Source organism: Hirundo rustica, chromosome 19 (genome assembly GCF_015227805.2).
Source record: "Hirundo rustica isolate bHirRus1 chromosome 19, bHirRus1.pri.v3, whole genome shotgun sequence".
Classification (NCBI taxonomy): domain Eukaryota; kingdom Metazoa; phylum Chordata; class Aves; order Passeriformes; family Hirundinidae; genus Hirundo; species Hirundo rustica.
This window is the reverse complement of record NC_053468.1, coordinates 708664-849796: the sequence shown is the minus strand read 5'-3', so window position 1 is coordinate 849796 and position 141133 is coordinate 708664. Positions and strand designations below refer to the sequence as shown.

Genomic DNA, 141133 nt, shown 5'->3' with positions numbered 1-141133 from the left:
AGAGTAGCTTTGGTTGTCAGTTTACATTATTTTGATTTTAAATCACTGAATTATTAATCCCTCATTTCTCAGGCTTGTAATTCAGCACACCGGGTCATCCAGAGCTACTCTGGAAATGATAGGTCACAGTCTGGGTTTGTCTGGGGAGTTTGGTAGGGGTGGCAAGATGGGAAGAGAGGAAGGAGACCTCCCTTCTGCACTTCTCCTCCATCATCTTCTGGGCACCAATCCCCATGGGTGCTCAGGATCAGTCCCTGGGTGCTGCCTCTACCACCAAAACTGCATGTTGAGGACTACCCGCATGCCCTAGAGGTTGCACAGAAAAAGGGCCAGCATTCCTGACCAACATCTTAACTGGGTGGCTTTGACACCTGCCCCTTCCTGCACTTGGGTTTGGGGTTACTTCTTTTTTTCTGCTTTGTTTTGCTAACTGACAAGCAACACTACACAAAAAAGCAAAGTCAAAACCAAAGTCAAATTATTCACATTTCAATTATTAAAACTGAAACATTCACAGGACTAAAGTCTCCTTCACAATAATATGCCCAACTTATCTGATTTACTCACTCTCAAAGAAAATATGTGAGCAACGGAAAACTCCAAAGGGGCATCTCTGGGGTGGGGCGGGAAGGGAGGAGAGTAAGTTACACACGAGTCTGATGTGTGTGAAATATACATGCATTGAAATCACAAGTAAACAACTTCCTAAAAAAGGCTTTCCATTAAGGAGTTACTAGAACTATCCATGAATGACAAAAAGAAAGGGGAAAAAAAATTCCTTGCTTTACCCCTCCACCCTGTTTTAAGATGCAGCGTTGGCTCCCCTTGCACTGCATGAATTAGCACGTCCCCTCTGCATTCCAAAATGCGAATTCCGCAACCTCACACGCAACTTCCACAGGGGTCATCTCTAAAAAGGGACTCCTCTCTCCCATTCAAAAACTACGTGAAACCAAAAAGGCAGCTCCGCAGACGAAAAGAAATGGCACCCAGTGGTGCTTGGAGGGAGCACGCAGGCAGAAGGCTGGATGTAAACAAAACCGTCAGATCTTTTAACAACACCCCCCCTAAATCACACTAAAATGTCTGTGTGCTGCTGGTTTCACTTCTGGTTCTCAGCAGCACCTGCACACAGGCATCTTTTACATAAAGGGTCTGGAAAAGGATGTTTTAAAGTACTAGATCCTACCTGAACTGTGCAACCTGCAGCTGCTTTCAGCTGCCTGTACAACCAACTGATGCCACTAATAATTGACTGTGTTAGGCATGTTCAGAAGGACAGGTTTTCTTTTAGAGTTTGGGTTTGGTTTTTGTTGTGCTTCCCCCACCCAAGCAAACCCTGATGAAGAAGAGGAGATGTTTCCATTTGGTATTGTTATTCCTGTGGTGATAAATATTCCTGTCACTGCTAAATAACCACGGGCCTCTCCTAAAAAGCAGTTTTACTCAATTAATTTGTCAAAATGGGAAACACCGCAGACATTTGATGTGCAACTGATAAACTGATTTGCCTTCTTCAGATACAAATATTGTATCTTTTTTAGGACACACCTGAGAAATGAGCGATTACATGCCACTTTATTGTTCAAAAAGCATAAAAAGTAAAATTATTTATCTAGAAAGCTAACCTTTTCATAGAGATTAACATTATCTACAAATATATTCAGCACCGACTAGGCATTTGTCTACTGGGGAAATACAACAGGTACGGATTTTCCACAGCGATACCCAAAGGTGGAAAAATATGCACATTTCTGTCTTTGCTCCAAAACTACAAGTTTTCCCACCAAAGAACACCAGGCCCACCAGAGGAACATCACTGCAAAGTCCTGCTGGTTAAAAGCTGGGAGAGCCATTAAACTCCAAAGCAACACATTCATTTTTGAAGGTCAGTTCAAAGAGTATGGAGTCCCTTGCACCACAGCGACAGATTTTCTAAAAGAACTGAATTTTCCTTCCCAAAACCTTTTGTATAAACACCATCAGCCTTTGAAGACAAACACTAGCAATGAACGTGGCAAATCCATACCTTTTGCATAACCCTATTTAACTATTTAAACAACCAAAAAGGAAAAAACAAAACAAAACAAAAAATCAAAGTTCTACCAAAAAAAAAAAAAATTAGTTAGTTAGGTACAATTCTACTTACTGTATCTACAAGTCCTCTAGGAAATGACTATAATACTATTTCTGATATGAATGGCCATTACCTAAACAAAGCTTTTAACGTAACTGTAAACAAGAGCGACGTTTCCATGCCAATACCCAACCGATCTGCCTCCTGTGCTGAACGTTGAAACAGAGTCAAATGCCTTGTTATACTGCACAACAGTTACTACAATACTCTACAAATACACGCCTGAAAGGACCTGCCTGGCTCCCTGCTTTACTCAGGAGCTGCGTTACTGATTCTAAGGTCAGTTTTGTATTTGGATTGATTCAATCATTATCACAACCAAAACCGAGGCAGATTTGCCCTGGTGAAGCTCTTCACCCCTCCCCCAGAGAAGAGCAAATTAATACATTGCAGGGACTAGACTGTGATACAAGAAAAAAGCTGGGGGAGGACCTAATTATAGTCAGAAATATGACAGGGTGTCCTCCCATGATTTTTTTTTCTTTTTTAAACTCTCGTTCAAGATACTGTTTGCCTTTGTTCTTCTTATCTAAATTTATCTTTAAAAAACACATAGAGAATATAGCTGTACATGAAAAGTCTGGAGAGTTTAATTTCAGGAGCACGGCTGAATCAGTTATCTTACCATATCTGATTAAACCTAAAATCAAATTATTAAGGCATGTGAAAGCATGGGCTTCGTGTTCAGGCAAGCCCAGCAGAATCTGTAGGTCGAATTAAAACACTAGATTCCACCTGCTTCTACAAGAGCTTTAGGCTTTTTGTTTCCATATAAATTACATTTTTAAAAAACCCTTATCCTCATGTTTGCTCCCTGCTTCTCCCTTTCTTCATTTAACTATAATCCTGCACACACAGGCACCCATGAGATGTTGCAGCACCGAGACAGGATTGCTCCTAACACCAGGCTGAGGTTAAAATAAACCCTTAAGCCCCAGAACACAGACTATAAACCCCGGTGGCAGTAAGGACCGGGCTCGATGTGCCCAGCAGAACGTCTCTGCAGACAGCTCCACCAGCACGAGCCCTCCCTTCCCAAAACACAGCCCCCTCCAGAGCCAGCAGCACCAGAGCACTGATGACCTCTACCAGTGTCCTTCCCCCCTCCCCTCCCAGCTTTGCCGAGGTTGAAAACTACAACGGAGTAGGAGGCACAAAACTTCATCTTTTTGTTTGGCCTTGATCACAGGGAGAAAACAGGGCCCAGAGCTGCACTTGCCCCATACCTTTTGTTTGAGCCAGCACTGAAAACACTGTATTGGGGCAGGGGGGAAACTCAGGTGTGGAAAATTTTGTTTAAAAAACCCCAAACAAATGTAATGTTTACTGAAAAAAAAAAAAAAATCAGCTGCATCTCACAAGCATTTTTTTCCTTATATTATGCACCGGAGACTGAGCGCAGCAAAAAGCTCTGGAGAAACAACAACACATTAGGACCTGTGCTCCTCTACCACATCCACTCTCCAGCTCTTGCAGAGCTTCCCATAAATTACCGCGTGCATTTCGCAGGGGCCCTGCCATCACAGGTGAGGGGACCTCGCCAAAAAATGACTTTGGGAAATGACACGAGCAGCAGCTTTCACGGTTTGACAGCAAGTCACTCACACCTTGAAACGTGCTCAACAATACATAAATAATCAATCAAAAGAATCACAAAGTTCCCTGCAGAAAGCATGCCGCAGCCCAACACCGAAAAAAGTTGGATTTTACTCCACAGCTTTTTCAATGTCACCGCTCAATACAATATAAGGCCGGGGGAGGAGCCAGCGGTCGGTATGGGCGAATTCGGATTTCGGAGGGGAAAAAAAAAAAAAAAAAGAACAAAAAAAAAAAAAGGAAAGTTACCGCTTTCGGTAAGTTAAAAGGCAGAGCCTATTTAAAAAAATCCAAAGGAAAAGCGGAGCCGTGCAAGGTCCCGGTTCAATGACAGGCTGACACCGCCCGCGGCACCGGCCCGAGCGGGGCTGGCAGCGGCCGGGGGTGCCGGGCAGGGCGGCGGGCAGCCCCCCGCAGCACCTACCGTCTTGGAGTCCAGCTCGTGGTGCGGCTGAGCCAGGACTTTGTCTACACTCGCCGGATCCGCGAACGTAACGAACCCGAAGCCTCTGCGAGAGACAAAGAGCGAGGGGATGGCGGGGGGGGAGGGAGGGAGGGAGGGGGGGTGATGAGAATTAGAGCCAAAGGGAGAAGTCATAAAAATAAACCGCTGCGTCCCCCCCTCCTTCCTCTCCCCTCCCCCGGAGCCTCCGGGTGCAGGGGGCGGCCGGCTCCGACCCCCGGCCCCTCTCCGGCTCCATCGGCCGCTTTGTTTCCTGCTCCGCGCTGGAGGGATGCGGGCGGGGAGAGCCCTCCCGCAGCGCCCCACGCGCGGGGTGGGATGCGGGGGGGGATTCTGGGGTGGGATTTTTGGGGTGGGATCGGGGGGTGCGGGTCCACCCGCCCCGACCGCAACTCGCGAAGTTTTGTCAGCCCGAGCGGGGTGGGCGGCGGTTTTACCTGGAGCGCTTGGTGGTGGGGTCCCGCATGACCATACACTCCCTAATTTCTCCGAATTTGCTAAAATAGTCTCTAAGGCTGTCTGCGGAGAGAGAGCAGAGAGGGAGAGGAGGGTGAGGGACGGGGGGGCGCGGGCAGGGCCCGGCGCGGCGGGACGCGGCCCACGCGGGGCGGGACACGCGTGGGGAGGGGGCGGCGGGCGGGGGTTACCTGGTGAGGTTTGCCAGCTGAGGCCGCCGATGAACATCTTGCTGGAGGGAGAGAGCAGAGCGGAGTTGAGCGCCGGTGCGGGATCGGCCATTTTGACGGGGCAGCTCCCGGCGGGGCGGAGGGGCGCGGAGCGGAGCGGCGCGGAGCGGGGCGGGCCCGCCTGACCGCCCCTCGCCGCCGCGCTCCGCGCCCCCGCCGCCCCGCCGACTTACCCGGGGTCGTGCTGCGCCTCTCCGGGGCTCCCCGAGGTAGCCTGGCTCCCGTCCGCCTCCATGGCCGCGCCGAGCGAGAGCCCCTTAGAGAACCCCCCCCCGCCCGCCCAACCCGCCCCCCCCGGCCCGGCTCCGGCTCGGTTCGCTCCGCTTGCTTTGCCCCTTTTTCCCTTCCCCCCTCCTCCTCCTCCTCCTCCTCCTCCCTCCGCTACCGGAGGATCTCACTGGAGAGGCGCTGGGGCAGCAGCCAGATCCGTCACACGTGGGATCGGCTTAGCTCAGCGCCGCGCCGGCGCTCCCTCCCCCCGCCGCCATCCTCCCCTCCCTCCATCCCGCCCCTCCCTCACGGGGCGGGGCCTCCGCCGGCGCGTGGCTCTCCGTGACGTCACCGTGACGTCACCGCGCCCTCCCCGCGCACCTCCCACCCCCCCCTGCGCGCGCCCGTCCCTCACGCGTGTCCGCGACACCCGCGACTGTCACATCGAGTCCGTGACACCCCCCGGGACTGTCACAGCGGGACTGTGACACCCGGGACTGTCACACCGGGTCCGTGACACCCCCCGGGACTGTCACCGGGACCGCGACACCCCCCGGGACTGTCACCGGGACTGACACCCGGGACTGTCACAGCGGGACCGCGATACCCCCGGGACTGTCACAGCGGGACTGTGACACCCGGGACTGTCACATCGAGTCCGTGACACCCCCCGGGACTGTCACAGCGGGTCCGTGACACCCCCCGGGACTGTCACCGGGTCCGTGACACCCCCCGGGACTGTCACATCGAGTCCGTGACACCCCCCGGGACTGTCACATCGAGTCCGTGACACCCCCCGGGACTGTCACAGCGGGTCCGTGACACCCCCCGGGACTGTCACCGGGTCCGTGACACCCCCCGGGACTGTCACCGGGTCCGTGACACCCCCCGGGACTGTTACAGCGGGACCGCGACACCCCTGGGACTGTCACAGCGGGACTGTGACACCCGGGACTGTCACATCGAGTCCGTGACACCCTCGGGACTGTCACACCGGGTCCGTGACACCCCCGGGACTGTCCCCCCGGGTCCTGTCCACCCTGCCCGGTGCCCCGGCCCCACCGAGGGGCTGCACCTGGCTGTTCCCTGCCGGCCCCCGTGCCCGTGCACAGCCCAGGCGGGCGTCAGGGAAGGATTCCAGGGGCTGGGAAGTGCCTGCTGGATGGCCAGGAGAGGAAAAATTAAATTTCAGGGACTCGGGGAGAATTCGGGCATTATTGAGAGCTGTCATCCCGTCACCAAGCCTGGGCATCGCACCCACGCTGCCCTTGGCACCGCCCGGACCCTGCGAAGACCCCCGGTTTAAATTGCAGCTTTCTGGGGCAGCTCAGAGAAAGAGGCTGGAGACGTGCAGCTCCTGCAGCCCGAGCCCCCATGTCCCTGTGTCACCGTGTCCTGGGGCTCCTCCAGGACAAGTGCCCTTGCATTCCAGGGCTCCAGCACCCCCGGGTCCCCGTTTCCTGTTGTTCCCTCATCCTGGTGCTCCCATGCCCTGATATCCCCGCGTGCCAAGGCTCCAGCAGCACCACTGACCCACAGGCACTGCCAGCCAGCGATTCCCCTCAGCTCCTGCATTTCCCACTCGCTGCTTGCAGCACCAGGCAGGAGCAGGATGGGGCTGCTGCCAGGTATTGGTGCAATTATCTACAGCAATCAGGTTCGCCTAAATTAAGGCGCGCTGGTGGGAGCGTGGGCCAGCGGGACTGAGCCACGTTCCCCTACATTTTCATGGATATCCATGGATTTTGAGTTCCTCCACTTGTCCAGCACAGAATGCCTCCCAACCAAAGACCTCCCAAATCAGCAGCCAAGCCTGCAAGAGCTGTTTTGGGGTTGCCAACTATTTCCAGCTAAGTGAATATAATGTTTTTACTGGGGCTGGGGGAAGTATGTACTTTCCAGCAGGGACTAATGAACAAGGTGGGAATGAGTGGACGTGTGCAGGGCTGCGAGGTCAGGCCCATTGGAGAAACATTCCTCTTCCTCCTGATGCTGGCCACTGTAAAATGGGATATAATTCCCTTTATTTGGTTTGTTTTGCCATGAAGTGCTGAACTCTAGCTCAGCAGTGGGGCAGGCTCTGCTCTTCCAGAGAGGGCAGGGAAAAGGGGCTGACCTGGCCCTGCCCCAGCAGGGTGAGCAGCACCAGTGTGCAAAGGAAACGGAAGGGGGGGATTAAAGAATGGTCTTTTTCTCCCCCCTTCGAGCCTCCTTTAGATCTTAGCTATTTCTCGTAATAATCACCGGGAAATTACTAGTCAGGAGAGCAGTTCCTGGGGTTATATTACCCCTTTAATCTCTCTGGCAGCGATGCAGAATTTTAAAGGGGTTCCAGAACGCACAAGCACAAGACAGATCCTGCTGATGGACAGAAGAAACTTCAGTGCAGCTGCTTATGGCTCAGAAAGAAATTTGGACTGCTATATATTAAAAGGAAATCTCCACTGCTATCCCTCCCATCAGCAAACGTTACAGGTCAAATGGCTTTGGGAAGACTTTATCAGTACATTCTCTCTCCACCTCTCCCAGAGCTGAGGCTGGGTTCAGGGGGTGACCAGTTTCAATCTGTTCAGTTGGTTTGGTTCTTTCCCAGCACTCTGCTGTCACAGCAGAAGCCAAACCCACGGTGCCAGTGATGCTCTGGGGACATGCTCAGCACCTGAAGCCCACAGGTGACAATCCAGGACCCACTGTCCCGCTCCTTTGGCAGCAGTCACCAGCACCCAGCCTCAGTCCCAGATTTTCCTCCAGCCCACTGAGGGTTTGCAGGCTTGCCCTCTGCTCTCCTCCTCTCCAGCCTCTAATGTTCATGCTAAAAATCCAAAATCCCAGTGGAATTTGGGAAGTAGCTAATGAACTGCGAAGCTGACATCTGTAACTGCCAGCCAGGGATAACATTCTCCCTAGCTGCACAATTAAAAGTTGGAGCATTTAGTCCAATAACAAGGAAAGTTCCTGATTCAAACCGTCCCAGATCCTCCACGGTGGTTCCACGGGACAGACGAATTTGGGACGATCACTTCTGTCCACGTACTCACATAGTACCCACTCTCATGAGCAGGTTTTAGCCTCATCAATTTCCTTTCAATTTTTACAACTCCTGCTTCATATCAGAGACTGAGATGCGGAGTTTGTTAAGATCAGCATTTATAAGGCCAAAGTGACATGAGACCCCAAATGTCCTTGGAGATGCGTGGGTCCTGAGAGCCTGACATCTGAAACGAAGAGATCTTGGGCTCCTAAACCAGCTGGGAATGCATAAGGAATGCTGTGCTGGGTGAGGAAGGTGGCAGGTCCCAATCTCCCAGGCTGCAGCCGTGTTCTGTGGACATCCCATCTTTGCCATGCAGCAATGCCAAGGGGCTGCATCCACCTCACGCTGCCTGGAGAACGAGTTCATCTATCTGGGGCTGTGGAAATCTGCATTTATGTTTTGTATGCTCTATAAATTCAGTGTCATAATAAAAAGGATCTAAATCTACTGAATAATTCATTTTCATGCATAGGGAAGAAATAATGACCTATATTACATTCCATCTATCATTTAGCAGGTTGTGGAGACTGATCAGCCGGTGGGTTCCGGAGGTCCCCAGTGAGCAGCAGGGCCCTGCCTGCTGCCCAGCTGTGGCTTCACCTGGCAAACATTATTTAGGTAGAATTCCGGGGGGTAATATGCTGGGGGGCTGCCAGGAAGTCAAAGATCACTTAAAATGCAGAATATGTCATTGCAAACAATTGGTCCTCTTGGTGCATCTGCCCCAGGTGTTACCCTGGTGTCTGCAGCAGCCCACAGAACCACACCAGGAGAGGGGCTGTGCCAGCCCTGCCTCGGAGGAGACACAGCACACGGGATGGAAGAGATCTCTTTGGGCTCTGTGGTGTCAGACTGGTCAGGGTTGTCCAGGTACCATCCACATCTCCAAAAAGCTGGGCAAAGAGTTCCTGTGTGTCCCTGGGATTCGCAACAGAGGACAGGTTTTTAAGTGCACAGCAGTCAGCAGCTTTGGTTGTGATACTTGTAGACAAAACTTCAGCAGAGTGCAGGCTTAGTGCGTTGGATATTTTTGGTTTCATTTTAGGCTGCCCATCCATTAACGTCACCTGCGTTTCCTCGCGGTGAGCTCTACACCTCCTCCCATGTTGCCAACCCCTCCATTTCCACCTGCTCCATCACCTGAAAGGAAACCACCAAACCCAACGCCCATGAGCACTGCCCAGCCCTGGGGCTCACAGCAGCCCCGGGCCAGGCAGGAAAACCAACAAAAACCACTGAGTCTGGCAACGCAGGAGGGAGTTACTTAAAAACACAGCAACCAGTCCCTAAACAGGAATTGGTTATCCCAGAACCAGTAATTTTAGGGAAGCAGTACTGGTTCACACCTGGTACAAATGTGGCTCTATATTTTGGGTAGACACTGGAGTTTTTCCCCGTCAAGTTCCAGATCTGCATCAAATTATTTCAGCATTTGCTAATGAAGACATTACACTGACCTTATTAAAAACATCGTGATCTTCATCTTAACTGAGAAAACAGCGTTTTTTCAACTGTTTCAAAAGAAGAATAAAACCCAAATATTATCAAGCCCATCTTTCATATGATAAGGGAGGAGGGGGAAGCTCTGCAAGGAAAGATTTCAAAGCCTGCTTTGTTTTCATCAGCTTTGAAATCAACAGACAGCCCTGAGAATTTTGTTTTTCAGAACCACAGTGTTTAATTCTATTTACTACTTCCAGGCAATTCTATATATACACACAGAGGAAAAAAACCAAGCAGCTCACTTTAAACAAACCCTCCTGCTTTTTTCAGATGTGTCATTCCTCCTGCGGGTAGGATTGCAGGATACAGATCAATTAAGCTAAAGCCAAAAACAAAGCAGGGAGGAGAGGAAGGGGAAGAGGAGGGTTTGTGCTGTCCCTGGGCAGCTCTCCCTGCTGGGGCTGGTGGGGGTCACTGTCCTGTGGGCACCTTGGCTTCGTCTGAAGGAGGGGGTTAGTGGGGAATTGTCCAAAGACTTCCCCAGCTCTGTTGTCTGATACAGCAGCTGGAAATCCCGCCTCTCACTCCTGTGCTTGGACATATCCAAGCACCCCAAGGTACCCCTTGTGTTGTGTCTCACGCTGGGGTGACAGAGTTATGCCAGGATCCCATTTCCTCCCCTCTCCCCAAACCAGGCTGTCTACCTTATTTCTCTCCCTGATTAATTTTTACCAAAGGCCTTTAAGAGCCTCTGATAAACTGCTCCCAAAGTCCAAACTAATATTATTAACTATGAATCTTCTCCTATAAATAATTCTCAGAAGTAGATCAATGCTACCACAGAGTCAATGGATTCACTGGAATCATTTCTTCCTGTTACTCCTGGATTTTTTTCTCCCTGTCGCCACTAATCAATTATGATGATAAAACTACCCTGGAACACCCCCAAAATAAAGATAAACAGTGTGTATTATCAAAGGCTGGGGCTGTGTGCGGCGTTGAAGATGCGTTACCTTCTCTGAGCCACATTTGTTTTCCTTTACAGACAGTTAAGGGGAAAAAAAAAAAAGGAGGCCCAGTAAATGAATGGTCTGGTGTAACACAGCATTAATTCCCTGACCTTCCGCATTGAGTGACTAAGAATCTCAATCTCAATTATTCCTTTCATGACGGAATCTAAAATAGACACAGCAAGTCCTCACATTCTTGCTCAAAAGCAGGAGAGGTGGAATGAGACGAGTCAGCCCGATCACACTGAAACCACATCCATTATCAGCTCCATGTCATTCAAAAAAATCGACTGCAGGAGAAGGCAAGAGCATCCAAGGAGAATTATTGCAAAACGCGTGCTGGCAGGATGTGGATAAATACAGACACTCATTTGTATATGCACATGCATTTAAAATTCTTAAGTATGGAGCTGAATCAGGGATAGGAAAAACAAGTCACTCCCCAGAGGACACCATCGCTCTAAATTAACAACAGGCAGATCAGAATTGATGAAAACACCCTGAGAGGTTGATAAGCAAAGCTCCCTCTCTGTAGATGGTGGGAATCCCTCACATTTTGAAGTTTGGGCATTCCTGCACCTCTGGCACGATGGAAATGGCAAACCCATCATTTCCTGTCTGACTTTAGAGTTAACTACTTTGTTTGCTTCTTTCCAGTTAATCAAATGATTCTTATTGCTGATACAGCAAATTCCATGGTCATTAAGTTCACATCAAAGGACACATGAGCGAGAAGGTTTCCACCAGGCTTTAGACTATCTCATCACAGATCTTCAATGGGCACAAAATCCTCACAGTCACACTACCACGTATCCTGGCTAAAGATCACCCCTTCATCCGTGGATGTTTGAAGGTGTTTTCCTGGAGCTGGAAAACAGGGACAAAACCAGACGCGGCCGTGGGCCGCTGGCCGTGCCAGGGGCTGTTCTCTAGCCGTGCCTGCCGTGTGCAGGCAGGAGCCTCACTCCCTGCACACAGGGCCGTCGCCTTTAATGTAATTCCCTGGCTTTCCATGTAATTCAGTGATGTTCCAGCAGCAGATGTGGATCGAGCTCCCCAGTTCCGGCCAGGGCCCAGCGCAGCACGTGGCGAGGCTGCAGCAAGCCCCGGAGACAAGGAGTCCCACATCCTAAATTCCAGCATTGTACGTCAGGAAGAAATGTGCCTGGGAAATGTAGCTGTAACTGCATTAAAGCACCATAATTCGATTCTAACCACATCATTACGGAGGTGCAGATCAGATAAGCACGCAGAGCGAGGGAGCCGGGCTTTGCCGGCTGCGGCACCCGCGGGGTCGGGCGCGCTCGGGGCTGGGAGAGCATCGCGCTCCTTCCTGCGGGGATGTCTCACACGGACAAACCGCAAACCCACTGCTCCGGGCGGCATCCTGCGCTCCCTCTCTCTGCTCCGACCCAGGGAAACCCCCGCACCGCAAAGGGCACACTCTCCGTCCCCGCCCTGCGAGGGTATTCTGATCCACACGGAGCCTTACCCCGACCCTGCACCGTCCTTCCCCGGGGCGGTGCTCGCTGAGCGGGGGTAGCACGGCAGCCCTGGCTGAGCTGCTGCCCTGACACCCCTCCAGCCCCCAGCCCTCTCCACAGGGACCTCCAGCCTCCCCATGTGAGGGATGGGAGTGAGGATTTGCTGCTGGGCAGCCTCCTCTGGAGTCACCCATCCCCTGCCTTCCAACGCCAGCCTCACTCAGGGCATCAGTGCCTTGGCCAAAATCACACCCTGCCACTACATCTGGAAACCATTCTTTGAGTTACTACATCCTACCGGGGAAAGTGCTTCTCCCATATTTAAGACATTCCTCAGCTTTAAGCACCCTCTCCCACTAGATTTAAAACACTGATGTGCCGACTGTCAAGGCCCTGGATTCCTGGTCTGACTTTTGGGCAGCCATGAGATTAACTCTTCTGCACCAAATCATTTCAAGCAGAGGTTAACGCTGAACTTGTGCTTCTGCCTCTGCTGAATCAGGGCTTTGCCAACTTCCTGCTTTATTTATTTGGCCTTCTGTGATTGCTGAGCCGGGATGGCAAGGATCCTACCTTGAACCTCCCCTGAGACCTCTCGTGATGAAAAGCAAAGCCTGCAAACACTGTGGAGTCTCTGCTGCATTAGGAGAGGAGTTTCATGAAGATTCATGTCTTTCATATTGTTCTATGAAATTAAAGAGCAGAGGAAAATCACTTTCGAGGAAGTGAAGACGTACTGCAGCAATTTAGTTGTAAACATAATTAAGCAACTGGCCCTGACATACCCGCACTTTCTTGGCCAAAATTCAGCTGGAGTTTCCATTGATGACAAGATCAAGCTATGCAAATAATTAGAACAAGCTTTGTCAGGCGAGTAAGATCCAAAAGAGATTTTGGGTGACAAGGTCTGTAACAATGCGCCCCTCATTCCTCCTGAGCTGAATCCAGATCTTTTGATCCTTCATTACTCTTCCAGCCTCATCCACCTGCTTAATGCTCACACTGAGAAGAGTTTGAAAACCTGTGTGAGGCCCAGCTGACAGCGCAGCAGAAGTGGCTTCCAGGCTCCAGACACTGAAGGAGGAAAGGCTGGGATCCCACGTGGAGCGCTGCATTGCAATGAAGTCACTTGCCGCTTCAGACTTACCCCAATTACGTTGATGGGTTAATTTTGCACTGAGGGCTCTCGGCTGGGTTAGGCATCATCTCCCTCCCCTCTGCCTCGATGCCAGATCGGGCACCGCGTGTTGTCCTGGAGGTGGCACCCAGCCAGGTCAGACTGGCACCGGTGCCAGTGTGTGCTCCCTGTGACTGCCACAGTCCTGAGGTGACAGCCCTGCTCCACCTGGAGCCTTTGTGCTCCCGTGGGATGAGGGAGTGGTGCAGAGCCTGCACATGGGGCGAGCAGGACCAAACATTTAACTGCCTCAAATAAGACCTGGGCACTCCACACTCGCTTGCTTATGAACGGGCACAATTACAAACGTGCAATTTCTAAGTGTAAATACACTTACAGACTGGCTATAGTGAAGCAAAAGCAAACTGCTTCTAAGCTGAGCTGAGAGCACTGGGCTTTGGCAGTGATATTTAGAGCTTTCCTGAGTCCCTGGGTGTGGAGTGGTTTTCTGAAATTGCTGGGTTTTTAGTTTTTGTTTAAAGTAAATGTATAGCCTTTGAAGCTCCAAGGAAAGAACTTGAAAAATGTGACCTTTAGAGCTTTGATACTGGGTGACAAATAAGAAGAATCCAAAGGACAATCCCCTTAAAAATATACATGGCTATCACTGAGCAAGCAGAGAAAGGAAACAAGGATGATGTGTTTTTGCTTTGAGGCCAGGATTGACAGCAGCCTCTTAAGCTATCCTTAAAATATTGGTGGGATAACACAGCAGCAGCAAACGCCTCCTGCATGCACCATTGCTTGCCCAATTTTGCAGGAGCAGGTGCTGAGCTGGGGCTGTCTGGGCTGAGGCAGCAGCCGTGCCCAGCCCACGGTCCAGCAGCGCTCCAGGAGGTGACATTTGCCTCGCTGGCACTTGAGAGCACTTCAGCTTCACCTCTGCAAATGAAACTCTCTGCATCACTGGGGAACCATGCCGGGAGGCCCTCAGGAGCCCAGCAGCTATTCTTCCTGCTATTTCATACTAGGGCGCTCTTTCAAGGGAAGGAAAAACTTGGGGAAACTGAAAAATACTTAGCTGGAGTGGGCAGAGGCTCGTGGATGTGTTCTTCCTGGCTGAGGCCATTTTGGATTGATGCAGCACTAAAGCTCTGTGGCTCTCGTGGGATATTACTGTGATGCACCAGCACTGCTCCAAGTGAGGACAGAGTGTGTAACATTACTTACACTGCACGTAACCTCCTGCAGTCATTTCCCCTCCCCTCTTTGCTCACCTCCTTGTGTGGCTGCAGTTCACCACAGACGGGACTCTGCTGGTCTGAATCAGCTCAGGGACAGCGTTTTGCTGTTCTGTACCAACAACAACAAAATAAAATTCAAAACAACACAAACTTAGCCGAGAAAGTAATAAGAAGGCAAACTCAATTACCGTTTCATCTGGCATTATTGTTGCATTGCTGCTCTTTGTCAGGGACTTCTTCCAGGCAAAATTGGAGAGATTATCTTGTCTAGATGTTATGAAGTAGCTAATCCCTTCCGCAAGTGGAGGAGAGCCAAACGCTTCATGTTGGGCAAGTGGAAGTGTAAATATGGTGACAAAGTGCTGCCACTGCTCCCTGGCTCCAGGGGCCGCCTTTTCCCAGGCCCTTGCTCACTCCACACCTGCACAAGGCACCAGGATTTCCCCAAGAGCTCCCAAAAGATTTCCCCTTTCCTGCCCCAAAAGCTGCCTGGAGCAGGTGGATTTGGCACACCGTCTCCTCCACTGCTGCTGGGGGGAGCAAGAGGGAAAAGGTATTTTTATGAGAGAGAAAGGCCCCTGTTTAATGTCCCAGTGCTGGTGAGCTCGTGCCATCCCTCATCCCAGCCTCGTCCCCATCCCCAGCTCTTCCCGGTGTCACCACTGGGCTGAGCAGCTGTGGGGGCCCCAGGTGTGACCCCAGAGCTGCACTGCCTGCCCCAGGGACCCCCCTGTGGGTCCTGCTCCCTGCACAGCTCCTCGAGCACGGCTGAGGATGAGGATGCTCCTGCCCTCCTCCAGCCACCCTGCAGCAGGGCCTGGAGCAGGGACCTCAGAAAGCAACACCAAAAGAGAAATTACCCATCTGTCATGTGTTCACTGGATTTTATGTGGCACACAGAGAACTCTCCAGGACCATTATCTCAGTAAAGACAGTTTTCTTTTCATGTAAGAAGGGCTGTTTTCTGGTCACCTTAAGGTAAGCAGGGTGAGGTTGCCTCAAACAGAAATTCTCCGAGGTCCAATCTTTACTCACACTGTACATTAACCCAGAGCAACACGTTCATGGGAACAGCCCTGACACCACCAACACCTCTGGGCTCTGTGTGAGATCTCTGTCACAACCCTGGGAACACGAAAATCTTCAGCCCTCCTGGAGCAGCACCTCTGGGATGAATGCAGGTGTCCTCCCTCTTCCACAACCACAACAGAGAGACAACACAGTACCACGTGCCCACAGCCCCCAAAGTGCAGCAGCTCAGGTAAAGGATATTTGCAAAGCCGGGGAAACGCTCGTCTGGAACCGCGGAGCAGCCCCAGCCCGTGTGGGTGTGTCTGTGTACATCCAGCCAGGGGGATATTTAATGATAATTGCTTCTTTTCAGCAGCGAGCAACGTGCCTGGTACAACCCAAAATGATTTTGCTATTTTGACGTTGGGAAATCTGCAAGTCAAAGGTGAGGGAACGACTGCGCAGAGCAGCCAATATTAAAAATCACAATCTGGCAGCGGCGGCACGGGCTGGCAGAGCTGGATTGCCAATCATTTTTATACCTCGGCGCTTTAAATAGCAATAATGTGTTGAATGTGAAATTGCCTGTGCTGATGGGGCTTGCTGCACGTTATTAAAATCCAAGCGTTGGGACACACATTACACACTTGTGACTCTTTAGAGACATTGTTGGGGGGAAAATACAAACTCTGGGAGAAATTTGAGGGAGGGGGGCCCAGGAGGTAAAGGGTGAGGGAGAGGCAGACAATCAGGTCTCTGGAAGATCACCAGGCAAAAGGCAACAGGGAGAACACTTTAGCACTTCTGGATATGCCCAGGAAACAGCCAATTATTTCAGAGTCGTCGGAGCGTTAAGTGATGCAGATTATTCCCTCTAACACTTATTCCCAGTGCAATTCCCACTCATTTGCTCTGCCTTGGCCCATTCCAGATCCACGCTTGGCCCAACACCTGAGCCCCCGTGCTGGAGCCAGGCTGCTGCTGTGCCTTCCTGTGCACCTCTCCCTGCACAGGGGCAAAAGCCCAGGGGAAGGTGCCCTGTCCTTGTCCCTGGGGAGCAGGAATTGCTGCTGGTGATGCTCCGACAGCTCTGCCTGGGTGAGGATGCAGAGCTGAGTCCTCACCAAACCTGCTGCTTCCCATCTCCATGGGAGCACTTCTCCTCGCCAATCAGGGAGTCATTATCCACTCCAACTGCCACATCCCTCCTTTTGGATGACTAGAACCCTTGATCCATGATTTCACAGCCCTACTTAGGTACAAGCACCCACATGCAAAGCAGATCTGTATAAAACCCAGCTCTGCACAAACACACCCCTGAAAGAGGAAAAGCTGTGATGCAAACATGGTGTTATTTCCATCCATCTATGAAGTTATTCTGTGATTCCTTATCTCCACCAGCTCCCTACCCCTTTGTCACAGCTTCCAGGTGCCAAACTTCTGCAAAACCTTTCAAGAATGGGATGTTCTTAGCTCAGATCTACACAGGCCATGGCTTGAAGGTGACTAAAATAACAAAAATCCACATGCCTTTAATATTTTCAGGATTAATTTTGCTGCAGCCTCATGGAGTGCCAGGCTGGGGTCCTGCCATGCAGGCAAGCGAGACAGAAGAGGAAGGTGGAGAATTGGGATGCATACTTTTCAGACAGAGAACAAAGCAGAGATTTAAGGTCCTGTCATATCCCAGAGTTTTATTAGTCCTTTTGCATCAGCCATAGAACTGATTTTAATTAATATTTTTTAAGAGAATAGGCACACGAGTAAAGTCCTAGTAATAAAAGGCGCCAGAACAGAATAAAGCCTGAAGTATCTCTGTTCATCACTCTCATGGACCTCATGCTCTTTCAACAAGGTCACACAGAATCAGCAGCTCAGCCTGCATTTCTCCAGCCCCTTCACTGCCCCAGCACAGTTCCTCTCCTCCCACACTCCAACTTTGCTCAGTTTGTCATTAGTAACCAGCAGCGACATCACCTTGAGTGGCAACATCATCCATCCATCCATCTATCCATCCATCCCTCCCTCCCCCGTTGTTGCTCAGGAGGAGCCGCAGCACTGATGGGCCTCAGACCCAGACAGCCAAAGGGTACAACACAATCAAAATAAGAAGCCCGAGAAAATGGACTTTAAAATGTTCAATGAGGAAAGCGAAGGCTGCAGGCAGGAGCTGGGGGTTGCACTGTGCTCAGAGGGAAGGCAGCCCGGCAGCGGGGGGCAAAGCGCCGCGGAGGCGACGGCGAGATATTGATTTGATAAGCAGATGAGCTGAAATTCCAAATGCATTGGAGATGCTGATAGGAGAAAAAGAGGTAGATGGAGAATCAGGGGAAGGCAAGAGGAACAGCTGCGTACACTGAGATGTCATGGAAAATAGAAGGTCATTGGGATCCACAAAATTCTCCAAAGAAATAGGGAAGTGCAGATCGCAGGGAGACAGCAGATGTTTCTGTGCCAAGACAATGATGGAACCGTAATTACAGTGAGATGGAGCGTCCTGCACAGCCCCGGCAACACGGAAACAAAACAAACCACAACCAGACACGTTTGATTGGCAAGTGGAAAAGGCTACAAAAAAAGTAATAAGCATTTAGCCCTTCCATTACAGAGGAGTCAGGCAAGGGAAGAACGAGGGCACCTCTTCACTGCGGAGCCAGAACACTGCCCAAGAGGTCAAGCTGCTGACAAAAATCCCTGGATTTGATTGGGTCTCACATGTGGGAGAGCTGGGGGCTCACAAGAGCTTTTTCCCCCCCATTTTCAATAACGGGGGTCCCAGCACACTCAGCCTGGAGCTGGGCTGCTCAGCAGATGCAGGGGCCAGCGCTTCCTCCCCACTCCTGGGCATACCCACCCTGGGTATCCTGCCCTGTCCAAGGGCAAAACCCAGCCAAACAGAGCCTGACACAGGCTGTGGCACCTCCGGGGACTTGTGCCATCCCAGCTGCCACCAGCAAGGGTCCCGGGGGTCCAGAGAACGAGCATGGTCTGCATCCAGGGTCAGGGCTGTCCCTGCAAATGGCCAGCCCCAGGATGTGACAGCTCTGCCAGGAGCAGCAGCAGTGCTGGGACACCAAGGGCAGCCAGAGCTGCTCAGGCAGGGAACCTCTGTGCATCCCCAGCACACACCGTGAGCATCTCAACAGGAATTTTTCTGACTCACTGACACCTCTCTGGCTGCTGCCTCGGTAACAATCACTCTGAACTTCGCTTTTCACTTTCTGCACTTGCAAGTCCATTTTCAGTGTGAGGACAACAAGCTCGCTTCATTTTGGCTGTGGAGACAAAATGATCTTATTTGAGAAAAAAAAAAATAAACTTGTTTCTGTGTTCTCAGGCAGCTCTGAGGGAAAGGCACGCCAGGATCACAAAACACCTCCAAGCAAATGAGGGGTCTGTCTCTGTGAGTGAAAAGTAACACTCTCCCTTTATCATCTCACATCCAGACGCTGTGTAAGGACAAACCCGCACAAGCAGAGATACAATCTGGACCTGCGAGCAGAGAGGAACATCCCAGGCATGTAAATCGAGGTCCTATAGGCGCAGCGTATCGCTGAGATGATGCATCTCCCTTCAAGGGCTGCGAGCGGCTCGGCGGAGAGGGCTGGGCTGGAGCTCGAGTGCCATCTGCTGCTCCGTGCTGGCCGCCGGACTCTTCCTCCTCCTCCTCCTCCTCCCCGCAAGCGGGGCTGCTGCTCTCCTGGGGAAGGGACGGCAGCGGCGGGGGTGTGTGTGTGTGTGTGTGTGTGTGTGTGTGTGAGTGTGAAGGGCACACGGCAGACACAAAAACAGCAAACCAACTTTTCCCCACTACGACTCCTTCCACATCACGCCCGGTGTCTTTCTGGCCTCGGGAGTGTCTGGGGACAGGGCTGGGCACCTGCAGCAGTTTGCTCTGCCACTCCTCACCCCGTCCTGCATGTGACACTCTGGTTTGTGCCACAGAAAAGCAGCTGTGCCACTGTCCCACAGCAGAATTGAAGCTACAGCCTTGACAAGGCAGCCAAACATTTCTTCCTGCTCTCACAAAACAACTTCTCCAGTGATGAATGAGTGTCTCCCTTAGGGCTAGGTTCCCTAGAATCCCTCCTGAGCATCCTCCCACCACACTGGGGACAGGATAGCTGGGGGAGAACCAGTGGGAGATCGTGGAGCAGCCAGGGAACGTCCCTACGGCAGGCAGAGCTCAGGGGAATGTGACAGAAGCAGGAGATGCTCGTGCTGCCACTCATGGCTGTGAACAAGAACGGTACTTGAGGGCCAGAGAAGTGCTTCAGGTGCACTTGGAGAGCAACAGACAACACACAGCAGAGAAACCCAGACCCACGGATTACCGTGAGTGCTGCTATCCAGAAATGAGGGCACCTCACTCGAAACAGCGTGAAATGTCTCTTCAGCGTTCTTGAATCCCAAATGCAGTCAGGGCAGACAAAAAACAGTAACAACCCCCAGGCAACACGCAGGGTTTTGAAGCTGGGACATGAAGTGCACAAACCAGAGTCCCTCTGATCCCTCTCCCACGAGAAGGTTAAAACCTCGGTGCAGCCACAGCTACAGCAGAACTCCCATTGCCTTCTGCTTTCCACAAGGGTTGAGAATGTTGTGAGGAACATCCAACCCTGTTTTCAGACACCATAACTCACACCTGGCCGCGTGCAGCAGCTTTACAGCCTCGGTTCAGCAAAAGGAGAAAAGCTTCCAGCACATGTTCACCTCAGCAAAGGCTCTGCAGGGAAGTCAGCAGACCCCTGCCACAACCTATGGAGTAAAAGTCAGCAGCTTGAGCCTGAGGCAGGACAGGAGGGGAGGCTGTAAACTCCAGGCAGTGTGAACAAGCCACAGCAGGGCCATTACTCACCTTCCCGGGATGAAGAATGAGCTGGGGAGGCTTTCAGGCAATTTATAAAACAAACAGGAAGCACTTTTCCCACTCACATGTAATTCAGTTGTGGGACCTACTGCCAGGAGGAGCCGTGAAGGTCAGAAGGACAAATGGCCTCAAACACCCTGACAACTCAGGGGAGTTTCTCTGTGAAGCACAGCCTGTGTGAGGCACCAGGCTCAGCAGGGCTGAGGAGCTGGGACACAGGGGTGCCAGGGCAAAGCTGCTCTGACATTTCCTCTGGCAAAGAGCCCCAAGTCTCTCCTCCAGCTGCCATCCTCACCCCTGTTGCCCAATGCAGCCAGAATTTTTCCTCTATCATTGCTGTTTTGTTTTGGTTTTTTTTGTAATGGGGTGGGGAAGGAAGAGGAGAGGAAGCAGAGGTGACTGAAACCAAAACACAGCCCTTGAGGCAATGAACTAAAGGCACAACATGTGTTCTCTAATTCTTGTTCAGCAGCTTCCAACACGCCAGCTTCCCAGGGACAGCATCGAGGTGGGACCCCATGGATCTGTGTGATGCAGTAGAATGGAAGGGATAACACAGCTTACACCTCATTTTCCTTTCTTTTTAGGAAAAACCCTCTGCCAGAGAAGCACCAGGGGATGTGCTGAGCCAGGCTCCAGGCTGCACTTGTGGCTGTGGGAGGTGAGGAGCTGAGCTGCTCCTTGTGTCAGTGCTCCACACATCAACAGGGGCCCCCTTACTCTCCATCTGCTCCAGAAACTCTGCCTTCCTCCCTCCCTGAGCAGCCTTGAAATCAACGTGCCAAAGGGAAATCAGCTCCAGGCTCTGCCAGAGGAGCAGTCCTGGCACTGCAGAGCACCTGGCAGGAAGGTGCTGGGCTCCTGATCCTCCACCCTGGGCAGGAGGGCAAGGGGCAGCAGCCACGAGAAGGAGGTCTCCTAGGAAGCACCTCTGATCCACGGAAAGAGCCTGGAGAGGGGATCTGGGCATGCAGGGGCTGCTTGGCAGGGAGTGCTGGAGTGTGCTGTGCAGCCCATGGAAGCTCTCCAGGTTATAAATGAGGCATCTCCAGAGACCTCATTCATTCCAGCCGTAATGAAATTACCACTTCCCAAAGGGAAAAGCCCCTTTGAAGGGCTTCAGTCAAAGCAGCCCGTGACAGCTCAGCTCCACGTGCCTGCGCTCAGCCTAGGCCTGAGCCAAGGATTAGGGAGCTGCCTGGGGGCCACTGCTGGATTTGAGAGCAGCACAACCCGCTCCAAAGCCAGCACAGCCTCGTGCCCCAGGTCTGACAGGGCACAAAGCACCACTGCCACAACCCCCCCATGGCCTTTCTTGACCTGTGCCTTTTCCAAGCAGTCCACATTCACTGCACCCTTCCCCATCTCAGCAAATCCACTCACTTTTGTCCATAATATAAAATAAAACCCAAACCTAAAATAACCCCCCCATTTATGTTCCTGTATAGGCTGAGTTGTGATTTTAAAGAAGAAAGAGCTGTGTATCTGTTACCTGCCAACACCTCCTTATTTCAGTTCCTCTCTCCCTGCAACGTTCTACTTTACTGCAGTTTAAAAACCAGGCAGCTCTCAACACAAATAGGGAACAGGATGTTCTTGCACAGTGCAGAACCAGAGGAAAACACGGAGCTGACACTGGCAGAGCTCCCCACCCCTGTTGTAGACTCCTGACTTTGACACCTTCAAAGAAGGGAAAACACCAACATTCAGACAAGACCAACTTTGCCATGAACAATAAGCAGCGACACGTCCACCCCATGGGTGCAGAGCAAGGTGCCCAGGGCTGCTCTGATGGAAAGGAAGGCTCTTAAGTCATCACAGTTTCACTAAGACAGCTTAAAAGTCAAGCTTTAATTGAAATGGAAAGAAACATTTCAAAAGGATGTATTTTTTTATAGATCTGAGTTACCCAATTTACTTTTCCTTGGACGTTACTGCAAACACGAACATTAAATCAAAGCCCCAAATAGGAGAGAACTCCAAGAAAGGATATGACCATTCCCTAGCAGAGGGGATTGGACTAAAGGCTGGTGCAGTCCTTTAGTCCAAATGTGTGATGCCCTGGCATGTCTGCTCACAGGATGTGAGCAAATCCTTGAATCACCTGAAGCAGCTTCTGAGGACTGACTACATCAACAATTTCTGGCAAGTGTCTTCTCTGCCAGCAATAAATCCCAGTTCAATCCATATCTAAAATGATACACATTAGAGGGCACATCTTTAAGAGCATTAAGTCAGCTTAAATTACTTGAGCAAAATTTTAAATACGTAATATAAATCTAAAAAGGAGCAACAAAAAAAAAAAAATTGAGAGAGAACACCACTGCAAGAGTAATGCCAAGTTATTACTTTTTTTTTTTTTAACAGATCTGTACAGCAACATAGCAAAGGATGCAGCAATCACAATTTCAACCAGACAGCAACCTAAGGGGACACTGATCCTCACACAGCAGAGCTGAAACACTCCCAACATTTGGGTGCTCCAAATAATTTGGCTACCCTAATGCACTCCATACCAGTTCTACCTATATAGGACATTTTGGTGTGAAAAAGTTTCTGTAAAGTTCCCTTTGTTTCCAGTGTTTTTCTTGTACAAAATATTACAATGATTTTTCTTTTTTTTAATATATATTTACAGACTTGCACGGCTAGAAAAATATAAACTACAATTGGGCTTGGCAAGCAGATTCTTTTCTTTAGATACATGACATTTCAGAGCAAAAATTGTAGTGGTAACATCCTGCACTCCAAGCCCCTGCAGGGAGAGCAGATCAAGCCTAAAATCCATGATTGCAGCGAGACACGGGAACACAACTCCTCCACCTCCTGGCACAAGGAAGACACAAGATGGATGCTGTTTGTGCAGGTTACTGGCACAATACAGAAAAATCCATAACTGAACATTAAATTCCTTAATAACATTCATTAATTTCATAGGCAGGGCCTGTTAAAAAGAGAGGACAACCGATGTAACTTTTGGGAAAAGCAGACACCGAGTTCGTGGGGCGCGACACAGCCCGAACCAAAGCGCGATTACCGTTCCGGGGGCCTTTGCCTCGAGCCACCCCCAAGGCTTTGAGATTTTTTTCCATTTAAATTTGGAGCAGAGGCCAGGGAGGATTTTTTTGCTTTAAAGCTACAGTATCTGTCATTATGGCTTTGAACACCCCCTTTCAGGAGATGAGGTATCTGTTCTAGTGAAATGGTAACAGTTGAGCAAAACACGTTTCAATGGACCACAAAACTCCGCAGGCAGGTGTGAACGGGGCTCCTCGGGGGAAGTTGCCAAACCGAATTGTAACAGTGCAAAACAAGATTTTGTCTTTTGTTTTTTTCTCTGCAGAAAGAGTTGTCAAGGCATCTAGGACATTGCTAGTAGTCGAGCCACCGAGCAAACCCTCTTTCCACCAGAGTCCTGTTTATTGACACCACCTAAAAGGGAGGGGGGAAAAAACCCAAAGAGTAGATAAGTGAACAAGCCACAGCAACAAACATGGGTTCTGCAAGCTCCTAATCAACAACACGAGGTTTATATTAAGGAGTTTTCAGCATATACATCAATATACCCACCTCGTCTCCCATCAAGTTCCACAGCTGTATCAGCGGCAGCCCTGTGACACTGTCATAATTTGTGACCTGCAAACACAGGAGAACGTGAGTGTGCAGCAATTCTGGTCCCAATTCACTTACATGGACAGCTACAGACACGACCAGAAGCACTTCAGAAGAGATGAGCACTTCTGGACTGTGAGCAGGTGCTGCCTGCAAAAGTCTCTGGGACATCACCAATGTCCCAGTACTGCCCCTGGCCAGCCAGAGCCGGATCCCTCATGTCCATGGTGCAAAACCAGCGAGGACTGGAAAAGCAGTGCAGGCCCAAGGGACCCCGGATCCTCTGGACACCAGGCCATGTTGTGCTCTGTAAACCCAGGCAGGCTCCCTTCCTCCTGCCTGCATCAGAAACAAGAGGGAATACTCATCCCTTCCCAGTCCCAAGCAGCGCTGAGGAAGCTGCCAGCCCCAGGACCTCCCAGGAGCCAGGCTGGCAGGCTTTGGGTTTTCTGTAACACCGAGTGCAGGGCAGTGGACGCCAGCAGTCCCACCAGCAACAAGACTTCTGCAGACACGTGCAGTACCTGCGCCACGAGGACAGCGCCTCTGGTCATCTCACTGACAGCGGCATCGGCTTCCTGGGAAAAGTGATCCTCATCTGTAGGAAAAGGAGAGCAGAGAAAACAAATTAGGTCTTTCACAGACTTTCCAGGCCAGAAAGAACTATTCAGCTAATATCCTCTGTCCTCCTACAGACATTGGGCCTGAGAACCCTCCTGGCCAGCTGATCCTCTCCCTGGAGCTGTTGGTTCTGCAGGGAAAGGATGAACAGCCAGAGCCATAGTCGTGTGAATGCAAGTAGCTGATGAATCAGGAGGTTTTAAAGACAGCAAAATACATTTTTGCAGCACCTTGGAGCTGCCATTGGTGTTTTGATCCTCAATAAACTAAAGCCAGGTCCCTCAGGGCTTTGCTGACCTTGCACAGAGGGCACCCCTGGCACAGGGAACACAAAGTGTCTGAACCACAAGTGCCCAGCACCTGAGCAAAGCCAAGGACACAAAAAGCAAACCGAAGTGTTTCTTAGGCAGTGATTGACATTCTCCCAGTGCCTGCAGGCTTGGCTTAATAAACACAGAACTTTACAAATCAGTCATTTCAGGAGGAAAACGTCAGGTATTTGTCCGTAGATTAAAAACTAAGTTTGCATTTCCAGGAGCTCTGTGACAGAAGAATTAGAGCAGTTACAGCTACTGCACCTACACCCTGCCAGTCCTGCCAATGTGCTGCTTAGGACAGTAATTCATTCTCTCCTCCAAGCAGGAAAAAGCCTGGACATTTATCATCTTTCCCCTGGATTCTGACAGGTTATGCCACGCTAGCATATTTAGAAGAATGCAATACAATTTTTCCAATCCTTCCTCTTGTCATGTCAGAGGCTGCACTGGCAATAGGAGGTAGAAGGTTTAGACAGAATCATGGCTTGGACACATCATGCATCCATGGAAACCTGCAAGAGAAGGGCCAACAGTACATCAAGAGCTCTATTACCTGGAAGTGGCACCACATTGTCAAGTAAAACTTCTGCTCCTTGGAAAGGTAGTGTTAAAAAATCAGACCTTAAAGAAAAGAGGACCAGAGTCAGAACAGGGCTTTAAATCACTCCTACATTCTTCAATGTGACATTGATTAATCAAACTGCTATTACATGAATTCAGTTTTAAATTAATGACAGTCAAACAAAAAAAAATAAAAATCAGACAATTCTCCCAGCAATCTAAGAGCAGCAATAAATTGTCTGATTAACATGCCAAGCTGGATCAGGCTCTAAGCACAACCCACCTCCATCAGGGAGGCTGTGCTGCCTGTCTCCCAGCTCTGGGGCACAATCAAGTATTTAGTGGGCTTATGTAAGAAACCGCATATCCAACACAGCTGTCCTGTCCCAGACAGTGGGGCCAGAGCATTGAGAATCAGGAGCTTATTCCTGGCTCATCAATCAATTACACTTCACAGCCTCCTGAAGGCATCCTTTTTCCTCAGCTTCCACACTGAAGTGGCAGAAGCTGCCATTTCCTCTCCCCTCCCTCCAAAAAAGCCTTGCAGGAGCTTGCTGTGCTCCCAAAACCCACGCTCTTTGCTGAGCTGAACCTTTCCACAAATTCCCACTTCAGCTGTGGAAAACCCTTTAAGAATTCAAACTATACAGACTCCTCTGATTAGGATTTGAGCCAGACATAGCCTCAGGCCATGGCAGAGGATCTACGGACCTGATTTGCCTGAGTGTGTCAACCTTCACTTTATCATATCCTCCATAGTCCACGTATTTGAGCTCCACTTCATCGGTCTCCTCAAAGTAGCTGATGACTTGAGCCCGGAGCCATGCCCCATCCAGGCCTGGAGCTGCACAGATAATACCAACTGCAAAACACCAGAGCACAGAGAAAAAAGGCTCAGGATAAGTGGATTTCCAAAAATCAGCACTTCAGGCACGAGCAGCGCTGCTCAGTTATCTATGGAGAACCAACAGCATTTCTTAGGCTGCTTCCATCTTCCTCCAACACTCCCCACAGCTCCAGCACACCAGCTGAGACACAGAACTGGTGGGTTTTACTCTCAGCTCTGTCTGCCACAACCAAGCTGCCCTGCCCAGGTACCCAGTTCCCTTCCAGCTTTGGGGCAGTAACAGCAAGGTCTGTCTCCACAAAGGAACACACAACCCCTTTCCACGTGAAGCACCTTTCATGTCACACCAGGGGCAGACACGGTGACAGTGACACTATGAAGGTGTGGGAGCAGCTCCACACTTTGTCAGCAGAAACACCCCAGATGCCAGGTTGATTGGAAATAAGCTGAGACAGGCTTGATCTCACTCTGAATTTCAACATGCAGCTGTGTGGCTCGGGAGGTACTCCAGGGATGAGCAGGGTAAGGGAGAGCAGAGCAACATCTGTACTCTGGCAGCTTGAAGATGAGATGACACATGAGCCATCGCATCCTCATCCACCGGGAACTTCCCACACCTGACTCAGGGACAACAGATATGCACAGGAGCCCAGAACTTTCTCAACAGAACAATGCGTGAGCATCCACGACTTGCCTTCTACCGGAGTGGGCAGGGTCGGAATTTCGGGCTGAGAGTAGCAGGCGAACATCTGCTGGTCGAGGCTGCGCAGCACGTGGAACGTGGGGTGCGTGTGCTGCTGCAGGAACATGTGCCCTGCGTCCACCTGGTGTGCCACCACCACCTCCACAGTGACTCCATCGGGGAGGAACAGCTGCCAGGGGGAGGAAAAGCTGTCATGAGTGTTCCTGGCAATGCAAGCTCCAGCCCCAGAGCAGCCAGAGCCGGCACTCACCCAGGCGGACACCAGCAGGGAGTGAAGCGGCAGCGGCATCGGCGGAGGGAGGGTGTAGATGTTGGTGAGACACAGCTCTTTGAACTTCTTGCCGATCAGGCTCAGGACTTTCTCTACTTGCTGCGAGGTCCCTGGAAGACAAAAATCCCATGGGAAGTCTGTAGTGTGGAGATGCTGAGGACACCTCCAGTCCTGTCACTTGAGGAAATGTAACTGCCAGGATCCTCCTGCACTACCTCAACAGTGTAAGTTTTAACAGGTTGCCCAGAGGAGTTTTGAAAAGCACTGGACTCAGAAGCCACTAAATCCATTTAAATTCCCTGCTCACCGAATTAAGCCCCCCAAGATACACATTAGACCATGAATAGAGACACACTCCACTCACCTTCGATGTGACAGACTTGGGAATCACGGAAATAAGGTAGTGTTGAGACATAAATTTTGGCACCAGACGCTTGTCTCAGGTAGCTCATAAACCTCCCTTGTTTGCCGATCAAGCGGCCAACTAATTCCTTCAGGAAAGGGACAAGAAAACAACAGTGAGGAAGAGAAAGGCAGAGCAAACATCCCTGTTCTCTGTGGCTTGCACCACCCACATTCTCAGTTCCTCTATCACAAGCAGGATAAATACAAGGCAGAGCCGCATCAGTGCAGAGTTCAGCTGGTCTGGGATGAGTCCAGACCAGTAAGCACAGCTCATTTTGATAATCCCCTGCTCTTAATACCTGTGTACCCTCAAAGCCTCCTGGATGCTCTCAAAGCATTGGACTCCCAGACTGGATGGAAGATGATGGGGAATAACAAGTTCAACAAGCACCATTCCGCTGGTGTAGCCCTGGAGTGCTGCTTGTTTACAGTTGTGCCCTGGCTCTTCACTCCTGTGAGTCCTAACAGGAGCAGAACACTCCAGTCCTCCTGGACTTGCTGCTGATCTCCCTGGGATGGCACAGAGACAGCACCAGACCAGGAGGACCAGGAGGTGGCCGTGTAGGGCAGGAGAGGATGGTCAGCAGCTCCTTACCTTTGGGACCTCGATTTCCCAGATAACAAAGTCTGGCTTGCTGGATCCTCCTTCCAGCTTCGCGTTCTGGCGAGCCACTGTCTTCCTCATGGCACTGCCACTGTCCACAAAATCCACACTATTTACATCTGAACCTACAAGACAGACACAAACATTCAGACAGCCCCCAAGATCCACACCTACACTCCCACCCCAAAGGGAAGGGCAGCAGAGTGACCCCAGTGCTAGGTATGCCCACTATGAGGCATGGTAGGGGTCTGCCATTTGCCCAGATTTGCCCTGTATTTGAAGAAACAAGGTGCAAGAACTGAAGTCTGTTTTGCTCCCAAACCATCATCCGATACTAGGAACATTTCTACTTGGGAAAAGGACAAACTCCAACAGCTTCCTCCTGCCCAGATCTCAGATACAGCCAGTGTCACACGAGCTTGATCCTTCCTCCCCATTAACAAGCAGAAGCATGAAGATCCTCACTTGCTTGCAAGTATTCAGACCATCCAGTGAGAGACCAAAGAGAAAAATGAACCCAACAGCTGCTTCACATTTGCCACATCTTAATGGGTAACACAGCAGAGAGGCTGAGAAAGGCCAAGGGTGCAGCTGTTGGCACTGGCTTTGTAGGCATAAGGAAGATTTAAGACTCACAGTCTGGATGTGAAGGTCAGCTGGGTGACCTGTTGTCCAACACTCCCACCTTATCAGCTTTACCTGCTGTATTCCCCTCTCACCACCCTCATTGTCTCAGTGGCACCAGGCACCACAACTCACTCCTGGCCCTTCTTGTTACACCAGCATTCACAACAAGGCAATACCCTTCTGCTCCTGGGGTTACTCTCACTAGTGAAAATGTTCAGTGGGTTCAATCCTTCATTACTGGCAAGCTCAACCCCCAGGTCTTACAACATGCAGTGTTCCAACTGCTTTGTAGCAATTACAAGAGACATCCCCTGTCATTAAAGGCTGTCGGCACCACAGGGTCCTACAAAGGATTTTAACATCCATCCCCAAGGTCACACAGGCTAACGTTTGCTCAGACAGCTTTGCACGTACTGTGCCAGGCACACATGATCCAGCATCTACAAGGGAAAAGCAACACAGACAGATGGGGGAACTCCATGAATATCGCTCCCTGTTGGGATTTCTTGGCATGCACCTGCCCCTCTGAACAAAAAGGCTTCAGGGTAATTGCTCTGCAACCAGCTGATTTTATCACAATTCATCAGAGCTCTGCTCTGCCTCCTCCAGCAGTACCTCAGAACCTGCCTCACCCTCCTGTCAGCACTGGGGCAAGCACCCAGGGCTTCCCAGAGGTCAGCAGAAACCACTGGTACGAGGTCTCACACCTGCAAGGCGCTCCCCAGAAATGCTTGTTCACGTTTTTTGCAGGAGGATTTCCCGGTCCCTTACCTTCCGAGTGATCTCCATCCGTCCCTGGCGCACTGCTACACTCCTGGCTCAGGTCTGGCCCATCCTCTTTCAGGATCCCGTTGCTGTAGGGCACTGTGCTGCCCTCGGGCAGCCCCGGAGCAGAGGGGCTCTCCCTTGGTGCCAAGCTCTGCTCAGCAGTCGTGTCTGGGGCTGAGGATGTGCTCAGTGAGTCCGAGTACTGGTCTGATGTGACAGACAGCACCGTGCTCTGCAGGGGCTCCTCTACGCCTGACCCACCTCCGGGTGTGTGCGAGCCATACCCAGAGTCCTCCATGGCCAAAGGTGACTCTTCCAGAGAGTTCTCCACACGAGTCCGATCAACTCCTTGGGACTCCCTGCACGCCCTGCTCTTCACCCGACAGTCCTCTGTGTTGCCCTGAGCAGGGCTGACCAAACAGCCGTGTGATGAACAATCTGTCACACCCTGACCCTGCTCCTCTGCACCGCTCCCCACAGCCACGCTCTCATCGGCTGCTGTGGCTCCCTCCACAAGCACCTGACCAGAGGCAGAAACGTTCTCCAACCCCAGAGGAGCCTCAGCTTGGCTGGCAGTGGCCTGGCAGAGCCAAGGGGATGCATCGCCTGCAGAACCCGACAGCACTTCCTCAGTTGCTGCCAAAATGACCTTGGAAATTATCTGTATTGCTACTTGCTCAATTTTCTCAACTTCCTTGTCCAAACTCACTCCTCCCATCTTCTCTCTTTCCAACTCATCTCCTTCTGGCTGTGTGTCCTTCTGACACACTGGTATAGTATCAAGGATTGACTCGGACATCTCTTCTTCCCTGGACTGCTTTGGACAGGCAGACTCCAAACTCTCTGGTAACACACTCACTGCAGAATCCTCGTGACCCGATACAACTTCAGCTTCATTGAGAAAGGCTTGTGGGGCACTGGCTTCTTTCTCCAATCCCAAGCAACAGGCTGCCACAGAGCCAGTATCTGACCGCACAATTCCTGGCATCTGCTTTTCCTTAGGGGGCTTAAACGAAGACTCATCCGCCTGCTCTTTGTTGCTGACGTTCTCCCTGACTCCTGAAGACTCCTGTGTCCGGGGTGGCTGCTGGCCTTGGCTTGCCTCCGAGCCTTGCCCCAGTGCGTGGCTCAGCACAGCGCTCTGGTCGCACTCCGTGCTCTCGGGGAGCAGAGGGAGCGAGGCACGAGCAGGGACACCGCTTCCCTCTCGAGATCCTATCGATTCCAGCTTTTCACTGTCGTCCTCGTGGGTGCTGGGCCCAGCTGTCGCTGCCGGGTCTGGGAGGTCCCGTGAGAGATCCGGCCTCTCGTGAGCTGGGCACAGGAGAGAGGGCGTCGTCGGCCCTGCGGACAGCAGGGAGGTCAGGGCTGGCTTCTCCAGGCGCTCCTCTTCCGACAAAAGAGGCAGTCTTCGAGAAACACATGCTTCTGGCTTGGGACGCAAATCGCTCTCTGACGCTTCTTCCCGCTTCTCCCTTTCAATGGCTATTGCTCGTTTGTCGCGATAGCCTGAGTGCTTTTTTCTCCAGGAATAGATCCACCAGCAGCCAAGAAGTGCCAGCACTCCAGGAATGGCATACGGGACGAAATTGCGGAAGCGTAAAGCCATCTTACAGAGCTTCAGCAGTTACACCTAGGAGAAACAGAAATCACGTTAAAATAGTCACAGGGAAGGTGACAGGAAGGCTGAGGCCCCATAAGTGCCTTGAGGTATTGCTACTAGCATGGTCAGGCTTGTTTCCAGGCTAGAAATTCGCATCTCTGCTCTGCCAGCACGCCACAGAACAAGATCCTTATCCAAGACTAGGGATATCTGGACATGTCTCATCATTATACTCAATGATTTCACCCTCCCTCATCTCTGCACTTAATTTCCCCTTGCTTCCAGTGCCTCACACCTGCGCAGGTCAGTCCTGCCCCCAGGACAGCCTCCAGCACAGCAGGTTCCTCCAGCACCGGGCTGGGCTCAGAGCCCAGCTGGACCACAGCATTCCATGGCACAGGCCTGGCACATGGCAGGGTTCCCCAGCTCTCCCCTCACAAGGCAGCACCCCATTCCTGAGGGCTCTGGAGTCTGACAACACATCCTTCTATAAAGCCTTAGGAATGCAGCTTCAAAGTTTATTCTACACCCAAATCCACTACACTAACAGCTGCCACTCCCCTGACTCAAAAGCTGACAGCTCTCCCTTTTCCTCTGCAAGGCCTGTGACCTCTTTCCCACCTGGACACCCCGTCGTGCTCCTTCACTGGCAGGCCTCACCTGCGTCACACGAGGCAGGGCTGCTATGCCTTTCCTTTTCCTTATGGAATGTCTGCAACTGGAATGCAAAGCTAAACTGTTACCACATCCCAAACAGCCTTGCTGCAAAGCACTTACAGTTTATATTTTCATTGCACAGGAATTAAAGCAAAACACCACGTGTCTGAGGGTGCTTACACAGACAGGCTTTAATCCAAACAGCCCTCAAGACTCTTGCCAGCAAGCAACAAAAATAAAGATTGTTTTCAGGAGATAGCAAAGTCTTAGAAATGCGAGCCACCCACTGGAAAAGAGCATTATCTGGTTCCTCTTTAGAAGCATAATATTTCTATGACAAGAGGACAACCAAGGCAGTTGGCCCCATGCTCAGCATGTCTCAACCAAAAAACCCCTTCTGTTATCAGGACTAACACCCCAACCACAGCTCCCAGTGCAACACTCCTTCAGGCCACAATCTCCACAAGGAGCTGATGACATTCTAGCTGAGGGACAAAACCGTGCCTCCCTCGGGCTCAAACCTAGTGTCAGAGCCTCAGATAATTTCATATTCATCCCAGACTTCTCACCTCCTGCAGCCACACTCTCTGTTCCACAGGAGCATCCACACAACTTCACCCACACTAGCTCAGACGCTGCCTTGCTTCCTGCAGGGCCCAGACACTGAGGCACACAAATGAATGAACGGCAAAAGCAGGGACTAGAAAATTGCTTGTTCAATCCCAAATGAAAGGTCAGCTGCAGACACGATTTAAGTTCAGTAATACTCCCAGTCCACCGCAAATAAGGCATTTATGTTGTTCTACATGGGAGACTTGTGTGTTCATCAGACATTTTTATCTGACTAAATAACTAAGAAGTAACTAAATCCCAGTTGCTCCCAGCTGGCTGTATGCGTTCAGGGAGCAGGGCTCACTGCTGAGGGTGAATCCTCTGTTAATGGCAACATCTGGGACCTTGGAATTAAAAAACCAACAAACCTATGCAATACTGTGGCTGTTCTGCATTTGGAAGCTGGCAAACGGAAAGGGTGAAGCCTGTACATTCCCAAGACAAAAGGTTCCCCTTTATGCTGCCCAGCACAATGGCACATTGTGAGCTGCGAGTGCTCATCTGCTGCGTGTCCAAGTTGTTGTAATTAATGCAGAACTACTCTACAAGCTGTCTCTCAGGCATACTACAAGCCCAAATTAAAGTAGCTCGCAAAAGTCCATTCCCAGCAAGCATTCCCAATTAAACAGACAGACCTGTTATTTATTATCTGATTCCCTACTAAGCTGCACTAACTGTCCAAACTATAGTCCCACACAGCTCTGCAGCACAGGGAGACAGTCGCAGGATGCCGTAGAGGGACAAGCCTGTCCTAAAGTCTGGCAGACAAAACAGTTCTGTGAGTCATTCTGAACATTATCATCATTTAGGATAAAGATCTTCACTCCTCTGTGATACCTGAATGAGTGGGGACCACTGGATTAGCTAACGGCTCTTTGCAACACTCATTTGATTTCATGTTTTTGATTTATTATTTTTGCCAGAGCTGCATCACTACCAGGATCATGTTCAATGGGAATTCCACATCCTCCCATCAGTTAGAGCAGGCTGAAAGGCAGTGGCCCTGCACGAGATGCCAGCAGACATCCCAGAGTGCTGGGTTGGCTGGGGAACAGCTCAACACCAACAAACATCTCCTTACACAGACCTGGCAGGAAGGCTCTGGCAGCCAGATCTTGCTATGCTGGTCACAGCCTGGCTGCGTGTGACGCCCGAGGACAGCGGATCAAACGTGCCCATCCCGAGGGCTGTGACACTGCTCCGCCTCCACTTCCCTCCCAGGAGAGCTCCCAAAGCCCACAGCCACTTCCCAATCTGCCCCAGTGCAACCAAGCCACCTCCCCGCTGCCGATCTGACAGCCAGCTCAGGACTGCAGCCCCAACGGGATCATTTTAACGGGCTGGGGGAGGAAAGCCGGGGATTCTCCTGCCAGCAGCAGGACAGAAAATGGCAGCTTGTCAAATCACATGCCCTCAAGCACTGCCAAGCAGGAGGGAGCTCAGCCCAGCATGCCCCACGCTCTGCCTCTCCAGGCAGGAGGAGCCAGCTGGGAAATGCAGCAGCTCCAGAGGCTTTGGACAGGAGAAGAGCAGCCTGCAGGAGCCAGAACCCCCAGAAAACACTGGATCTCCAGCACCATTCCTAAGAGACAGGGCCCCAACAGTCCTGCACCAAAAACAGCGGGGAGCTCACACACTGTATGCGCTCAGCCCAGCACCAGCCACTTCCACTTCCCTCTGGCACGCTGGGAATCCGGCCTAAATGTCACACCTTGTATTACGGGGCTGCAGAGCTGCAGCTGGGGCATGAGACTTCTCCAACCTGCTAAATAATTCCCACCGCACGCCAGGCTGAGATCAAGGCACCAAGGGGACAGTAGGGGTCAGGCAGCTCTCCAAGTCTGTGTCCTGACTTGATTTACGGAAAACTGCTGGTAAAGAGCAAGGAGATGAAGACAAGAAAGAATACACGCATTACCTACCTGAGAAAAAAGCCAAGGGTAGCCAATTTACTCTACCCGTTTACATTAGGGTCCCAGAGCAGTTCTAAGCCACCTTGTTTCCTGGCCAGGACACAGAGCCCTCAGCACTCACAGCCTTATAAGGTCAGAAATGTTCGCAGCACGAGGTTCCCGGGAACGCCAGATAATTCATTCTCCAGGTCCGAGAGGAGTTCAGCAAGCACTTGCTCGGAATTTCAGGGTTTTCTACACACAAGCAGGTCTGTTCTGGAGGCGAGCTGCTTCGGGTCTCCACCAGGAGAGAGGCCAGGATGACTCCCAAGTGACTGAGCCCCCATGCTCTGCAGGGACGTACCCTCAGCCGGTCCTGGCTCCTCCGCTTCCCTCTGCCCCTGCACTTGAGAGGTTTCCAAACCCTGAAAGCTGTGGAAATCAAGGCTGGAACTAAAGCCCGTCCTAAAGGATCACGGAGCAAATTGGAAATGCAGCTTCAACAGCAAGGCCAGGATGCCTCCTGACAAACCCTGTAGTTACTGAAGCAGTACTTGGGAAATAAATACTATCTGGGTGAAAGAGAACTGGACAGGCTGGCACGGTTCAAACTAAGTGGGACCACGTGGGCGCTTAAATTTTTCCATGCTAAAAATAACTGGTAGCACATGCTCTGCCTTATAGGAGGCATAAGAACAGAAGTTAACAAAAATCTAAGGAACTGGAGGCCCTACTGTTAAAATTAAAATAAGAAAAATTGCTGCACTGAAACAGACGTAAGGACTTACATAACCCACCCTTGGCATGAGGCATATTTTCATCGAAAGCTGAACTGGCACGTGGCACTGAATTATCTAACTGCAGCTTCTCTGTGCTTCATACGAGATGAAGGAGGCAGAACATCCACAACAGAGGGACCTCCCGCCAGGTCCTGCTGCAGCACGTGCTCCCAGCTGTTCCAGCTGCAGAGCACAGGGGGTTTTCTCCCGTGCAGGTCAGCAGCAGCCCTGGGCCTGAGTTTACAGGAGGGAGCTGTGAAGCCACACAGCCTGCCAGCCCTTGCATCACACACTCTGGATCACTAGGGTGTCACTTGGCCACCTGATTCCACAGCCTCTCCCGGGCCAGCGTGGAGTACCCCCATCACACCCAACACCACCCAGAGCCAGGAGCTCAGACTGCGTGACTCATGAGCTACAAACACTAGAGACAGGTAGGAGCCAGGCCAGCAAGATCTCAAACTGGGTGGCACTTATTTTAAAAGAAGCCAACAGGGAAGTCTCTCTGTACTTAACTAATTAAAGGCAAGTGCTCTGCAGCAATTTCTGCTTCAAACAGTAGCACTGAAAGACTAGAACAGCAAGAGATACCCCTTAAGCAACATCACCTTTCCACAGCCCAATGAATGTGGGCTATGAACCCAAGAAACAGGCTCCTCTCTAAATGAAAACCACCACTGAAGCCACTCCACCACCTTACAATATTTAAGAACCAGCAGTCTCCTATCTGCAAAATGATAAACTGCGACTTAAATAAAAGGCTGAAAAAGCTGGTTGATGTAGAATTAAACTGGTGCTCTGGAACAAGAAACACCACTAACACCAGGCTGTCTTTTATCTCTGAGATAAAAACTGCTTTCAGTGTAATCAGCATCCATGCTGTTCCTACCAGAGCTCAGTCCCCCCTCGCAGCTGGAGCTGCCACACTGATTGTTGGTTCTGTGTGTTTTCTCCCACTCCGCAGCCCAACCCTGGCCCAGCGCAGCTCCTGCAGCAGCCTTTGGACCAATGCAGAACAGTTCCTATTTATTTCCACACTCAGAGCTTTACAATAAAAACATCAGTTTGGCCAACCTGTATGGTTTTTTTTAATAGATGTTTTGGAAATTTTCAAGAAGCTCACAGAGACACAAACACTGACCCCAAGCACCCCTCAGCACTGCTCTCATGGGCTCAGGCAGGGCCTTGAGTGCTCCTGCTCTGCAGAAATGAAAGTTTGTAATTAACATTAACCCTATCAGGTTATCGAGTGCTGTACTGCTCTTGATATCTTATTACGTCCCTGCTCCAACTGTTTCATTATTTATAGTTTCCTCATCCAAGTTAGTGTCTCCCTGCGAATCCCCTACTGCAGAGGGAGGCAAGAGTGCTTTTTCTCCACTTTCCCAGAGAAGTCTTTCAGATACTTCAGCAAACTTCAAAAACTACTTCTGCACCACTTTATCTTTACCCCCACAGTACAGGCAAAACAGCTGTTATTACCTTTATAACCTATCAACACATTATAAAAGTCTGGAATTGGAAGTTTTCTCATCTTTCATTCTTTCTGCATTTTCACTCAGGCTGGAGAAGAGAACAAATTAATTTCCAGAATTTCAGAGTAAACACATCCAGTACTCAGCCTTTTGTGTTTGCTTCTACATAAGGAAGCCAATGCAGCCCTTGCCACAGGTAACACAGTGTAGTGGCCACTACATTTACAGCTTATAAAAGAAAATTTAAAAGCAGCCACCTGAATCAGATGCCTGGCATCTCTATCAATTTCAGAGACAAAACAGAGACGACACTAACCAAGGGCTTCCAATATACTCCGCAGCAGAGTCAAAAAACAAGCTTGAATTTTCAAGGAGACAGAGCAGGGAGGTTTACAGCAAACACACTGATAGGGCTGCAAGAGCCAGGAGCAGCAAAGACCAAACAGGTCCCCAGGTATCTGGGGAGCAGCAGCAGCTCTGCTCACGGGACGTTTGCTGGGCACAGCCACGGGACCTTGACAAAGAGCTTCCCAAAACAAGAGCTGCACTGGGCTTAGGCAGAAAAGCAAAAAACACTGCAGTCCAGTTGGAATCCTTGTGGCAAAATGGCAGAAGCACCCAGAGAGGGAGGACAGCAAACATCAGTGAGGAGGGTGCCCTGTATTCACCTGTGCTGGGAGGGAACAGCAAAGGCTTCACTGAGAGCCACTCATGGTGAATGAGCAGGAAGACACTTGTGTGCACGAACAATGGCTATGAGGAGTGGCACAGCACACTCCAAGCTGACCAGAGAGATCACATCACTGTGAATCACACCACCCCAGCACCCCCAGGCCCCTGCTCAAAGCGAGGGCAGCTCTCACACACAGCAGAGCACAGGCTGCTCCTCTCCTCAGCTTTTCTTAAAAGGCAAAGCCAGGACACAGATCAAGTGACCTTCCTACAGTCACATGGAGCTGGAGGAAACACAAGGAATGGAAGACAGGTATTCCATCTGGAGAGGTGGGAGCCCATCCTCAACCTGAAATACTTAAGGGAAGGGATGTGCTAATTTTTCCTGCACCCCTGAACACCAAGGAATTCTTCCTAACCCTGCATTTGAATAAGAAATCAAATACAAGCCCAACTTCATAACAAAAGAGGCTCCTCTTTAAGGAACAGGAAAGCACAGGTTCAGAACCGAGATTTATGGGGATATATATTGCAATCATTGTCCCAGACAAAGTTCCCAATTCCCAGGTTCATTCCCAAGCAAAGCCAAGGCCTCTGATACCAGAGGCACATGAAAATCATGAACTTTTGCCAGGAACTGCTGCTATTTATACCCAGAGTCAAAAACCAGCCACAGCACATGGCAAGTTTCTCATCCTCAGTGCCAGGTGGCAGCAGAGGTCAAAGGCAACCCTGACCAGGACAGGTCTGCAGCAGTGATTTGTTTGCTCAAGAATGATCTTAAATGATCTTTTATGAAATATGCATCTCTGCTAGCAGTAATGTACAGGAGCCAAAAAGCCAGTCAGCTTCCAGCTGACAAAAAGCAGGACCAGAATCCATGTAGTGGACAATTAAAAAAATGTACAATGAACCAGCTGAAGACAGAACATTTGAAAAAGCAGTTTGCAAATATCTCCCCTTCTAGCAATCCCCGTGAGAAACAAATGCAACAGCTTCAATTTCCAGGAAATATTAAACACCTGCTGAATAAAATAGCTTTTTCTGAATATCTGAGCATGGCTGCCCGAAGTTAATCATCACTTCATGAAGTCTAACCAGTCATTTGCATTAAGAGCTCCACAGAAGCACTGCAGTTAGAAATCAGGATTTTAAAAAGGCTAATCATTAGATCTGAAACATAAAACAATTATAAGTAATTAATGCTGCAATTAATGCTTTTTATTAGCTCTAGATGTTGCTAGGGGCAACTGGGATACCAGCCCTGATCCTATTACAGACTCCCTGGATGCTAGAAATACCTTAAATCATTTTTTCGTATCAGTTAAGTGCACATGAACGATGAGAGGCACAGATAAGTGGGCTATGTTGCTTTAAAAGCATTATGCTCTTCAGACAACTGCTCCTGCAGAAGTGCACTCGCTCTCCAATCCCCCTGCAGCCAGCCTGCAATGTTTTCAAAGTGAAGAGAGAGTCTCAGCCATCACAAATCAAACTGCTGCTGGCTCTGAGAGCTTTGGCTGCACTCCTGCAGCAAACTCCTGTCACAGTTAACTCCATAGGGAATCGGCACCACCGGGAACAGACAAACTGTGGTGGATCTGAGCTGCAGGTCCTGTCACCTCACACCCTGGGCAGTGAGGGAATTCCTCTCCCCTCATTTCAGGCATTGTGGACTGTCTAGGTTAAAGCCAAGGCTTTCTAGGCAGTTCATAGTTTTCAGTATTAGTATCTCAAAGCATCTCCAGCATTCTTTAAGAAGGAATCTGGTTCGTAGGATGGGTTTCTAAACCCAGGGTGAATAAGGAGAGCGCTCCCAAGTAAGAAACAGCTACTAACACACTGAGAGCAATCAGCCTGTTGTAGAAGACACTGCTGCTATTGTGGTGAGGGACTCACCTGCATAAACCCCATGAGAGCTTTTAAAAGTCCTTCAAGACTCAATGAAACACTTAAGCAGAAGACGAGGGACTGTCAGGTGAGCAAGGCCAGGACGGGAATCGATGCATGAATGGATTCCGGTGGATTCTATTCTACTTCAAGCACTGCTCAAGCTCTACAGGCTTCTCCCTCCTTCTCACTTACTCGAGAGCTGTCATTTCCTCCAGTGCATTTGCACTGTGCAGCACGTGCAAGCACACCAGGGCATTGAGAATGAGATACACACAATGAGGCTGAGCTGCCCTTTTCCAGAATCACAGGTCCATGGGCATCACCAGATGACAGGTACAGCAGATCAGCAGGCGCCTGCACAGTCCTTCACCCCTCACACAAGCAGCTCATTAAAAAACGAGGAGATTAAATGCCCTGAACCGGGTCACACGGCAATCCCAGCAGAGGAGCAAGCTCTGTTCAGCTGCCCTGCCCGCTCTGGCCCAAGCGCTCCCGAGGGGAGAGGTCCGGCCCCGGGGAGCTGTGCTGCACTCGCACACTCCATATGCGGGGCTGTGCTCAGTCCATCCTTCACAGCCACAAAGACAACGGCAGAAAGCAAAGTCACACCAGCGCTACACCTTCCCCAGCAACCTGCACTTCCTTTCACCTGAGACAAAGTCCACAGGGCCCGATAACGCTCTGCAGGTGCAGCACAACCCTGGCAACACAGAAAGGCCCGATTTCTGCATCCCACAGCCCCTGACTTTTCCCGAGAGATGGGCTGCAGCCAAATGCAGCTTTTGGTGCCATTTCCTGCTATTACAGATAATATCCATGAAGAGGATGCCCTTGCTGAGATGCCTGTCCATTCTGTGTCATTGCCTCATGGAATTACTGGACTGCAGTAAAGAACTCGGCCAGGCACAGATCAAGTTGCTCATTTCTGGAACGGGAGCAACTTAGATCTCCCTTGCTTCAATCAGGGGGAAGAAGAAAGAGAGAAAGCACACAACAACGATTCTCCCAGGAAAGCAAGGCTACAACTTCACTTCCTCAGTAGCAATGTAATTTAATTCCTTTGCTCCTACCTGTATTCCATGCTGGCTTACAAACAAAAGGAGTCAATACGGCACATTAAAAGTTTTGCTAATAACAGTTTTTACGGCCATTACCATAACACAGGCAAGGCTCGCCAGACCAGACACAGAGCAGACGGCACAAGGTGCCTTCATCTTCCCTGCGAGTCCGCACCGCCCGTGCCATCTCCCGCCCTCACGTCAGGAGCCCCGGCCGCAGCGCTCCCCTCAGAACGGGCGAACCCACCCTGCCGCCGCCGCCCGGGAAACGGCGAGCAGACACACAACTGCAGCGCAGGGCCCGGACGGGCCCTCAGCGCCCCGCATCCCGCCCCGCACGGCCCCCGCCCGCCGGGCGCTGCCGGCCCCAGCCCACGGCCCCGGGGCCACGGCGGGGCCGGAGCACTGACCTTGGGCCGCGCGGGAGCGCTCCCGCCACGGCCCGTGCGCGGGGGTCGGGGGAGGCACGGCCGGGGAGCACCCTCAGCGCGTCCCGCAGCGCCGCCGCTGACAGCCGCGGCCCCGGGCCCCGCCGCTCCGCCAGCGGGCGGGCAGCGACCCAGGGCGGTACTTACGGATGTTCCGGCGCCGCGGAGAGCCCGGAGCGGTGCCGGGCCCGGTCCGGAGCGGTGCCGGTGCCGCCCCACGTGCCCCGGCCGGGCCCCCGGCTCGGACATGCAGCGACGCCGCCCCGCCCCTCTCGCGAGAGCGCCGCGGCCCGCGAGACCCCCGCGCGCGCGCGGCGCCGCCCCGGGCCCTGAGGGGAGTGGAGCCGCGGCGGGATCGGGATCGGGCCGTGAGGGGCGGGACCGGCCGGGGTCGGGCCGTGACGGGCGGGACCGGCCGGGGTCGGGCCCGCGGCCGAATGCGCCGCCTTCCTCCTCTCCTCCCTCTCCCGCGGTAGTCCCGGGACGGTGCAGCCAGGTCCGGTGGGGCTGCCGAGGCCCAGCACGGCCCGCTCCCGCCATGTCCCTCATCCCGGCCGCTGCCCTGGTGGGGGTTTGTTTTCTAGCCCCTCCTAGCCCCACTGGGGCTTCCCCCCAGCCTGGTCCCGGGATTCTGCCGGGTGCCCCTGTCGGGCCTTGGGCACCCCCACAAATCCTGTCACTGCTGCTCAAGGCTGCTACAGCACACTCTGGCTACCCGGCAATGTGTTCAGCTAGGACCGTCGGCCTCGGCCTCGGAACACCTCATTTTCTGCTAACACAGCCAGACACGCGAGCAGGTGAATCTGAGCTTTAGACAGAGTTTTACACAAACCTTTGGCTGGTGGTGACACGTTAGTGAGCAAATACTAGCCAGAAGCTACAGTAATGGATTGGAACTGCAAGGGTGAACTCGAATGAGAAATGCAAATCTGTGTTGAGGCAAGGTTATTGCTTAGCTGCAGCAGCACCAAGTTGGAATTAATAGAGATTTTTCATGTTATTGTGTAAGACTTGTGACATTTCCCCTCAGGGCTTTTGGCATCCTTGCAGAAGATCCAGCGTGTAAATGATTTCTCTGTCCCAAGGAAACCCTGAGGTTTTGGGGAGATACACAGTAGGGAATCATGGCTGGTAAGTGCTCACACTCTGGGGGCCATGAGACAGCAGATTCCAGGACAGCTCTGGCACTTGGAGGAGACTGGAAAATCATCGGTGCTTTTCTAAGGTGGTTGGGAATTTCCAGAGGAGGCTGGTGAGAGAGGGAAAGGCCCAGGGTGCAGCAAGAGCAGCTTAAACAGCAGCCAGGTCTTGGGAAGAGTCTGTGCTGACCTTTGTGGGGCATCAGTGGGAATTCTGTGTTACTGTGACACCCGGAGGGGTTTGGCATCCGCCCTGGGTCTGCGTGGGAAGAATCGTTTGGGAGTGATTTGTCCTCTCCAAATAATCCAGCAGGGTTGTGTGGAAGCACATGGAGTGGCAGGAGCCAGCTGTGGGTGCTACAGCCAGGCATGTCAGAGGGCACAGGATGCTGTGCTGCTTCAGGGCTTCTGAGGAGACTGCTCTGCACTTGTCACACGACCTTTGTGAGGACAGGTGGCTCAGGATTTCCCAGTGGAACAACTTCAGCTGCTTTTTTGTGTTTTGGAACTTTAGCAGCAAAATCAGAGGGAAAAGTGGTTCATGCTTTGGGAACAGGGGAGCAGCTGAGCTAGAGTGAGTTACAAACCAGAGCAGTTCCTGGGAGTATCCAGTGGTGGATGGCTACAGCAGCACAGGAAAGCACTTCAAGCCTCCTTCCAGCTTGAAAGCCTGAGCTTCCTGTTTGTCTGGCAGTCCCCAATCAGCCTCCTCCCTTTGCGGTACCCTGGGGTCATCCTGCAGAGTCGCTGCTATTCTCAGAGCTCTCCTGGCTGTGAGCAGCGTGCTCTGCACCAGGTAATGCTGCACAAACCTGCGGGCACGGGGGGAGTTCAATGCTGTGCTGACCAGGCTGGTTGAAATCAAACCTGCCCGTTGATATTGACACGTGCCTGCAGCAGGCAGTTGGTATGTGAGAGTGTAAATGAGTAACTTGGAGAAATCAGTCCTGAGCAGGATTGTCCTTCCTAAATCACTGATTTGTGGAAGTATTTTTCTGTGAGAAGTTCCTGATTTGCCTCAATCTTGTTGCTTAGAGCAGTCAGGAATTAATACTAAATACCCACTTAAAAACTACAAATCGTGCCACATGTGAAGTGGAAAAATCCATCTGTGTTGGGACTTTGCCCTTTTGATGTCCCTAATCTGAGGATCTCAGAAGTTTGTCCGTTAAGAATTCCCAACCGACAGCCACCCTTGGCCGTTAGTGTTGGGCAATTCCAGCATTTATAGTGCCTGGTGGTCAAACATCCAGGGATTTGTCAAGGTCACAGCCACAGCCTGTGTCAGACACATGGGGACCAGAACTGCTGAAACCTCTTGTGGACCCGGCCATTTCATTCCCCTGTGTCCTCACGGCCCGGGGAGGAGGAGGAGGGCTGCATGAGCAGCTCTTCAGTGTTTGCACCATGTCTTGCTGCACAGCCAGCTCTCCTGGGCAGACCTTGCTCTCCCAGTACCTAAATGGGGGTGGAAGCAGCAGAACTGATATTTCCAGTTTGTCTGAAGGACAGTATGCTCTGAGAAAAAAAAAAAAAAAATTAAAATACAATTCAATAGTTCAGGGGGATTTTCTTGAACATATAGTTACTCCTGGCTATTTATAGTGCTGTCATTTAAATATCCCAAAAGATCCCGTTGCCAGAGGTTTTTTTGTAATTCCTTTGAAGAACAAACCCATACTTATTTGAACAAGTCACATCATGGGAGTTGTTTTTAAACCCTTTCCACCCACACAAGCCTGGGAGTGATTTCGATTTAAGAGCTTGTTAACCAGAGGAGTAGCCAACTGAGGAGCCCCTGTTGCAAGGCATGAAGGATTCACAGCTGAAAATTGTAACTCCAGTAGTGGGAAAGGCATTTCACTGCTGTGAGAGGGACCCAGCACTGCACAGCTGCAAGAGGGTGGCTTTGGCAGTTCTGTGACACAGGTGGCTCATCCATCATGTTACAGCTGTCTGAGTTCAGGTGTTCTGTCCCCTGTCCTTAGAGGGGCCTAAGGGGAGGACAGACACGTAAAATACACTTGGTAATGGCAGAAGTGACCAAGCTGAATCCAGTCCTATGGGAGGGCCTGAGGGAATAGATATCACCCATCTCACCTGGGACACTGCTGGGGCACCTTTACCAACAGCTCTGAGCCATCCTGGGCTTAGCCGTCAACAATTTTCTTTCTTTTCTTCCTTGTGTAGTTTTTAGCTCCAAAAGAGAATTCATCCCCCAAGTACAAGTAAGTTCAGCATTTTTACTTTATTTTCCTTTGTAAAATATTTCAGCAGCATCAGCTGGGCAGGGATTTTGAAGCGATTTCCTTAGACAGAATTGCCTGCTCCAACAGTGCAATTTCCCCCTAAATACAGGTTTTCCAACTGCATACATAACTAAAATAAAACTCTCCTTTCATTCCCTCCCTGTGGCTACAGTGTATTTGTGATCTCAAGTAGCAGGGAGGCTCCACTGTCCAAAGGAGGAACTTTAGGAATGTTTTTGACAGCAGTGATTGAGTAGGTGCTGCTTGGGAGCTGGCTCCTGCCTGGCTCCCACTCCAGGTCCAACTCAGAACTAAGGAACATTTCCTCTGAAGTGAAGAAAATAAAACTTAGCAGTTCACACACTGCTGCTCTTCCACTCGTGCAGCCCCAGCTGGCAGCAGGAGCACGACAGGAATCACCTGTCCAGGTGTCTGCAGGTCTATCTGTTCACTGTGCAGGAACAATATGATGTCTCAGAAGTCAATGCAGTCACACTTTAATGTGTCTTTACATCCTTTATGATTCACAAAGCCAGAATATAAGTACTTATACATTTTTAATGGGGAAGTAATGTATCCCCCTAGAAGAAAAATAGATGTGATTAATCATTTGTCAGAGAAGTTGCCTGACAGCTGAAACCTCAAGCTTCTAGGGAAAAAAAGCTCAAATAGACAAATTATACTGAATTGTTCTTTAAAGACCAAGCAGCTGTTTTATTACAATATTAAATTTACATTTTAAAAAGAAATATTCTGATTTATTATTCAGTTATGATAATCTTATTGAAGTGACATGAAATTCATGACAATGGGCTTTCTTCTTCCTCAGTCACCGCAGGCAATCTCAGATCTGTGCAGGATCCCACACCCAGAGCAGCACCAGTCTGGGAAGACAAACCCCAGACACTGGATTTTAACTGGAATCTTAATTTTCCCCAGAAAACGTGGGGAGTTGGGGTCTGAAACTGGGCCGGATCCCTTGGTTCAGCCCCAAAGAACCCACCCACACTTGTCCCAACAGCGTCCACTACCTTTACCCCACAGCCCCCAGGAATGACCTTCGAACAACAGGGAGCAGGTTGAATTTACATTTTACTTCAAAAAAAAAAAGGGGGAGTACATACATGAGGGGAGAATGGGGTGAACAATAATTATCTGAAAGCAGGTTTCCACCATTCTGACCCACAGCTCCCAGCGGCGCTGGGACCGGCGGGCTCTCCAGGCTCACACCCTCGCTTTGACAGCACGACCGGGACTGGGATCACAGAAACCCTTGGGAAGCCAAGGCCGGATGGAAGCAGTGAGATCATACACAGGGTGAGTGTGTCGGACACAGCTTCGGTTTAAATGATGGAACGCACCAGCAGGAGGGAGGAGGAGTAGTTAACAGTTACTAACACTAGAATAATCAAATTTGTATGTTATACATATACAGCAACTAACTGCTTTACAAAAAAAGCAAAATAATACAATATATTGTCACATGTATTTACAGTGTAGTAAATATACTTTTCTGTCAAATTTTACACAAAAACTATTTACAGGTGAATATACTGCATAAAAAAAAAGGTGGGACCAACACTCTGAGTGACTGTCTGTGGTTTGTTGCATAACAATAGGACGTGCTTTGTGACTTTGGAAAAAATTAACCTTAGAATGAAACAGAAAAAGCCCTAAAACCTACAACCCGGGTCAGAGCCAACCCCGGCACACGCCGGGGGCTCAGCCCACGAGACTCAGTGAAATGTTCCCTGTCCTGGGAAACCTCATGCACGGTAAAGCAGAAACATTGGCATCATTACAGGTAGGTTATGCACTATTCAAATACTACTGAGTTATCTTTAAGTCAGGGAAAATACAAACACAAACAGAATGTTAATTGTCTTTACAGTACTGAGCTGTGGTCAGTGCGGGGCAGGGAATGGGCTCTGAGCCAGGGGGCTCACACACGCTCCCCAGGAGGGTGTTACGTGGTCCACGTGTTCCAATTGGATTTTTCTGAATTTTAGGTTTTCATGTCAGAGCACAGGGACTCTGGGGCTGCAGCTCCAGCCGTGCAGCAGAGCCTGGAGCAGCAGAGCCTGGAGCAGCAGCCGCTGCCAGTGGCCCGCAGGTTGCCCGGAGCGCAGTGGCACTGGGGACCGGGGATGGGGCTGGGTGTCGGGTCAGGGCTCACAGCCACACTGTCACCAGCAACAACCTGCTGGTCACCGGAGAACAGAGCAGCAGGTGGAGAAAGGATGGAGCAGGCTGGGATGGCAGCAGAGCTCCCAGGGACGGAATGGGATGGAGAGTGCTTGAACAGGGAAAGAACAAAGGAAGGAGGATGTGAGAAAGAAAAAGAGGCAAATCCCAGCAGCAGCTGCTGGAGGGAGCGGGACAGAGATACAGTGACAGTAAGGCACTCAACAACTAATTACTGATGGGAGTTTAATCATTACACAAAAGGCCATGGTTCCCTGGGAGCCAAGCACGAGCTTCCCAAGCACCAGTACTAGGAGACATCGTTCCTGCCTATCACGGCACACACGATCCCAAATTAAACCTTGGCCATCAGCAGTCCTTACACCCCAATTCACCCATTACCTGACAGGTGTCTGATACCCCTGCTCTGCCAGAGTCCAGGCCCTCTCACTAAACCTCTCATATGGGGAAAACTCCAACTGGCTCCCTCCTTCCAGGAAAAGAGGAAATTCTGTTTTGTTCACTGACTTTATGAAGAGAGCAGTTTTTTCAGCTGGGACTTAGAGCCTGGAGTAGTTCTCACAGGGAAGGTGACTTTCATCCCCGTCCCCTCTGCTCCCACATCTCTGTGCTGCAGGGAACACAGCAGTTCTGATGGAGGGACACTTCTGACATGGATGATGCACAACTGTGAAGGGCTTGCTCTCTGCCCAAACAACATCAGTCAGGCAGTTCCTCTAGAAATACTGTTCCTGTTTGCAGGAGATCTGCTCATATGAGAAACACCTGAAAACAGCACACCACCTTCACAAGAGATTCTTCTTGTCCTCCTACACACAAATCCACAGGCTTCTACAATTCCTTGTCCTCAGCACAACGGCAAGGGCTGGAACCAGCTTGACCGGGCACAACCCCGTGCAAACCCCAGTGACACCAGGGGTGGCTCCTCACAGTTTGAGTTGTGGGATGACAATGGTTTCTAACCTGGGGACCCCAAACCCAAAGCTTGAGCCCCTGCTCTGTCCCTGAGCCCAGCTCAGCCTCACGGCCCTGCTCAGAGCCCACTCTGTGTCACCAGTGACCACGTTCCTGCCTTGGCGCCTGCACCACCCGAGTGAGGGGATTTGGTTAATTGCACCAGTTCATCTTTCTAGCCTGTTTATTCCATGACTGCTAATTCTAAGATTTCCCCTTGTTTTGGCAAACTATTTGCATATGAAGTTTGTGTTCATAGTTTTTCCAGGACTGTAAACAAATTAAAGAAGTTGTTATTTTATGAATCAATACAATAAAGGTATTTTTATTTACATAAATGTTACATTGTTACTGTGTGGATACATGGGAATTATGTGCTATAGCAATAAATTGGAACCCTTAATTGTACCATTCTCTAATAATTTAGCTGTGGAGTTTGATTTACTGAAAGCCACTAACGATTGCACTGGAGGACTGGCTTTTACCTAATGGATATACTTGTTTTTTCCTTTAAAGCCACTGAAGGATTGTAAATTCCTACCACAGCAGAGGGATCTGAAACTGGGAAGCGCATCTGATTCTGAGCAGGAGCTGTGTGAGCCCCCAAGGACACAGCCCCTGCCGGAACCGTAGCTCGCCCCAACTCAGACACCCCACACGTGCCCACGGGGCGCTGGCACCCACGGCAGGACCGGCGCCACCTCCTCCCTGGCCAGCGCAGTGCCCGTCCCCAGCCGCCACCCGTGGCCCTGACGGTGAGGCAGCCTCAGGTTTGTGTAAGCCCCGAACCCACCCCCGGGAGGTGACTGCGCCACCACCAGACGCCCCTGGGTTGGACACCGTGTCAGTTCATTTAAATGCATGTACCTTGAGCAGACGTGGCTCTTTCTGTCCCTGCTCGGGCAGCGCAGGGGCAGCTTTGCCACACAATCCCCCAGAGCCGGGAATGAATCCATCCCATTTTCCCTCCATTCCCCGCTGGATATTCTGCCAGGAGCTCTCATGGGTGTGCATTGTTGGGAAGGGCAGAACTAAAGCGGGGGCTACAATGACATCCCAAGGGTCAGTTCCCAGGGATTCTCCCCTGTACAACTTCCTTAGGGCAGAGAAAGTACAGCAAAAAACAAACAAACAAACAAATCCAAACAAAAAAAGAACCTGGGGAAAAATGCCAGTTTGTCCAGTCTGGTCCATGTACAGTCCAAGTGTGTGAAGCTTGGTCTGGGGAATGAGGGACTCCTGCAGCCTCCTTTTCCTCTCCCCTTTATTGCTAATTACCTGAAACTTAACCTAATCCACCACTTCTGTTAAGCTCCTTGTACTGCAGCTATCATGAACAAGATTCTTCTCAGTGTGGTAAAAAAAAGTATACAGCTAAAATCTGTAGGTTTGGATTTAAACCAGGGTTAGAGAAACTCCCCCGGCTCAGGAAGCCACTACTACCTTGAGGCATGCAAACAGGGTTAAGGATCAACACTTCCCTTAGCAGGAACACCTGAGGCCAGAGCAGACAGGGCGGGGCTGGGAAATGGCTTTGGATTCGAACAGAGGCGGCTCTGCAGCGCTAGAGAACTCCAGCCTCCCCCGGGGCACACGCGTGGTTCTGAACACCGGCTGAAACCGAACACGGGGGGAATGAAGGCTTTAACTCAGGCAGTGTGTTGTAGCGCATTAATTGGGTTTATACTGTGTTCCATTTTTATATTGGGGTTTGTAATGTTTTCTATTGTATCCCTTTGGAAACTGTATCACGTGGTTTGTCCCTGCTCAGCAGTGCCCATCCTCCACACTGGAATGCAACCCAACTCTGTTCCACTCCCACCTCATCCCTGACTGGGTAGTGGCTTGTCCCTGCCTCTGGGCCCATACCCCCTGGGAAAAAGCCCCGGGACGGGCAGGGCCTCGGGAAAGGAGCTAAAAAAGAGCTCTGGCCTGCAGGGGCAGGACCCCAGAATAAAGCCATGATATCCCCCCGGACAGAGGGCAGGCTCTGTGCCTTTTGCCATCGATGGTCGTCTGGTTCTCTCAAAAGAACTCCAACAGCAGTGGGTCAGGAGTTGATCATCTGGCAACGCGGCTGACGGGATGGGAACTGTACAGATCAAGTGCAGCATCACACCCGGTGGAGGGCCCTTCGCGAGGGGCCGCGCGTGTCAGTCAGGTCCAAAAATAAAAAATAAAATTAAAAAGCAACAATCACACGATCTTTTTGATGCTGTGACGCTTGAAGCTGCCGGCGCTTCGCTGCTTCTGCACTTGGCTGGCGGAGCCGTGGCGCATCCTCCCACTGTTGGCGTGGCCGGCGGTGGGCGAGAGCTCCACGTTCTCCTTGTCGATCCCTGCGGAGACACAAGCACTGTGCTGAGTCCCGCGGCCGGCAGCCCCGAGCCGCGGGGATCCCGGAGGGACGGGTCCCCCTGAAGGCCCCACCCCACCAGCTCCGCCCGCTCACCACCACCGGGATGAGTCTGAAAAGAATCAAACTGGATTTGTGGCAGGTGAGGGCTGCACAGCCGCTCGCTCCTGCCCTCCAGCCTGGGGCCGGCAGAGGGCAAAGGGAGAGTACAACCTAGAAAACTTGGCTGTCCTGCTGAAAACAAAAGTCTGCTTAAGTGAAGGAAGGAAAAAAACCGCAAAACAAATCAGCAGACTGACCCTTAGTGAGTAAAGAAACAGTTTCCTAAGAAGGGTCTTGACAGGAAACAGGCAGAGAAACTGAGGCAGGGATTCTTCATGAGAACTGTGACTGCTGGGTTCAGCCCCACCAGTGGCAGGAAGAAGCTTGTGGGGCTCAGGATGAGGATGGCACCAGACAGGTTTGTGCCCACAAACTTAGACCATTGTGAGAAGTTTTGCATGTCCTCTGCAGGACCTTGTCCTGCAGAGCAAAACTGTTATGCTTTGCTAAAAGTTTCCTATCAAACAAACATCAGAACTGAAGCGCTTTATGTGAAGACCCCACGCTGACACAACACCACCACCCAATGCCTGGCAGTAGAGGCCTCAGCAGCGGCTTTGGGCGCTGTCACTGCAGACCCACAGCCCAGAGCTGCCCTTAGTGCAGACGTGCTCTGGAGCAATTGCTGCTCTTTATGCTGACAGTGCTGAGTTCAGCCCCTGCAGCAGCCGCTCGGTGTAGCTGCCACACCGTGTCTGTCTGGTGAGCGTCACCAACACCTCACACCCAGGGACAGGTGCAGCACCAGCAATGAAGAGCAGGATGGGTGGGTTTATGCAAAAGGATACAACTACAATCAGTGGCCAAAATTGGGATGTCTGACAGCAAATGCAAAGGTTAGAACAAAGTTCTGTTATTGTAAGTGACATATCCACAGTTAGGTGGAAGAAATTGATTGGTGTTGGCGTTAGTGAGAACAAAGCACAGGGACAATGTGAGGGCTCCAGCCAGAGGCTGTACCTTCCTCTCCTTGTGCAGGTGGCAGCACAGAACCCCCAAACTACGCTGAGGACAGGGACAACCCATGGGCATGAGCAAAAAACCCTCTTCTGCAGTTTTGTCTTACTTCTCCACACAAATCAGAAATGCAGAAGTGTGCAGCTCCTGAGGTACTGCCCCGCTGTCTGCTGCAGTTTAGTCCACGGAATTAATGTCTGTTTGCCTGTGTGTCCCTGCAATCAGAGCTGAGTCCTAGTGAATCTAAAGAGCTCACACCAAATAGTTCATTTCAGCTTCACACGTGCAGCACAGTGATTTCCATATTAAGCATCCACTTGTCTGTTACCACATTTGTTCTCAAGGCTGTGGGTTACTTTGCTCTACCACCAGGTATTATTGCCACCCCCCAAGAAAATGCACCAGCTTAGCACTTGCTGAAGCCATTCCCGTGTCAGAAACTGCTGCTCATGCCACAGCCTGGCCCTAACACAGCTCAAGCAGCATTTCGTGCAAATATGATGAAAGAAGAGAGTACCTGGATGAGGCAGCTGCATGAAAACTGCAGACTTAGAGCAAGGCAGAGAAGCTTCACAGACACAGAATGAAAGAAATAAATGTAAGTGAATAATGTCCGTGAGACCGGGAAGGGGAGGGAAAGGAACAGAGATGGTGACAGACAAAACATTTAGAGACAATGATCCCGCCTAGTTGTTTCCAGATGCAAGAAATGAATTTTTCATGTATCTGAAACTTAGTACTTGTAGCCATAAGAAAAACTCCTCATTTGGATGAAAATGTTTCTTTTAACTGAGTGCTGCTGAACACGTGGCCTTCATACTGGTGTTTTAAATTTCATTTCCATGCAAAGAGTGCTCAGAGTGCCAGCAGTGTGTTGTTTCAGACTCACTATCAACCTGAACGAGTTCACTCGTTCTCAACTCTGTTTGTGGAGACTCTTAACTAGCCTTTGACAAAAGCCATCTGTTTGCACAGCACTTGGAAGGAATGTTTGACAAGCTGGATTAATTCCTTCCTCTCAGCTTGTAAAGGAAGAGGGAATGGAAAGTGGGGCAGAAGGAAGGAGGACATTTACAGAGCAAAATGCTTCTTTCCCTTGCAGAGAGCCCGATCCAGCACCATCACCTCATCCTTGGAAACAAACTGCTGGAGCTGCCACCGATGCTGTGTTCCAAACAGGAAGATGCTGCCCAGAATGTCCTTCCACAGTGACAGCAAGGTCTGTTCCCAAAGAAACCCCTGTTCAAAATCATTCCAACAGCCCTGCCTTACTCCTGCTGCTCCTCTGCACCCTGAACAAACCATCCCAGTGTCTGTGAGCCAGGGATCCCCTGCAGGGCACACGTTCCACATACAGGGCTGTTCTGATGCCCTTGATCCTCTTCCCTTCACATGGAGTGACTTGGGAAACAATTTTTGTGCTGGATAAAATCCAGGATCTGAACCAACAGCAAAACAGCTCAGGAACAGTTTAATATTCATTTTACTCCACAATGCACCAATGTTTGGCACATACACATCCAAAGAGGCAGTGAGGCCCCTAAACCAGGAAATTCCCAAATTTCCCCCACCCAGATGGTACCAGAACAGGCACTGACCTGGGGAGTGCTGGGATGTGGCAAGTGAGGTCATGGAGTTGGAGAGGTTGAGGTTTGCAGTGATGCTGAGCTGGCTCTGCACCGCTGGAGGATACGGAGAGGTGGGGGTCAGGAGAGATTCTTCACTGGTTTCCTCATCAATTCCAGGCAAATACGTGTCAATCAAGGCATCAAGGAACTTCACTATGAGCTCAGCATAGTCTGGGATTTGGGTTTGCTGTGGGAGATGGGGGAAAAAAAAGATTGTTCTCCCTTGGTACTTTCCTGTCAGTCTGAGCTTTGCTACAGAGCTTACTCTCAAGTCCCATAGTTTTGCCTGCAAATTTTCAAGAGCATTTGATGTACATGTAAAAACTGATTTGTGGCCTTGTGTAGACCAATCTAATGTACACACTGCAGACCAGGTGTCAGTGTGATCTCAGTGCATGGGAGCCCAGGGGCAGGAAAAGGGGCTGCAGAGCCCCTGTCCCAGCCACACTCCTGGGCTACTTCCTTTGGGGTGGCTGGACACACGGGCAGTGCTCCACTGGCTCTGCTCCAACATGAAATTCAGCCTCGTGGAAAGATCTCTCTGCTCAAATTAACCCGCTACCCTGTCAGATCCATGTAATGAAGTGACCCAGGGAGCAGGAAAAGCTGCACTCACACACCTGGCTGCTTGGTAACTCATCTATCACAGCACCTGCTGCAGGCCCAGCGCTGCTTTTAGCCCCAGAGGTGCCTCTGATGCTCTCTGCTCACTCACAGGAGAATGATGCTCCTCATGAGCATCTTTGCTGCAGCACCACTGCGTCCCAGAAAGGCCAAACAGCCCAGACCCCACAGAGCTCTTACCTTGGAGAAGGGCCCAGCAAACCTCCACAGCCCATTAAATCCAAAACCTGCAACAACAAATGGAACACCACCATGAAAGCCCTCACCTGACGGAGAACAGAGTGCTCACAGTACAGCATGTTTTTTTAAAAAAGGGAAAATATTTACTCTGTAGATAGGATGTTTGGTATTGGGGTGGAGACTCCTCATGGTAGACGACACTCTGCACAATCCCATGAATTGGATTCAACAAGTTTGGATCCTGGCACAGCGATAAAAGGGTATTGATCTTGGAATCTAACAAATTATGCCTGAAGAAAGGAGAAGTGGCTTAGTTTTTGTTCATCAAATAAAATAAACCTGCAGTTCCCAACAGACTTTAGCAACCAGCAGTTCAGGTGGGATTTTCAACCCTCCAGTGATTTCAGAACACAATTCCCAGCTCTCTTCCATGAGGACTCTAATGATGTGCTCAGGTCAGTTTGTGAACACCTGCTCACCTTAACTTCTGACAGCTGGGTTTCCTTTACACATATTCACTCCAGCAAAACTACAGCAGGTGTCTATAGAAACACCCAAAAAGCACCTGCACTAGGCCTTAAATCAGCTTTGAAACAGCCGGGGCACAAATTAAAACCAACCAGCATGGACAGACTGCAGCCTTTAACCCCCACACAAGCAAGTGCCTTGTAGATGCTTGTTCTGGACCAGAGAGCTCTAAAGAAGAGCCAGGTACAGAGTTATTGTAACCAGAACTGCAGGTACTTACACAACAGGAAAGACCTTTGGGAAGACAACGCTGGCTTCTGCTAAATACTCGTAGAGGATGCGCTGGTCGAACTCGTCCGTGGTGTATTTCACCAGCGTGGCCTGGCAGGGAAGGAGCCATTAGTGCACCTGGGTACTTACAGCCTAAGGCTTCGCAGCTTAAAGGGTTTAAAGATTCCTGACTAGCAGAAAGCAACATTAGAAAAGATTGATTTAAGTCTCTGTCGAGAAGCAACAGAAGCAGTTGGCAACAACTGGTATTTTGCCAATAAATGTATCTCATCTGTTTTTTACACAACTGAGTCTTTCTGAATTGTACCTGGAATGGGAACTCCAGTGGTACAGCTGAAGAAAGTGCTATCAGACTGCACCTCTCTTACTAGTCAATGACTTTTAAACTGAATTATGCTGGGATTCCAATAATGCTCATTTCTTTTAAACTATAATGTATTAATAAGCTTTTATTATACAAAATAGTTTGTCATAAACTCAGCCAGCAAAAACTCCAAGGAACATGTTTGTTTTGCTGGGAGATAAAAGAACATCAGAAAATAGCACACAACACAGAAGAAAGCTTACAAGAACTGTAAGCAGCAGTGCTTGAATTTTTGGGTCAGTCAGAACTTCTTCATCCAGGAGGACGTTTGACTCGGAAACTGAAACTTTCCGGAGGTGCGGGTGTTGCTGTGGTGATATTCTCTGGGTTTCTGCCAGACAAAAAAGAGCAACTCATACAGAGCAAAATGAACCCAAAGCAAGACAGAATCGGGTTCTGCACACCAGAGGCAGTCCTGTGCAAACCTCGGAGTTCACCAAGGTCACAAAGGTCAAAGCAACGACTGCGCTGTAGTGCAGCAGCACTGGACCACTACATGGGATGTGTTATCAGATGGCAAACAAAAACCCCAATTTCCTCTTCAGTGAAATACAGGCCCAGGGATGTAAGTACCAAATTTAGGGTCAGGCAGATCCAAGAGAAGAACCCTGGTCTTGCATTGCAATTGGGGGTGGGGGCACAGGAAGCAGATGGGGGAGAAGATGAAGAGAGGCATTCCAGGCATCAGCTCACGTTCCATCTCCTGCAGGAATTTGCACCTGGGGCTTATTAACTTCTAGAAGGCAAATGCTATTTATTTCATAGCTGAAGGCCAAAGGCTATTTATTTCATTGCACTCCTATATGCAGTCCTTTAGAGCTGTCCCTGATTCTGCACCTGTAAACTGAGCAGCTCCAGTGCAGCTGCCAGAGATATGAAGGCTGCACCCTGCAGAAGCCATTGCTAAGAAAGGTGCTTCTCCCTTACCTTGGAGCAACCTTGGTAAATAAACACTGAATTTAGAAATAGTTCTTTGTATAGATATACAAAGTGTTCATAATTAGTATTATTCTTAAAATGTTAGTCCTGTGTCTCACCCATTTCATAATCATTTTCGGCTACTCTCCTCATTTTGGGAGGCGTTGTGATTCCAGATTCCATGTCTTGCCTTTTAGGAGCCTTTGTGTCCGATATCAAATGGTCAAAACTTTTCCTTGTACCTAAAAACAATTTATCAGGCAATTAAAAACATTAAACCTAAATCCATATGCTAACTTTTTCTGATTTTCTGGCCAAGCTACTCCCCTATCTACCATGTGTTGACAGGAATCTGGGGACCTTTTCACCATTTTCAGGGATGGGACAGAAAATACGATCACACCATGCCGCTCTCCATCACAGCTTCCAAAGTGCTTCACGACACACAGGAGGGAGCATGCAATTAGTCAGGGGGCATGCCATGGACTCCTGGCCCCCACACGGAATACACATGCCGGGACGTGGTTACTGAAAAGGAAGCAGGAAAGGGCTGGAATGAAGGAAATGCCCCTCTTCTTCCACCTGTGTAATGCCAAAGGGCTTCCACAAGTTCTGCAAAGCAACTCAGCTTGTTCCTCTGACATACGGTGTAAACATGATACACTGAGAAGCCATGAGCAGAAATCAGATTGTTTACACACATCTACCATGTTCTGGGACCATCTCCTCCAGCCCCAACCAGAGCACTGAATGGAGCAGCTAAATATCCACTTCCTGGGTTTGCTGCAAAGGGCTGGGAGCACAAAACTGGCGCTAGGAATCTTCAGGATCTGGATAGCTTTTTTTCTCCACTTCCACATGCACATTTTGAGCATTGCTCTGGCTCCCCCCCTTCATGACCAAGTCCTCTTTAACTGTCCAGCGCCCTGAAATTTGCATTTTGCAGAAACTGCACTTATTCCTCTCAATCAGGAATAAGCCCTTAAAGCCAGAACTAATACAAGAACAATTTTTCTCAGTAACTCTTCCCAGGGTATTCTGTAGACAGACCAATAAATGAGTTATGTTAATAACCTAGAAGCTTTTTAGTGTTGGCTTGTGAAGGCTGCCCCATGTCCAAGCTCATGGATTTCCGGGTGCGAGGGCTGATCTGTCCCACTGTTGGGTAACTGGCAGCCAGGTGTCTGTCTGACCCCTTGGGGGATGACCAGGGCTGGTGTTCCTTTAGTGTCCTGAAAGTGCAGAGAAATTCAATTAAAAAAATCTTAAAACTACGCTGTTTAGGCAGAGGTCTTTCAAGCAGCCAAACTATCCTTTCTTAACCCCATCTTTCCTACCTGGTTAATTTCCCCAAAACACATAACAAATAGTAATTAGTTTGCTTGCGAAGATGTCTGAGCTAGTGAAAACAAACAATCTGATGTGAATGGGATGCTGAAGACATAAAAAATAAGGCAATGAAAAGAACACAAGCAAATCAGCCTACAGGACAAGATGAAGTATATTTAGTAATCAGCTACTCCAATCTCAGTGCTAAAGGAGAGATCATGAGTGAAGTGCTCCCTGTGGAGGACACAGGCTCTCCATGGCACTTCCAGTTGATTTCTGGCTGGTCTCTGGCTGCACACAGGCTGTAACAAGGCGTCAAGGTTCCCCAGTGGCACAGACAGGTACATGCCCTGGAGCTCTTAAAAGGACAAACAAAATGTTCTTCTAAAATATAAATGAGATTAAATCAGGTCTTGTAGAAAGATTTTAGCAAAAGGTGTAACAGCCTCCAGAGCAGTTAAGCTCTGAAAATTAAATCAGTACAAATTGCAAATCCAAATTTCTCTGTGACTCCTGATCCCAGTGTAAGGAGCAAACAGCTCAGGAGCCACCACAGCCCAGGGACTCAGTGCTGTCAGTGGGGCTCAGTTCTCAGCACAGCACAGCTCCCTCACCGAAGGAAACAGGCTTTGCAGAGTGGGAAACTTATCTAAAAGTGAGACAACCAACCTATAGCTAGTGTCACTGTGATGGATGGGGTATGTATCCATGGGAACATTTTCCATTGAAACGTCTGTCAGCAGCAGAGACTTCCTGTGCTTGAGGCTGCAGCGGCTCCGCACCTCCTCAGACACCGTCAGCAGGGCTGCAGAGCAAACAAAGGCAAGCTTTCCACGCAGGAACACAGTGAACAATATAAACAATATTCCATCCATCTGCATTTCTTACATCAATGTACATGTACCTCAATGCCACTGAGCTGCAGTTACACATTAGGAAATGTACAGATTAAAAGCAGGTCATTTAAAAAGAATTCTGTTTCCCATCCAGTTACAATGACAAGATTTACAAATTTGCCCTCACATGTCACAAATTCTATGTGCAGACCACTGGAAACTTGAATGCTGTCAGGCATACACTAGAGTATTTACACCAAGAAACCTTCAGCCTTCTTGAAAAACTCCCAAAGCTGCAGAGGACGTGCTGTGCTGGCAAAACCCTCAGTCCCCAAAAAGCCTTCCTGATGTGCCCACCCTGCCCACATTTCTGACCACCAGTTACAAGTTCTCTGCGCCTGTACAATTTTAACAACCTGGACCTGAAGGAATTCCACAACAATCCACTCCTTTTCAGTCAGCCCACCTGGAAAGGAGGTTTAGTTCATTACCTGCCAGGTAAGCCACGCTCTGGGTGTTCACCTCGAACTTGTCACAGTTCCTGTGTTTGTTAACCAGAGCAAGGAGTGTGTGCAAAATCCTCACTGTTCTTGCTACAGTGGTAGGGGAAGGATGCCTGTACCCTAAGAAACAAAAGACTGTATTTAACTTTTGAATCCATATTTATGAAGCACTGATATCTTGAAAGCATTTATAAATATTGTCCAGCATGTTCTCAGACATTCCATCTCAAGGGTAAGAGACCACAGTGCTACCAGAAATGGTACATTTAATTCTTTCTATCCCTCCCCTCAAAACTGCGCAATTTCAAATGTCTGTGCACGCATTATATCTGTTATCTCACAAATCAGTCTTCTAAAAACCCAGTGAGCCTGAGCACAGGCAAACAGGGAGAGACATTCTTGGAGGAAGAAGTAAAAGACTGCAGCAAATGAAACTCTGCACCCTGTGACAGTTCAGAACTTTCAGCAGCAGCACTAAGGACCTTCACAGGAGACGTATGAAGGAAATCTGGTGAAGTCCTTTAACCCAAGAGTGTTTAATTCTGTATCTACTCTGTAATCCAAGTTACTCAAAATCCACCACCCAGTGTGGCCCCTTTATCCCTTGACTTGTTTTTATTCCCAATGTAAGAGTGTTTATCTCAAACAAAAAGCAGTATGTACTCTTACCTTTCAGGAGATGTCCCACGAGTGCAAAGTTAAAGTTGGAGTTGAAATTTAGTCCAACAAAATGATCCATCTGCTTGCAGTGCCATTCAAGTGGTCTCCGGATCTCCATGAACACTTCTTCTGGGCTCTGACCCACAAAAACAAAATACAAGAGCACCTCACTGGAAGTTACTCAGGACATCTTGAGTTTGTTGGGTTTTTTGTTTAAGTGACAGAACAGTTCTTTTAGAGGCTACAGGAAAATATCAAACACTTTCTCACAGATCACATCTGGATATTTGTGTTTCAGTTTCAAACAGAGTAATGACAGCTTCTCTCCACGTCTTTGTCAGTGGGTATCACCCAAGTGAAACGATTTCTAATACAAATTCAGGTTTAGTTGCTTACCAAGCGTTCACAAGGACAAAGGTGGGGGTTTTTCCCTTTTCTATCAGCTCTGACTGCTGCCACGAGCGAAGGCTGTGGCTCACCTTGTCGTTGAACACGCGCAGGCTGTCCAGGGTGTGCAGGTTCTGCTCCAGCAGGGCTGTCCCTGCCGAGTACAGGTTCACCTCATCCAGCTGCAGCACGGCCATGGCCACCCAGAACAGAGCCTTGTGCATAGGGGAGTCCTGCAGGGAGAGAAAGAGCCACCATTGCCCTTCGGAGTCAGCTCCTGCAGGTGAGACAACCAGCACGGAGGGGAGCGTTTGTCCCCCTTGTAGCAGGTTTTGTCCTCAGCCACATCCACTCCAAGGGAACAGATGCTCACATGGACCTGTTCACGCACTTCACAGGTGAACAGTAGAAAGGAAATCCGTTTCAAGCTTTGTTTGCACCTCCCAAGCCATTCCTCCTCACCTAGATCCCTTCCTCGCTCACACAGTGACATGACGCAGACCCACACTGCCCCGTGCCAGCCTGACCAGAAATGATTTGGTGTTCTCCATGTGAACATGGACTGCAGCTCTGCACACAGAACTGTGTGCACCTCTTCATCAAGATCGCAACTGCACACAGGAGGAACTGGCATTCAACACATCCTGGGTCCCTCGGGCAGAGCTTTTCCAGAAGAAGTTTTATTCAGCACCAGGAGCTGCAGGAGGCTCTTTGTTGTTGCTGTGCCCCCCTGTGCTCTCAGACAGGAGCCTGGCAGTGACCCAGGGGCTGAAGGAGCACAGCCCACACAGGGCCATTGCCCCAGCCCTGGCGTGCAGGACACAGCACACACAGCTGACCTTGTGGAGGGAACGGGCACAGCCTGGGCACAGCCTCTGCCAGGGCCCTGCTCCGTGAAGCAGAACAGAACACTCCCCAGCATTTCTCAAGCCTTTGCACTGGTCCCACAATCTGCCACACTTCCCATATGTGCTCCTTCCATGCGTGAGTCACAGTGAAGTGTGAACTTCAGAAACCCCTTAGTACTTAACTTGTATTTCTGAGATTATAGCCATAATCATAATTTACAAAATACATTCTCTGTTTATTCAAAAAGCCAGTGATTTACCTTGTTAAGGAGAGGCTGCAGCTTGGTGAGGGCTATAACTGTGGCTTCTATTAGAACTTGGCTATTATAATTATCAGGGCCTTTTAAACAGCTCTCAAGTCCCTTTTTGAAAAAGAAGAGAGTAATTAAAAATACAACCATAATTACATTTTGCTTTGTAAAAAGAAGATCAAAGCTCTGCACAATAACTGTTTTTCTCAATTACTTAAAAAGCCTGAGCTCATTTTAAACCAACTCTCAATAACTTTTCCAAAACGAAATTCAGACAGTAGAAATAAATGTATTGCTACACAACGTGTACCCTAACAGTCAGGCTGCAGGGGGTTGTGAGAGCTGGAGAAAAGTTCTTTTATCATTTAGACACTATTCAATTAAAGTTTGTGTCTATAAAATTCTAATGAAATACTTAAAGGATACATATTTAGTACATTGTTCACCTGCTGTGGAACACAACCTGCTTTAGAATGATGGAACATCACTGTCAAGCCAGGCACCTGCTTCAAAGTTTTCTGATACAAATCAGCTCTTCACTATATTTACTTACAACACATGAGGTGATTCACTTCCTTAAAGAAAAAGGAAGCTATGAATCATGTACATGCTGGTAAATACCTCAACAGAAAACTACTCATTTATTCAAATACTGACTGCTGGATCCACCTGTGTCAGGAGTTTTAAACTCAATTCTGAGACCTACTGATACTCTAGAAGTCACAGCAGTGATGGAACTCATTCAATTTAAATTCAGAAGCTTGGCCTATAGAAAGTGTATTTCCAATCAGTTCTATACAAGAATATGCTTGAAAAAACATTTATCCTAAAATTATGCCAAGTTCTATATTTGATGGGAAGATAAAGCTAAAAATAACTACTTTATGAGCCGCAAAGGGAAAGAGACAGACCCAAATACCTTGCTGAGAATTCGGATTATTTGTTTTATTTGTCCATGAGACACTCGTTTACTTATGCAGCCAAAGACAACCAGTGCTCTTGGCTGCAGGGAGGGGTTGTACTGGAATGCAAACCTGTGAAGAGACAGAGCACCCTGCATTAAACAACATATATACAACAAAGTGGATAAGCAACAAAAAGATGAGAACTCTGGGGTACTGCATAGGCAGGGAGGGCTCAGGCTTTGAAGTCTGTGACTTACTTCTGAGCTAGTTCAGTCCACTGGTCCAGCCACTTGCACGTTGGAATATCCCTCATACAAGCCTGAAGAGAATCAGATTGTTTGAACAGATGTAATATGGAGAAAATGTATTTGTACAATTGGGAATGTACAGAAGTTTGGCTCTCAGAAATCAGCTGGGAGGAGGCACAACCCCTGCAATTGCTGCCTGTCCCTTAGGGGTCATGCCCTGTCCCCACACACCTCTGTGTCCCCCAGGGGTCACTGCCCTGTCCCCACACAGCTCTGTGTCCCCCAGGGGTCACTGCCCTGTCCCCACACACCTCTGTGTCCCCCAGGGGTCACTGCCCTGTCCCCACACAGCTCTGTGTCCCCCAGGGGTCACTGCCCTATCCCCACACACCTCTGTGTCCCCCAGGGGTCACTGCCCTGTCCCCACACAGCTCTGTGTCCCCCAGGGGTCATGCCCTGTCCCCACACAGCTCTGTGTCCCCCAGGGGTCATGCCCTGTCCCCACACACCTCTGTGTCCCCCAGGGGTCATGCCCTGTCCCCACACACCTCTGTGTCCCCAGAGGTCACTGCTCTGTCCCCACACACCTCTGTGTCCCCAGGGGTCACAGCCCTGACCCCACACACCTCTGTGTCCCCCAGGGGTCACTGCCCTGTCCCCACACAGCTCTGTGTCCCCCAGGGGTCACAGCCCTGACCCCACACACCTCTGTGTCCCCCAGGGGTCATGCCCTGTCCCCACACAGCTCTGTGTCCCCCAGGGGTCACTGCCCTGACCCCACACAGCTCTGTGTCCCCAGGGGTCACTGCCCTGACCCCACACAGCTCTGTGTCCCCAGGGGTCACTGCCCTGACCCCACACAGCTCTGTGTCCCCAGGGGTCACTGCCCTGACCCCACACAGCTCTGTGTCCCCAGGGGTCACTGCTCTGTCCCCACACACCTCTGTGTCCCCCGGGGGTCACTGCCCTGTCCCCACACACCTCTGTGTCCCCCAGGGGTCACAGCCCTGACCCCACACAGCTCTGTGTCCCCAGGGGTCATGCCCTGTCCCCACACACCTCCATGATCTCCAGCAGGGCCTCGGTGACCGTCTCCAGCGAGGTCAGGGCGAAGGTCTCGCGCTCGTAGGAGCCGGGCGAGAAGGACCTGTCGCGGTAGCTGGAGCGGAACGCGATCACCGCCGCCGACTTCACTTTGCTGATCCCAAACAGCAGATAAAACTTGGGCAGAGAGAACTCAGTCAAGCTCAGCCTTAAAACTTGCTTGGTCTCCTCTGTTGAATAAAGTCACAGATACTAGATTTACGCCAGGGAAATTCAAATCCGCATTTCCCGCCCAGGGACACCGACGGCCAAGCGGCGCCTGTGCCCATTCCAGCGCTGCCCCTTTGCCACTGCCCAGCAGCTCGGCTCTCCTGCCCTGACTGCTGGATCCAGGCACAAGGAATGGACTCTAGAGACTGCTACAGAGGAACTTGTTTAAAGATGTGGCTCTGCGTGTTCTCCTCACAGTGATTCAGAAAGTGGAAACCCAGAGTGCTCCTGCTCTGAAATACCGACAGAAGTGTGTCATAGTTTTAATTCGAAACCGGGCAGAAACACCAATTAATGTAGTGGTTTCACGTTCACTAAATTTTGGTCTTGGTACTTACTTTTTTTGTGAGAGAGAGACTAGGAGAAAAACAAAGCAGGCTCAACCTTAAAATTAACAAATAGTTTATTACATACACTAAAAGAATGGAAAAACAGAAAGTTGGAAAAAAACCCTAAAATGGAATGAAACTTCAAAAAACACTTTTCCCTCCCCTTACAAGCTGTTCACTTTCTTACAAAACAACATAAAGAGACAAAACTTGTAATTTTCAGTCAGTTGCACTATCTGATAACAGTCTTTCGTCAATTCATTAGGGGAAGAGTATTTTCTAGAGTAATGGATCCCACTGACAACTTAGAACAGTTCTCTTGTGGGTTTTAAACTGTCACAAAAACAACCGCCCGGAGAAAACTTGCTTTTGTGACCCTCCCAGGAGCAGTTTCCCAAGCTGCTTATGGGTCATGGGTCTTAGACTTTTGCATACTGGGGTGTCACTTTTTAAAGATGAATAACTCTAAAGCAAAGGATTCTTCACCTCAAGGTACAGAGATATCTTCTCACTTCTTCACTGGCCCAAGGGGCTTCTCATCTTTATCTCTGTTCAAGCATCTTATAGGATATTACTTAGTTCATCACAAACACCTTTGCTTAAATCTACACACAAATTAAAACAATCATCTCCCCAAATGCATATCTTTCCCATGATTTAAAGGAATGACCTAAATATAGAGTTCATTTCTATAGCTCAAGTAAGAATAGAACAACCAACTCTTCAACCCTCTGTCCCAATAGTCTTTTCACTCTTGCTCTACTGACTTCATGCTGTTGTTCTTTATGTTCACTCTGTCCTTTCTCACTCTCTCAGAGAAGGGCTAAGCTCTGGAAGCTTCATGTTGCTAAGAAAGAGTTAAATCTGCTCAGAGTCTTTGTCTCTCTCTCTGTAGCTCGTGGTGTTAGATGTTCAAGGCTGAGCTGATGAGGGAGGAAGAACTTACAGAAACATCAGAGATTGAAGCACTGAGGCAGTCTGGAATCTTAAAAAACCAAGCAGGATCATCAATGCCTTCTCAGCCCACCCCTCAGTGTAAATTGGGGTGGCCTCAGCCTAGATGATGCCCATAGCTCTTATCAGGGCCCAGCAGAGATCTCTCCCTGCTCCAGGGAAGTCTGAAGAAAGCAGCTGTTACAAAACAGTAACCTGTCCTTCCCCCCCTTCACCCGGGAGCTGATGGAATCCAGCCAGGCCTCAGGCCAGCTCTCCCCAAAAGAGGGGAGCAGCAGGCCCAGCTGGATGTTACCTGTCTCTCTCTCGCCAAAGGAAAGAAGAAAAAGACCCACCTACAGGAAATCAAGGGGTTTTATATGGTACTTCCCAAAGTCACAGCCAACAATTTCAGTGGTCGGAAAAGATGTCAATATTCCAACTAACTCTCTAATAGGTCCCTGTCTCTTCTAAAGCAATTCCCAGGTCCTGACCTGGAGAATTATTTTACATTTTTCTATAACTAAAAAACCAAACTGTACTAACCCATGACAAAGTGGAAGTTCAAACTGCAGCACGCTCTGCTTTCGGCTCTGGCACTCACATGAAGAAAGACACTTAAAGCACAAGAAGGTGATGGCCCTGCTCTGGCACTGAGTACCTTCACAGTTCTGACCTTTCAGCTGATTTCAGTGCACTTCAAACCCACTGTGTGAGCGGGAGGCTCAGCACCCCCGTGCGTCAGAGCACAGACACACTGACACCTCTGCACCCACTCTCCCTGCGGATACGTACAGACGTAAGATGAGATTTCAGACACTTAAAAAAAGACAAGACCACATACATTTTGATTTTTTTCCTCTGCACAAAATTCAGCCTGGTTTTAGATTGTGCTTCTGGGCTAAGAAGTGCCATATTGCTAACACCAATTATTTTAGGACTGCTAAAATACAACAGTAGATAAAATACCTGTTTTAACACTGTAACTTCCCAATTCCCTTATGTAATTGGTATTTTGGTTACCACGTGATGCAACCCTTCACAAGATGCACATGAGCCAGTTTTAGCACAGATGTATTTTCTCCTCTGCCTTACCAGAAAATCACTGGTACTTTCTTCTCTTTTTCTAAAACCCATTACATAAACAATTTACATTATGCACCTGCTCTAAGTAAGATATTTTTTAATTCCATACTCATTTCTTGTTGATCATATCCTCATTCTGATTTGTATTCATGCTCAACTACAACCCACTATTTTCAAAGTCTCAGAATAGCTTGCAGAGAAAGATAACCCAAATATTTGTTAAACAAATTACGGAGCAATCAGCTTCATTGAAAATCCAAAAAAGCTCACCACTGAAGTGAAGCTGTGAACAAGTGCAAAGAGAGTGAATGATGTTGATGACGAGCCCGTGAGTGGAAGCTCTGAGGGAAAGGGGCCCCGTGGCCACCAGCAGAGTCACCACGTGGAAGAGGTAGGGGAGATGTGCTGCCACGTCCAGGGAGTTGTTGAAGGACAGCATGAGCATGTACCGAGCCAGAATGGCAATGTCATCCCACATCAGGTGCTGCTCCAGCGTGGGCGTGGGGGACAGACAGGTCTTGTCAATGATTTTACACATCCTCCCAATCACCTGAAAAGAGAGCAGCCATTTTGTTCTACTCAAACACAGCTGAGAATCTCAGTAAAAACCATCAATGCTTAACTCTAGTGCTTGGAACCTATTTTATCACGGGCTTTGCACTGTTGCCTGTCCTGAGTTACCAGAAAGCATCTCAGCGTCACATTAGTAAGTAAGCTGAAATTATTCTATAAAAGGAAATGAAGGCAAAGAGGGAACTCACTTTGCTTGACACCAGTTTGACATTGCCAGAAGCCAGTGCCACAGCTGTGTCTGCCATCACCTCGGCTTTGATGGAGCCCAAGCCCCCCGTGGCACTGGTTTTGATGAAACTGTCCAGCACTACATCCAGGAGATCTGTTATCTGACACAGAAAAAGAATCCTTTCTTAGCAGTCAGATTAACTTTGCTTTTCCACAGTGAACCACCCTTTAAACAGCAATCATTCATGTCTTTAGCTGAAGATACACAATTATCACAAATTGAAACATCCATTTTAGTGACTCGTTACCCTTTTGGCAAAAAGCCCCATGTAAAGTTTAGAAGCATAAAAGCTGAATTCCATTAGGTTTTACTATCAGTGACTCAGAACTAGAAACTATAATTTAGCACTATTTTAATTTTATTTTCCATTTTAAAGTACAACTCTTTATAAAATGCTGACCCCAGTAAGAACAAACCCGATTTGAAGTGCAAGAAAAGGCGTGTTTGTTTCCAAGCGATGCACAACTCGTACCTGTCCCAGGCTGCCCCAGATCTTGGCCTGAATGGAAGGGTACATCTGTTTCTCGTTGATGGTCATGGTGATGAGCTTGTCCAGGATGGCGGTGACGCGCTGGCGCTTGGCGTCGTCGTTGTGCTTGCAGAAGCGCACCAGGTTGGACAGCCAGGGGGTCATGTACTCCAGGCACAGGTGCTTCAGCTCAATGCCTGCAACAACAGCCCCTCGTCACATGCAGCCAGCACTGGCCTCTGCAGAAAGAACTCCTCCTCAGCCCTTCTTTTAGTGCCCAAAATAATTACTGTGGAGCAAAAAACACTGGGCGAACAAAGCTTCAAAAAGCCATGGCAAAAGGAGAGAGCAACAGAGCCGGTGAGGAAGCTCAGTTGACTAAGCTAGATCTAAAATCTTTTGAGAGATTAGAATATTTCCAAATTAATGGCTGGCTTTAACAAGCACTGAAGTTACTTACTGGATTTGCTAAATCCTGAAATACACTCCTCCAAGAACTCCAAAGTGAGGTGTGGCTCGTTTGCTGCAAGAGTCTTACTGATGGATACAATAAATAGTGTGTTGTTGGCAGGAATACACAGACCTGAAGTTTCCAGTAACTGGCCCTCAATCTTTAAGTTGAAGGTACAGGTTAAGGCACATAGAAGATTATAGGCAGCAGACCTGTAACAAAGCAAAAGGTGTGATTTGTAAGAGCTTTCTTGTACTTTTGAACATACACGTGTTATACATCACAGTACGGACACTGCAAAAATCAATTCAATGCTGCTGTAGTAGAAATTACATCCAAATCCTGAGCTTTTTCCCTGGACTGGTTACAATTTGGAGAAAAAATAATTTCCTTGGAGAAACAGAAGAAATTATTCCTCCACTTGCTCTCAACAATTTCTGATAAGGTTACAGAGTATGTTTGAAGGGCTTTGGACTTATCAGAAGTGGTTGTAGTTCTGGGAAATTCTAAATCCCTCCAGGTGTATGTGAGCTGCTGGGAGAGAGCCTGCCCAGAGCCCAGGGGTGCCCCTGGTCAGCACCCAGCTTGGGGGAGCCTGTTCTGACACAAATCACAAGCTGCTCTAAGGGGTACAGCTCCCACGTTCTTAAACAAGGAGCTCAGCACCATGGAAATCATATGTACCCAATAAACACAGAGTGCAAAGCAGAACTGCTTCTCCTCGTGAAGAGAAATTAAACTTCCTTCACGCCTTCACTTCCTCTGACAGCATGTGCCCTTCTTCACTCATAGAAACTCAATCTTTATTTATTAAAAATCGCGTGTTACGGAGCTGTGGTGAAAGGAGAACCGTTTTGCTCAAGAGAGGACTGATAGGAGCGAAGCAGGCAGGGAAGGCTGCCGTCAGTGGGCAGGGTGCAGAGCTCAGTACCGCAGGCTGGGGTCGGAGCTGCCCAGGTTGAGCAGGGCGATGTTGAGCAGCGTCCCGGGCACGTCCTTGGGCCGGATCTTGGTGTGCTGGGGGATGGAGTCGGGCTGCGACAGCTCCCAGCGCGTGCGGATGTGGATGATGGACCTGACGATGGCTTCACACTCCTGGTGCATGAAGGTGAGCGGGGTGCCCTGGTTGGCGATGGTCAGGGTGAACTGGTTCTCATCCACCAGGCAGATCTCCTCGATCTCGGAGGCGTAGTAGATGTCGTTGAGGAACACGGTCTGGCCCAGCACGCGCGTGCGCTCGGCCGACGTCACCTGCACCGCCGTCGAGCCAACCTGGGGGACAGAAAACTGCTTCAGCACCTCCTGGCAAGCACACCGAGAGAAAAGCCTCACGCTTCTACCTCCAGGAAAGATAAATGTATGAAATGCTACAAAGCTGTGATTTCTCCTTGAGACAAGGGAGGAGAATTAAGAGGCAGTAAAATCATATTCCAGTCCTTGTACAAATATAAGGGATCAATAGGAACAGCATCAAAAGCACTTACTTTAATAGAAACTTTGGTGTCTTTATGAGCCAGTTTGAGAGCATTGTGAAACACTTTCAAGTCCTCCTCCAAAGCCAAGGTAGCTGCTGGGAGTTTCTGCTGGTCGTGTTCGATGTGCTCTGCCAGTTTCCCTGGAGAGTCTATGAAAACAAGCCTTTTGCTCCCTTTCAAACCTGTCAAGAGCCTTTCATGGTATTTGGTGTATTCTCTGACCCAAGAGTTACAGTTATAAATAAAAACTGCTGCGACATTTTCATAAGCAAAGCCTGGAAAAACTACAAACCATTTAGAAAGAAAGTCTGTTTTAAAGCGATTACTGGGGCCAGCGTGTGTGAGGTCCACCACGATTTCATATGGCTTTGCATAGTATGGCTTCAGGGTCAGCAGCACGTGGTAGATCAGCAAATCCCCGTTGATCTGACCAGTCTTGAACCTGTAAGACAGGACAGACGTGGCTGGGTCACGTTTGAGGCACAGCACAAACCCCTGAGTGCCCAGGCACAGCAAGAGCAGGGACGCCACACCTGCCCCAGGCACTGCCTCACGCGCAGCCCCCAGGGTGAGGGAGCTTGGACTGAACTCAGCTTCATCCTGAAGTGAGTGCCTCTGACTTTGTAACAGCCTTAGAGATTCAAATTACATCTATATTTGTATGTGGAAAAATACATTGATCTTGGGATTCTTAAGAATAATCAAACATCCACACCCCAACTTTTTCACAGGGTCCAGAGCTGCTCCAGCTACTCCATCCTGCAGCACTCCAGTCCTTGGGGGTGTTTCCAAGAATGGTCAGTCCTCTGAGGAGTACCGAGGATCTGCCCACAAAAATAGCTCTTTTCAAAAACATTCACATCATTGAGAATATTTTTTCTCAATTAAAGATTCTCTGAATTTTGAGACTGTGCAACGCATTTGTCTAAACCACATCTCCAGGGTTCACACAGCAGACTGAATTCTAGTAGGAAGAATTCATTTAAAATAAATTCATCAGCAGCTTGTGAAAATTTAAGGTATTTTTAAATACCTGTCACTCTTCTGAGCTGTCATTAACTCTTCCAAGGCAAACAACAGGCTACAGAAGAGCTGATAAATGCTCTAAGCACAGGTGTAGCTTTAAGGGGTTTGGGCCACTTCACACCTGAGTGCAGGACAGCCCAGGAGACAGAACACACAACATTCATCTCACAAGAGATTTTTTTTTTTTCCCCACTGCCTCCTGTGGTTCTGAGAGCTAAGTTGGGCAAGTTGGTGTTTTTCCCCCAAGGTGTCATGGTACAGCTGTTACCCAAAGGAAGTGTGTCATTGTGGTTTTAGTTCCCCACTTAGAGCCACATGTCATTGCAGTTACGGATTTGCCTGAAACACACCAGCACTGCCAAATCTCCCTGCTCTACACTGATGCTTGTTTGCATCCTAGGAGCAAATATACCACAAAGAAATCTTACTGTCAAAGGAATAAATATCTGAAACATCCACGTTTCTGCTGGCTACGTCTTGGCAAGGTAAGTACACATTTTCCTTCTCCTCTTTTAAGTTGTACTTCAATATTTCTTACATTTGGTAGGAAATGATACGCAAAAGTATTTTTACAGAAGTTTGAGTAATTAAAAAATAGCAACAAACTGTAGAAATACTATCTCCAACTGAATCAGGGAAGCTGATAATCTGTATTTTTCATCATGTTAAAGGTTATTCACAGTCAGACTCCAAGGAATTAACAGTGACAGCCACTACTTGGCTCTGTTGTCCCTGCACTGCAGATCTTGCTGGGCACTGAGACCCGGTCAATCCCCAGACACAAAGGGTCGAACTAAAAGGAAAATCATCTCTTTAAAGATCAGTTCCTTTGCCCTCGTGGTTTCAAGGGCAGCCCTTCACACCATGAGCCCACTGAATTTTAAGAAAGCACGTCTGGTGTGGAAGGGCACAATGAACACTGGGCTCAGTGTGCCCGTGGCAGAGCTGGGAGCTGCACCCTGGGCAGGGACAGGAACGCTGCAGTGTAGCTGTGCTGGCTCTGCCTGCTCTGCTCAGAACAGCTGAAATGTTAAAAACACCCCAAGCTTTGCTTTGCTTTTCCTTTTCAAAGTATGCTACAAGGAATCATCCAGGTGACTTCTACCATATCCAAAAAGAATCCTACCTGAGCTGTAGTTTATGACTAAAATGGTTTCTAGTTCAAACTGCACAAACAGGATTAAGCTCAGGATGCAGAATAATTTTATGTTATGAGTGAACTGCAAAATTAAAGACACAGATCTTTTGTTGCTTCCTTGTTGTGTAAGGAGAGGTCCTCTTACACCAGGCAGGTATATCCCTGCCTTCCCTTCTCCTGGTCACGCATCAGGAACATCACTTCTCTCATTTTTCATATTTACAAACACACTTTGGTACCTTTAGAGGCAACAAACACATCTGTTCAAGAACAAACATAAAATGAACAGTGTTGCTTTTGGTCACTCTCTGTAGTTTCAATTTGCACCAAGCAGAGTGTGTAACACCCAAAGGAAACACTTTGATGGTTACCAGAGACAGAAGAAAGACACTGGTGGGACACAGCCTTGCCCTGGGAAGGTCAGAAGCAGCCTGGCCCAAGCAGCAGCATGGCCTGGGTCACTGCTTGGCTGGTTTGTCACTGTTAATCTGAGGTTATTATCTCTGTATCAGACCAACCCCATTCTCACATTCCTACCCTCCAGAAAAATTCAACAGGTACAGATTCGAATGCCACACAAATGTGAAACAGAACATATGAATGGTTACTCTCATTTGCATAATTAGTGGTGGTGTTTTAAAGAAAATGTCACAATCTGTAGAATGTTCATGAGAAAAATACCAGAAGTACATTTGTGATAAAGAGCCTTCTGCACAAAAAAGCAGAAAATAAGAGAACAAAGATGTTCCAGGGCATTTTAAATTACTCTAGACAGCTGTGCTAGGAACTACACATAATTCACATTAAGTTATTGCTGTCACTTACAGGAACACTTTGGGTTCAAGTTTTTCCCTTTCCCATCTGCTCCCTGCAGGGTTCCCCTGCCCTCCCCAGGGGAATTCAGGGAGGTGAGAAGCAGCCAGTGATCTGTAACCTCCACAGGGTCTTAGTGTAAAAGCAGAAGTGATGACTGGGTGGGCAGCTTCAGAGAGAGGGAACTCCCAGAGTCTGCCCTGACATCACGAATCCCTCAGTAGGGAGCACTTTTCTTTTTCTCTTTGCTCCATGTTCTTTTTTGATCTTTGTATGTTTTCTGTAAAGCTCAAAATGTCAGAAGTTTGAGCCAATCTATTCTTTCACAATCGGCCACTTGAACTCATCCCTCCTACATCCCCCCAAAATGAGCCCATGCATTTTTCATCATGAAGCCTGCTATTCCCTGGGAAGTCCAATCTGAACTTCTAAGAACCAGTATCTGCTAAACTAGCATCATAATTTGTATTTTTGCAGGGGACTCAACAGGAAGATGAAGACAAAGAGATGCAGTAACCCACACCTGACCTTCCCTGTCATGATCATCTTCTCCCTGTGGCTGCCAACAGGTGCAAACCACACAGGTCACCCTCACCACACAGAAGAAATCTGGAGTCCCATCAGCCAGAACCTCAGTGGGAACCAGAACAGGGCAGAAGCAAGCACAAATTCTCCTCTGAGCCTCAATTTCAGCAGCCAAACGACTACTTTTGAAATGCAAAGTTCTCTGCCATCCTTCTCCTCCACAACAGCCCAAAATTCAACTTCCCCTACCCCAAGTGCAGTTTCCACCACAGGAGCATTGGGGAAAAGCAGCAAACCCAAGAGCCCAACGACCAAAGAAACCTGTGAGGACAATAAGTCTCTCATACTGATTTGCTTCATTATCATTGCAGTTCTTGTGCTCATCTGCACCTCCCTGTTTCTGTCCACAGTGGTCGTAGCCAACAAAATCTCTTATCTCAAGAGAGCCCAGCAGGGCAAACGCAGGCCCAGGAGCAATGGTGACCTCCTGGCCACCAACAGCTTATGGCCCACGGCAGCAGGAACGTGGCACAGGATGCCCAAGGAGACAAGTGGAACCGAGCTGATCATGCAGGAGCTGGTATCAGGGAGGGATGCTGTGAACCAAAGGAAATCCGAAGATGAAACTACTGAGAAACTCACCAAAGCAGCAGATAATGAACAAGAAAGCAAAGAACCATCCCAGTCACACAAACCCATTTTAACCAATTTTGTAGTTGAGATTTAATTCACACTCATGTAAAAAATCATCCTTTGCCTTTGTTACACCATTAATGTAAGGGAGAAACTTGGATTTCAAGTAACAACAAGAATTCCCTCCCAGGAAAGTTAAATCCGTATTTTAGAGTTTTTCAATGGGAATGCTGCAGCCTTGTGTGGATCCAAAGGCAGCAAGACTGTGTTAAACAGCTGTATGTAAATAGTGCCAAGACTGGTTTCACTCCTTTGACCAGGAATCAGGGCAACAGGAGCTGAACAGGATAAACCAAAAGGAGAGAGTCTGCCCATGCTCAAAAAAACCACAGAGAGCAACAAGGAACAGACGTCAGTCTGATCAACACTCTGAACACGAAGATGCTGCATAGGCATAACCAAGTTGCTTTTTAAAGAAAACCATACATTAGTCACAACCCTGATTCAACCACTAATCCAGGACCTAGTCCCTCTCAAAATGCCCTTTTGGATTTTCCATCAAGAACATCTTAAACCAGCTTAATTACTTTTGAAACAGACTGATTTGAACCATATTTATTGTGTTGCGACATTGCTTGTTGTATTTGCTAGAATATGAAGATTTGTTCAATTTGTTACCTTCAATAAACTTGCAAAATCAGTTTTTGAATGACTGACATGATACTATTTCTCTAAGTCAAAATTTAGAAAAAAAATATGACCAGGCATTTTGGAATGTGTTATTCTTGTAACACTGGCTGAGCTCAGGAAAGGTCTCTGATGACTCGCTGTGATTTCCTGCATCATGGAAACACACTCCACTTTCTCCTGACACCAAACAGAACGTGCCAGGAATTCCTTCAAACCACAACAACTTTTAGTTTCTTTATTCCCAGAGACCTGAGCTCGCCGTAATTCCAGGGAGGTGCCTGTGGCTGCTCTCCCTGCAGCAGAGCTTTGCTCTTTTAAGGAAACGTGAGAAGCTTTCCACAAGCTGCTCCTGGGGCTGAAGAAGCTCAGCACTGCGGTTACAAGTGCTGAGACTGCACCGTGCCAAAGCTCCAAACATCCTGTGCAGCTGTACCCAACAGCTGTGACACATCAGATGGCTGCAGGAGTTTGAGAGGACCAGGATGACTGAATCCCCAGCCCAGTTCCACCAGACCATTTGGCAGATGCAGCAGCAGCAGCAGCAGGACCACAGCACCGTGGAGCCAGGAGAGAGACGGAGCTCAAAAAACGCAACTGCCAGGCTCAAAGGTGGGTTGTGTAGCGAGGAAAATGAACTTGGAAGGAGTTTGCCTGTTTAGCCTAGAACTGGAAATCAGTTATGGGGGTTGAAGAGAATGGGGAGGAGACAAAGAAATGGGACAAACAGCGAGTTGGTGTGAGTGTGGGATCAGGATGCGTGTTTGCTGCAGGAGCAGGCAGTGTCAGAGAGAAAAGCAGAGCACTCAGAGAGGCACAACAGGAAGGGCTACAGAGGAATCTGTCAGTAACTACTGGCAGAACACAATTGCAAAATGCCATGGGGACATATTTGGTGTGAGTTTCTTTCCGCCAGGCAGCCTTTCCAGGCAAAAACGCTCATGGAGCCCAAAGAGAGCAGCTTGAGTTACACTCCATGGTGTGGACAGGGGGAGGCAGCTGCTCAGAGCACAGCCCTGCAGCAACCATGGCAGCAGGTCCCAACGCTGCCCACACAGAAAAACAACCAAGTGAGCAGGGACAGGCTGAGGGTGAAATCAGGCTTTGCCCTCTGCCTCTCAATGCAGCTACACCACAGAGGATGTGTAAGCAGCCAGCACCCCATGATCACACAGCTTTCCATGACTCACCAAGGAACCCAGGGGTGGCTTCCCACTAATAATCCTGAGAGCACAGCAAACCCACCACTGAGCTACATCAGCAACCCAAATCCAGCCCAGACTGGCACTTTTTGATTCACACAGAAGTAACGGTAACTATTTTCTACAAAGAGAGGCAAGCAGGTATTAGAGAATTTCCACCTAAACACACACAGGTGCCTGCTGTGGCCAGAGCCACATTTTGCCAGAAGTCCAGCAGAGCAGAAGCTTGCCTGTAGAACACACGATCTCGGAGATAACAGCCCCTGAGCTGCCCGGCGCAGACGCTTCCTGCCTGTGTTGGCAACTTCCTCCCTCGCTGCACAAACTTCTGCATGAAAAGAGCCATTTTACCCCGTCTGACTCCGAGCACACACAGCCCTCCTGAGCCTCCAAACAACAAAGGCAGACGGAGCTTGCTTCCGAGGAGATAAATGTACAGGTAAGGATCAACTGCAAGTGTCGAGTCTACTTTGAGAAGAGGGGAGCAGGATAAAAACTGAATTGAATCGTTTTAACCCGTTACAAACCCGACAGAGTTTAGATCACGATGTTCTCCAGTCATTAACTTACTGCTCATGAGTGTTTACACTGCTGCATTTAAAATTTAATTTTGTGTATTTGTAAACCCATAAAGACTCATGCATATTAATTTCCCAGAAATAGATTCACAGGACTAGCACTAGAGTAGCTAATGAATTAGCTCAAATTGCATGAAAGTGACTTCAGAAGGAAAAGAACTGTGTAGGGGACGAATTTTGTATCATTTACTTCATATGGAGACATTTAGAGAGCTGAACTCTGATCAGTACAGGGAAAAAAAGTCTGTTTCATGCCAACAACTCAACACTTGCACAATCTGCATGCAGGAATTTATTTATAAACCACTTTACCATTAGAATGCTGTGTCATTATAGCATCAGTACTTGGAAAACTTTTAAATATTTTGCTACGCTGAACAAGCATGAGAACAGGAAATAAAAGTTTAAGAGAATTGTAAAGAGCCTTTTACTTCTGTCTCAGCTTATAGCACAACAAGCCATTTCTTCACTTCTGACAACCCTGTCTGTCAATACTGCAGAGTTTGTTCCAGGTCCATAAGCAGGTACATGATTGATAAATGCTGTTTTGAAACCCTGTGAGGACTGCTCTGCCAATGCCTTTTTCTGATAAGGTGAAAAGAGATGATAATAAGCCATTACCTCCAAACAAGCCACTTTATTAACGTGATCGATAATGCTGAAAATCTGCTGTTATTTGTAAAGTCAGTGCCAAACCTACAGATCATGCAGATGGGAACAGGCTTGAAACGTGAAATAGTGGGGAGACCATTATTTTCACTATGGTGGTGTTAACACAGAACTGTCTGGTGGCAGCAAAGCGCAGAAATGCAAGTTATCATATTCTACTTCTCTGCAATAGGAGAGGACCCTTGTAAAGAGGCTGGAGGGAAATGGCCAGCAACCAGGTCATGCTGCTTCTCTTCTGTGGGGAAATGTGGAGCTCCCTTTCTGCAGCAGCACCTCAGCACCCTGCCACGACTGAGAGCCACACGTGCACCACGGCCACAAGTCCAAGAGCAGGCAAACCCCATTTCTACCAACTGCAAGCAAGTGGGCCCAGTTTATCCCAGTCTGACAGATCCCTGGCTGCTACAGAACCCCCGGCCTTCCCAGGGGAGGAGGAGGCTGGGGACGGCAGCTGGGTAGCAGCGCTGATAATTGGCATCATTTTGATTGGGATGATGCTGGCAATTATCGTAATTCTCCTGTGGAAATGCTGCATGAGGCCTGTTTTGGCCGAGTCCCACTGGGCAGGCCGGTCCCCCTTCACGGATGGGGACACGCCAGATCTCTTCATGGACTCTGACCAGGGCACCAAGCGTTCTTCAGTCTTATTTATGCTGCCTTGGAGACTGAAACAAGGCACAATCTTGCAGGAGGAGCCGATTGTCTCAGAGAGCACACCCCAGCACACGACCAGTACAGAGAACGGGCAGCCGCCGGCGCCGGCCGGGGGCTGCTCCGGCGCTGGCACAGCCCCAGCCAGCACTGCAGCCGAGCCCTGTCCTCCCCCAGACACCCCGGCCGAGGGCTCCGACCTGCCACCACCCCCCGAGTGGCTCAGGGCAGCCGCTGAGGAGCCCAGCTCGGATCCCAGCCAGCACTCGGCACTTCACCTGGAAGGAGAGCAAGCGCAGCCCTCTCCACCTGGGCTACTGATCCAGGAGATCCATGACACACCGCCCCAGCCAGAACACCCCTTGTAGACCGCCAAATTAATTTCCAGAATATTCCACATTTTTCGTTAAATCAAGTAAGTTTCAAAAAAAAATTTAAAAGGAGAAGTTGATGCAGGCAAGAACTGTGAGGCCCCAGCATTCTCTTGACATTTCCCTGGTGTTTCCCAACTTCAGCTTTCACAAGAGAGAACAACCTGCTTCTGCCTGAAGCAAATTTCTGACTACAATACAGACTGTGCCCAGTGATCACCTGTAACTAGAGACTGCAGAAGGCAGAGAACACAGCTGTGAGTGCCAGCACAGCCAGGCACAGGCAGCACACACGCGGGGAGATGTCAGAGACAGCCCAGCTTCAGAGGGACGCGGCTTCGCACCGGGGTTTGCTCCGCTGGGCTGTGCAAGGGAATGCAATCAGTTCCAGGACATTTTAATAAAGCTTTCTAAGTCAAAGGTGTTTTGGTCACTTCAAGCCCACCTGAATATTTGCTTAGACACAAGATGCACTCAGTTACAAATACAAATTCCTTTAATGGCTCATGGATGCTACATTGCTTTGAGCTCCCAGTGTCCCAGTGCTTTACGTGCTCCTCGCTGGGCCCTGAGGACCAGCACATCTGGGCACTAGCAGGCTGCTATCAGAAGTAAATGATTTTTTTTTTTTTTTACCAGTACTGAATATTTATAGAAAGAAGCTGCTAGATGCTGAAGCTAGCTTTCCATGAGAGCTCTGCAAAATGGCAGAGTTTGCAGTTCGCTGGTGGAGGGAATAGATTTGTGGATGGAGCACAGAACAAAGATTTGCACACAAACTTCAGAATTTTCAAACTGTCACTAAGAAAGAGTAGTACATTATCCAAATGCAACTCCAGGCTGCTGTGGATACAGTGGCCATAGGAAAATATATTTTCTTTACTGGTTACATAAGCTGTATGATTTGGTACAGCTAAAGAATAGCATTACAATTATACAAAGATTTTTGTAAGGCTCGTTCGCATGACACCCTGTTAAAATTAAAAGCTCTATAAACACTCACTCTCATATTGCTTTGAGAAAATCAAATTGAGATTTACTGTAGAAATCTGCAAAACCCTACAAGCTGAGCTATATTATACCTGACAACACAGTGATAGCCTGATCCAAGGAGCAGAAAACAGAGTATTTTAAAATGATGAAAATACATTCTGGCAGCACAGCTTAAAAAAGCTTAAGCTAGAAAGCCTAAATTCACATTAACCTCTGTTACAGGAGGAGAGGTGAACAGAAGGCAAAAAGAACCCAAGCTACCCTGACTTTTCAAATAGAAAGATGAAGCGGAGCTGCCAGAGCCTGCAGGCGTGCGGGGGAGCCGTGTGTGCAGCCGGGCTGGGGAGGGAGGGAGGGAGCAGAGCAGGGCAGGGCTGCGGAGCAGGGGGCACTCCCTGTCCCTGTCCCTGCCCAGCCCCGGCAGGTCCTGGCAGGGCTCGAGCCCGGCTCTGCAGTGCCCAGAGGATCAGGTGGTTGCGGAGCCGGGCGCAGCCGTACGATGCAGCTGAGACAAGCACAGCCCCCGGCAGCCTCTGGAGCTGCTCTCCAGAACGAGGCGACCTCTAAGCTCCAATCCATCACAGAAACGATGTGCTGATACCGCAGGACACCACGGTAAGTTCGTGCTTTTTGATTTTACCGACAAAATCCTACTACCGAATCAGAGACGGAAACGGGAACGGAATTAGGAGCTGATGACAGATGCTTGCACCAGAAATTTGCTGCAGTGTCAGAGATTTCTTACAAACGGTAATAACTCGGGTTCTAAACATGTGTTTCCAGCTTTGAGACTGTAATTAACACTGTAAGGAGGGAAAAACGCTACAGTGCACGTTAGCGTGAACACTGGAATTTGGGCTTCAAGCTAAATTCCTACGATGTATTTTAACCAATTTACTTTAGCAAACAGCATGCCTGGATGGGGGGGACTGCTACATTACTGCAGACATTTGTGAAGATCCAGTTGACAGCCATTTTTTCATCCTCTATAAATGAACACATTATTCCAAACATAATATAGGCTTGAAATCACTAAAAACAAGAAGCAGACATTGTATAACGTTTGGAAGAGACTTGCGTTTTCGGAAGAAAGCCCTCATTTGAGCTGGAGGGGGAAAGGGAGATGAAAAAAACAAGTCTCATTCTGCCAGACAACATGACAGGCTGAAGGGATGCTTTGTGAAGTCTCTCTTGAACAATTCTAAAAAGGACCGTGCCACAAAGGGGGTTATTGATATTTTTACTTAATTTCTCCTGCAAGTGGCCACTGCCAAGACAACCCTTATACAGAGATAAAATGCATTACAGGGATTTAAAGGGTGTCATTTTGGTATATTTATTTCCAGGCAACAATGGAATACCAGATATTGAATACATCTACCTGTCTGCTGGTCCTTCTGGTTTTCATACCCGCTGGTTTGGGTATCTGTCCTTCTAGCTGTAAGTGCTCAGGAAACGACAGGAATGTGGACTGTTCAGGCAGAAACTTAACTGAACTGCCCCAGGGACTTCAAGACAACCTTACATATTTAAATCTGTCCTTTAACCAGTTTGTAGATCTCGATCATCAGCTAACGAGGTTCACCAACCTGAGGACCCTTGATATTTCAAATAATTGGCTCAAGAACGTTCCTGCTCATCTGCCCAAGTCCTTATGGGAATTATATGCCACAAACAACAACATTAAAGTTCTTCAGAAACTTGATACAGCTTACCAGTGGAATCTTAGAGTGCTCGATGTTTCCAGGAATATGGTGGAAAGAGCCGTCCTGATCAACAACACACTGAGCAGTCTCAAGTTTCTCAATCTCAGCAGCAACAAACTTTGGACAGTTCCAACCAATATGCCCTACAACATAGAGACAGTGGATCTATCCAACAACTTCTTGTCCCAGATACTCCCGGGAACACTGGTGAGACTGCAACACCTCACAAGCCTCTACCTGCACAACAACAAGTTCTCGTACATTCCTGACAAAGCTTTCGACCAGCTCTCCCAGCTGCAGGTAATAACTCTGTACAACAACCCCTGGGCCTGCAGCGACAACCAAAACATCCCCTACGTGCTGCGCTGGGTGCGGGGCACGGCCGCCCGCGTGGCGGGGGCCCCCTGCGCCCAGCCGCCCCCGGCCGGCACCGCGCCAGCCCCCGAGCAGCCCACGGCCCCGCGCTCCGGCCCCACCGTCGAGGGCGCGAAGGCAGCGGAACGGGAGGCGCCCGAGCCCGCCAAAGCGACCAAAACGCACAAACAGTTCAAAGCCGAGGAAGCGCCTCCCTCGGCGACCCCGAGGCAGCCGGCGCCGCTCCCCGGCGCCCAGCGGCCCCGGCCGCGCTCCCCCGACGGCCCCCAGGAGGCCGCGGCCACGCGCACGGTCCTGCTGCAGGGCTCCGCCGAGGGCAGCGCCGGCCCGGGCCCCGCCACCGCGTCCTCCACCACTCCCGTGACCTTAAGCATCACCAGCGGAATGCCGACAAACTACTCCAAGGTGCCTCGAAGCACAAGCGCTACGTTCAGGAAGGAGGAGGCCACGCCGAGCGGCGCGGACGCGCACGTGCCCTCCCGCGCCGGCCGCTGGCACGCGGGGCTGCTCTGGCTGGCGCTGCTGCACGCCGTGGCACGGGCCGTGGACTGAGGGCTCGCACCCCGTGGAAGTTACCCGGGGGATTCCTGTGCTAACGGCCGGGTGAACGAATGAGAGAAATTCAAAGTCCCGACTCTGATCTAAAGAAAGTAACGGTTCTTAAAGACGCGCACACTAATGTCTCGATACTAAGCTGCTACTTATTTTCATATGTCTTAATTGAGTACGACTAATCTATAATTTTGTTTTTAAAAATGTGCTTATTTTGTATTTAAATTTTTCATTTTACTCGCACAGAATAAACATATCGGAATTTTAAGTACTGATTTTATGTATGATTTTGTCACTGAACAACTGGAATAAAACAGAAGGCCTGTATCATATCTGCATTGTCTTGCTTGACCTGCCAGTGAGCAACTCCTGTAATATAGCAGCACCGATTCTTCGTAAGTTACGATGACAAGGGAAAAAATAAAGGAACTAAACTGAACTGTTTCACTAATCAGAAGTTATTCCTGAGTAAAATTGCTAGCATGTATATCTATGTTTGCTTCATATGTATTAGGGTATTTTAAATATGAAGAACAACAGTTTTGAATTTAGGAATTAAATATGACAATGCCGTGATGTCTGCTAAGAGGGTGTAAACTGAGATGGCAACATGGTCCACCCTTCAGCATGGGACAGTGGCAGGGGCCAGTATCCTTCTGTTCTGGCTTGACTTAGAGACTGCAGGCAAGTTAGTGCTCTCTCCATATTAAGGAAAAAAAAAAAAAAAAAAAAAAAGTAGAGAAAAATGCCAGATGTTCAATGCCATGACACTGTCAAACACCAAGGAGTTATCTACCCAAATTAATGACCTGGAACTCCTTGACTTTATGTCAAGTGACATTCTGAAATGTTAATATGTTCTGCTCAAAAGAATACCACTAATCAGCCGGAACTTAGCAAACTACTATCAGTAAAATGAAGTATCAGCCGATTTTTAACACAAGTCATGTAACAAATCAATTAAGCAGTTAGCCGGTGAGCTGCCATCGAAACAATCCTGACTCTTGTGACTAAAAAGAGAATGAAACCAGTCCATGGCACTGAACATGCCCAAATCCTGCTTTCTAAGGGCCAGCATGGATGCTCTTCTCTTCGACATCTGCACCATCAGCCAGTAGAAATAGCTGCAATGCATGGTTCTGTCCACTCTAGGAAAATTATTTAAATTATGGCAAAGGTACCTGATATACTACAGATGAAGTTTCGCAAACAGCATGAAATGAAAACTGAAGAACAAGTTAATTGAAAAAGTATTATCCACTTAATAGTACAGATCTTATACAACGTTTTCCATTCATTCCAGGCCATTTAATTTCCAGTTATTGTAGCATGAAGGTGCTGCAAAACCCAGAAAACCTCACAGCTGAGACTGGAGTCCTCTACTTGTTCCTCCTAAGGTGTCAATGGGGGCTGTAGATCATTTACAACCACTGGTATCAGAGAAATGACAACTTTCCAATTGTGAACAGTATTTCTAGAACCGGAAACGTGTTTTAATTTCTAACAGTAAATCTTACGCAAAGGATTTGTACAGTTATTTCACTGGCATTTAAGTCAAAATAAAGTTATGTTTGTATTGAACTGAACTAGCGGCTGTGCTTCTTTTGTAATAAGCAGAGTAACACAGACAAACAGATAGCACTGCATTATACAAACCTGTTTAGAGCAGACATTGGCTCCAGTGTTCTGTCTTATGGGGGGAAATGATGGTTATATTAAATTGCATTATTTAGATACCGATGCATCTCTAGTACTGTTTAGCAATAAGCTGATGAGATGATCACAACTTTGGGACTCTCCTTCCCCTTCCTACCCTTTAGGACTTAGAAACACCAAAGAAGTCCCTGCTGCTGCTCTCCTTGGACAGTCCCTGCGTTTGCTAAGTGCTGACCGACTGTAGCACAGCACCAACCTATTTCCCATGCTCAGAGCTCAGCGGTTCCCAGAACTGCCTCTCTCACATGACCTCATCCCACACAGTGGGAACAGCTGGGCTTGCAAGGCAGGACACATCACAGAATGAGGTGCTGTGGCCAAACTCCTTGATTTGAGGAAATTACAGGAAATACTGCATGTGTCCTTGCTGCAGAATCAGTACAGAATGCCAAATTCTGTGGCATCAAAAAAACCTACACGGAATCAACTTTAAAGGCTCTGAGAATGTTTCACCCATAATGAGACAATCTGGTGACCAGCCACAGGAAAACATTGCTTTCCAGAGGTTATCTGGGGCACACTGCAAGCCCCCACCCTAAAGGACTTGCTACCCAGCCCTCAAACGCCTCAGCAGCTGAGAAAAGGCTGCAAGTGGAAATGGGGCTCTGGGGTTTTCCAAAAGCACGGGCAGGATGGGGAAGCTGGATGCCAGCTGGGCACAGGGTGAGCCGGCACCGCCGCGTCCCAGGGCCCCGCTGAGCTGCTGCAGCACCAGGGCCGCTTGCTCAGGCTGCTTTCAGTAAAGCAGACTGGAATTTAGGCTCCCTGGTATTTTTCTGGAATACGAATGAGTCGATAAGGCAGCAGGGAGGAGGCAGAAGTGTGGGAGTCGAGCACTTGTTGCTGGGCAACTGCGCAGCCACTCTGAGCTGAGCCCAGCGCCCGGGTTTGTAAACACGCTGCGCACCCAGACCTCCAGAAACACAAAATAATCCCTTCTCCGTGAAACTGGTATCCAAAACAACTACTGAGCACTTCAGGGCAATATTCAAAATACCCAGAAAAGCTCTGGCACACCTCTAATAGCTATGTGCTCGCTCTGGAAAGGGTAAAATTGCTGTGGGGATTGCTGCGGTCTGCAGCAATAACTCAGAGGTTTTATTCCTATTAATTAGTTTGGGATCAGCTTTAAAACCTAATGGCAGCAGTTCAGGATCAATATTTATTGATTTATGGATCATTTTTGTAACTGGGTAGGGATTAAAAACAGAAGAGCACCGGCTCCAGAAGCTGGGTTGTTGCCCAGGAAACAAAATGTGAAGATAGATGACAGAAGGAATTTAATTTCACAGCACCAGAAGGACATAAACTGATCCAGATATATCAGTAAAATGACTCAACAATGCCTTAGCAACAAGATCTTCAAGGAAAAAAAAAAAAACAAACCAAAAAACCAAAACACCAAAAAAACCCAACCAAACCAAAAGAAGAAATAAAAAGGGAAAAAACCACAAACCCCCAAAACCCCAGCCTGCTACAAGCCCTCTATCAGCCTGGCAGCTCCAATCTGAACAATTTTTCCACATTTCACACCTTGAAAACACAACATCTGGCTCAGAACCAGAAGACAACACCCCAAATAAGCTCCACTTAGCCACATCCCTCTGAGAAGAGACAATGCCCGAGCATCATCGCAGAGTGCAGCCCTTCCTGCTGGTTTGGAAGGCAGCCCTGCCAGGATCACTGAATTGTGCAGCTGCTGAAGGCAAAGGTAATAACTCACCTAGCAGCAAGGTTCATGCTGAAGTACAACAATATTTTCATTAATAACCCACAGCTGGATAAAATGGTCAGAAATCTGCTCCTTCCCACCCTCTCTGAAGGCAGAACACTTGGCTGACTGGACCATGACAGTTTTGCCCAGTGAGGCACCTTTGGAGAAATTAATTTTTCTGCTTTTAAAGAAAAGGGAGTTGAGTTAGGCCTAACAAACATGTGGTACAAACTTTTGCCTTGATTTATTCTTTCTCTGCAGATGAAATACCCATTTCTTGCTCTGCAAACAAGGAAGCACTGCATGCCAGGTCTGCACAGAATACATAAGGATGCCTCGGATCACTGCCAGGCACAGTCACTTTTTAAGATGGGTTATCGCTACTCCCTGCATTTGTATGCCTAATTTCTTGTCTGAACAAGGCAGGATAACAATGCAGGCATTTTGTTTGACTTGACATGAAATAAGACTGTGTCTAATGGAACAAAATGGAGAAGAAAAATGCGGCAAGCAAACAGAGTTCTTGAAAGAGAATTCAAAAGACTGCCTTTGCTTCTAACTCTGTGTGTGTGAGGGTCTTAAACATTAGGGATCTTGCTAAAAAAAAAAAAATTTAAAGGGGGAGAAAAAAGGCATCCAGGCTGCCCTTGAGCCAGCCCCTTCCATCTGCACACCTGCAGGTTGCAGGACTGTGGTGTGGCTTCTCAACACAGAAAATCAGGACAGAAGATAAGTGATGCCACTCATCTCGTGTTTCTTCTCTCCATCCAAAGAACCACCACTGATGACATCCTCTCATGACAACACTGAAAGTGCCTCCCCATTGCCAGTGCCAGCAGGGAGCACAAACCCCAGAGCAAGCCCAGGCAGGGCTCTGCTCCCAGAGACACAAAATGCACCAGCAGCCATCAGCAGCCCAGGCGCTGTGCCAGCACCCCAAAGTGAGAGCAGGACTGCAGAACCCCCAGCCCTGGCAGCACTCCCATGGCCCCTGAGCCAAACCAGGCTCGCCAGGGCTGCCAGCACACCCCAGCAGCAGCACCTCAGCACAGAGAGCAGCTCCAGCAGCTCATCCAACCCTCAGAGCTGCCCCTGACCACACCTGGGGGTGAGCACGGCGATCTCCCTTAACACCTCCAGCAATGACTCCTGTCATGAGCACAATTACTATGAAATGACAGTTTTGTTTTAGGAAACAACTCAGAAATGCTGTCAGAAAATTTTAACAAATAAGCTATTTTCAGACTCGTGTTTTTTACCAAGCTGGTGTCTCTCATACATGTGATACCTTTAACTGACAGGTTCAGTTCAGGTTGGGAAGGTGAAAGGTTTCTTACCGCCGAGCGATGTAGTAGAAAACAGGATTGCCAACTTTGGATGTCCCAGCTTGGTAGAAAATATTTAATGTTTTCAGTGCTTTGAACTCCTCTTTCTCATGTACCTGATGCCTGAAAAGCAAAACATTGACATCAACTTTCAAAACCGCATTTCAAAAAAATTTAAATAATCCCAAACCCTCTTTACTTCCATCACTGAACAAAAGCATCAAGTTTACACAATCTTGAGCCTTCCTTAAATCACATTACCACCATTTCTGGTTCTCAGTTTAGTTTTTTTAATTAAAATCTACTCAGAAACATAAAAGGTTTATGAAGACTCAGCTTTTCAAACTCCCCTTTAAAACAGAGAGAGTCTGACAGCAGAGTCTTAAGAACTACTGACACCTCCTCACATGATAAAGTCTAGGAACCCACGTTGTGTTGTCCCCACCACAATAACCTCATTACCTTGTCATAAACTCTTCAAACTTGGAACTAGTGAGATTTAAGCTGGACCAGTGTGTATCTGCCACAGGTTTGTGCTCAGGAGGCCCCAGGTAGGCAAGAAGGGTTGCCATCTTGTCAAAAGGTCGTCGTCCAACAGCCTTGTGGTCCCTACAAACAACATGTTCTTTGTCAGGAAAGTGCTTCTTTACTGAGTAAATTCCCACTACCCTTCCTCAACTGGAGCAAGCTGGATTGTCTTTTGTAAAGTAAGTATGAGAAACCACCAGTGATGATTGATATTCTTCTCAGTAAGAACAAAAGCAACAGAGGAGAGTATTTCCAAATATTAACAGCTTTTAGCTGAGGGAAGGGGGATTTGGATTGGATAATTAGGAAGAAATCCTTCCCTGTGAGGGTGGGCAGGCCCTGGCACAGGGTGCCCAGAGCAGCTGTGGCTGCCCCTGGATCCCTGGCAGTGCCCAAGGCCAGGCTGGACATTGGGGCTGGGAGCAGCCTGGGACAGCGGGAGGTGCTGCCCGTGGCAGGGGTGGGATGGATGAGCTTTAAGGTCCCTTCCAAGCCCAGCCGTTCCAGGACTCTGAGAGCTTTCCCCTCGTGCCAGGCTGCAGCCCCACCTGTTGCTGGACAGGTACTGGCCGATTTTCTCCTGGTTGTTCCAGAGCAGGCGGTGCAGGGCCAGCACGTTGCCGTCGCTGATGAAGGACAGGCTGTGGTTGACGGTGTCGCTGGCCGGGCAGTCGGACGCGATGTCAAGGAAAAACCTGCAATCCCAAGGCGGGAGGATCATCAGCGTGGGGAGGAGAGCAGAGGGCAGCGGGGGCTCTCCCTGCACACAGCACACGGCGCTGGCCCCAGGCCGTACCTCCGCGCCGCATCAAAATTGCTCTTCACAAAGTCGTTGAAAGGCCGCATGTGCTCCTCTTTTGTAAACAGCACGTGGTTGGCAATACTCTGGAGGATCTACAGGAAAAAACATGGCAAACACACACACAAGGGTTTAATGTAATAACTGTTAGAGTAATTGACACAGATATTTCTGCCGGTGAAGTTAAACTGGCAGAAACAATTTATTTTCACTTGCTGTCTTGAGGTTTCACAACAAAATGCCAATAAGTCATATAATTTAAAATACATTCACTTTTCAAGGTCTTTTGTTTTTCATACTTTTAACTAAAAACCAGTTCACTTGTTTATGAACTTTAAACCAGGAAAATAAATCATCTTTCAAACTACCAGTAAGTCATTAAGTATTTCTCCTGGAACTTAGGTAAGTAAAAGCAGCAGCATGCCCCATCTAAAGAAAAACATAATTTCTCAACATTTACAATGGATAACATACACAGGCCACAGAAATTGCATGCCGTCATTAAACCCTTTAATTTCTTTTTTTTTTTACAAGAAATATGACCAAATGAGATTAAAGACAGGAAAAATCCCTTCCTGAGCAGTGGGATGAACTTGATAAATGCTGGCTGCTGCCGCCCTCACTGTGCTCACAGGAACATCGGTCCCTTTGTTAGTTTCCAAACCAGAAGTTCCAGTGAAGGGCAGCAATTCCGCTCTCTTATCCATCATTTTGACAAAGCGTTTGTCCCCATCCTTACGCTGCTGAGAGCTCGAACAATGCCACGATGCACAAACACAGCACAGACACCGCACTTCCAGAAACTCTCATGGCTGCTACAAGGAACTCTGCCTCTCCCCCATTCTGCCATACTGGCCAAAGAGCAGCACTGAAACAGGCAGAACGTAACACACAGGCACGTAAAACCGTTTCTGGCTTCACCTTTGACATGAGCTTGAGGCCGCGCTCGATGCGGGGCGGGGGTTTCTTGTCCAGGATGCCCGCCTCGTACGGGGACACGATGGCGGGGTTGATGAAGCGCAGGAACATGGCGCTGCCCACGGCCCCGATGCTGTTCTGGGGGAAGCGCTGGCTCACCACCTGTGCACGGACAATTACACACAACAGTCCTGCATTAAGCAAAGGGCAAGGCCTGACTAAAGCCTTGCAGGGCAAGCCAAGCCTAAGCACTCTCTCCACACGATCATGCTCAGCGCGTTGGAGCGGGGCTCTCTCGCGTCCCGGAGAAGTGGAACAAGAGGAAAGGAGCGGGGCTCTCAGATAGCAGCTGGCTCTCCTGCAGCTGCTGCACAGCTCCCGTGGCTGGGCACAGCTCCCAGAGCTCCTGGCCATGCCCCCACGCAGGGCCCTACCCCTGGAGGGACCCCAGGTGCCACAGCCCCGGACTCAGGGAACAGCCTGCACCTCTGGGCCCTTGATCTGTGTGTCTGTCACTGCACAACTGAGCCTCTCCAGCAATAACACTGTCCTCTCCAGCTTCAGGAGTCATTCTCCACCTGTGAGGAGGAGCTACCTGCACCAAAACCCTTCAGAAGCATCTCCTGCCCACAGCAGGACAGAAGGAGCCAGAGCTCAGTGACCAGCGCACTCCTCTGCCTGGAGTGGTTTACACACACACTGTGTAAAACCACTGAGCACATTTAAAATACTGTCCTTTGCCATGCAGGGAAAAATAATTCTGAAGATGTATAAGAAAAAAGCAATCTCTTCTTTAAGAAATCAACTATGTGTTACTAAGAGGAGAGTTGTTCTTTGGGTATCTTCCATTTATCTTTGAAAAGTTTAAGACAAAGCTTCCTGACAAAAAATAAAGTTCTTAGATAGACAATACGTGGTTCTATAAAGCATCAATATCTGTATGTGCATATTGTAATGAGCAACAATGAGTAATGAGTAATTAATCAAAATGAGTAAGATTCTTCCTTTTCACAGAATAAAATTAGCAAACTTGACATTATCCTGTATAGTTTAAAATTTAAAAAAACCTCAAAAAAATCCCTAAATATTAATACTAATAATTAATACTAAAGTTTAGTAAAATACTTCAAAACGTAACTAATGCAATCTCAAATCATGCTGCTTAAACCAGACAAAGCCATTAGCACAAAATACACCAAGAATCACTTTGGTTTAGTAGCAACTCCAGTCAGTTACCTTGTGATGCAATTACTGATATTTTCTTCTAAAATACTGATTTGCCCACAGCTTTTGCATTTTAAACATGATTACTATTCTGCTCAGTTACGGCAAAAATAAGAGTAGTTAGTAAAAGTCTAAATTTCCATTCTGGTTGATTCATACTTTATATTTTCAGGTCACTGCCGAAGAAAAGAGTAAGTCTGAACTTTTAAAGGCAACGCTCTAAAGCAACCCAAGGATCTAAACCCTAACACAGCAAGTTACTCAAAATGGAAAAACTGCTTTTCTCAGGAAATAATACAAGTGCTAAAGTTGGGGGTTTCTTACTTAATCACAAAGCAAACAAAAGAAAATGTGTCAGCAATAATTCCCATGACTTTCCAGTACCCCACAAATATTAACTGTTCTTTGCCCAGGATGCAAGCTCAGGTTATCTGCCAGAGTGTTAAAGCAGCTCAACAGACCCAGATTTTTCTCAAAACCAAAGAAAACATTTTTCTTCCACAATTTTTTAATTTGAAGATGGTGGCAAGGCTGGAAGAGTCAGAATATTAAATACTAAGCAGTAATGTTAAAAATGTCTCATTTACTCAAATAGGCACACAGAGAATATTTTAAATCTAACTTAATTCCAGTGTTAATTGAAATGAAAGCTATTTTGTGCCAGAATTAGTAGAATGATTTTACAGTGAGGTCAAATAGACTGAAGTGAAGATATTTTGAACAAACAGCAAAAGATTTCTGTTGTGCTTTGAGAGAAATGGCTAATAAAAAGGTCTCCAAACTTACTGATTTTTTGTTTTCCTTTTTTTCTTTTACGGTAGCTTTATTCAGTAGAGAGTGGCAAGTTGCCTACAGAACAGAGATGAGCACAAACAAGTCACAGCACCAACTACATACAGCAACAAAAAAACCAATGTTGACTTGTACATAAATTACACAGTAAAATGTAACAAACATAACCAACAGAAAATGAAATATATAAACTAAAGACTGATGATGGAGTTTTTATTCCACAGTTTTATTACATCTTATTTACAAAGCACTAAATACAAAACAAGCAAATGTTGAATTTCAATCATTTCTACTATTTCTGGCTAGATTAGAAGTCAAACCACATCAATGTGCTCGTGATACACAATCTTGGGCCTTAAATGGTGTATTCGGCTTTCAAATGTATTTTACCATCCCCAAATAATTTTAACAGTACAAATAGTAGTGTTACACCTTTGAAATGCATATTGTTTTTTTTTTAAATTAAATTTAGAGTTTTAAATCTTCCCAATGTTTCTCTGTGTGTCCTTCAATTTGGTTAGACCTGTGAACCATCAGGGTTATTACCACTATGAGAGGTAACTGCCATAAAACACTCTCTGGACAAAGGAAGAAAAAAGCCACAGTCTATGTTAATTTATTAGAGATTTCCAAATCAAGAGCTCTAACTTGATTGTGTTTATTTCTGCATTTCACTGAGATGGCAAAGGGACCCACCAAGAGGATTCCAGTTCTGTCCTACTTCCAGCAGGATCTGAGCAAAGCCCCAGCCCCTCGCGCCCTGCTGCCCAGCCAGAGGTGCAGCAACGCTCCCAGGAGCTGGGACAGGGCTGGGCACCCCTGGGAAGCCTCCAGCAGCACCCAGGGGCTCCCAGCCAGCCTGCAGCACCCAGCCACCTCCAGAGGGACACGCTGGCACTGGCAGAGAGCTTCCACACGTCCAGGACGGAACAGAATGAAAAGCCAACGCCCCGACCCAAAGCAGGCAGTAAAACTCTCTGCTAAGCAAGCTGAGCTGAAACCTGTGCAGGACCTACTGACAGTCACTCTGGAGCAGCTGTACACACACCCTGCTCACCGGGATCCTGCAGCCACCCAGCTTTCACAAGAAAACCCGCGTTTGTTCGTGGGGATTTTATGGAAGAGCCAGCACAGAGCCTCTGTAGGAGTTACTGTGAGCACGCCTGCTCTCACATCACGCTCCTGAACGCACATTACCTGTAAGGAACCAGGTGAATCTGTCCCAGCAGCCAGCTATTGATGTTTCCAAAGGAAAACACTCACTGGGCTCTGTTCCCGAAACAGAAACACCAGCCAGGAAAGACACCAATATCCAACCAAAGAGACCGTTTCTGGGAGGTTGCTACAGTGATTAACATTAGCTACTAATCATTTACAGAACACATCTGGTGAGCATTCTATGCACACAGTTACTTCAAAACTCAAAGCATGAAAAAAACACCACAAAATTCATTATCATTTACTCTCACACTAGTGCTTGGGATGGAACATGTTCACCTTTTTAAGAGGGAAGTTATCTCATAAAAATCACCTATTTGGTTCTGATGATAAAAATGGGTTAATGCCTCCAAATCAGATCTTGGTTGTACTTTCTTTCAGATAAAGGCTGGACTCTTCAAAACTCTCTGGAATTTTAAGAATGAAATGACTAACACTATTTGTGACGAACAAATACTTGTACAGAAATCTATCTGTTACTATAAACAGTTAAAGTAGTAAATATTGAAGCTAAATATCAGTTAATACCACTTGTATATCTGCCAGTAAATCATCTCTTTTGGGAACAAATTACCCTTATTACTTCACAGAGTAAAGACAAGAATAAAGCCAACAGATTTGGAAAGGCTTCCATAGAAGAATCTCTGGGAATGCCTGCTGGTGAGAACATTTTAGAAATTCCATTTCATGTAGGAATTACCAATGGTTTGCATAGAAATAATCACTACCAATGTACCACTGAAATGGCAATAACCTGACACAGCCTGGGAACAGCATATAAACCTAGTTCTGGGATGAGTGTGGGAGAACCTAACATCCACTGACAGAAGGAACAACCAAGGCTGCGTGTGGTATTTCCAGCAACACTCAAATATTCTTCTAATTGACGTCTGTGACACTGTGGCCATGAAGGAGACCAATCTGCTCACCTCATTTCCTGATGACAAAACCCAAACACATCAAAAAACCCCAACGTCACTCTGCCACCAACCCAAACACAGCCACTGCCAGGAGGAGAAGGCAACGCCTTCAGAGGCCTTCTCCAGAGCTGTCAGGCAGAACAGGGCTCAGCAGCTGCACACCTGCCGCAGCGCCAGGGCTCACAGAACAACCCCGACCACAACAGTCCCACACACATCCCCTGCTCTCACTCCCAAGCTCTGGGCACTGCAGCAGTTGCCCTCATCAGCCCTGTGCAAATGTGACTGGACAGGATTTTTGTAACTGTCACAGAAATCCATTTGCTGGGCTTTGCTTTAGACCTGGACACAGACCAAGGCTGAAAGGGCAGAAGCAGCTCTTCCAGAGCACCCCACTGAGACCACAGCTCCAATATTCCACCAGGCACAGCATTTCTGTGACAGTCCTCCAACTGGACTGGAAACTGTATTCCCAGTGAGCTCAAAGGACTTCCTACTTGGATTTTCAGCAGCAGCTGAATCCATCAGAAACACACAAGGAGATCCAGCAGGACAGTGGGCTGAGCAGCCACGGGACAGAGCAGAGGAGCTGGCGATGGAGGTCAGGGAACCTGGGTACCTCAGACACCTCCTGATTGCCTACACAAATCTTAGAACACCACTTAGCCCCAAAGTTCAGACTGGTGTTATTTAACAAACACCTGAGAAGAGTCTTTAGAGATGCCCCCTGTGTGTAGCACCAAGCTCCAAACCGCTGGAATTTCACAAACTGACCCCAAAGCTTAGGGGCAGGCAACCACTGCAGGCATACCTGGTATAAACAATGGCACACACTGCGCAGCTGGGGTGGGAACTCCGAGGAGGAATTAATGATTGCCTGAAAAAACTTGTCTGTCATTTGCAAGAGACTCCGCTGGTTCTCTTCAAGGCTTTCTGTGGGCTCCAGCCTGAAACAGACCCATACATGTATGACCAGCAATCAAACACCACACAAGCTGCACCTACATCCTTGGTAAGAACCTCACTTCCTCTTTTTCTTATGGAAATGCTCGTGATCTTTTACACAACAGCTTCCATCGCTATTTTAAACCACAGACGGTACAAATAAAAGGTCATGTAAAACGGACAGCTGTAGGTGGGATTCTCTCAGGCCATATCATATGAACACTTGCATACACAATTCCAACCGATAATTGCATTATCGGTTCATTATGGCTTATCTGAAAGGAATTTTTGAGGTAGACAGTTGATGATTAAATTATTAATTAGAAGGCCTATCTTTAATAGGGCAAGCTACTTAAGAGATGAATACCTATAATTTTTCTGAGAGTTAGAAATAATTTGAAGCAAGAGAGCAAGAGGGCTGCAGAGACAATTAAAGTGTCTGGAAAAGTGAGAGGTACAACAGCATGAAAGCACGAGAAAAATATCTGCAACAAGGAAAAAGGAATCCTATTATATACAATGAGGGGGAATCATGTTTACAGATAAATACATTTGCTGCTCGCCCTGAATCTCAAACCTTGTTGGATCCACCTCAAAGCTGACGTGCTGCCACTCAGGGGATGTGATCACAGTCCTCAGCAAAGGCTCCAACAGCTTCTGCAGGTACGTAGCACCATAGACCTGTGTGCAGGGAATTGACATAGGAATGCTGCAGAGTTCTGGAAGCTTTCAACAGCCTGAAAACACTTGATCTGTTTTGGCATAAGCCAAACTCCTGTAAAACTCGGGTTTGCACATTATCTTCTCACCTCTGGAACACAACCAAGATCAATTTCTACAGGTATTTTAGTTAATTTCCAATTAGAGAAAAATAACAACCCTGCTAACCAGCAGACATTCTTAGAGCACTGACTCCACACTTCACCTCTGTTTGTACACAACTTTTTAAACTGAAATGGGAGCACAAACAAGACCTCAGAATTTACCAGGAGCAGTCTTCCAGCTGGCACTGGCCCAGAATCACTCACATAACTGAACTAGTCAGAAAGGCAAAATTTTAGTGCCACGGGGATACCTACTTTTGAAGGGCGTGAGCATAAGTTTTCTACAAGATTCAATGAATGAAATGTTAATACACAAAAAGAAAACTCCCTAAACTTAAGAGATGTGAGAGCTGAGACTAACTCAAACTGAGACCCAAAGGCAACTCTGTATGCATTTTATCTAATCCCATTACTCAAGCGCTTAACCCCCCAGACTGGTGGCTTTTTATTTTCAAATTACTAAACTTTTCCTGCTATTCAAGAGATCTGTAGCAGAGAAGAGAGGAAAAAAAAAAAAAAAAAAAAAGAGATGATGTACCTTAAAACAGAAAGTCATTATTTTACTGGCCAAGCTGTTTCCTCGGAAGAGTGTCTGCATGGAGTCTGCCAACTCAACCTCCTTTGAGAACATATTCCAGAGGAGCTGGTAGAGCAGGTGCCGGGAATCAAAGAGTGTGACCAGGACACGAGCCAGCTCATCCTTAAAGGGAGAAGGAAGTGTTAATCTGACTTGCAGGAGCCAAGGCAAGTAAGAAAACCCCGTATTATGACAGAAGCACCAAGCACTTTGCAATAAAGCTTTATATCAGCTATGGGCTCTGGCAGGTAAGTATCAAATTACACAAACGCAATCTCTCTGCAAATGTCTCCTATGATACTGCCTGTCTAAAAATCTGACTCAGGATATCGAGTCTCACAAATTCATAATGGTTACCCAGACAGACAAGCAGTTACTCTGCTGTACAACAAAGCCCAACTCATCTAGTTAAAATCCAGAAGAACAAATAGAATTCTGTACCTGCATCACAGCACACACCACCTGTAATAAATAACCAGCCCAGATGCATTTATTATAACTGTACATAAAATCACTTCTAGACATTAACTAACATGCAGTTTATCACCAAGATCTGAACTTAGATTCAGTACATTTTTAAAGAAGGTACTAAGAAAGCCTAGCTATTGTCAGCAGTAGCTCTCTTCCCTCTGTATCAGACCGTTGCTGCACTTTTTATCTCAAGTCTTTATTAATATTTTAACAAAATGCAGGACATAAAAGGCACGAATCGACTCACCCACTGCGAACAAGGCACCACGTTGGCTAAAGCCATAGCAATAGGAAGCTCCCCCTGGTCACCCATCATCGTGACCAGCTCCACCAATCGCTCAAACCGATCCGCCAGCACCGTTTCTGCCAAGGTATCAAACTCCGTGCCCTGCTGCAGGATTTTGGTGAGGACTTCCATGAACGTGGCTCTGGTCTGGAGGTCCTTATGGTAGCCCAGGCCTGAGGGGAGAAGGCAGCAGCACTAAGGAGGATGTCGGGGCGCGGGGCGCAGGCGGGGCCGCGCGGGCGTTACCTATGGAGTGCATGAGGCCGCTGTCCACGTTGGCGTTGAGCAGGTTGGACATGGCCAGCACGGTGCAGTGGCGCAGCGACGCCAGCCTGCGCGACATGCCGCGCTTGCGCCCGCCCGCCGCCGCCCCGTCCTCCTCCGCCTCGCTGCAGTCGTTCAGCAGGTTCATGAACAGCGTGAAGTACCTGGGGACAGGCCCTCGTGGTCACACGTGCCCAGGCACGGCAGGCAACGCGCAACAGACCCGCCAAAACCTCACCCATGGGAGCTAAACCACAGTAGACCCACCAAAAACCTCACCCATGAGAGCTAACACACAACAACCCCCCCAAAAACCTCACCCATGGGAGATAAACCACAACAGACCTGCCAGAAACCTCACCCACGAGAGCTAAACCACAACAAACCCCCCAAAAACCTCACCCATGGGAGATAAACCACAACAGACCCACCAAAAACCTCACCCATGGGAGCTAACACACAACAACCCCCCCAAAAACCTCACCCATGGGAGATAAACCACAACAGACCCACCAAAAACCTCACCCATGGGAGCTAACACACAACAAACCACCCAAAAACCTCACCCATGGGAGCTAACACACAACAGACCACCCAAAACCTCACCCACAGCAGCAATCACACACCAAAGCCCCCAAACCTCACCCCTGAAGCCAGGAGCCTCCGTGCAGCACAGCCCAAACCTTTACTGTGCTCCAACAACCTCCCTCAGTCCCAGACCTGGGGTGCCCATTCTCCCCAACACTGGTGTCCCTCTATCAAAGGGTGTCTTCACAAGACAGATGTCTTCCAAGAGAGTTTATGTTTCGTGGATAAAAATAAATAAAATACTGTATCAAATCGAGCTAATCCCTGCCATGACTGAAACACACATCTGCATTAAGCAGAAATGAAGCCAAATTTTCTAACTATTTTCTAAATGAAAATGTTTCCATAAACCTACAAGGCAGAGATTATGAAATAGAAGAGGTAATTCCTGTTGGGATAATAAAATTATTTCTGCTGGAAGAAAAGCACAGTTTGTAATAAGGGTCATATAGGGCTTCTCTTTAGAGTGCTCATATAGAGAAATAGTTAAAAGTCACTGTTTACTTGAGAAATAATTGAGATTTTGCTTCCATCAACTCAACACCATCTCCTTCTTCAGGCTGAAGTGGAAGCCCAGCAAGCAGAGAGACCACTGCTTCCATACTTGCCTGGTCCAAGTCTCTGAAAAATAAAATTTAAATAATAAAATTTAACAAATAAAATATAAGTCACTTTTGCGCTTATAGCGCTACCTGCAGATGAAAAGTAACATTTATAATAATAAAAAGTTATTCTACTGAAGTTCTGCCTATCATGAAAACGACTCTTATATTTTGTGGTACAGTTCTAAATTAGAGAAAGCATTAAAAGGAGCCAAGTCATTTAAGACTAAACATTAAATATAATTCTGCTGTTGCTCACCAAAGCTCCAGTTTCAATTTTTGTTTTTCCCTTAACATTCTTATTGTTGCAGCAAGCCCAACCTGCCAGCTCATCCATGGCTATCAAATGCCACCTGGAATGCTGTTCCAGGTGAAGAGTGCCCCTTACCTTGTCAAGCACTTCACATCCTCGTCTGTTGCTTGATTAGATGTTCCCATTACCCAGTCTGTCAAATACTCCACCATTTTGTTCCTGTTACACATAAATAGACTGGTTTAGCTTTGTTGGGTTTTTTACCAGTCTGTATCACACATTAAACATTACGTGTGTTCAGTATCACCACTAACTAAATCATATTTAAATGCAGCACCAGGCTCATACTCGTTCTGAAGACAAAGACAAGGGAACTATCCCTGTACCAGGAATCCTGGTGTGACAGGGGTTTGGTTTCTTTTTTAACCACATAAACACAGAAAACCACGCTTGCCCACAGTACTCTACTATAAGTTAGGTTATGCCATCCTTACCTAAATTTCATTTCTTGACAAAATGAAAGGTCATCTCTCCTTTCCATCATTACTTCCACTAACTGACAGAGCTTTGTTTTTATTTGAATGGCATGTACCAGATTTCCAAGCACGCGCACATACCTGAAGAAAAAAGCAAGAAGATTAATTAAATACTTCATGCTACTTCACTTCCTCCTCCCCCCAAGAAAGCCCCTGCAAATTTCTTCTGGCCAAAGAAGCTTTCTATCAGAGTAGAACTGAACAGAAACCTGCCCTTCAGCTGGTGTTTAACCACTAACAACAGTGAACAGAAAAGTAACCAGGAATGCTATGGGAATAGGGCCAAGCTATGGAGCACCACACACTGTACACCTTCCTCTGTGAAGGAGGGTCAAGAGGGCTCCTTACCTAACCAGATTCAGCATCATTGTCTCAATGCTCGCTTGTCCGAGGTGTTCTGAGCTCCCTTCTGTGTGATTGTCAAGCAAATTCTTCATTATAGCAATGGTTTGCTCGACAAATTGGGTGTTGGTGTCAGTTAACAAGACCTACAGGATCAAAATTTCTGGTTAATTTTTTACACATAAAACCAAAGAAAGGGTATTTGCCAAATATACTGCAACATTTCAAACATCTCGTGGACAAGCACTTTTCTAGTTACCAACAAGACAACAGAATTCCAATACATGTCACGATTCAGTATGTGAACGCTGCCAGCCATAAAGATTCCACACAATTTCACAGATTCTACACTCAAGAGTGCACTATTCAAGAAGGTTAAGTGCAGCCTGGCATCGCAACCACAATAATCATTGACACGTGCTGTGATGATCACTCTGCTCACAGGCGCTGTGCACAGAACACCAACAGGATCCATTTCAGTCACGCGGGGGGAAGTTAGGACTGACACAAACGTGAACAACACCACACAAATGCGAACCACCGTTTTACCTGTCCTTGAGAATCAAAGAACTTGCTGATGGTATTCTTCAGTTTGTTGAAGAGCATCGGGTAAAGCGCTGGGCTGAGCTCCAGCCCCACCAGGTCTTTGATGTTGGTCCGTATCTGCAGCCCCACCTTCTCGTGGTTGCAGACCATCAGGGTGAGCAGGCGGTCGATGAATTTGCTGACCGGGGTCTCCACGCTGCCCTCGGTGGAGACCATGGAGATCATGGAGCCCTTGCGCTCGTTGAGGGGGCCCATGGGGGGGCTGTAGGTGGCCAGCCCGGCGCTGCTGCGGTGCTGCAGGCACACCCCGCCCAGGGCACACAGGAATCCTGTCATGTTGATCCACTCCTGCAGCGACTCCGTGTCCGACAGGTCGATGGAGCCGCCGCCGCTGACGTGCGACATCCGCCGCTTCACGATCGTCTTGTGCAGGCTCTCGGTCACCTGGGAGACAACGGTCGTTTGTTAACGTAAAACTCAAATTCCTTGAGATAAATAAGCTTAAAGACTTATTTTGACTTTCTAAACGCTGAACCAATGACAAAATTCATAGTCACCTGTCCATCCTCCATTTTGGTCTTTGGGTAGTTAAGGATTAGTTTTGTAGCTTGTTCCCATTTCGCATGCGTATCCTCCCAGGCCTGAAAAGGTAAGATATATCAAGATTTAACTTTAAAACTACTTGTAGCAACAGTACTTCTGTGGTTTTTTTAATATGCACACAGAGCACGTGAAGTGAGAAGTTAGTTCACCTCAGTGTTGCCCGCAGTGGGGTGCTCAATGCGCCTCAATAACGCCATCACTCTCTTCTGAAGAGCTGCTCTCCCTGCAAAAGGCACAGAACATTGAACCAAGTTTTTGAAAACCCACCTGCGTCAAATTTGTGATCTTCGAAAGTAACTTTTTAATTAAGAGGAACATAACCCCCTTGAAGACTTTAGAAAGGTAGCTTCTTGCTACACGATCCTAAGATCCTCCTGAGATCAGTCACCGAAATTCCTTACACTTTCCAGCAATTCTAATAATTAAGACATTCCAGGAAAAGCCAGAGCAGCATGAAATCAAGAACCTCAATCTGTTTAAAGAACTCATACACAAATAAAAGTCTTCTGTCCAGGTACAAAGTTACTTTAACTCATTTATGACTCCTACCTGTCGACATCATGTTGCTCACAGATGCAAACTCCATGAAGGTGTTGTAGTTTGGCAAAAAATTATGCACTGAGACCTCATCTACTCCACATCTGATGTCGGCCTCCTCACAGAGGTGACGGAAGCAGGACATGGCCACCAGGACTGCCTCGATATCTGGGCTCCACAGGAACATGTATAAGGCCACTTCCAGCTTGGTCTGGGCTTGGCGGCAGATCGGTGTTCCACTGCATCCTGCTGCGCTTTCCTGGGAAACACACAGCGCTCAGCTGGGCAACACTGCTGGTGAAATTCAGCCCTGGCCAAACTGTGCTTGAAACTGCTTTTGTTCTAGTAGGAATAAGCCATCCTAAAAAGGGTCAGAGCTCTTATACCCTGTCACGATGCTGTTTGCAATCCTAATCAAAAAATATTTACCAGCATTTGAACTGAAAAAATGTGACTTTGTAAAGTCTGAAACATTGTTAACCAGCACATTAAACACATACATTAGTTAGAATACATGTGTCTTTTCCTCCTCAGAAATAATTAATTTTGTTTTCAAAAATTACTCTAAAAGTAATTTAATACTACTTGCCCACAGGTTTTTTTTATCAAGTGGTAAAGTTAACTATTGATATGTATTACTTACCATAGAAGAATTCCCCTTCCCTTTCCTCAGGGTAGCCCCTGGTGTACAGCGTAACATTTCGTCATGGTCAAGAGAAATCTGACTAGTTCCACTCCCTGAGACATCATAAAGGAAGAGGAAGTGGCAGGAACTCCTATCTGATTGCTATAAAGAGAGGGGAGGAAAAGAATATATCAACTGATACTTTAAAAGAGTAAAAGGCACAGATTGAAGGAAGCTAAAAAGCCCTTGGACATTTACACAGTACTTTTTCCACTGCTGCTCTCAGGGCATTACCAAGTTCCTGTATTAATGCTACCTTAGACTGATATTTCCCCTTAAGAAATACATTATTTGATACTTTAAGAATATCAGAAAGAAGCAGGTCAGAATTCTGGGATTCAGAAGAACCTGAGATCCAAAAGGAAACTTACTTTGTTCATGAACATGTGTATATTACCATTAACTGCTTTCCCTTTCTCTCCCCTTGGGGACTATTTCCCTGTATTAGGCAAAGAGGCACAAAGCACAGGTTTCTGTGAAACATTCATTTTCCAGGCAAGTACAGCAACTTGTGCAGCTCAAGGAAAAAAAAAAAAAAAAATCCCAAACCTAACTTTGGTTACCAACTCTAACCAAGGTGTCTCATAAAGCAGAGAGAGGAAATCAGAGAACAGAATGTGTAGGAGCAGCTATTAAATCTCTTCCAATCAAAAATCACCTGGTAAATAAAGGAAGTCAGACAAGAGAGAACAATTCACGTTAATGATCCTAACAGGGAGATGGTAACATTCACTTACTTTGTTTTTTAGCAGAAATTTATTCCTACAGATGAGAATCTCTCGCAGCCACTTGAGGATTTCCGTACTGCTGAGCATCTGATGACTTGTAAGCTTCTTGCAGATATAAAAAAGCATTTGTGAACTGCAGCAAAATGAAATTCAGCATCAGCCTTCTGACGGAGCACCAACACTTCTGAAGGTATTACACTACGTTTCACATAGAAATAGGCACTTAGCATGAACACCCTGTGCAAACACTACCCTGGGCTTCCAGCAGTACAACAGAGAGGTGAGAGTGTGCATGGACAGGCCAAGCTCCCCTGGGACCCTTCCCAGCGCCCGCGGCCTGGAGCAGCGGAAGCCGCGCGGGCAGCCCGGCCCGGAGCTCCAGCTCTGCCCGGGACAGAGACAGCACAGACAGGGCAGCACGAGTTACCTACACTGCTCTGACAACGTGTCAACTCTGCTCTGGAAGGAACACATCTAGGGATGTTCCTTCTTCATATCCCGTCAGGCCTCACACTCTCTGTTAAAACTGCCAAAGGGTCCAAATTAGTGTCAGGTGTGATGGGTTTTCCCCCCGCCCGAAGAGACCATGAGCTCCCTGTTGTTGCAAAGCTTTCCCAAAATACTCACAGCTACTTCAAAAGAGAAGACAAACCAAAACAGCTACTTCTCTCATTTATTAGTTAATTTACATACCTGATCTCCCAGAACGTTTCTATAGGAGCATCAGGATTCCACAAGTCAATGCTGTCCAACTGGTGAAGAACCAGCAAGGCCTAAAGCCAAAGAGAGTTTCACTTAGAGAGAACTTTACAGAGTGCCTGAGCACAGGCACAGAAACAGGTGTAGTCACATATTCATTACACTGCTTTAAGAACAACAAAAGACAGAAAAAGCATTTTCCACAGAAGAGCAGGAGTTCACTGTTGGTCTGTGTCAACAGCATTTCATTTCTGTCTTTACTTCATACTCCTACTGCAGACCCGGAGGTTTTCCCTGGCATTTCTGTCCAAAGCCACGCTGTGCACACACAGACAGACGGACAGACAGATGCTGTTTCTCAAGGAGAGGCTGTGGAGCAGCAGTGCCCACCCTGGCGCCCCAGCTGTGCCCCTCACCTCCATGGCCTCCTGGGCGATGTCGGGCATGCTGGACTGCGGCACCAGCTGCACCAGCCCCGTGATCAGCTCGGCCGTGCTGCCCTGTGAGTCGGAGCCCTGCTTCCTGGGGTTCTGCACAGAGACACACAACACAGCCTCAGCTGCAGCACCTTCCCCTGCTTGACCACCCTGCTGACAGCTACTGCAGCACTCCTGCTGCTGAACTAGGGGGATTTGGGGATGTTTCAGAGAATCTGTCATTTTATTTTTAATCCGTAACACGCCTTGCATATCACATCTCTGACAGAACTGGAATATTTTTATATTAAACCATCACAGGCCTGAGAAAATGGAAGATCTAAGACAGTACTCATTGAAATGATGACTAATTTCCAACCCCCTTATTTTAATTTTCTTCTATTCCCCTCTCCTTCCCCCACCTTCCCCTTCAGAGTCACACAACTTCATGCTCCCTCTCATTGTGTTGCTCTGATTCTGTAAAGTCTCTTACAGTTCTTTCTCCTTTAAAACCACAGGAGCATCATAACCAGAAAAAAAGATAAGTAGATGGCCAGGTGACCATTAATTTTTATTCATTTAGTAGCTTCAAAAGTAAATTCCACGACAACTGAACAGTATGACAGTAGGATTTACTTACACACAGCAAAAGTTTTGGATCTGCATGGATCAGTTTCACCAAGGACAACAGCAAAAACTTGTAGCTTCTAGTTTCCAAATCAGTAGGTTTTTCTTTAAATTTAAGGCTTGTCATTTTCTCCTTAAATGTAAGGCTCTGATGGAAGGAAAAAAAAAATCAGTCTTTGTCAGGAAGGTAGTCAAACATTAAGTTTAATTGTAACATCTTATGAAATGTATTGCTTTTATCATCTATAATTCAAGAAAAAGTTTACAAGTACACAAAACTCAAGTACAGTCACATAGCCTTCTAGTTTAAATTCCCCTCTTCACAGGTGATCACTATTATATCTTTAAAGTCCCCTTAACAACTATTTCAGTAAGCTACATGTGGATGTAAAAAAACTTTTTGCAAAAGAGACAAACTGTGGTGAAGGAAAGGTGGAAAAAGGACCAAAAATAATTTCTGGGTATTTCTCTGGTCCAAGACAGAAATCAAAATAAATGTTTCCAACCCATTCTGAGTATATGAGAGGGAATTTTTTTCCAAAGGCAAAGTAATGCCTTTATTCTCTGCTACAGTCCCAGGCCAGATGTTTGCATGTTCACCTCAACAACCTCTGGAAAATGAACCTTTCAGTTCTAAAAGGCACACAGGCCATCACTTAAATATAAAAATAATCTGCCTTCAGCTGAAGAACCAGTGAACTACGTGTAAGTTTTGAACAAAAGGAGAAAAAGCCTAGGTTGAAATGATTTTCAAGGTAACTGATGAGCTATGACATTGTATGATTAAATTCTACAAGAAATTAGGACCTGGCGTTATTTCAATAATTAGTTATTTTGCAAATATATGGAATAAAACCTACCACATAAAGCATCTGATTAAGAAACTGACAGCACAGTGGTAGAGGTAGCTAACTCTGTGCTGAGCCTAGTCTGCCACAGTTCAGGGGTTTCCAGGAGAGGCACGTGGTGAAAGGAGACGCGTTTCTGTCAAGTCATTTATTGCCTCCACAGCAGCCAAACTAAAGAGTGTCAGTGAGAGAAGCCAGGCTCTGTGCAATGCAGCAGGGACCAACAGCAGCGGGACACTGGCACACAGCACCGGACAGCACAGACGCGGAGGAGCTCAGCACCAGAGAGTTCAGGCAGGAAACTGGGAACCAGTTCTACACCAGAGCGGGGGCACTGGGGAAGAGCATCGTGCTGGGCACAGGACCAAGGGCGCCTTCCCGGGGGAAGGAGCTCCGCTGGTGCTGCCCGGGGCGGGCGGGCTCTGCGGGTAACTATGCACAGAAAAGTCAGCGCAAGGAAGGGCTTTTCTGCGGTAGTTACGGGTCATACTTACAGCAGCAGAGGCCCAGGGCCATGCAAAGCAGGGGCTGGCGGGCGTCTGACCACGTGGGCGACAGCAGCCAGGCACGGGGAAAGTGAGAAGCAGAAGACAAAGCACCACCAGTCAGAGCAGGGGTATTGTCAGGGCAACTATTCTCCAACAGATGAATACACACAGGTGAAAAGCAAGTTAAACATGGAGTAGCTTTCAACCAAAAGCATTGTGCTCATTTGCTCTCCTCTGAGAAGCCCAACAGTATTTTTATGCCTCATTTTAGGCTTTCTAAACCAACCCACCAAGACCACTTGCCACGGCAGAAGTCCTCGAGGAATGTTCAGAGGAGAATGCAGCAACACAGCTGCATATGGACTTAGGGGAAGAATTTGGATGAACTACAAATACGAATTTACTCAAGACTTTCTCCAAGACAGCCAAGAATATTGACTTTATTTCATAACGGTTGAAAAACCTTCCACTTTGTTGCTGTCACCAAGACCAAACAGTCGACTTGCTCAACATAAAGCAAGACAAATGAACAGGCCAATCATGGTAAAAGTATCACAGTTTTCACACACAGAATGCTTTGGTTTTCTACATTAAGCAAGGATGGACACGTTAGCTGGCTATTCACAGAGCCAGAAAGCTTAAAATGGACAGTTAGCCACAGAGGACAGTTACAGAACAAATACTTTTATGTCACCAGTTCAAAAGCAGCAGGAAAACCGAGACACATGGAACTAGGAAGAGCCAATCCCCAACACCGCAGGGCCAGAGAGCACGCCTGGCTCCCCGCTGCTCTGTGCGCCACCACCACCTTCTTCCCCCCTCTGGTCTCTGGTGCAAAGGTGATGAAGAGGAGGGCAGGGCCGGAGGCTTACCGGGGTCATGCGGATGGTGGGGTGCGCCCCGCAGCCCTGCATGGCGCGGTGCAGGGTGTCGCTGAACATGCTGCGCAGCTCCACGGCGTGGCAGTACACGGCGTCGATGCGCGGCCACCAGTCCAGAGCCGACTGCAAGGCAAGGGCGGCGCTGACCACCAAGGGCAGAGCCGTGGCTGTGCCATGGGTGTACCCAGCCCTCATCGTGTGTGTGCACACCCTGTGCCACGGGTGTACCCAGCCCTCATCGTGTGTGTGCACACCCTGTGCCACGGGTGTACCCAGCCCTCATCGTGTGTGTGCACACCCTGTGCCACAGGTGTACCCAGCCCTCATCGAGTGTGTGCACACCCCATGCCATGGGTGTACCCAGCCCTCATCGAGTGTGTGCACACCCCATGCCATGGGTGTACCCAGCCCAAATCGTCTGTGTGCACACCCCGTGCCATGGGTGTACCCAGCCCAAATAGTGTGTGTGCACACCCTGTGCCACAGCTCTGCAGCACAGAGGCTGAGTGTAACCAACGCTCACCCTGAGTGTGTGCACACCCTGAGCCACAGCTCTGCAGCACAGAGGCTGAGTGTAACCAACGCTCACCCTGAGTGTGTGCACACCCTGAGCCACAGCTCTGCAGCACAGAGGCTGAGCGTAACCAACGCTCACCCTGAGTGTGTGCACACCCTGTGCCACAGCTCTGCAGCACGGAGGCTGAGCGTAACCAACGCTCACCCTGAGTGTGTGCACACCCTGTGCCACAGCTCTGCAGCACAGAGGCTGAGCGTAACCAACGCTCACCCTGAGTGTGTGCACACCCTGTGCCACAGCTCTGCAGCACAGAGGCTGAGCGTAACCAATGCTCACCCTGAGTGTGTGCACACCCTGTGCCACAGCTCTGCAGCACAGAGGCTGAGTGTAACCAATGCTCACCCTGAGTGTGTGCACACCCTGAGCCACAGCTCTGCAGCACGGAGGCTGAGCGTAACCAACGCTCACCCTGAGTGTGTGCACACTGTTACCAGTCTGCCCATTGTCGTTCTGCATGCCCAGTATCAAACCTGTAACATTTAAACAGACTGCGACTGAAGCAAGGATTCCGACCTAGCTGCTCACTACATCACTGTCTCCTAAACCGGTACTGACCCCGAGATGTTCTGCACTCACAAGATTTGGTCTGCTATCCAAATGGTATTTACTAAGCAGATATTGATCTGAACAGAAGCCCCACACACTGGGCTGATGAAATACTGCCAGAACTTACATTTGTGATGATTCGGTGGAGTGAATTTACCAGCACATAATGAAATGTTGATGGGGAATTCTGTGCCAAGCAGATCTACAATAAAAATACATAAAAGCCGCTTAGGAATATCTTTGTCTTTGCCATCTTTCTTATCACCCTGAAAAACATTCTGGAGCCTTTTTATTAAATTGACAAAGCTGTCAAATCTGAACAAGAGAAGCCTAATCGGCTGTGAAAAGATTTATCAAAACATGCAGGGATTTATTACTAAGGGATATTTATACAGTTGAACTCATTTATGAGCTTCGAGCTGCTGTTAGCACAGCTTTTATAACTGACAGGTCGTCAATATGCAGAGAATGACTTACCATAAGCAGTGTTCTTACCTTGAAGTGCTGGTTATTGTGAGGATTTATGCGGAAGCAGGAAACCAAGCAGTCAATCATCAGGTCTACATCTGCATTCTGATTGCCTCTTGAAAAAGGTTTGCTTGGGTTAAACAGCAAATTCTGTACCATTCGGAAAAATATAAATATATAAATCAGATACCATGATTACTCTCGGCTACTTTTAATACAGAACTTTCCACTGAAAACCACTGGTATTCAATTAAGAAGAAATTCAAAGTTCACTTCATTATTTCAAATTTCTTCACTGCAATTAGGAAACAGACATTCTTACCTTAAGATCTACTACCATGGACTGCACTAGCAAGAAGATGACAGAATTATCCTCCCAGTTGATGTACGTAGATGCCTTGCACAGTTTAACACAAGCAATAGCGGCACTTTCAGTCAGCTGCCTGCTCCCACTGTGTCCTGCCAGGGCCTTCCTGAGATTGTCCAGGAACAGCTTCTGCAGAATTCAAACCAGGGATAGCTATAACCAGACACTGTTATGGACAAAACCGACGGGATGCAGCACTCTGGGAAATCCTGCCATTTATTAAAGACATTCCCTCTGACTGACCCAGTCGGGGGCAATCAGAACGGCACAAGGGGTGGCTGTTCACTCTCAGCCCCGATGCTGCAGCCACGTGCAGATGCCGCACCTGTAGGGAAGGGCTCACAGCCCCCTGCAGACCCCAGAACCTCAGCACAGCCCTTTGCTGCAGGTGGAGGCAGAGGATAACACAGCAGGGAGATTCACATCTCCAAGGAGATGGAAAAGTCCTCAAATAACATTGTTTGGGACATACTATCTGTATGAATTACTGACAGTAAAGGAACATATGTAAGGTGAGAACTTAAAAAGAGTGCATAAATTTACATATGGAATTGCAACGTGCCCTTTAAGGAGGAAAGACAAAATTAAACATCCCTGAAATACAGAATCAGCAAAACCAAGCATACTCTAAAAACCAGAGGCAGAAATCAGCTACTTCTCTTACCTTGTTCATTTTAGTTTCCTCTACCACATCCTTCGCTATATCTTGGATTATCTCTGGACACAGGACCAGGAGGATGATCTGCAGTGGCCACACTGCTGCTTTACGTTTTGTGCTTTCAGCAAAGCCATCCACTAAATCAAACAACTTCTCAGCACAATCTGCATAAAACATTAAGCCCAAGTTCAATACCAGTTTTAACTACGAAGAGATAAAGAACAGGTATAAAAGAGCAGAGGGACAGTTCCACCTACACAGAAGGAAAGTTCTGGTTTGCACATTACTGACATGCTACTGGGGATCAAATGGTCTCAACCCAGTTAAAGACATGGTTTACCTGAAAATATAAATTCTCCTCTCTTTCACTAGAGACAAGTAAAGGTGATGTTCTCTAAGTTTTTACCCTGTATCAAGATGAAAAATATACATTTAAAGAGTCTCCATCTTTTGGGGTTTATTTCTTTGTGTTGTGAAGCACAAAATCAAACTCTTTTAAGAGGGGAGTCAGGAAAGAAAAGAGACAGGAACATACCCTTGCCTGCCCTGACAAAGGCTGACAGAAATTTATTTGCAGGCTGCACGAGGAGCAAAGAGGGCACAAAATGCAAGTGAATGCATTTGGGGATGTCTGAGAAACCAACCTTGAACATTGTCATGTGTTATGCCTTACCAGCCATGTCAGTCTGGGGGGTTTGGTAGAGCTTTGTGAATTCATCTGGATAGTTTTCCACCCAGTTCCAAAACGCCTGCAGATAATGGGAAACACCTTTACATTCCATACATTCCAGAGCTTCAACAATTTTACTGAATTACACATTTAAACAAAGAGAGGTTTTATTCTTCATTCTAGTCACTCAAAATTTCTTGTAAAATATATTTTCATAAATGGGAGGCAGCAATTTTTATTTTTTAGTACATTACTGAATTGCAACTATTCCTAAACCAGAAGAAAGCTTGCAAACAAGCAATGAAACAGAAGTCTTGAACACTTACCTTCTCAAGACTGTTGATAACAGCTAACTGAGCTACTTTCTTAAGGGCTTTAAACTTGAATACAGTCTCTGAAAAGATAAAACATTTCTGCATTTAGAAAAGAAACTTGTTCTAAAAACAACACAGGTTATACAAGATATTTGAAGTGCAAAGCAATTTTCAAACTGATACTTTAAAAGTACTTCATTACTTTTAAATACTTCAGTAAACACATGACTGTTTGGAGTAAAACAGAGCAATAAAACCCATATGTATCAATTGGTCTGTGTCACCTCTGACTAACCAGATTCAAATAGAAACATTTCAAAACACAGGCTCAGATCATACCTTGTAAGAGTCGTTTGAGTTTTGAACAATCCACACTGATGTACTGTAAAAGTTCAATATCATGAACATCAGCATTATCCTCTGAACAAACAGTCAGTTCCTGCAACCTAAAAATACACAAAGTAAATAAACTTTTCCATCAGATCCTGTCAGACAGGTATGAACACACCTGCGAGACTATACAGTTCAACAGCAGGGGAATGTTCTATCATCTCAGATAAACATTTCCAGATCTAGAAAGATCTTGCACGATTAAAGACTTAATATTACAATCTTGTGCCATCCTCATACTGAAAATGGAGCTAGAAAACCAGTGATGAGTCTTACAAGATGCCAGTACCTACTGTGGATTGACTGTGCCCAAGATTTGCCTAAGCCCTCCTGTTATCCACGCTCCTGTGGCAGTAACCTTGTCATCTTTTCAACTAAACATGGAAGTCATGGACTCCTGACACCTTTAGGTTACTGCTCCTTCACAGCAGGTCCTGGCCCAGGTAAGAGCTCAGATGGTACCGGGTATCACTGCAGTGAGCTACAACCATTCTTAGTCCACGTTTCTCTGACCTGAGCACACAGGATGAACTTTAATCACACCAGTTTAAACACAACAGCATCTTTTCACACTGGTGTCTCAGAATTTACAAAGGATCTCCCAGACACCAAGCCACTGATCACTGCAGCATCTGTTCCCACAAACTCGGGACTGCCACGGCTCCTTCCAAGGCTACAGATGTGTTTCAGACATGGAATGTGATTTCTAGTACTAGACACAAAAGCAGTTCTTCATGTCTTCAGCGCCAGGGAAACTTAACAGCCCTCCCTGGGAATGGGAAGGTCCCCACTGCTGTGCTTTTCATGCCAAAAATCCCCCAGCTGCTGTGCAAGGCCCAGAAATATGCCTAAACAGGAAACCCAGGTCAGGGATCAGCAGCACTGACTGGCAGCAGGCTGACCCCTGCGGAGACCAGCAACAATTGGTCAAACATTTAACTGTTGCTCTACAAGCATCTGCAAGGGAAAACAGGTTTGGGGGAAAAGCACTCTGCTCCAGCTCAAAGAGATGCTGAGGGAGCAGGGGAACAAACCATGCTACAGGCATACAAATACACACTTGATTCAAAGACTCTCAAAAAATTTCAACTGAAAAACGCTTCCAATAAAAGGAGCAAAAGAAATTGTTTCCATTTCCATAAGCAACAAAACACAACCTACAGAGTAAAACCACAAAACTAGCTGCCAAGTCTATGCTCTTGAAATAGAAGTTATTAAAGGTTCTGTAACAACTTTGAAAATGCTTTAAATTTCAAATTACTCAATCATTTTAGACTGATTTCTAAAATACAAATATTTTCCAGAGAAATACATATATATATGAGAAAAATATTAGTCTTTTTTTCAATTAAATTGGCTCACTCACTGCTATGTGACCACCTAAGGCTGCCCAAGCTCCACTTCTAATAAATAAAGAAAGATTTCAACTGTAACACTGTGTGACAAGAGCTAAGCTACTTCAAGCACCTTTCAAAAAACATCAAAGTATTTCAGTAATAAAAAGCTTAGCACACCACTCTAGTGGACTGACAAATGCTGAAGCATCAGAAGGATCTGAAACAGAGCAAAAAGCAAAGAATAGATGGAAATTTTGGGCCTGTCTCCCTTCTTTCCTAGAAAAGCAGAAAATCCAGTTATTTTTACAGTAAATGTGCTGTGAAACTCAAGTCAGTCAGAAGACAAATGGGTCTTTTCCAACAACTAAAGAACAGCCCAGTTGTTTGTCCCCCTCAGGCACAAGATAGTTTTAACATAAAAGCTTCCTAGCAGGAAAACAACCATGGGGCTCCAGCAGAGCTGTGGACAATCACCAATTTTCATTCTAAATTTATAAGTAAATGGATATAACCATTAGCTTTGGCATCCTTTTTTTTTTCCCAAGACACCTTGCACCCACAAGAACTTACTCAATCTTTTTCTGCTGCATTATTTTCACTCACTATTTTCACTGCTACTTTTGAAAGCAGATTGGAAAAACAATAAATGGAGCCAGCAGTAACCCAGGATGGGGCTGACACAGGCATAACCTGAAACCCAAGTAAAACTGTGAAAGGTTGAAGGCATTCTTCCTGAGAACTACCCCTTCAAGAGCACTTAGAGCACTGCCTCCTCTGAACAGCCTGCAGCTCATGGCAGACAGGCTGCAGGCAGCGGTGCAGGCCCTGCCTGGCCCCAGAGGGGCTGCAGGCAGCGGTGCAGGCCCTGCCTGGCCCCAGGGGTGCTGCAGGCAGCGGTGCAGGCCCTGCCTGGCCCCAGAGGGGCTGCAGGCAGCGGTGCAGACCCTGCCTGGCCCCAGGGGTGCTGCAGGCAGCGGTGCAGGCCCTGCCTGGCCCCAGAGGGGCTGCAGGCAGCGGTGCAGGCCCTGCCTGGCCCCAGAGGGGCTGCAGGCAGCGGTGCAGATGCTCTCTGGCCTCAGAGGGGCTGCAGGCAGCGGTGCAGGCCCTGCCTGGCCCCAGGGGTGCTGCAGACAGCGGTGCAGATGCTCTCTGGCCTCAGAGGGGCTGCAGGCAGCGGTGCAGACCCTGCCTGGCCCTAGAGGGGCTGCAGACAGCGGTGCAGGCCCTGCCTGGCCCCAGAGGGGCTGCAGGCAGCGGTGCAGATGCTCTCTGGCCTCAGAGGGGCTGCAGGCAGCAGTGCAGATGCTCTCTGGCCCCAGAGGGGCTGCAGACAGCGGTGCAGGCCCTGCCTGGCCCCAGGGCTGTCAGTACCTGGTGGAGATGCGGCTGAAGACGGCGTTGAAGTTGTTGCAGCTGAGCGAGAAGAGCACCCCCGAGGCGGAGCTGCGCAGCTCGGCCGCGTGCTGGTTGCCCTCGCGGTAGGTGTGGATGAAGTGGCAGATCTCGGGCAGCAGCTGCTTCACCAGCATGGTCTCGTCCAGGCGCATGGTGTCCTTGGGTTGCTAAGGACAAACAGCAGCTCCTAAACTCTGCTCGGGAGGCAGAAGCCTGCAGGACGGGCCCGGATCCGAGCTCCTGCCCTGCACAGGGGCCCTTCCCCACCGCGGCCAAGGCACCCCCAAAGCACTGAGGAGCGCGGGGCGCCGGGCCCAGCATGGAGCACGGTCTGTGAGGCAGCACACGCCCCGTGCCCACACGCCCCGTGCCCACGCCCATGAACGTGCCCTGCCAAGGATCGGGACAGCACCGACTGCCTCGGCCTCCCCTGAGCGCTGAAGGGCAAAGCCCACCCTCGCTTCCCTTTGGGCAGGGGCTCGGTGGCCGTATTTTGACGGCGAGTACTTTATATTAAAAAATGAACCGAGAAGAGGCGCTTCTCCCTTGATCTTACCACGAACTGCTTTAGAAGAGTCAAAAATTACTGAATTTCTCCGCAAAAGAAAAATCTGATTTTTGCCAGTTTGCACAGTGTGAGACATAAGGAAACTATTTACAAAAGAATTCAAAGTGAAACTTTGCTCTACTAAGAGCAAGTTTTAACAGAAGGGTCAGCACTAAAGCTTTCTAAAATTCTACCAATGAATTTTCCATAGGGAATTGGGAAGTTTCAGAGACTCCCACTTAGTTGATCTGAGTCCTGTTGCCATGAGAACTTGATGAAACATTGAGCAAGAAATTCATCTGAAGATACCACAGAACACAACACGCTTTGTACAGAGCTTTGGCTCACTCTGATTTAACATATTCTGCCTCAAACTGCTCTAATTTCGAGTGACAGAGCAAGAAACATTCAGCACAATTTCAGGCTATTTAAATATGATGATCTATCAGGAAAAGCACTGTTTCAAACATTATGCATAGATGAAGAACTCAAAAACAAGTAAATTCCAAAGTTAAAATTCTGGGGTTCTGACTCAAACTGCTTTTTTGACTCAATGCATCAAAGACAAAAAAAGGTGTTTTCCTCAGCTGTAAAAGCTGGAAACTGAATACAGCTTAAAAATAAAACCCCGTTCTCGTTCAAAGAATAAAGCACCGCAAATCTCACTCTCAGTGAAGTTTGGCTTTGCAAGTCCAGCTCAGCACAGTAAGTCGTACAACCTGCAGCACTGCCCCCCCAAAGGGACCAGCAAACTGCCTCGCAGCAGCTCTGACTGGAAACCTCAGGCCTGGACTCCCACTGGAGATCTGGACATGGTTAACTAATGTAATCTAGGAAACACCTGCAGAAATCATCTCTAGAGCAGCGGCAGCAGAGCTTCTGCTGTATATAAAAGCACATGGAAAATTACTTCAACAAATGAAAGTTCTAAGACATTTAAGAAAACTCAGCACAAAGACATTTAAAGAAAACTCGGACAACTAAGTAGCACAAAATTAAAAATTTGTACTGAATTCTCTGCTACTTTTAACATGAAAAAAGATAATTAATTTCAGGCAATAACAAGCATCCTCCAAATTGTTAATGTGTCAATTACATCAACTACTTGCATTTAGAGGAGGTTTCAGTATTTTTTAAATGGCATTAATCCTACTTTGCTCTCTCTGATGAGTTTTCAGTACCAGTAACAACAGATACATAAGCATTTGACCTGTATTCTCCAACCCATTGGATTCCAATTAGAATTACTTATGCAAGCCTACTTACCCCTGCCAGACATTTTTCCAGTGTATCCAAGATAATCAGCTGAGATAGATATAAATTCTTTTCAGCAGTTTCTCCAAATATTCTCTAGAAGTAGAAAGGATATGGGTTCATCTGAGACACAGATATTTGACTTGCAATGCATGGAAGTGAAGCAGCAAAGTGGCACAGTAAATTATGGCTCCATTACTGCTCTGGTTTAGAGTTTAGACATGAAGCCAGTAAAAATCAGATTAAAATAGGAATTAAAACCTTATCACTTAAGAAATCTCTTTGGTCTGCAATGCCAAACGCAGTAAGGAACAAACAGCCCCTGCAAAGCAAGACTGGAGGTGGCTGCAGCCCCTCACCTCCATCAGGCCCACGGGCTGCTCAGAAATGCAGCTCCACCTTTCCAGAACCTCTTTTGGTATCAAGCACTGCTCTTTTCCAGCTGTGTCCAGGGTGCCCCACTGAGGCTGAGGGCAGGGGTCCCTCAGTAGCCCTGTGCCAACAGCAGGCACCGGCTCCAGCAGGAGTAAGATGGGAAAATAAAGCAGGAAAGACTCAGCCACAACCACAAGTGCCCGCAGACAGAGCACCTGTCAGAGTCACCCAGAGGAGTTCATTTTACCCCACGGGACGGGTGGCTCACCTCGGCCCACGTTTCACACTTTCTCAAACCAGGACCATTATAACTGACTGTCTCTTGTTTGTTTCAGCTACAGAAATCTTTCCCAATTATTGCTGATTCCCACAGAAGCTCAGACCATCACGCGTGACAAACATTCAGACTTGTTCCTCAGGGCAAATGTTGACTTTTTAATTGACACTTTAAGCTAGGTCTATCCTCTCAAAAGCTGTGTATCACACACAGAAACTTCTTTGAACTGTACAGTTTTCTCATTTATCAGCCAATCATCCTGCACATCAACATGTTCCCTCATGCCTGTAGAGTTTAATTAAAATAAATTCTCTCTCCAAAGGGATTACAGGTAGCTTTAAGCAGCCTAAAATCCCTAGCAGCAGGACAACCTATTTTCTCATTTTATCAGTCCTCTGCAGTTCCAGCAGATGCACGTCCCTGTACAACTGACAGCCAAGGGCTCACTCCAAAGAATGTCTCTAAAACCATAAAAAAAGCACTTTCAGAGCCTGGCCAGTTCTGTTACCTGTTAGGGGAGATTACAAATTATCCTAAATTACATGGATTCAAAACTACTCAATGAACTAAACTATTCTCACGACAAAGATGCTGACTGAAATTCATCTGGTTGTTAAAAAATACATGTATTTCATACACACAGATAGACAGCAAAGCACCCAAGCAGCCTTGGAAAACTCAAATGGCCAAGTTTTAAATCCTTTCCCGGCCCCAAAATCCAAATGCCTTTCTGTGGAACATGGCTCTGATGGATGCTACTGGTGAACTTCAGAACAGAAAATAAGTGTAAAAGGCAAGCAACAATTTGACTAAATTTCAAGTAATTCTCTGCAGATTGTACGATATAAATAAATAACAACTATTTGAAAAAATCCACAAACAATCCAGAATTAGAAAACTTACCATGTTATTAACATTTTTTAAGATATTGGTGAGACCACTGATGACCAGGGAAAACTTGTACTTGGAAATGTTGATGAGACATTCCTTGTTGTGCTCCGTGCTGACTTTGGTGTGGGTATTCTGCTGGCAAGCCTTTATTGGAAGCTACAAGAGAGAACTGTTGTAAGCTTTTTCACATCGAAATTTACATATTTAAAGATGGGTTAGAAACTTGTGACACGCCAGAAACCACCTTGCAAAACATTCTACAAGAGACAACATTGAACACGTTATTTCATCTTCTCTACATTCATCTTTCCATTAGTTACCTATAAAGCAAAGTGCTTAAGTTCACCTGTTCCTTTTTCTGAAGTGAAACTAAACCTCTATTTTGTGATCATTTTTCTACAACATGAATGGCAAAGCAATCAAAAGGAGCAGAAGAACGTAAGACAGAATTCTAAGAAAACGTTCCTTATCTTAAAAATGGGCTTATTAAAGACCGAAAATCTTCCAAGGCTAATACTGCAATAAAAACCCTCATCTTGGGACCCGAGGGGAGGAGAAGCCCAGTAACTCACAGAGCAGTGAGCTGGAAGGCAGCACTTGTGCCACGTGTGTCCCTGCCCTGCCACAGGACAGGACTGGCCAAGGAGGAGCCAGCACTGGCCCTGCAGCCCCCAGGGATGTGGGGGTATCTTTGGGGTCCCCCACAAACACTCCCAGTGACAAATCTCAGCCTCAAACACGCTCGGAGCACCTGTGAGCCCCACGTTAGCTGTCCCTGCCCAACATCCAGCGGTAAAGGCTAGACCTGAAAGCCATCCTTTCCCAGAAAGAGAAAATTCAGAGCGACTGCACAGCCCCGAGATGTTCCTGCTGCTGTGTGAACACTGGGCACTTTGTTTCCCGCTCTACCCAAATTCTTCAGGGGTCACAAACAAGTCACTTCCCAGGCACACACCCACTCCCCCTGCTCGCTCTGAGCCGCCACTCTTCAGAAACAATCGTTTTACTCAGAATTCCTATATTTTAAAAGCAAACAGATACAGGAACATTTATGCCATTTGTATTTTCAAGTGTGACCTTGGAATTCCCTATCCATAAAAGACTGAATTGCTACTACAAGTTTTAACCAATTTTGAGCAGAACTGTGGATACAGGTGCATTCTGATAGACAGCAATAGCTCAATGGAAATGCCATGGTGTAGTATTTGTGCATTAGAAGAGATTATCTCAGAGAGAGAATTTAAGAGAGGGTAAAAGAAGGATTCCAAGGAATTACAATCAGCTTTAGAGCTGCAAAGTGCCTTAGGAGGCACCTCCCAGGCGGTGGAAGGGCACCCTCCCCACTTGCCCCCTGACACCACCATCTGCTGGGGAAAGCCCAAATGCCTGGATCCCAAGTGTGAGATGAATGGTATTGAAGAACCCGGAGCACTTTAGTCCAACGGTTCTGAACGCTGTCCCCTGGCAGGGCAAAGGGCACTGGCACAGCGTCCTGCTCTGATGCCACGGGGTGACTCCCGCTCTGAGCTGAGCCCCGGCGTGGTTCAAACTCAATTCTTTTGGTACCATGGACTAACATCCCTATGGACACTGGCTGGGTGTTTGCTAGGAGAGTGGCTGACCCTTAATGCAGAACAAGCATGGCGCTGGCACTGCAGGACAGACCCCAGAGCCCGAGCAGCAGCAGGCCCCTGAGGAGCACGGGCTGTGCTGCTCCCCGTGATGGCCCTCCAGGACAGGGCTGAGACTGCCAGCAGCAACTCCCCCGGCAGTCCAGCTCATTTCCACTCCAGTTTGGGATCCCCTGGCACTTCGGACTGCAGTGCTTTACAGCAGTTCCAGTGTGCTCCTTTTACCCCCTGGAAAAGCAGAATAAACAGCATTTATGACTCAAGCTTTGTTTTCACTGCCAGATGTTATTTTTACGATACGTTTTTGGAAGACATTGGTGGATGATAGATATATTTAATTTAAAATTTCAATATTACTAGTACTTTTTATTTGGATTTTCAAGTCTCTGTGCTGACAGCAGCAGCAAAGCTCGATACCACTGAGTGCTAAAACACTTGAGAAGAGCCTCTCAAAGAAACTGTGTCATAGCTCTAGTTCTGTGTACTCCCATGCCAGAGAAACATCACATTACACACTTCTGGAGCTTCCTGCCACAACAGCCACTACAACAAGGTCACCTAGAAGTAAAACTGCTTTTTATACTATCATTTTTAAATAACTATACAAAAAGGAAATATTAGCGCTGTTATTTTGGGATTTTTTATTTCTCAGCTCTTTTCTTTGTGCACTCTGATACACTGGAACATTTTATTTCCCCTCACAGAATGCAGTGCCAGTGCTGAGTGACTGAAGAGAATCTACTTTACTTCTCGACAAATATCCATAAATCTGTGACACGAAGAAAGAAAAAAGATTTACTGTGTTTGGGGTTTTTTTACCTTTATCCAAAAACATTTGGTTTAAGGAAGCCTGCCTTAGTCACAGATACTCTTTATTTAGAAAAGTTGGTTTTGATGCCTGTGATCAGCACCTGTTTCAGGTATTCTCTAGTCTGACGCAAGAAGGTCCAATCTTTTGTCAAATGAGCATGGACATTGGTTTAGAATTACCACCACTGACAGCCTGAGTGTCTGTAAGTTGTGCACTCAGGCTGTAGAGAAAAGCTACATTGAGCCATGGATTTTGCTTTATCACTTGTAATTAATGAACACAAAGTTAAATCATCTCTATTTAGTTGGTACTTAATAGTCTGGAGAAACACACAACATCTAGGAAAAATCCTTAGTGTTTCCTTAACAGCCCCCAAATCCACCTCAGTTCATCCTTCCAAACAATTTCTTTGAACTTTTCAGGAGACCGTAAGACACACATGTACTGGTGATAGAAAATCCCCACAGCACCACCCCTCCTCAGCATCAGCACTGTCAAAACCGAACACAAATCCCTCTAAATCAACAGGCACCTTCCTCCCCTCTATGAACACACACCTACTAGAGGCACTATCCCTGAAAAGAACCTCACAGCTCAGCCTTCCCAAGAACACACAACTTTCAAAAGTTTTTCTATAGGTTGCTCTAAAAATAAAGCATTGTCAGAAGGTGAACTGGAAGCTGGTGCTGTGACCAACCGTGTATTCACCCATCCTGCCAACGCAAACACCGTGTTAGGTGAGGAAGGGCACCTGGACACTTTCAGCAAATAACACCTGTGGCACTGGGCATTTCCTTCCCCATCCCTGGGCTCCAGCCCTGTGCAGAGCAGCACCTCAGCTGCAAAGCCAGTGCACGCACACTGAGAGCCATCACGTCAAAGCCAGGTTCTGCTACAGGGAAGATGAAAGAGCACACCTTTTGCTGCAGGGCAGGGCTCCAGCCTGGCTCAGCCCGCAGCTCCTGAGGGAATGTGCCCCACACAGCAGCTGTGGGCAGGAGCTGCACCTTCTGCCCATCCCAGCCTCACCTCCCAGCACAGCTACATCAGCGCTGTGCTGGGGGGCACAGCCAGCACAGTACAGCCCAGGAGTGATTTCCTAACGAGCCACGAGGAAATACAGAGCTGGTACTGCAGCCACGGCTTTTGTACGTCTCTGATTATACACAGATTTCAAACAATGTGGAGAAAAATCAACAGGAGAAGAGAATATTTGCTTTAATTTAATACCTTTTAATTAAAGGGAGAATGGAACATTACTTGTGACTTCCAGTTTTTATACGCTTTACACTGCGAGCCATCACACCCCATGAACTGCAAATGGGAAGCCTAAACCAAAATCCACACAACAGAAGTCTTCTTTCTTTAAAGCATATCAGGATCACAGGAGACCATCAATGCTGGAAGAGACCTCTGAGATCACTGAGTCCAACCTGTGACTGATCCCCACCTTGTCACCAGCACAGAGCACTGAGGGCCACATCTGGTCACTCCTCAAACACCTCCAGGGATGGGCACTCTACCACAATAACCACTTAGATGGCCGCAAGTTTATAAAGCATTAATACTTTTTATTACATCTGACAGTTCTAAACCAATCTAGATGTAAATGGTTGGGGCAGTCAGACTCCTCCAACTATGCTCACAACTATTCCAGTGCTGTGCCAGCCTTCCTGTGATTTCACATTGTAACACACTTAAAGCACTATGAAAACACTACACATAAAACTGGAAGTGAATATTTCCATAGGAAAATCAGAGAATTTTATTTTCCAAAGCTCTGACTATGTCTGAAATCACAGGGAATTCCACAGATTTCCAGGCTCTTCGTGCTACTGCAGTCTAATTTTATCTAATTTCACCCCAAGTTTTGAAAAATACAATAACTGGTATTATGTGCAGGCTCTGCTGAGAGCTCTCCTCACGCTCCCTGTCAGTGTGGTCTGGTCTCACAGGTCCCAGCAAGAGCTTCTTGTGCAGCAGCTGAAGCCTGGGGGCAGCCCCAGGACAGCCCTGCAGCAGGTGAGGGCTCACTGGAGCACAGGGCAGGACTGGCAGGAACTCCAGGGTTTATTCTGTGAGCCAGGCACTGGTTAATTCACAAAACTCTGCTTGCCAGTCACTCCGGGCCCATGGAATTGTACACACAAAAGCAGATTTTGGTTAAAGCAGCATTTATAACAATAAACAAAAGCAGACCAGAGCAGACTGGTTTGCCCTGATTTCCCTTGTTTTCAATACCGATTAGCATCCTCTCAGCTTGCTGTTTCATCTTTCCTAAAACAAATTCAAGCACTCAGCAAATGAATGAAAAGCCTGTCTACATCTGTAAATTTGCAAGAAAGATGGTTACGCTTTCCTTCTTTGCAAAGGAAGGAAGAAACCCTGGAAAAGTTTGTCTTCCCCTGCACAGAAAAACCAAAGCACAACGGGCCTGAGCTGCCCTTCTCCCCCTCGTCACTCAAACACACTCTGACACGCCAAGCAGGGGCTCCTGGTGCTGAATCCAGAGTCCTGCATTCGGGCAGACACAGGGTGCAGACCCTTACAGCTGCATGAACACTGAAATAAACGTGCATATAGTCAGTGTATTTTGGTAAGACACCATGACTGTGGCTGACAATGATGTAGTTGATGCATATTATCGCTGTAACCCTGCTATTTCAGCATCTCAAGAATCACAATAGCTTCCTTCCTATCCAGAGAGGACCCCTCCCCTACACCTATCCCGTAATCATGCCATAAAAAGTACAGAAAAAGAATTCTGTTCTAAGAAGTTTGTAACTCTTAACAGATGCTGGCAAGCACAATTCCACAATATACACAACAAAGGACACGAGAAAGCCCAAGGCCTTTTAACACCAGTACATCAAGAAGTATCTTCTTGCGTTACTGAGAGAATAATCAATCCTGTCTTTTCTAAGCTTACGGAAAAAATGATCTATGACTCAAGATAAGGGGGAAAATAAGGTAACTATGCAAATATATAATGTATTGCAAAAATCTGCCTCATTATAATGTTAAAAGACAAAGTCTTGTATTTGCCTCTTCAAAATAAACTTGATATAAATGTAAAAGGAAGCAGCTTGTTTTTCCTGTGCCGGGCACATCTTTCTGCAGGATGCTGAAGCCCAGGAGCACGGAGGGATAGATGCAGGACAGGAACAGGGCTCAGTCTGGAGAAGCAGCTCCACGTTTCTGATGGATTTACACCAAGCAGGGTCCCACAGAGCTGAGCCTCCTGTGACACAAAGGCTGCACTCAGTGTGGCAAAATGAGACAGACAACACGGGAACTGATCACCAGGCCTCAAGGGAGCTACCCCACGTCAGGAAAGCAGCTTGGGAATAGGGATGGAGATGGAGTGTAAGCCCTACTGAGAGTCACCCACCTAATCCCAGTAAGCAGTTCCTGCTGCTGGATCAGAGAAATATAAAGTCTAAGGCCAACAAATCCCTCTTCCTTCCATTCAGAAAATCCTTCTCCAAACTACTAGCGCTGACTTTTGCAAGGAGATGTAAATATCCATCGCTGCAACAGAAACCAGGAGACCTCACGCCTGAGAGCCGTGCTCGCGGGGCTGGGGACGGGACTGCACACCGACATCGCCCTTGCACCGGGGGCCCGGGCAGCACCGCCGCCGCAGCGCCCCCAGCCCTCCTCGACCCCGTTCTCGGGGCTTTCCCTCCCTCCTGGAGGAAAGCAAGGACGCGAATTTCACAGGAATGTCTACGGAGAGCAGAGACACTGTGGGAGAGGCGGGGGAGCGGCAGCGAGGGGGAGCCAGGCCCCTCCTCGCCGCCGCTGCCGGCACAAGGACGGATGCGCGGCGCCGGGAGCGGCCGGGCCGGGCAGCGGCGGGACCCCCGTGCGCCGGGAGCGCCGGGCCGCCGAGGGGCAGCGCCGGCCCCGCCCCGGGCCCGCCCGGCACAAAGGGCGCCGGGGCCCGCGGCCTCGGCCCCGGCACGGGCGGGGGGCGACGGCGGCGCCGCCGCCTCGGCCGCTCCCGCCCGGGGAGCGGGGCCGCTCCCCCGCCGCGCGCCCCCGGCCCTCCCCGCGGCCCGGGGAAGGGGACGCGCCGCCGCCCCCGCTACCTGCTCGTCGAAGCGGTTCACCACGGCCTGCACCCACTCCACGGGCTTGTGCGCCGCCATGTCCCGCCGCCGCCCGCCCGGGGAGCGCCGGGTGCGCGCGGGCGGTGTCGGCGTCGCGGGCCCTCAGCGCGCGGGGCCCGCCATGACACCTCACCGGAAGCGGGAGGCGCGCGCCGCCCCCGCCGCCGCGCCCGCCGCGCCAGGGGCACACCGAGCCCCGCACCGCGCCTGCGCAACGCCCCCGCCCGCGCCCGCGCGCTCCTGCGCCTGTGCAGCGCCTGCGCCGGGGCGGGGCCGGGCTGCCGCGGGGCGGGGCCGCTGCGGGCGGGGCCGCTGTGGGAGGGGTCGCTGTGGGAGGGGTCGCTGTGGGAGGGGCCGCTGTGGGCGGGGCCGGGCGCGGCAGGAAGGTCCGCGCCGGTTCCCGAACGGCGCCCGCCGCCCGCCGGGACCCCGCGTGTTCCATCCTCCCCCAAGGCCGCTACCCACTGCTACTAACGGCCTCCTGCCCCGGCCGGAATGTCCCGCTGCCCACGCCCGCGGTGCTCCCGCAGCGCCCCGCGGGACCATCTCCGCTCCCCTTGCCGGCGGGACCCTTGGCTGGTGCTTTATTCCCCTGCGGGGGCCACCTCCAGCCGCTGTGCTTGACAGATCGCCCGCAGGTTTGCTGTCCCGGGCTGGAATGCGCGGCTGTACTTTACTTTTTAAATATAAACCCGGTTATTTCTATAAATTAACTCATTCTGTTACGTTTCAAGTCTCCAGTGCAGAACTCTGACGGTAACTACAGATGCGAGTGTGGCGCCTTCGTCCCCAGCCTGGTCACAGCAGCCCCAGCCAACTGTTTACTCGGTGACTCAGAAAAGTAGGATACACGCAAATAAACATCCACTTCCACTTTCCTTCTTAGGAATGTTAATTTGTTTTCCTTCTGGGCAGACAGAAGCACAAAATAATGTTCTCTCATACTAGAGTCACGTTGAAATTCTGATGATATAAATAAAGATGCAGCTTGAGGTGAGGGCTCCGGAACAGTGGATGAAAATTGGCAGAAGAACTGGAGAATCAAATGGAATTTCTGTCCCCCCACTCAGTCAGGGCCTCAACGTGCCTCAGAGACTCTTGCTGTTATCACAGCACATAGGAATTATTACCAGCAAGAGCAATATCAATTTTATCCTGAGTTAACTTTCCTTGTAAATAATGAGGAATAAGAATCCTGTAATTTGGATTTACAGGACAAACAGTTCCATTGCATTCTAGCATCAAATCCAGGAACTTGGGTGACAGCAAATTTTTGAATGGCAGATGTTTTATAAAAATATGAAAATCAATTGCAAATATTTTATTTAAGAAAAGAGCCCCATTAATTGTTTGAAGAATAAGGCTCTGTCACAGGGAGTGCGAAACAAAACACCAACACCAAACACAGAGATGAACACAAAACACCCGAGGGCTCTGTGGAGCAGAACTTTTGAGTGTTCTGTGTTCATTACCATTACACAAATCATCCTTCCCCAGGATGCTTTATTAATTCACAATTAAACACGAGGGCTGGGTCTCCCTGCTGGAGGCAGGGCCGACCCCACTGTGACACTTCTTGTCACATCTCCTTTTCCAGCTGTTTGTGTATTTGACCCCACAGTGTCCCACAGCAGTCAGGCGGGAATAATCTCCACTGAAAGCAAACCAGCCACAATCTTCACAGGGATCTCTACGTTCTGCCAAAATCTAAACAATAATAATTCATGTAGGGGCAGGAAAGGGCTTCAGCTGACTGATATGGTTCTGAAAAACATGTCCCAAAATGCCAGAAAGAAACCAGGGTGATATGATTAGATCAGAGGGAAGCATCCAGAGAACTCCTGACTGAGGTAAAAAAAGGACAGGCTATTTCTTCCCTTCAAAATGCACTAAACAAAACAAACAGTGCTTCTTCCTGCTTCTGGCAGTGTTTTTCCCAAAGCAAATCTGTTCCCTAAAAGCAAACATGATTTGCTGTAGTATTCCCATATTTTAGACTCCTTGAAAAATTCTAGCCAGTACCTAGACTGGAGACCCATTTCCCACTGCTGTCCCCCAATTTTTGTTGATTTTTTTGCCAGACCCTGCCTGTGTGTCCATGAACCCCCAGCTGGGTATTGCTGCAGAATAAACCATTCCAAGTTCCCCAGCTCCTGATAACTCTGAGTTGTGGCACCATTTCTTCAGCAGCTCTTGACAAGCTCCTGCTCGTGGGTTTTTAAGGACACTTTAGCAAGAGCTTTTTTATGCATTTCCTTAAGCGTCTACGTAAACTAAAATAAGGAATTGTAGCCTAAGGCATCCACAGAGCGTTGTCAGGTTTTGGTGTGAATGCCGATGACTTTTCTTCACTAAAAATTTCCCATTGTGGCTGTCGAAGTGGCACTAGTGGTAGGAATTACGTGGCACAGGGAAGTCCCTGCCATGTCTCCAGTCCCCCTCAGCAGAGGTTTAGTGCCTGAACAGCCAAGCCATAAAGTGTGAGCTGGAAATTTATCTATGTGGGAAGAGTCCCCCTCGGGAAATTTCCAGCCACGGATGTTTTCAATCCAGCCAAAAATGCCCCCTCAATCACTTCCTTGGAGGTGTTCTGGCACTTGTGCTTTTTGCCTGAGTCAGAGGATGAGGAGGCAGAGGAGAAGGTCGAGGCATACGCAGGAAACGACCTGGCCAGGTCTGCAGGAAAACCTGAGGGGATTCTCAGCTCACACTTTGCCCTTGCTCAGGAGGGAAGGTGCTGATCCTGTGTCATAGATACCATCAGTTAACAACCTCACTTCCAATAAATCCCCTTCAAAGGTAGGAGCCCTGTAGCATTTCTCTCCTTTCTGGTGCATTTTACCCTTTCAGATTCAGTTAATTTCTGAACATCACTACACTGTACCAGGAGATCTGGGCCTCTCTGCCATCACACCTGAACTGGATCTTGGAGGTGACACTTCTCTTGGCTTCTTGCCAAAGAATATGGATTTTTTTTTTTCCCCTCTCACATCTTTGTCTTCTGCTTTCCTCTCAACTGCTTTCCTTTCAACTCAAATTATTTATTTATTAACCTTTCTTTCTTCTGACTCCCTGAAGCCTCTGTTTCATCCTTTGATTTTTTCTTCTCTATCCTCCCATCCCAGATTCTCATTTTCAGCAGCATTTGCCAAACACTCCAGCAGTGTCTCAAGAATACTGAGTGATACTTTTCAATTTCTATTTATCAGCTTTGGTCCAGAAACCTCCCATCCCTTCTGGAAGCGTTCCTCTGTAAGGCGCAGGTTTGATCTCAGCTCCCGATGGACCGGGTGTCGCTGTGGGGGAACTGTGCCAAATCCGCCACCAGGGTCAAAAATATTTCCCTCCTGCTCTTAAAAGAAGCCAAACGAACGAAGCTGAGTAAAGGAGGAAGGAAGGAAAGGATCTGCCAAGTTTTAGTGGGAGGTGACTTGACCTTGTCAGCTCCAAGCCCCCCAAACGCGGGGCTCCATCCGGAGCGGGCAGGCTGCCCGGGGCAGCCCGGGGCTCCCCGGCCCCGCTGCCGCTCTCCCTCCGCCGCGACACTCGAGCGCTCCCCGTCCTCCGCGGGCGGCGAGGACGCGGCTCCGATGCATCTGTCCATCAGAGGGCATTAGAGGCCGCTAAACCCCGCAGGTTTTATGTTCCCTGCTGCAGAGAACAGCCCGATGGATCCACCCGCGGGCCCTGGGCTCGCCTTCTCCCCGGGATGTGTTTTACCCTCACCCCGCACGTGCGGACACATTGCAAAACGTGAAGAAACCTTTCCTCAAGAGGAAACCACGGATTTTCCTTGGTGTTCCCTGCTTCCCAGCTCCTCCCCGACTGCAACAGGGAGCAAGAACAGAGCCAGCAAACGATCTGGCTAGATTAATGGTAACCACGGAATGATGGATTATGCTCCAGAGAAGTTAGAGATTCTGTACAAAATACTCACTTTGGAACTTCTATCCCAGAAACTCTAGCCATCAAAGGATCATTCAAATTGCAGCACGATGTTTCACACGATCAATTCTAAAAGCAAATATTTCTGTTCCAGAAGAAATCTCTTTTGGATGCACAACACCAGGAGTTTAATCCCCAGTACTTGATCTGATAAAATAACTAGTCTATTATCAAGGCCTCATAAGAGCTCAGATATTCTAATTGCACTTAATGGAACAGTATATTTTCTGAAATGGAGGCTGATGCCATGCAGGGGAAAGGGACACAGCCCTGTTAGTGTCTGCCCGTTTGCCTTGAAGCTATAAACAAGCTCTTTGTCGAGTCCCAGTCGAAGTTTGTTTGATCACAATCACTCCCAGTGTATGTGTTCATGTTCTAAAGACTTCAGCAGAATGAGATCATTCTGTGTAGCTACTTTTCCCTTCTCTAGTGAGTAATGCCATCCCCACATACGACAGTCATTGCAGAGGTTAGGTTACTTAAATATTATAAAGCAGTATTTTAATTATTCTGGATGACTAATCAGTTCAGCCTAGATTAGAACATTGCCCCAGAGGATAATTCGAGGTTATCACTTCCTCTCTGACATTTTGTTTCCTTTCTTGCTTATCACATCACAGGGTTCAGCAAGAGGAGCTTTCAGCTTGTTCCTAGTCCCTATCTCGTCTGCATCCTGCAGTGGTTCCACTGTAAGCAATGCAGAATTCTCCATAAATCACATTAAACTTGTGTGGTGCTTGTCTCCAGAAAGCTTTCCAGTGCCTTGTGATCAGCTCCCAAAGGCTACTCACACCCAAGCAGACCCACCCAAGGAGTCCCAGGGAATGCTCACCACTCAGGGGACCCCTGGAATTAAAACCAGTTCAGTTTGAATAATACGGGACTGACACTACATAAAAACCTGTGCAAGCCCCATTCAGTTCAGGGACATTATTTCTCAGTAAGATCAGCTGGTTTTAGACCATAACCCCATAGTCTAGAGCCAGGATTTGGGGTCAGTACCACCAGCACATCCATCAAGCGTGGCCTTTCCTGCAGCACCCTGGGTCTGAGCCCTGCTGGCACCACAGCACTCCTGCCAGTTCAGCACTGACCAAAGGGCTGGGGGCACAAATGGGATTTACTATCACAGGTGGAGTCAGTGGTCAGCAAAGACCTGCAGAATTCACATATGGGACACCTGGAGTTTATTTTAACTTACTTTAAGCATGGGTGCAGTGCACTGGCGAGAAAAGCCACCGGAGCAGCCCGGCCATCAGAGATTGCCTTTCCTTCCTGCTCTGTCTTCTTAAGTACTCAGATTAGAGGAGGGAGTGATGAGGGAAAGGAATTGTCTGATGGAAAGGTAAGTCTTGAAGAGATGTGAGAATGTCAAGACCAGAATTGAGTTATCTGCTTCTCAAACAACTTCTGCAAGCCTCGTGTCAGTCTGTATGAATTTATGAATATAAAGACTCTTTGTTACTGAAGAGTTTTCTCCAACTGCTGCTCAGTTTCCTCCCCATGACTCATGCCATTAGCTGATGCTGCCCTATTTAATTGCAACTGCTGCTTAAGCCCACACAAGCTTTTCTAAAATAAAACCTTAAAAAAGCTTACTTGCAGTAGATATCCAGTGGTTTGGATGGTACATGGCAACATCCTTTGGATAAAACACGTGATGCTTTGCTGGGCTTCCAAATGATGCTGAGCAGCAGAGAGACCTAGGTCATGCTGTCTTTGAGCTACTGTTAAATGGGGCTGGAAACTGGGGATAAAGCTTACCCCGGAGCCATGCCCCGCTTGTGAACACCACGTTTACATTTGCGCTTTCCTGGTGAGCTCCCAGCTGGTATCCACACACAGATCCAGTCTTTGTGTTTATGTTTTTAATTCCCTGGCCACATGGGCAATGACAATGTTGAAGAATCACATTGCTGGCCGTTAATAACTCTCCTTGCCCTAACCCTGAACCTGACCCTTTAAGGACTCATTAACCCGCTTTGCATTTTTGGACTCGTTTTTCATTGTGGGTGTGATTTTGCAGTGCTGCAGGATCACGGATTTCCCAAATATCATCATATGACTTAAAAGCAGCAGCGAAACAAAGGCACCACCTCTGCCTTACTTGCAGTCATAACAGGCATTAAGAAACAGCAAGAAAGCATTCCAGAGCTGCAGAGGGCAGGGACAAATGCCAAGCTCTCTCAGTATGCAGTAGGACAGGAAAAGCCAGCTCCGACAGAAAGAAGGCAAGAGGGCAACGCTTCCAGGCTCAGCAAGGAGGGAAAGGAAAAGGTTATAGCTGTGTAGTGCACAAGCTTCCTCCAGCTAAATCGTGTAATGGAATTGCGCTTAAAATGTTTTCTTGTGTTAGACTGGCAGGATTCAAGTGGTCAATTAATCTTTTACTTCCATATACGGATTCTCAACTTAAATTAAAAGAAGAAAATGTCACTTTTTTTTTTTTTTTTTTTTTTTTTTTTTTTTTTTTTTTTTTTTTTTTTTTTGACAGAGTCAAGGCTGAAGAGCTTTCATATGCAGCCCAAAAAAGGGCCTGGATTGAGCCATGCATGAGCTGGCAGGCTTTGGCCCAGGAGCATGGAAGGGACTCCAACTGCAGTTTAAAGATTAGAGGCTACACACAGATTGAGTGTGAGTAAGTCTGCCTGATCTCCACGTGGTGGCTTTATCACCTTCTTCTGCAGCTGATCTCTGTGTCCGTAGGTCTGAGCACGTCCAGCTCATCCCCCATTTATGACATCTGGCAGAGAGGTAAATTATGCTCCCCCAAATCCTGCTTTGCTTTAGCGGGGAACTGATTAATCTTATTTATCACACATTTTGTGTGCAGTCTGTGCCTTCAGGAGAGCTATCACGAGAGTAGAACCAGAAATCTTGTCAACTTCTTTTGGGAAACATTTATACACAGACCAGAGCAGGCCCCAGTGACCCTGGGTCCTACCTATGTACACACTGCCCACATACTGCTTGCACAAGGGACTTATTAGCTACCAACTGCTGTATTTTCAGTGCTAGTGGCAGCACCGAGCTTTTACTTTCCATGCTACAGAGGCTGCTGCAATAATGGAGCCCATAATTACATCCAGCCACTCGTTAGGGCTCAAATTACAAAACCGGATTTCTGTGCCAGACCTTCAGGAAGTAAGCCATGGAAAGAATCTCACAAATAACCTGCAATTACGTTAATGCAGAGGGCAGGGCCTTCCCTTAAGAGCTCTCAGACTCACTGGAGTGACCCTGGCCGGCTGAGCAGAGCCAGACGTGCGGTGGAGAGAAAGGGATGCAGGAGGCAAATTACACAGGCACAGCCCTGATGCCCCTGTACCCCGGGCTGTTTAGAAATGGACATAGAGAAACGAAACCTGTGGTGTGGAGCAGCCAAACAGTGGGGTCTGTGCTGTTGTGGCTTATTCATTGTTTCTATCCCTGTGGAATGGGCTGTGCTCGCATAAGGCACATGCACATGATGACAGCTCCATTTGCAGTATGAGTTTAACTGGGTCTCTTCCCAGAGTGTTCTCTCAGCCGCAGAGAGATGTGAGCAGAGCAGCGCTCACGCCTGCCCAGGAGCGTGGGGAACAGAGGCCTGGGGTCAGCCACACCTGCAGAGGCCATCACTGAGAGGGAGAGCAGGGTCAGCCCTGCTGAAAGCTCCCTCCCTGTCTGTCTGTGCACAGGGTGTCACCTCGACGGGCTCTAGAGCAACCTTGCCCTGCACACACTGGGCAAGCACAGCCACTTCCCCAGGGTACCACAGAAGGGAAGGGTCTGTGTTCTCTCCTCACTCTGCTGCCTGTTCACAGCACTTTGACAACACAAAAACAGACACTAGGAGAAATTTGCTCGTCCAACCTCCACTTTCAAAGAACGGCCATTTCTCTCCTCCTCCGTAGCCCTCTGCATGTGTTCCCTGGAGCAACAGGGCTGGACTCAAGCCACCCAAATATTTTCAAGCGCTGTTCAACAGCAGTTCAGGCCCACCTCGAGCTGTTTGATCTGTGAGCAAACACTCTTTATCTGTGAGCAGCCTGCTCTTTCCCAACTGCCCGCAGCAGGAATGCAGCCTCGGCTGTTTCCAGGCAGAAGCTGTCACACGCAGCCCTGCAATTCCCCAACATGCTGACTTCTTCTGTCCTGATTATTTTATTGATCTGCTCCACAGAATGGAGGAAGTCCACCCCATTTGGTTTTTTCCTATTAAACGTAACCTGTTTTTCTATAAATTGCATTTATAGATGATTTATTGACATTTATGCTGACACCCTTCATGCCATTGATTTTTCCTCTGCACAATCCTGATAGTCCAATGCCAAAACATTAAAAAAAGAAAACCAACAAAACAAAATAACCAAAAATATTCTTTCCATTGTGAACAGGTTCAGCAGTTTATTACTGCTTGCAACCACTGTAAAGTTCTGCCTTGGGTCAGATATTTTAAAAAAAAAAAAAAAAAGATACTTCATATTAACACAAAAGCATTTGGGTTTAGAACAATTCAGAACATTCTCTGCTGTCTTGTGATCTGTACACTCAGAGCTGGCCAGGACACAGCCCTTTTTCTGACTTGTTATGTGACTGCTTTGAATTCCTCTGGTCTTACACCAGCTTCCCAATCCCAGCCTGCTTTGGCCAGTGCCTGATGGGACCAGGAGAACTGAGCACTAGGCTCATCAGCAATTGCAGAGGTTTCTTCTCCTTGTTTAGGACAGCTCAAAACTTTCAGTGTCACTTCAGCCATATGGGATAAAACCTCTTGTACTCTCAGAGCATAAATTTAGCATGGCTATTTCTGAAAGCAGCTCCCTTACAAGGCACTTATGGCTGGCATACAGAGAAAGGATGGCTTGAATCTAAAAGGAACAACCCCAAACTTCTGTCTCCTTTATTTCAATGCAGCTACTCATCATGGAAGCCCTGAATTCCCCACATACACTGAGCCATCTGCTCTATTTATTATACCCAAAGACGTGCTCCAAAAATTATAAAATCCCAATGAGACCAAAAGAACGCAGAGAAAAAATTCCCACAGTCTGATATTCCATCTGTGCAGCTCTTCCACTGCACACTCTTTTAGCAGACCTTTACAAATTAACCCCTTAAGTGCAAGGTGTACATCAATTTAGAATCACCTAGAATTCTTCACAAGAAGGAATGGTAAATAAGTGACAGAGCAATGGACAAAAGGGGAGAGAAATGACAGCCCAGAATTCCAGGAAGGGAGGCAGCCTTATCTGGTGCCTGTGGGAAAATCACACAGTTATGTTCCTGGCTGCTCCATGATGACCCTGAGAAAGTGGCCTCATCCCCCTGTTCCTCCTCCCAGCTGCTGTTTGTCTTGTCTGTTTAGACTGCAAACTCTCCAGGGCCACGGTGGTGCCAATATTGCTCGTAGTCACCAGGCACACAACAACACGTACGTGAAATGAAGCAAGAGCTGAAATGGTGCCAGGCCCAGCAGCACCTCATGGCAGAACAACCGCAGCAAGGAGGGCAGGAGACACTCAGGGGCAAAGACTGCTGAGAGTTTTGAAAATGTATTTACAGACCAAGAACTGGCAAAGCCTCATTTGCAAGGTCTCATGCACTCTAACAACGCCTTGCAGGGCTGGGCTCTTGCTTTACTTGTAGGTTGAGATTTTAACCCTTCACCTTGGGGGCGGCTGTCACTTGGACCTCCCTAGGATCACAGAATCCCAGAATGTCCTGAATTGGAAGGAACCCACAAGAACCATTGAAGTCCAACTCCTGGCAACACATTCCTGTTTTGTTCCTCTGCTGCTCACCATTCACTTTGCTGTGAGCCCTTTTCCTCCTCAACCTTCTTTACCCTCTTCTTTCCTCCGTTCTGCTTTTTCCTTTCACCTTCTTTTCTGCCTCCACAGAGGCTGAACTTTCTCCATCCCCAGGAGGTTCTCCAAACAAACAGGAGCTTGTGAATTATTAACAGTGTAGACTAAAAATAGCATAATTTTTAATGGTAAGCACTATTGCACAGATGAGCTACCTTGGACTAAAGTGTGACTGGCCCTAACTGTTCCTAATTTGTCAGGAGTGCTTTATAGAATGATCACTGAGGAGGAGGAACATAACTTATGGGGCTTAAAAACAGAAGACAAAGCAAAGGGAATGGGTCGAACTGAACTCACCATGTCGGATTACAGGAATGTGAAATCAGCAGATCCTGGTGCTCCAGCAGCCTGGGGAGAAGCTCCATAGCCTGGATCCCCGAAGGTATTTCCAGGACAGACAGAAAGGACAAAAGCTCTTTCACTTGTGAAAGCTTATGGCAGTGAGCAAAGGCTGGATGGAGAAAGATGGCACCGAGTTTGTGAGCAGCCCTGTGCAGGCTTGGCAGCTGCATCCCTAAAGGAAGGTAATGGAAAACCCACAAATCAGCCACCTGCTGCCGGCCCTGGCAGTATGTGACAGCCTGGGGTGTGACATGCTGGGTCCCACAGCTACACCTCACCCAGGCAGAACTGAAAAACCATCTGAAAAATCACCCTGCATGTGCCACTTGCAAGGGAAATACACACAGCGAGAGTCCCGAGGAAGCAAAAGTGTGGCTTCTTGATCTCCTCAAGTTTATACTGAATTTCAGACAGATACATTTTACTGAGCAGAGGGGATGAGTTGGCAGCTTGCAGACAGAACACAGCTTTTCACCCTCCCTCTCTGGCTTCAGACACAAGGACAACAGCTCTTCCAGCCCTGCCTGAAAAGAAAAGTTGCTACCAATGTCCCCAGGACAGCCCGTGACACCAAACCATTTCTAACAAGCTTGCAAACCCCTGGGCTTTTTACATATCCCTTTTTGCCTTTGTGTCCATAATGCACAAAATGTGGACTGGAGAAAAAAAGTGAGAAAAGCAGCAGTGTGGTAACACCCCTGCAGAAGTGAGTAACCCAAAGCTGCGGTTTGCTGGCTGTAAGAGCCCCCAGGGTCAGCAGTGTGTGCTGGCTCTGAGTGAAGCTCAGACCCTCCAGAGAATCCTTACGTGAGTCAGCTCTGCTCTGGGCTGGCCTGGCTCAAACATTCACAACCCATGAGCAATCCCAAGCAGCATTTCACAATATTCACTGGCTCCAAGTCTGCCTTGTTCCAAGGAGTTGTCCAGGGATTAGCTGCAGAGAGCTGCTCAGGGCTCTTCCCTCCACTGACAGTGGGGGATGGACAGAGGATGTGCTAGGGGAGTTTATACAAACCAGCACTAATCCACGCGAGTGCTCACATCACCAAAACCATTCCAAACTGCTCCCTACTCCTTCCTTTGACATTGTATCACTGCATAATTTAAAAAACGCTTTGCTGGCACTGGGGTAATTCCTGGCTCTTGCTACAGCTGAATAGCTGATCCCATGGCTATTGCAATGCGTCTGTCAGTGAGGCCACTGCTTTGGAATGAAATCACAGTTATTATCTGCAGTTAATTTTCCTGTTGGGTGCTTCTCTGAAGTCCATAGAGCAAGGAAGAGTCATTCCGTTTAGAAGAGCGGCAGAATTTAGACATGCAAAAGGAGAAAAGAGGTAATGGAAGGAGAGAGGGATGTATAGAGATGTTAATACAAAAATCTCAGAGAATGAGGCGCTCCCAGGGTATCTTTCTCCAAGTTCTTTGTGAACAACTTCATTACAGCAAATTCAAAATTTTATCATGAACCAGATGTAGCTGGATTTAAATGCTGAATTACACACGCATAGAAAGTAACACTGAAAAGTAGGAGACTCCTCCAGCCCCTGAACCGGGGAGGCGCACGGCGGGAGGACAGGCTGCCAGCCGGGCCGAGACAGCGGCACGGCCGGGCACGGGCAGCGGAGCGAGGGAGGAGTGCGAAGGGCTGCGGGCGGGCAGGGCAAGGCAAGGCAGGGCCCCGGGACACCGGGCAGGGCAGAGCAGGGACACGGGACACCGGGCAGGACAGGGACCCGGGACACCGAGCAGAGCAGGGACCCGGGACACCGGGCAGGGCAGGGCAGGGCCACGGGACACGGGGCAGGGCAAGGCCCCGGGAGGGCGGGCAGGTCAGGGAAGGGCGGTCAGGGCCGGGCCGGGCCGGGCCGGGCAGGCAGGGCCGCACGGAGCAGGGCGGGCAGAGGCGCTCCCGGAGCCCGGCCCGGCCCCCGGAGCTCTCCCCGCCCCGCTCCGCCCCACCGCCCGCCGCCGCCATCTTGCCCAGCCCGCGCCCGCCGGCCCCGCTCCGTGACAGCCCCGCCGCTCCTCAGGCCGCCCGTCCATGGCCAGCTTTCCCCCGAGTGTCAACGAGAAGCTCATCGGTGAGCGGGGACGGGCGGGTGGGCTCGGCGGGGGCAGCGCGGCCGGGCCCAGGCTCGGCCCGGGCTCGGGCGGGGGCGGGCGGGCGCTCGGCGCATCCCGCGGCGCAGCGCGCTCGGGGCTGCCCGCGGCTAACGGGCGGGATCCGGGCACTCGGAGCCGCTGCGGGCACACGGAGCCCGTCCCGGCACACGGAGCCTTTCCCTTTCTCCCGGCCATGGGCAGGCGCGGGCCTGGCGGCATCGCCCGCAGCGCGGGCGGTTCGTTCAGCACCGCGTGTTTCCTTCCCTGCGGGGGCTCATCCCTGCTGGGTTATACGGTGAAGCAAAGCCGGGGGCCCGTGCAGCCGGGGTAAGGCGCTGCACGGATCTCCCTCTCACGGATCTCCCCTGTCCCCCCAGCTCGGTCGCGCACGGTAGGAGAGCTCTTGGCCCCCACGTCTCCCTTCGACAAGAAGTGCGGCCGCGAGAACTGGACGGTCGCGTTCGCTCCCGATGGCTCGTACCTGGCGTGGTCACAGGGACATCGCATAGTGAAGCTGGTCCCCTGGGCACAGTGCCTCAACAACTTGTAAGACAAACCGCTATGCCTTTCCGTGAACCTGAAAAACAGGAGGGTTTAAAAACAGCAAGAGAGTCTCAAATCGATTAAAACGCACGTATTCGTCTTCTAGGCTTTGACACCTTAGGGAAAAATTAATTCCTTAAAATAACAGCTGTTCTATCTCTTCCTGCGTGGCCAGCAAGAGGAACAACTATTGCAACCTCACAAAGCCCATGGAGGAATGACTTGCTAATCAATTCAGACACTCTAAAGTAAGAGGAAGTTAGAATGAAAAGGGAATTTAGAGACGTGGGCAGATCTGGCCCTTTACACTTCCTATCAAACGCTGTTTGGCTTTATCTTTTAGGAATTTACTTAAAGGCAGACCTCTTTCCTTATCATTATTGTTAGAATGCAAGTGGAGTTCCAAAACACACATTTTATTTGCACTTGCAGGTTGCGTGTTAGCGAAGTTGGTAGCTGGCCACTGCAGATCTGTAGCTGGTTACATTTTTCTGGCCCATTTTTTCCCCTTTTGGGGGTGGTTAATTGTTTTCCAGGTGCTGGACACTCTGTATCTCTCTTCAGGGTTTAGCTCATGTAAGGGAATTGCAGGAAACTTTTCACTCATTTAGCAGAAAACCCTAGAAATTTTTGTGGCTCGTTTTTCTGTAAATGCTTCAAAACTGTTGGGTTTTGCAGTAGGTTAAGTTAGTATCTTGCTCTCTACAGAGGTAAAACTGTATACAGAATGTCAGTATTATTTTGTGTCACAAGGTTTCCAGTTGCTGGTCGTTTTTCTCAGTTATAAGAAAAAGCCACTTTTATAATTTTAAAAATGCACTGTTTTGCGCGGAGGCGTACATTATGACAGCTCCCAGATTTCACTTCACCTTGAAGAAACGTTTGTCTCTGGAGGCAGCTTGCGCTGTGCTGTAGTTTCTGTTGTCTTTGCAGCCTGCTGCACGGCACGAAGAATGGCACTAACGCCGTCAGCACGCGGCTGCCGCGGCAGAGCAGCGACAGCGGCCAGAAGAACAAGCCCTGCGAGCACATCATCGACTGCGGGGACATCGTGTGGAGCCTGGCCTTCGGCTCCTCGGTGCCCGAGAAGCAGAGCCGCTGCGTCAACATCGAGTGGCACCGCTTCAAGTTCGGGCAGGACCAGCTGCTGCTCGCCACCGGCCTCAACAACGGCCGCATCAAGATCTGGGACGTGTACACAGGTGAGTGGGGAGGAGCTCGCAGCGCACCGCAGGTGCTGAGCTGCAGGGACGCGCGGGGAGCGTCCAGTGCAGCTCCCGGCCCGCCGCAGGACACCCCAGCACCGCCGGCGTGTCCCTCAGAGCGGTGTCCAAACGTTCCTCGTCACGCTCAGGTGCCAACTCATGCTCCGTGCCCTGATGATGTTGTTAGTACGCACCAGGGATTGGTTACAGAATTGTAACTGGGAACTGAACCTTGAATACAAATTAAAAATGTTAAAGAAGCATGAGCTCCTCCAAGCAGAAGTAATGAAAAACTGCCAAAGGAACAGGAAAGGCAAATCACGTGTTGAGGTGTGAGAGATGGAAGATGCAAAATAATTAAATATGTGAATACATACATTGGCTGTTCACTCAATAGTCTTCCTTGTTCTACCGTACTTTAAAAGCATAAAGTTGCTGGTTTATGTTGATAAGGACCTCTTATTTTTTTAAAAAGAGAACAAGTGACTCAAAAAGACTGAATCTGAGCTTAAGGACTTTCAGTTTTGCTGGTAGCACAGCTGCTAGGCTGGAGAGAACTCAGTTAAGAAAAATAATGACTATTGAGTCATTTGTCCTTGTAAATTGAAGCTTAGAACAGATACATCTATCAAAAGATAAGTCTTGCCTTATTTCTGAGGTTCTAGTAATTAGATTTCATAACTTTTCCAGGAGTTGCCTCTTGATACAGGAGAGTGAAAGGATCCATGTGCTGCTCATTGTAGGGAGCATTTCTACAAAGAAAATTGTCTTTACATCCTGTAATTTTATACTCAGTATTTGTATCATAAAGCATTTGATCTAAGTACAGTAGTCCTTCGTGTTAAATTGTGGTGTTCTCATGTAACAGGAAAACTCCTCCTTAACCTGATGGACCACACAGAAGTTGTCAGAGATTTAACCTTTGCCCCTGATGGCAGCCTGATTCTTGTGTCTGCGTCCAGAGACAAAACCCTGCGAGTGTGGGACCTGAAAGATGATGGTAATGTCTGGACTTTATGTGCTCTAATGCCTGAGAGAAGTATCCATGTACTCGCCTCTTTTATTTCTCTAGACTCAGTTTGGTCAGGATTGCTGAAAAACTCTGTTCTCTTAGTCATTCACTCTGCACTTGGAATTCTTTAGTCACTCACTCTGCACCTCCTTGGAATTCCTTATCTGTCTGAACCCTGGAGGCAGAAGGAGGTATTGGGCTAAGAGTGCATGAAGTGACCTTTCTGAATAGGGACATGGAAGTAGAGGCTGCATCCCAGGGGTTTTATTTCTGCATAGAATGACTCTGCAAGGAGTTTGGGAAAATAATACAAAATTTCACAAAGGAATAACTGATTTGGAAGAGCTTTTCCATCTGAATTCTGTGCTATTTAACCAATTCTTACAGCAATGCCTTTCTGTTTAGGAAACATGATGAAGGTGCTGAGAGGCCATCCGAACTGGGTGTATGGCTGTGCATTCTCTCCAGACTCCTCCATCCTCTGTTCTGTTGGAGCTAGTAAAGCAGTATGTGTCAGAGTTTCTTGTTCCTTAATTCTCCTGAATTGTGTGCATAATCATTTTAAATCTAAGTAACATTAAGCTTGTGCTCGGTGTCATGAACTTCTAATGTTTTGATGATGATGTAAAAGTGCATGAAATTAAACTGGCAAATGGTGCATTGAGACCCTGATTTGTGAATGGAACTTGCACTGCTTTTAGTTGAAGAGGTTGTAAGTGTGGAGAAATAGGTCAGCACAGAGTCGTGGCAGTGTTAAAGCTGCCAGTGTTAAAAGATACTTAGATTAATGCGTAAAACCATTTTGATTTTGATTTTGTCCTTCCTATTTTGTGCTCAGTGAGAAAGACTTCACAAAGTCTGAGCCAGTCAGGGCATGTCCTGCTGAACAAAAACGTTTCTCCCTGTTTTCCCATAGCAGTGGCAATGGTGCCTAAGAGAGAGAGGGAAGAGGAGCACACTGTTTTTGCTTCCATACTAATGCCCTGCTAGAGAACTGAAAGCAGTGCAGGTCACGCATGTATGCCATAAGCTGCTCCTGGCACTGAAGAGTTAGGGCAAACCAGAAAAGAGAGTTCAGCCTGGTTCCAGGGGCTCTGTAGGCAGAGTAGTGGAGCCTCCAAAGGCCCAGTTCAGGCACTGGCCATCGCTCCTGTGGGAGTGCTCAGAGGCATTGTCCACCTCGGTGAGAGCAGCTGAGCTCTGGGGTTTGGCTCTGTAGCGGAGCAGAGGGGGATGTGTACATTGCTGTCTGGAGGCTGTGTGTTTTCCATAAGCTTCTTGCTTTCCCTGTCACAGGTGGTGGCAGCAATATTGGTGTGATTGAGTTAAGCTGGCACCACTCTGAGGAGCACAGTGGTGTTGGCGGGCAGAGAGTGGCAGCTCTGGCCGCCAGCCCGGCGAGCTGTACCGTCTGTACCGTAGGACGAAGTAACCTTGCCCTCGGCTGCAAGGGGTCCTGTACGTACGCAGGTGCTGCTCCATGTCCACTGTCTGCTTGCTTGCTTGCTTTTTTTTTTTTTTTTTTTTTTTTTTTTCTTTTTTTTTTTTAATAATTTTCACAGCAGTGAAACACACTGACTCCTCAAACTTAGTTTCCAGTTTTATGGAATGCTGGGGTCTCCTTGGAAAAATTAGTGAACGTTTATAATTGATTGTAAAATGGTTTAGAGTTAGGCAGTATGGGAGGCACTAAGGCTGAGTTTAGCTTGGTGAAACATAAATTTATCCAAGATGTCAGAATTTAACCTGTGCAGTAAAGATGTCAAGGGAAAAATCAAAGCCGCTAATGAGCTCTTTGAGGGACATAACAGCTTTTGCTAAAGTCTTATATTCCTATAAAACCATGCTGCAGTACATGGATAGTTCCTATTAAGTAATTCTGCACAGTCCTTATTTTGATTATACATAATGTACAACTGCATGTAAAATACTGTAATATTCTATGAATTCTTATAATACACTGTGCAATTAGCCGAGTAAATTGTAATATTAATGTTGTTTGTTACTGTTGACTTGATTTTAAATGCCTAAATTCTTTCTAATAATGTGGTTAGACTTCCCTGTTGTTTTGCCAAAGACGTAACTTTTGGCTGTGAAAATTCTTTTTGCTTGCAGTATCTGTTTCTCTTCCTAGGCTGACGTTGGTGATCCAAGCAATTGTAAACAAGTGATCTTAAACTCAAAGGGATGCCACTGGAGTAACAATATGTTAACCTTACATTTTCTGTCTGTATATTTCTTAAAATTTTGGTAGTTACTGAAAAGAGGGGACTGTAGAGTTTAACCCTATTTATTTATGAATATTTTAATAAAATAGTTTCGTAATACATGAATTTCAGTAAGCTACATGGTTAAATTATGTTGCCTTTATCTTATATTTTGGCTTATTTTGTTAATAACATTTAACAAAATTGAGTTAGAACTTGCATGTCCGCTTTAATTATTTTTTTAAAAACCCTTGATTTTAATCTGAGTATGACACTGAGCATATTTCTTAATTGTAGTAATTCATAATACCTGATTTTAATATAATCCTAAATAAGACTAGCTATACTTAAAAAACAAATTAAATGCTTCATTGCCTCTCTGAGCAGAGCTATAACATCAGCTCATTTAATTCCAGGTTTTCCTCTGGGATATGGATAAATACTCCATGTTACGGAAACTTGAAGGCCATCACAATGATGTTGTAGCTTGTGAGTTCTCTCCTGATGGAGCATTACTGGCTACTGCATCTTACGATACTCGAGTCTATGTCTGGGATCCACATATCGGAGTGATCCTTAGGGAATTCGGGTAAGTAAAGCAATCAAATCTGGAAACTTTCTCCCAGAGCAGACTTGGAAATGAGCAGTGGCTGGTGGAAGTTCTAAAGTGGCAGAGGCCAGAGGTTGTTCTTCCATCTGAGAGACAATTTACAGCACCGGTATTTCAATGTGTACTAAGTTACCCAAAGCTGAGGAGAGCACAGCAGTTCAGCCCCTGGTCCCAAATGCACGGTTAGCTGGTTGAACTCTGCTTGTCTGTCAGTGCCCGAGCTCTGCTGTGCTGGCCGTGTCCCTGGAGCTGTGTCTCCGTGTCCCTGGAGCTGTGTCTCTGTGTCCCTGAGCTGTGTCCCTGGAGCTGTGTCTCTGTGTCCCTGAGCTGTGTCCCTGGAGCTGTGTCTCCGTGTCCCTGAGCTGTGTCTCCGTGTCCCTGGAGCTGTGTCTCCGTGTCCCTGGAGCTGTGTCGCTGTGTCCCTGGAGCTGTGTCTCCGTGTCCCTGGAGCTATGTCTCCGTGTCCCTGAGCTGTGTCCCTGGAGCTGTGTCCCTGGAGCTGTGTCTCCGTGTCCCTGGAGCTGTGTCCCTGGAGCTGTGTCTCTGTGTTCCTGAGCTGTGTCCCTGGAGCTGTGTCTCCGTGTCCCTGAGCTGTGTCCCCGTGTCCCTGAGCTGTGTCTCTGTCCACAGGCACCTGTTCCCCCCCGCCCACGCCCATCTTCGCGGGCGGCGCCAACGACCGCTGGGTGCGCTCTGTGTGCTTCAGCCACGACGGGCTGCACGTGGCCAGCCTGGCCGACGACAAGTGAGTGTGGGCATGGGGCTGGGGCACCTCCTGCAGTCCTGCAACCTCTCAGCACCGTCAGCTTGAGCTCCTGGGCTCTGCTCCGGACTGTGCGGCGTAGAGAAAACACCAAGCACGATTAAAAACCTATTCTGATAACTTCCTGTGCTGTCCTTCCCCCTCAGAATGGTGAGGTTCTGGAGAATTGATGAAGAGTACCCCGTACAAGTTGCACCTCTGAACAATGGGCTCTGCTGTACTTTCTCTACCGATGGCAGTGTTCTGGCTGCAGGGCAAGTACAGACTTCTTTTCCTTTCTAAAATATTAAGGTAACACAAGAGATGGAAAACAGTGGCTCAGTGTTCTGAAAATCTTCAGTTGTGACTGGCAGCCTGGTGCTTCTGACTGGTACTCTTTGTTTAAACATGACTGGAATAGCAGTAAAATCAATCAGCTGATAAACTCACTTCTTATCTTTAAAAATAAATATGTGAGAGACCCAAAACATGAGGATTGGAAGAAGCCCATCAGATAGCCGTGGGCAGTTGCTGTGTGTGAGGTGGTACAGCAGGAGCTGCTGGGAGATCTGCTCCTGTTGCATAGACAAGTTGCTTATGGTGCTGTTGTAGCTTAAAATAGGAACTGGAGTAAATCAGGATCTGGAGCAGCTGGAACTGAGCACCAGCAAGTCCCCTACCTAGTCGTGAGTGTGTGTGAGTTGGTAGCAGGCTGAGCTGGTTCACATGGAATAACCTGGTGGGTTTTGTGGGGTTTTGTGCAGGACCCAGGATGGCAGCGTGTACTTCTGGGCAACCCCGAGCCAGGTGTCCAGCCTGCAGCACCTGTGTCGCATGGCCATCCGCAGGGTGATGCCCACCAGCCAAGTCAAGAACCTGCCGATCCCGTGCAAAGTGCTGGAGTTCCTTTGTTACCAGATTTGAGTTATTTGAGAAGAAAAAAAAAAAAAAAAACAAAATGAAAGCAACAACTGGGAGGTGACCCAGCTGTTAAAACTGGCTACAAACACTTTAGAGAATCCTCAAACTGTACAGCCTTTAAGCTTAAAACTCTACAGGTTTTCAAGAGCTATTTAAAGTGATAACCTAAATACTATTTTATCAAAATGCCTGACAGGTAATTTTTTTACTATTTATAGAAAACACAGTAGAAGTATTCCTGGTGTTCTCAATTTTCTAAAATATAACTGTGAAAAACATGTACATATATAGACATAAGCTGCTACATGTTATCAGTGTACCTTTAAAAATCGCTTGTATGATTTTTCACGTGTCTCATGTATATATTGCTTTGGTAGAGCCATGATGCATCTGAGCTGTAAGTGGAAGGACAGCTGTTCTGGCACACCGAGGTGGGAAAACTGTTGACTTACAGAGCAGTTAACTTCCTTCTGTACATTGGTTGGGGTCCAGAAAGCTGCCCCCCAGGTCAGACTTCGTGCTAGTTTATTTGTGAGGAGGTACAGCGTGGCTTTGTAGAGAGCAGTGTGTGGGGAAGAGCAGGAGGTTAAAAGGGGTGCAGCGTATCTAAACTCACCCAGGACTATGCCTGAGTCAGCTGAAGGCCTTATGCTCCATAGCAGCAAACCAGGTGAAATTTCAGTATTGGGCAGTGTTAGAGAACTATTTCCTTACATTTCTGAAAATCTGACTACTGTATTATTGCCTGATACTATCTGTAATGAGAGACATTTACAGACTCAGTTTATTATCCTTTAACCCTATAATATCTGTTTGGGGGTGAATATTGGTTAATGGCCAAAGATAAGCAAAATACTTGGTTTTGCCTTCTGTTATTTATCTGTACCTGCAGATATAAAGAATGTATGCATTGCATAAAATGCCTGATTATATATATTTTTTGTTGAATTTTGTATTAAAAACTTGTATAAAAGTTTTCTGGAATCTCATCTGGTGACTAATTTACCAAGACTGCCTGGTTGCAGCATTCCAGGCTGAGCTGGTGAGGCCTGGTTTGTGCTCCCAGACCGATGCTTACAGAGCTCTCTGAAGCTGTGACATTGTTGTAAGTGCGAGTGAGCTGCAAATCTGCTTATTTTAGCACCTTCATGAGCAGAGCTAAAAGCTGGGCTTGCTGTGAGCCTGCTTCTGCAAGATCACAGTTCCAGCCCTGGGTCAGCAAGTAGGACTTCAAT

The 141133-nt window shown here is 48.2% G+C and overlaps 7 protein-coding genes and 1 long non-coding RNA gene across 24 annotated transcripts in view; 5 read left to right on the top strand and 3 right to left on the bottom strand.

Annotated features, from left to right (window-relative positions):
- MSI2 (musashi RNA binding protein 2) overlaps positions 1–5149 on the bottom strand; it is a 204424-nt gene extending 199275 nt beyond the window's left edge. For all 10 annotated transcript variants that reach the window (XR_005703568.2, XM_040082082.2, XM_040082083.2 and 7 more), the window contains exons 1-4: positions 5056–5149; positions 4844–4884; positions 4634–4715; positions 4158–4242 (exon numbers count right to left, since the gene is read on the bottom strand). Coding sequence is in view for 9 of the 10 variants with exons in the window: in XM_040082082.2 (XP_039938016.1) it covers positions 4158–4242; positions 4634–4715; positions 4844–4884; positions 5056–5117 (270 nt within the window). In the remaining variant the exon portion in view is untranslated. The remainder of the gene's footprint in view (positions 1–4157; positions 4243–4633; positions 4716–4843; positions 4885–5055) is intronic.
- A 16977-nt stretch (positions 5150–22126) lies between these two features.
- Positions 22127–40974, bottom strand: AKAP1 (A-kinase anchoring protein 1). 5 transcript variants are annotated; one of them, XM_040082433.1, is made up of 11 exons: positions 40858–40974; positions 29645–31274; positions 28238–28371; positions 27602–27728; positions 27217–27347; positions 26958–27135; positions 26128–26278; positions 25409–25476; positions 24442–24515; positions 23876–23941; positions 22127–23737 (listed from the first exon to the last, which is right to left on the bottom strand). In XM_040082433.1, the coding sequence occupies exons 2-11, from the start codon at positions 31248–31250 to the stop codon at positions 23678–23680; spliced, it is 2595 nt and encodes an 864-aa protein (XP_039938367.1). In that variant the 5' UTR covers positions 31251–31274; positions 40858–40974; the 3' UTR covers positions 22127–23677. The 5 variants fall into 5 exon arrangements, with proteins under 5 accessions (XP_039938367.1, XP_039938370.1, XP_039938368.1 ...); XM_040082436.1 differs by lacking the exon at positions 40858–40974 and adding an exon at positions 40693–40713; XM_040082434.2 differs by lacking the exon at positions 40858–40974 and adding an exon at positions 34436–34954.
- A 251-nt stretch (positions 40975–41225) lies between these two features.
- On the top strand, positions 41226–47797 carry LOC131378682 (uncharacterized). The gene is made up of 3 exons (XR_009208436.1): positions 41226–41507; positions 45287–45415; positions 47774–47797. It is a non-coding gene; the product is annotated as an uncharacterized LOC131378682 (long non-coding RNA).
- Positions 44786–120497, bottom strand: NF1 (neurofibromin 1). Of its 3 annotated transcripts, XM_040082439.2 has the most exons (59): positions 120393–120497; positions 113869–114012; positions 112326–112409; positions 110489–110679; positions 107730–107836; positions 107403–107470; positions 107080–107155; positions 106413–106570; positions 105704–105877; positions 105409–105531; positions 105041–105115; positions 103782–103913; positions 101587–101721; positions 100947–101060; positions 100525–100604; positions 99841–99964; positions 99062–99205; positions 98431–98677; positions 98031–98104; positions 97836–97919; positions 97282–97722; positions 96739–96878; positions 96349–96471; positions 95990–96073; positions 95504–95620; positions 94394–94575; positions 94109–94320; positions 93352–93513; positions 92567–92670; positions 91856–91991; positions 88901–88963; positions 86894–87052; positions 85970–86067; positions 85722–85868; positions 85108–85254; positions 84658–84768; positions 67981–68413; positions 67428–67768; positions 66506–66708; positions 66049–66242; positions 65536–65676; positions 65045–65324; positions 62172–62386; positions 61122–61183; positions 60879–60993; positions 59969–60070; positions 58953–59093; positions 58483–58609; positions 57802–57933; positions 57144–57279; positions 56220–56377; positions 55265–55387; positions 54431–54558; positions 53853–53953; positions 53252–53394; positions 53105–53151; positions 52271–52487; positions 51190–51240; positions 44786–49596 (listed from the first exon to the last, which is right to left on the bottom strand). In XM_040082439.2, the coding sequence occupies exons 1-59, from the start codon at positions 120450–120452 to the stop codon at positions 49454–49456; spliced, it is 8553 nt and encodes a 2850-aa protein (XP_039938373.1). In that variant the 5' UTR covers positions 120453–120497; the 3' UTR covers positions 44786–49453. The 3 variants fall into 3 exon arrangements, with proteins under 3 accessions (XP_039938373.1, XP_039938376.1, XP_039938379.1); XM_040082442.2 differs by lacking the exon at positions 51190–51240; XM_040082445.2 differs by lacking the exons at positions 51190–51240; positions 88901–88963.
- On the top strand, positions 69399–72254 carry EVI2A (ecotropic viral integration site 2A). Its single transcript, XM_040082449.1, has 2 exons — positions 69399–69482; positions 71426–72254. The coding sequence occupies exon 2, from the start codon at positions 71442–71444 to the stop codon at positions 72198–72200; it is 759 nt and encodes a 252-aa protein (XP_039938383.1). The 5' UTR covers positions 69399–69482; positions 71426–71441; the 3' UTR covers positions 72201–72254.
- On the top strand, positions 73130–76649 carry EVI2B (ecotropic viral integration site 2B). Of its 2 annotated transcripts, XM_040082447.1 has the most exons (3): positions 73130–73405; positions 74169–74434; positions 75415–76649. In XM_040082447.1, exon 3 carries the CDS (start codon positions 75446–75448, stop codon positions 76259–76261), a length of 816 nt encoding a protein of 271 aa, XP_039938381.1. In that variant the 5' UTR covers positions 73130–73405; positions 74169–74434; positions 75415–75445; the 3' UTR covers positions 76262–76649. The 2 variants fall into 2 exon arrangements, with proteins under 2 accessions (XP_039938381.1, XP_039938382.1); XM_040082448.1 differs by lacking the exon at positions 74169–74434.
- On the top strand, positions 77631–81476 carry OMG (oligodendrocyte myelin glycoprotein). Its single transcript, XM_040082446.2, has 2 exons — positions 77631–77872; positions 78604–81476. The coding sequence occupies exon 2, from the start codon at positions 78610–78612 to the stop codon at positions 79888–79890; it is 1281 nt and encodes a 426-aa protein (XP_039938380.1). The 5' UTR covers positions 77631–77872; positions 78604–78609; the 3' UTR covers positions 79891–81476.
- A 12013-nt stretch (positions 120498–132510) lies between the features above and the next one.
- Positions 132511–140874, top strand: WSB1 (WD repeat and SOCS box containing 1). The gene is given in 10 exon segments (XM_040082384.2): positions 132511–132636; positions 133036–133204; positions 134135–134403; positions 135275–135406; positions 135824–135924; positions 138042–138214; positions 138866–138875; positions 138877–138980; positions 139145–139252; positions 139742–140874. Coding segments are annotated over 10 exon segments (1266 nt in total). The 5' UTR covers positions 132511–132596; the 3' UTR covers positions 139902–140874.
- The last annotated feature ends 259 nt before the right edge of the window (positions 140875–141133 follow it).

Coding starts and splice junctions, on each gene's coding strand:
- AKAP1 (XM_040082433.1), bottom strand. CDS start 31,250: ATGGCTTTACGCTTCCGCAATTTCGTCCCGTATGCCATTCCTGGAGTG. Junction 27,136..27,216: donor CCCTGCTGGTGTCCGCCTGG/GTGAGTGCCGGC, acceptor TCCCCCTGGCAG/CTGTTCCTCCCCGATGGAGT. Junction 23,942..24,441: donor GCGCTGTCCTCGTGGCGCAG/GTACTGCACGTG, acceptor CTGTGTTTGCAG/GTCACAAATTATGACAGTGT.
- EVI2A (XM_040082449.1), top strand. CDS start 71,442: ATGAAGACAAAGAGATGCAGTAACCCACACCTGACCTTCCCTGTCATG.
- EVI2B (XM_040082448.1), top strand. CDS start 75,446: ATGGCCAGCAACCAGGTCATGCTGCTTCTCTTCTGTGGGGAAATGTGG.
- OMG (XM_040082446.2), top strand. CDS start 78,610: ATGGAATACCAGATATTGAATACATCTACCTGTCTGCTGGTCCTTCTG.
- NF1 (XM_040082439.2), bottom strand. CDS start 120,452: ATGGCGGCGCACAAGCCCGTGGAGTGGGTGCAGGCCGTGGTGAACCGC. Junction 114,013..120,392: donor TGAACCGCTTCGACGAGCAG/GTAGCGGGGGCG, acceptor TCTCTCTTGTAG/CTTCCAATAAAGGCTTGCCA. Junction 107,837..110,488: donor TTCAGCCGCATCTCCACCAG/GTACTGACAGCC, acceptor GTGTATTTTTAG/GTTGCAGGAACTGACTGTTT.